The 135712-nt window shown below is 55.8% G+C and overlaps 8 protein-coding genes across 11 annotated transcripts in view; 6 read left to right on the top strand and 2 right to left on the bottom strand.

Moving 5' to 3' along the window:
* MLXIPL (MLX interacting protein like) overlaps positions 1–10356 on the top strand; it is an 18290-nt gene extending 7934 nt beyond the window's left edge. The window contains exons 6-17 of one of the 3 annotated variants that reach the window (XM_027734410.2): positions 137–335; positions 572–649; positions 4595–4767; positions 4846–5440; positions 6035–6108; positions 6516–6690; positions 7324–7436; positions 7563–7682; positions 7883–8010; positions 8341–8464; positions 9585–9714; positions 10129–10356. In XM_027734410.2, coding sequence (XP_027590211.1) covers positions 137–335; positions 572–649; positions 4595–4767; positions 4846–5440; positions 6035–6108; positions 6516–6690; positions 7324–7436; positions 7563–7682; positions 7883–8010; positions 8341–8464; positions 9585–9714; positions 10129–10256 — 2037 coding nt within the window. In that variant the 3' untranslated portion in view covers positions 10257–10356. Of the gene's footprint in view, positions 1–136; positions 336–571; positions 650–4594; positions 5441–6034; positions 6109–6512; positions 6691–7323; positions 7437–7562; positions 7683–7882; positions 8011–8340; positions 8465–9584; positions 9715–10128 lie in introns of all 3 variants that reach the window. The other 2 variants (XM_027734409.2, XM_027734408.2) reach the window with 2 other exon arrangements.
* Positions 10357–11437: 1081 nt separating this feature from the next.
* TBL2 (transducin beta like 2) lies at positions 11438–16564 on the top strand. The gene is made up of 7 exons (XM_027734442.2): positions 11438–11579; positions 11653–11774; positions 12197–12381; positions 12988–13139; positions 14166–14292; positions 14983–15135; positions 16054–16564. Exons 1-7 carry the CDS (start codon positions 11438–11440, stop codon positions 16508–16510), a joined length of 1338 nt encoding a protein of 445 aa, XP_027590243.1. The 3' UTR covers positions 16511–16564.
* Positions 16565–17176: 612 nt separating this feature from the next.
* Positions 17177–21280, top strand: BCL7B (BAF chromatin remodeling complex subunit BCL7B). Of its 2 annotated transcripts, none has more exons than XM_027734455.2 (6): positions 17177–17309; positions 17610–17685; positions 18394–18490; positions 19452–19637; positions 19847–19926; positions 20311–21280. In XM_027734455.2, the coding sequence occupies exons 1-6, from the start codon at positions 17218–17220 to the stop codon at positions 20401–20403; spliced, it is 624 nt and encodes a 207-aa protein (XP_027590256.1). In that variant the 5' UTR covers positions 17177–17217; the 3' UTR covers positions 20404–21280. The 2 variants fall into 2 exon arrangements, with proteins under 2 accessions (XP_027590256.1, XP_027590257.1); XM_027734456.2 differs by having other exon boundaries at positions 17183–17309; positions 19467–19637.
* Positions 21281–22126: 846 nt separating this feature from the next.
* LOC113994899 lies at positions 22127–35859 on the bottom strand. Its single transcript, XM_039389295.1, has 9 exons — positions 35828–35859; positions 33763–34886; positions 32809–32937; positions 31663–32410; positions 29905–30666; positions 26265–27433; positions 25295–25423; positions 24150–24897; positions 22127–23154 (listed from the first exon to the last, which is right to left on the bottom strand). The coding sequence occupies exons 2-9, from the start codon at positions 34877–34879 to the stop codon at positions 22365–22367; spliced, it is 5592 nt and encodes a 1863-aa protein (XP_039245229.1). The 5' UTR covers positions 34880–34886; positions 35828–35859; the 3' UTR covers positions 22127–22364.
* Positions 35860–38975: 3116 nt separating this feature from the next.
* MKS1 (MKS transition zone complex subunit 1) lies at positions 38976–51009 on the top strand. Its single transcript, XM_027734441.2, has 17 exons — positions 38976–39116; positions 39200–39416; positions 40209–40364; positions 40780–40877; positions 41074–41202; positions 41521–41625; positions 42380–42488; positions 43349–43405; positions 44063–44105; positions 44596–44658; positions 45834–45904; positions 46748–46811; positions 48281–48388; positions 48903–49036; positions 49714–49796; positions 49884–49981; positions 50441–51009. Exons 1-17 carry the CDS (start codon positions 38989–38991, stop codon positions 50545–50547), a joined length of 1770 nt encoding a protein of 589 aa, XP_027590242.1. The 5' UTR covers positions 38976–38988; the 3' UTR covers positions 50548–51009.
* Positions 51010–59825: 8816 nt separating this feature from the next.
* STX1A (syntaxin 1A) lies at positions 59826–126016 on the top strand. Its single transcript, XM_039389271.1, has 10 exons — positions 59826–59921; positions 73889–73966; positions 75113–75212; positions 108790–108864; positions 111214–111287; positions 113857–113965; positions 120108–120181; positions 120434–120571; positions 122096–122206; positions 122863–126016. Exons 1-10 carry the CDS (start codon positions 59892–59894, stop codon positions 122938–122940), a joined length of 867 nt encoding a protein of 288 aa, XP_039245205.1. The 5' UTR covers positions 59826–59891; the 3' UTR covers positions 122941–126016.
* Positions 126017–126301: 285 nt separating this feature from the next.
* Positions 126302–132169, bottom strand: BUD23 (BUD23 rRNA methyltransferase and ribosome maturation factor). The gene is made up of 12 exons (XM_027734451.2): positions 131797–132169; positions 131653–131690; positions 131298–131393; positions 131032–131114; positions 130841–130937; positions 129674–129770; positions 129342–129392; positions 128755–128840; positions 128499–128544; positions 127888–127946; positions 126815–126904; positions 126302–126691 (listed from the first exon to the last, which is right to left on the bottom strand). Exons 1-12 carry the CDS (start codon positions 131842–131844, stop codon positions 126637–126639), a joined length of 846 nt encoding a protein of 281 aa, XP_027590252.1. The 5' UTR covers positions 131845–132169; the 3' UTR covers positions 126302–126636.
* DNAJC30 (DnaJ heat shock protein family (Hsp40) member C30) lies at positions 131818–134513 on the top strand. Its single transcript, XM_027734454.2, has one exon. It carries the CDS (start codon positions 132116–132118, stop codon positions 132740–132742), a length of 627 nt encoding a protein of 208 aa, XP_027590255.1. The 5' UTR covers positions 131818–132115; the 3' UTR covers positions 132743–134513.
* The last annotated feature ends 1199 nt before the right edge of the window (positions 134514–135712 follow it).

Raw genomic sequence — 135712 nt, 5'->3', positions numbered from 1 at the left:
GAGTGCCAGATGTGAAGGTTTGGAGTCATAACACTGTGGGAAGCATGGGGGATGGCAGGGAGAGCAGCCACAGAGCCAGGCATGGACCCTCCCCATGAGAGGTGCCCACCTGGCTCCTTTGCTCCATGTCATGCAGGATGAGGGTGTCTGGAGGCCAACAGAGAAATGGTGCAATCAGCTCTTCTGCAACGTGGTGCCAATGCTGCTTGGGGATGAGGAAGAGGAGCCTGGGAGCAGGCAGCACTTTGACTTGGACACCTTCCTCTCAGACATATCTGACACGCTCTTCACCATGACACAGATGCCCAGCACTCACCAGGCACTCCCCGAGGACGGTAGGTGCCCCAGACCATGCTCCAGCAGGATGTGGAGGCGGAGCAGGGTGGTGGGATGGGATGGCCCTGGCTCTCCACAGGGTGGGCACCCACCTCCCTGCCCAGGGAAGGGTCCAGTGACACAGGGTGACTGGGGTGACACAGAGGGGTGGCAGGTAGTGGTGGGAGCAGCCCTGAAGGGTGGTCTTAGAGGTGCAGTGGCTGGGCCCTGATGTTCCAGCTCTGCCCTCTTCCAGCGTACATTGGGAATGCAGACATGATACAGCCGGATTTGGCACCCCTGCAGCCCAGCCTGGATGATATGGACATCTCAGGTAAGAGCCAGCCTGGATGTGGTACCACATCCCACACAGCCCTGCACCCCGTGGCAGCCCAAAATGGGGGGTCAGAGGGTTGGCCAGGCTACAGAGGGAGCTGCTGGGGCAGGCAGAAGCACCAGACACCCAGTGCCATGGGAAAAGCAGCATGGATGGACAGGGGCTGTAGGCAGGGGGTTGGTGTGCTTGCCTGCCCCAGCAGCTCCCTCTGTAGCCCGGCCAACAGAGCCACAGAAGGTTGGGAAAGTTCAGGCCAGGAGCTGTGGGAGGGGATTTCTATAAGCAGAGGATCTTTCCAGGCGTGCCAAAGCCCCTCATTTTGGCTGCAGACAGAGGAAGGACAATTGTCCCAAATTGGAAGAGGAAACCCCTGGAGGGCAGGTTCTGCATCCCCTCCTCACCTCACTGCCCAGCCAGCCCCAGGCTGAGCAGCCCAAGGGACCGGGACCCTGCACTGGTCTGTGCTACATCCCCTGGGGACAAGCCACTGTCCCTGCCAGGCTGCCCAGAGACAAACCTGGCACTGGTGTCCAGCTAGGGCAGGGGGATGACAAGGAGGAACACCAGGAAGGGGGCAGTAGCAGCCTCCCCCATGCTGCCATGCAGGCTCTGAGCTGTGAGTGTCCCTGTGTGCCATTGAATCAGCTGGGACACGTCCTGGTCCCAGCAGTGTCCCCATACGCCAGGGCAGGGCACCGCTGGGGACCAACTTTGCCCTCGAATGTGCTGGAGCTGGGCACACTGTGGGGGTTGGTGGCTGCAAGCCCTCCAGGTAGCTGGTGGCCTCGGGCAGCAGCAGCATCTCCAGACCCCCATGTGAGCCTGGAGCTCCATGGCCCGTCTCCACTTCCTTCGGCAGGAGGAAACAAGGGCACTTGCGCCATACGGCTGAGGGGTGATGCAAGACCAGATGCTGGCAGGGAGCAGGATGGGCACTCTGTGTGCCAGGGCAGGCAGTGGGATGCCCTGGGGATGGATGAGGTGGGAAGGCTCCTGCCAGCACCTCCTTGGCTCATTCCTTCCAGAGATCCCATCAGGGTGGACCACACTGGGAAGAGGGTCTGTCCCGTGGCTGACTCTTTGCCCCCTGTCCCCTGGTGCCCCACATGGACATTAGTCAGTGGACAGCTCCAACGGGGTCAAATTGACCCTTGACAAGTGTCCCTCCCCCCGAGAGGTCCTGCGTGGTGTCACAGCAGCAGCCCCAGCACCCCTCTGAGGGCCCAGCATGGCCTCATGCTCAAGCAGATGGCAGGAGCACAGCAGTGCTCAGCTGAACCAATATTTCAGCCAGGTTGGCTTTTTTCCTGGGAAAAGGCCTGCACTTTGCTCCAGGGTGCTGTCTGGGAATAGGGTTTTACTGCAAGCTATATAATACTGGAAGCTATATAATAGGGTTTTACTGCAAGCCACTAAATCACAGGGAAGCGTTCTTTCCAGTTCTGCCTGTGCCCAGCAGCTCAGAACAGGGACACTGCTGGGGCTGGGGAGGGTCCAAAAAGTCCTGCTGGGGTCAGGGACAGTGTCCCAGCTGTGGCTCCTGGACTGCTGGAGAGGGGCTGGTGTGCCCCAGGGCAGGGCAGCATTCCATGGGACTCTTGGAGACTCATGGGTGAGAGTTTTGTCCTAGATATGGGATATTTCCTGAGGTGCTTGGAGACGTGTGTGTGGGAGTTTTGTCCTAGACATGGGACATTTCCTGGGACACCGTGTGGGGCAGCTCCCTGGATGATGAGGGGTTGCAGCCAAGGGCCGTGTGTGTGCCATATCCCCCGCGGGGAAGTGGGGAGAGGAGACGGGGGTGAATGGTGGGTGCTGGGTGCCACCAACCCAATTATGTCCCAGAGGACACTTTTTCAGCAGGGCAGGCCATGGTTTTCTGTGAATCCCTCACGCAGAGCTGTGCGGGGTGGGCACCGCGGGGTCACAGGGCTGTCACCGTGTCGGGTGGCCCTGGCAGAGCTCAGCGCCTGCCAGTCAGAGCCTGCAAGCCAGCCCCCAAATGAGGAAGCATCTCGTGTCCGTGGCGGGTCCGGAGCGCGGTGCAGGGCGGATGGAGAAGTCCTGATGGCAGAGGCGAGGGAGCAGCCCAGCCCCGTCCCCCGCTGGCACCGCGCTCCAGGTAGGACCCACGCTGGGCATGGGGACACTGGGGGCTGGGCTGGCCGTCCCACGGGGTGGCATTGCCCCACTGCACCACAGGGCTCTCCCAGAGCCTGTGGCCAGTCCTGGAGGGTCCTTAGGTTGGGAAGGGGCTCTGCAGCCCCAATCCCAGCAGAGAGCAGCCCCAGGTTTGAGCAGGATGCCAAAGGCGTGGTGTGCTGACCACATGGGCTATTCTCCCTTGAGCAGCGCCGTGCCCTGGCCGTGCTGCACTACCTGGAGCGGGGCAGGGTGATGTGATGGTGCGGAGGAGCATGGGCAGGAGCTGTGGGGTGGGGAAGGGGCGGGAGAAAGGGAGGACAGGGCTCCCAAGGGCTGCCATCCCTGTAGCATGCAAGAAGCACAAGAGGCACAAATCTGCCAAGCTGGGCACCAGAAATGCCTATAAATACCCACAGAGCTTTGGTGCCAGTGGCAGAGGCAGCCCAGTGTGGGCACAGTGCAGGTGGAGGCAGCGTGGGGCTGGGCTGCATCCCAGGAAGGGTGAGACCCTGCCTGGCAGCATCACGGCACTCACTGAGTGCCAGTCCGTGGAGGGGCAGGGGTGGTCCTGCCATGCCCCCAGGGACTCACCACGGCCTTGGCAGAGGGAAGGGGAAGTCTGGGGGCTGTGTGGGGCAGCTCAGCAGCGGCTCTGCCCCATCTCACACCGCTGTTTCCCTCGGATGGCAGCACATGCCATGCTGGAATCATCACCATGCCCAGTCCCGTGGCATCCCACAGTGCTGGCACATTTGCTCCTCTGGTGTAGATTCAGCAGGGTCTCAGGCCTTTGTGGGTCCCAGTCAGGACACCCCGGGTGCTGGAGCCTGAACCACAGCCGGTGCCCTGGTCATGGTTGCACACACCAGGCAGGCAGAGCTGGCAGCAGGGCCTGGGGGTGGCACTGCCAGTGCCAGACAAGGGCTGGAGAGGACGGCTGGGTGCTCCCCGGAGGAGATGCAAGTGCCTGTCCCAGGGTAGATGCTCAAGCACAGAGCCTGTGCCAGGGGCTGGCAGGCAGGAAATCCAGCGAGTCCTCCTGCTCCCTCCTACAGGGAAGAATCCAGCAGCCCCATCCCAGCCCCACAGTCATCCTCTGCCCCCTCTCCTGGTGGTGATGCCAGAGCCAGCGCTGGCACAGGCACTGAGCCGAGGCGGGCGTGGGGCTGATGTGCCCGGGAAGGTGGCTGCCCAAAGTGTCGGGCCAGCCCTGCGTGCCACAGCGTCTGGGCCTGCGGAAGGAGCAGGGTTGTGGGAAGGAGACAGGAAGGGAGCAGGAGTCGCGGCAGGGTCACGCGGCTCGGCTTCGGGAAGGCCATGGGATGTGGTTACCCACAGGCTGCACGCACGGCAGTGCTGGGTGGGGAGGACAGCACTCACCACCACTCCAGGGGACCATCCACATTCCCCTGTGGCTTGGGAATGCTCATCCAGACCCCCCTGCTGTGCCCCCATCCCGGGTGTGGTGGTCCCTGCCCCAGCCCGGGACTGATACAGCCCCACACACCCCTGGAAGCAGCCGTGGGGCTGGAGCATGTGGAGCCCAACTGAGTACCAGGGATGGCACTTGGGTGGCACTTTGGGTGGGTTTTCCTGTTCCCATGCATATGGCAAGGCTGGCCCTGGGTGACAAATCTGCCAGAGCTGCCCTGGCCACACAAGGTGAAGGGGGGATTGGCAAGTCCCCAGCAGTGCCAGTAACAGGATACGGCTCCACCCTACGTGCCCCAGGGCTTGTCCCCCGTCTCTGGGCAGGTCCCCTCATGCCAGTCACCGTGTCTCCACTTGGCCCTGCAGATCTCTTCTTCAGCCACCGAACAGCCCCATCACAGACACAACTGGGCTACCAGGAGCCATCCTGCTTCTTGCCCATGGCCGAGCCCCTGTTTGATGCCGGGGAGTCCCTGATGGGTTCTAGGGGGCTGCCTGCAAGCCCTGAGGCCCCACTGTCACCCGGCACCCTCCTCCAGGTGAGCAGAATCCCAGCCCACAGCCGGTGGCTGCCGGTATCCCAGCCACCCTCCCTGATGCTCCGATGTCTCCCACAGCCCAGCAGCGCCTCCCAGCTCAGCCTGCACAGCGCCTTCCTGGGCCCCGAGCTGCCCCCGGCCCCCCTGCCCCCCGAGCCCCCCTCTGCAGTGCCCAGCAGCTTCAGCCCCCAGCTCCGACACAAGCTCCCGCTGCAGTACGACCTCCCCACCAAGTGCCTCAGCCTGGAGCCACCAGGACCCCACTACATCCCCCCCATCCTGTCCCCTGGGGCACCACTACCGAGCCCAGACTCCCCCTTCTCCCCCGCCTCGGCCCCCCGCTCCAAGTTCCCCTACGCCAGCTCCCCTGGCCCCTCTCTCCTCACCCACCCTGCCTCCCCCCTCTCAGCCCCCTGCTTCACCCCCCACACCCCGGGGCTGGGCTACCCCACAGGCATGGTGCCCCCAGGGTACCCCGGCCCTGCTGCCCCCCAGCTCCTGCCCCCTGCCCTGCTGGGCGACCCCAGGTTTGCCCCCCCCAAGGGGCTGCCCCAGGGTGGGGGGGGGCGGCCCAAGGCAAAGCCTGGTGGCACCAAGGCGAGGAGGCTGCCAGGACCCACCATGCCCCACCTGCCTGTGTCCAACCCCTGCCTGAGCCAGTTGCTGACCGCAGGTAAGGGGGACGGGGGGACTGTGGGGGGACAGAGGGGTGAGCCGGGGGGGATGGTATGGGAGGGATCAGAGAGGGGACCATGCTTTCTCCCTGGTGTTGGGGCTCTGGGGATGCTGGGCAGGGCACATGGCTGTCCCCATGGGGACAAGCACAGGGGTGAAGATCCTCCCAGCTCCAGGAGCCAGAGGGAGCTGAGGCCCAGGCAGCCCCAGGGCTTGGCCACGGGCACTGCTGGGAAATCCCTGTGTCCCCAGGCTGGTCTCCATGGACACAACAGATAACTGGGTGTCCTGCACAACCTGCTGCCTGTAGGTGTGATGGGACAGGTCCCTTCACGCTATGTCCCTGTCCCTGTACTTGGCTGGGGAGGGGCTGGGCCTCCCTGCTTGCACAAGGCTCCCAAGAACATCCCCACTGCCAAGAGAGTACTGGCACCTCTCTCCAGGGGTGCATCCCCCTTCTCAGGGCAGCCTGGCAGGGAAGGGGCTGCAGCAGTGCTGGTGTGGGGGGCTGGCTGTCCCCCGGGGGCGGGGAAGGTCACCCCAGCCCTGACAGCCCCACGCAGAAGAGCCCATCTGCTCCCTGCCCTGTCAGCCAAGCAGGACCCAGCCCTGGACGCCCCTCGCCCGATGGGTGCAGGACTCATGCCCATGGCCCCTGTCTCCCCGGTAAGCACTCACCTATCCCCCAGCTTGGGAATTTCCCCACACACACATTGGGAATTGCCCCCTCCAGGCTGGGAATTGCCCTCTCTTGGCTGCTGGGGCAGGGGGGGAGAAGGGGCAGGGGGGCAGATGGGCTCCGAGGGGGTCACACTTTGCTGTGGGCTGGACAGGCACGAGGGGGAAGGAGTGGACATGTGGCTGGAGGTGGCAGGATTCACCCAAGTGTCTTCGGTAAAAGAACCAGGGCAGAGGTGGGAGAGACACCTTTCCTGGGGCTCTGGGGCTGGGGCTGCCCCTGCAGATGGTTCAGTGGGGCTGCCCTTCCCTGTCCCTTGTGGGGGTTTGGCTTTCAGTGCCAATTGTGGGGTGCTGACTCCCCAACTCCCTTTCCCTCTGCCTTCTCCTAGCAGCAGAGCACTGTTCCCGAAGTCCCTGCCACCTTCCTCTCCAGAATGGCCCAGCTGAGCCCAGGACTGGCTCCTGGCTCCAGCCCTTCCCCAGTGGTGCCGGTGCCACTGGCAGGCATGCAACCGGGCTCCCTGAGAGTCCCCAAGGCAGAGCAGCTGTCTCCCACCTCAGCTTGTGGTAAGCCAGGGGCACCCCAAAGAGCTCCTGCAGAGAGCTTGGACCAAACATTGTGGGAATGTTTCATTTTGGCTTCAATCCCAGCTATTTCCATTCACCCAACCAAGCACAGAAGGTTCCTCCCCGCGTGGGAGGCGCAGCCCCTTCACCTGCCTCCTTCTACAGGGGCAAAAGCAGAAATAGGAAAAGACAAAAACAGCAAAATGTCTGACTGTGGTTTTGAAACCCCAGAGCTTGGTTTTGGAGCAGGAAGTGCCTGCTTTCACCCGCGGAAACCAGCACGGCTGCTGGAAACCAGGCTCTGGTGTCATTCCCAGTTCATTCTGGTGCTGCACACCACAACCTTGCTGCCCTCGGGACTCTTGCCGGATATTTCCACCCCAAGAAACACCGGGAATTTAAAATGTCACATCCTAGATGTTCCCATTTCTGAGCAGTTGTAAATGAGTGGGATTTGGGGTAATGTGTGGTTAGAGGCTGGAGTAGAGCATCCCAGTCAGAGGGGTGGGTGCCCCAGGGCAGGGGCAGTACTGTGGGTGCTCCTCCGTGCCTGTCCCAGTGTGTGACAGGTGTCACCCTGTCACAAGGGGTTGCTGTTGCCCTCTCCCCAAACCAGCATTTTCCTTTTTCCAGACAGCAACTGGCGCAAGCCCAGCCAGGCTTCTCCAGGACCCACTGCAGGGCTGGGCACTGGCACCTCTGTGCACCACCCCGTGTCCCGTCGGGGCAGGCCTGAGTCCAACAAGGTACTGCAGGAGCCCCAAAACTCCATCCACCCTCACTGCAAGCTTTGGGCCAGCCTGTCCCCGCTGGGGCTGGTGGCCCGTGGCTGTCCCCGCTGCCGGGAGGTGCCTGACGGCGCTGCCCCGCAGCTGGAGAGCCGCCGCATCACGCACATCTCCGCCGAGCAGAAGAGGCGCTTCAACATCAAGCTGGGCTTCACCACGCTGCACAGCCTGGTGAGCACGCTGAGCACCCAGCCCAGCATCAAGGTGAGCACCCAGGGCCATCCCTGGGCATGCAGGGACACCTGAGGGATGCTGCATCCCTGCTCTGCCCCAGAGCACGGAGCTTCTGCCCCTGTAGGCACATGGAGACCTGCACTGTGTGGCCGTGCCAGGGCGGTCTGGGCTCTGGAGACTGTGCCAGGGTGGTCTGGGCCCCATACCCCTCTCACCCCTTGGTTTCCCAGGTCAGCAAGGCCACCACCCTGCAGAAGACAGCTGAGTACATCTGCAAGCTGCAGCAGGAGCGGGCGGCTCTGCAGGATGAGGCACAGCGGCTGCGGGAGCAGATTGAGGAGCTCAACAGCTCCATCAAGTAAGGGGGGACATGGCTGGGGGGCACTGCCTGCTTCGGGGTGTCCAGGTAGGGCAAGTGGCAGTGCTGGAGTGGCAGCAAGACATGGTAGGTCTCCCTGGAGTGCCTGTCCCTCCTAAAACCCTGGCTGGGAGAGGGCTGATGCTCAAAGGCAGTTACTGCTTGGGACCAGACTGTGGGGCCAGGCCCCACAGCCACCCTGGCAGAGGGACACTGCCTGCCAACCCCTGCTGAGAGCTGAGGTCCTGCTGGAGCCTCTGAGCTCCTGCTGGGCCCCTGTGGCTCCCAGCCTCCCAAACACGGCCCCACGGCGCTGCTTGTGCCCCGCAGCCTGTGCCAGGAGCAGCTGCCGGCCACGGGGGTGCCCATCACGCGCCAGCGCTTCGACCACATGCGCGGCATGTTCGACGAGTACGTCCGCTCCTCCACACTGCAGAACTGGAAGTTCTGGATCGTATCCTTTGGGGCCAGCGCCTGCTGCTCCCTCTGACCCCTGCACCAAACACCAGGTGCTCTGGTTCACCCGCTGCTGCCGGGTCTGTGGGGTCCCTCCGGCTCTACAGGCCCTGTAGAGGGACCTGTAGGGAGGGACCCAGGGAGATGCTCCCCAGACGAGGGCGCATGGTGGGAACATGGCGAGGTGTTGTGGTTAGGAGGAATCTTCTGTTACAAGGGAGCAAAAATAGTAGGAATAAATGGTTGGTCTTCAGGGAAATGGAAAGTGGAACTGAGCTCATGCAGGCAATTGCTCCTGGTGAGATGGGAACTGGCTCTGAGAGGCAGCAGCCATCAGCTGCAGGGATTAGGAGAGGTCCAGACACAAAGCTGGGGACATGATGGCTTGGTCCTGGTGGTTGCATGGCACACTTTGGAAATCCAGGGATGGAGAGGACCAAGGGCAAGGAAACCTGTAGGCAGAGGGCTGGATCTGCTCCTCTGTGAGCAGGGATTAGACATACTGGGACCATTAAACCTGCAGAGACTGTGAGGTCTGTGAAATCCCAAGTGGCAGAAGGGTTGGGCAGGCACTGCTGCCCACGGTCCCACCCAGTGCGGGACATCTGGGCAAGGCAGAGGTGGCTGCTGACAGAGCTGGGGAGCTCCTTCCTCAGGACACTGAGTATCCTAAAGCCAACATGGGCTCCAGGACACGCTCGCGGCAAAGGTATCTGTGTGGATTACTGCATGCACAAAATCACCTGTCCCAGATTTTGGTCCCCAGATCAAAATCCCTGGTCCTTGCAGGCTGGGGGAGCACACTGGCCACACTGGTGTCCTGCCCTGCTCCTGGGCACTTTGCTAGCAGACATGGTGGGGGTTACACAGCTCTCCCACTGCCCCAGGTGACACTCAGGTCCTCATCACCCCAGCAGTTCAGGCTGGTGCCCAGTGCGGTGCTGAGCTGGGAAGGCACCCAGCAGGTCTGATCCATGGTCTGTCCTGCTGCTCCAGCAGTTCTGCTCCAGAGCTGGGCAAGATCTGTCCTGCTGCCGAGGGAGGGTGATGCCCACTCCTGACAGGTGGGAGACCATGGCTGTGGCAAGGCTGGTCCTTAACTCCTCTGCTCCCGCCAGTTCAGTATCATCATGCGGCCCCTCTTTGAGTCCTTCAATGGGATGGTGTCCACGGCAAGCATGGAGAGTCTCACCCAGACATCCCTGGCCTGGCTGGACCAGCACTGTTCCCTCCCAGCACTTCGGCCAAGTAGGTGGCCCTTTGCCCGGCTGTGGCACCCCGAGCGAGTTGGGTGGGCACAGACTAAGGGAAAGGCTGAGGGGAAAAAGACAGCGGTGTCCTGAGGGATGGAGAGGCTGATCCCTGGGATGTCCCGGGGCTTGTGCTCGATGCTTTCCTGTGCTCCTGTCACGCCCACCTCCCAGATGAGCTTTCTGTGCCCTAATCCGGTGTCCTGGCAGGGCAGATTCAGCCGTCCCCAGAGCCCCACAGGGTGGGTTTCCCTTCGCCCCATCTGCTGGGAGCTGTGGCAGGGAGTGGTCCCGCTGTTCCAGCAGCTGGAGCAGGGATGGGCAGCGCCGTCTCCCGCAGGGTGGGTCACCCCTCGCAGCCCCCGAGGGGCGTCGGGCAGTGACCTGTCCCACTTGTCCCTTGTCCCCGCAGCCGTCCTGAGCTCCCTGCGGCAGCTGAGCGTCTCCACTTCCATCCTCAGCGACCCTGCCCGTGTCCCCGAGCAGGCGGCGCGGGCGGTGGCGGCGCTGGGACGCGGCGCCTCCTCCTCCTCCTCCTGACTGCCCCAGGAGGGCGGCCCGGGGGCTCCGGGGGTCCCAGCCGGGGCTGCGAGGGGGCTGTCCCCATCTTCCCCCCCGATAAAGGACTCGCTGTGCCATGGACCCTGCCTGGTTCTTCAGCCCCGGGGCTGTTCTAGGGCACGGCTGGGAGGGGTGGGGTGGGACCGGGAATGGAGGGGGGTGAGACCGGGGTGGGGACAGTCGGGGCTGGGAGCGGGGACGGGGCTGGGGGGAGATGAGGGGAACCGAGGCAGAGGCGGGGAAGTGAGACGTGGGGTCAGATTAGGGGCGGGGGGTGGCGGGGCTGGGGGAGTGCCGGCAAGTGCTGGGGGGTGCAGGGGCTGTTGGGGGCAGGAGCTGGAGGAAGGAGGGGCTAGGGAGGGGGTGCGGGCAGGGCCTGGGGGGTTGATGGGGCTGGAGGAGGGAGTGTGCAGGCAGAGACTGGAGAAGTGGGGGGGCCGTTGTCGGGGGGCTGGGGTAGGGAATGGGGTGACAGCCGGGAGGTCTGGGGGTGGCCGGGGCTGGGTAGGGGGTGATAGCGCTGGGGCTGACAGCGTTGGGGGTGACAACGTCGGGGCCGGGGCAGGGTAGGGGGTGACAGCGTTGAGGGTGACAGCGCTAGGGTGACAGGGTTGGGGTGACAGCGCTAGGGTGACAGCGAGGAGGTGACAGCGTGGGGGCCGGGGCAGTGTAGGGGGTGACAGCATTGGGGTGACAGCGGGAGGGTGACATCGGGGGTTGACAGCCTGGGGTCACATCGCTGGGTGACACCGGGGGGTGACAGCCTGGGGTCACATTGTAGGGTCACATCGTTGGGTGACACGGGGGGGGTGACAGCCTGGGGTCACGTCGTAGGGTCACATCGTGGGGTGACACGGGGGGGGTGATAGCCTGGGGTCACATCGTTGGGTGACACCGGGGGGTGACAGCCTGGGGTCACATCGTGGGGTGACACCGGGGGGTGACAGCCTGGGGTCACATCGTGGGGTGACACCGGGGGGTGACACGGGGGGGTGACAGCCTGGGGTCACATCGTGGGGTCACATCGTGGGGTGACACCGGGGGGCCGGGGCTGCAGTACCGCCCCCGCCCGCCAGGGGCCGCCCCGCGGGGGCCGCGCATGCGCACGCGCGGGTCCTCCCCCTGGTGCCGGTGGCTGACGCGGCACCGGCGGCGGGAACATGGAGGGGGCGGCGGCGCCGGGCGGGCCGGGGCTGCCGGGCGCCCTCCTCATCCTCCTCCTCATCACCGTCCTCGTCCTGCTGCTGGCGGCCGCGCTGCGCCGCGCCGCCCCTCCGGCAGCCCCCGCCGCCCCGCCGGACGGTGAGTACCGGGGCGGACAGCGGGGCGCCGGGCGGCGCGGAGCGGAGCTGACCCGGCCCCTCCGCTCCCGCAGGGCCCAGGGCCAACGGGCACGCCAGGCCGGAGGAGCCGCGGAAGGCGAAGGCGAGGCCTCGCAGGGAGAAGCAGCAGCAGCAGCACAGCTTCACACACCGGCTGCTGGTCGCCACCCTCAAGGTACCGCGTGTCCCCGGGCCGCTGTCCCGCTGGTGTCCCCCCCGGTGCCGTGTGTGCCCGCCGGTGTCCCCTTGGTGTCCTGGCAGTGTCCCGCCGGTACTGTGTGTGCCCGGTTCCGCTGTCCCTCCCGGTGCCGGTGTCCCCCTGGTGCCAGTATCCCACTGGTGTCTCGCCAGTGCCCCGCCAGTACCGTGTCCGGGCAGTACTGTGTGTGCTCGGTGCGGGTGTCCCGCGGATGCAGTGCCCTGCCGGTACTACGTGTTCTTCCCGGTGCCAGTGTCCCCGTGGTGTCCTGCCAGTGTCCCACCAGTGCCGTGTGCCCGGTGCCGGTGTCCTTCCCCGTGCCGCTGCCCCGCCGGTGCCGGTATCCTGCTGGTGCCAGTGTCCCACCTCCTCCCGCCGTGACCGTGCTCTCTCCGCAGGGCCACAGCAGCCCGGTGACCTGCCTGGACTTCAGCAGCAACGGGAAGTACCTGGCGTCGTGCTCCGAGGACCGCACGGTGCGGCTGTGGAGCACCCGGGACCTGGCGGGGCGGGAGCACCGCTGCCTGCGCGCCAACGTGGGGCTGGACCACGCCGAGCTCGTCCGCCTCAGCCCCGACTCACGGTACGGACGGGCCTCGTGCTGGCACAGGGGTGTCCTGCGGAGGCACCGATCCCACAGCCAGGCCTCGCTGGCATCAGTGGTATGTGCCCTGGGATGCGTGGAGGCGGCGTCCATCACTGGGTCATCACTGTAACCACTGATCCGTGGCCTTTCCTGAAGGCAGCTGGCACGGAATCACAAAACCACAACAGTCAGGGTTGTGAGGGATCTCTGGAGATCATGCAGTACAACCCCTGATGGGTTAATGTGGTTGTTGGGGCAAATATCCCAGTGCCCTGCATGACCATGGAAATGCCATTGAGGTCTCTGCCAGCTGGGATGTGCTGCTGAGCCTCTCCAGTGAGCTCAGGAGCTCTTGCTGGGTGGGAAAGTTGGTGGGAAAGCATGTCTTGCCTCCTTGTGAAGTGGCTTCTTTTAGAAAGAGGAAAGCATCTCATTTCCAGGTGTAATAAATTCTGTTCTTTTCCATTCAGTGTTGCAGTGGGGCCAACACAGGGAGAGAACTTGGTGCCCTCATAAAGCTTTTTACCTGCCAGTGTATCCCTCTCCCCAGGTGGCCCTGAGTGACCTGGGCTGAGCTGGGGATCAGGACCTGTCCCTTCACAGGGCTTTCATTGTCTGGCTGGCAAATGCCGAGACTATTCGTGTCTACAAGATGACCAAGAAGGACGATGGGAGCTTCACCTTCACCGCAAGTTCTGGGGACTTCCCAAAGAAGCACAAAGCTCCCGTCATTAACATAGGGATTGCAGAGACAGGTATGGAAATGAGCTGCTCAGCTGTCCAGGTTGGCTTTGATTTCCTTGTGAAGCTGCTGGGTTCAAAGTGTTGGAGTTCTTGGCATTCTGAAGGCTGTGCTCAGCCCCAGTACTTAACTCTCTGTAGTCTCTTAGGGTTTTTTTTTATTTAATTTACTCCTGAGTGAACTAAAAGGTGTCATTTTCAGACCCATTCTGTCCCTGTAACCAGCTCCCCGATATGCACAGTCTCTTAATTTACATTTTCAGGGATGCTGTTGCAAAGAGGTCTGGTCTCAATATTGAGAGGATCGCTGTTCTCTGGCCCACCAGTCTCTCTTTAACCAGTCAGAAATCTCTCTAGTGAGTTCTTATGATCTGTCTTTAACTTCTGGGATCACCTAGAACAGAGGTGAGGGTGGGTGGGTGGGAATTCTGTGTTAGTGGTGAGGGCTTGATGGATTGATGCTTCAGGTACGTGACAGCAGATGAATGTGAATTCACCTCTGTAACAGGAGAGCAGGGAAAATGTTAACTGAGACCTTTGTTCAGCTGTGAAAGTGAAAACTTAAACCTGCAACAAGTAGCTGAAAGGTAAACAGGCAACTCCCTGCCTGGGCTGAGGTGGCACTGGGGAAGTGGGAACAAGCAGGAGTCCAACATGGACACAACCAGTAACCATGGGTGGTGCTGGTGTGACTGGTCAGCTGCCTGCCCACAATCCGTGGCTGATCCTCGAGCTGGTTTTAGGCATGCAGGGCAGATGGAATGTGCTGTGTTCCTGCTGTGGCACAGCCCGTGCTGAGCTCTGCAGGGGCTGAGGGTGCTGAGCGAGGGGCACGTGTGGGCCCAGTGCCCGCTGCCCACCCAAAAGCTAAAGGAGGACTAAGGCATAACCAGGAGCTGAGTCTTCTGATTGACTCTCCTTGGATTTTGGTGCTGCTTTTGGTTTTCTCCAGCTGCAGGGAGAGGTTGTGCTGGGGCTTCAATGAGTCTCTGGCCGTGTTAGGTCTGAGACCTCTCCTGATCTTTGCCTTTTTCCCCCAGGAAAGTTTATCATGACAGCTTCCAGTGACACCACCATCCTGATCTGGAGCCCGAAGGGAGAAGTCCTGTCCAGCATTAACACCAACCAGATGAACAATGCCTACGCCACGGTGTCACCCTGTGGGAGGTGAGGGACAGGAGGGATTCCGGGCTAATCCCGCTGCAGGAGCAGCTGGGAACCTCACTCCTTCCCACAGGACATCATCAGTTCAGACCATCAGCAGTTAGTTGTTATTGTAATGCAGTTTTCTGAGGGTTCCACAGTTTTAAAAAGGGATTTTGCCCTCTGGGATGTGGAGCTGATGTGGGCTCAGACAAGGTGTGTTACCGTTGTGCCTCAGCGCTGCTGTTCCGGTAACCTGAGAACAGCTTTGGCCTCAGGTAGCAGAGATGGGACAGAGCAAACAGCCTATGCAAAGCAAACAGCATTTTGAACTTGTTTGTAAGCTCTTAAAGGTTAATTATAAAGCTAAAGTCTTTATTTCTGGGAGATCTGTTTATCAGGAAAATCTTGTTCTCTGCTCTGTCTTTAACCTGTCGCTGCAGGATGATTTGCCTTGCTCCAGGCTCAGGGAGTTTGGGGATCATAAGCATTGAACTCTTTTGCTTTGGCCTGAGAATTTCTCATTCCTGAGTTGTTCTGGTGCCCCTCCTTAGCATTCCCTTTACCAGCAGGGTTTCAGAGACAAGTGAAAACTTTCCCAGCTGACCAAAGATTTGAGTGGAGGAGTCAGGACAGGTTTGGAGAGCACTGGCCCTGCCTTGCTCAGGTGCTCTGTAACAGGTACCCTGTGTCTCTGCTTGTTCCTTTACACAGGTTTGTGGCATCCTGTGGCTTTACCCCTGATGTGAAGGTGTGGGAGGTGTGTTTTGGCAAGAATGGAGAATTCCGAGAGGTGACCAGGGCTTTTGAGTTGAAGGGCCACACTGCTGGTGTACATTCCTTCTCCTTCTCCAACGACTCGAGGAGGTGAGTGTGTGTTATCCCACACAGCCCGCTCTGGATCACCCTCAGGACACAGGAGCTCACCCCTTCTAGGGTTCCCCAGCTGCACCCCTGAGCTGGGAGGGGTAAAACACTGCCCTGGGAGGCCAAAACTGGCTCGTGCCACCTGTATATTCCCTGCCATTGGGAATCCCATGTGATTTAACAAGACCAGGTGCTGGTGCTGCACCTGGGTCAGGATCAATCCAGGCTGGGGATAAGCAGATGGAGCAGCCTTGGGGAGAAGGACTTGGGGGAGAGGCTGGACATGACCCGACCCTGTGCCCTGGGCTGATCCCACAGAGTGGGCAGCAGGGGAGGGGAGAATTCTGCCCCTCTGCCCCCTCAAGTGAGACCCCCCCCATGCAGAGCTGCCTCCAGCCCTGGGGACCCAGCACAGGATGGACATGGACCTGTTGGAGCTAGTCCAGAGGATGCACCAAGATGATCAGAGGGATGGAGCACCTCTGCTGTGAGGAGAGGCTGAGGGAATTCGGGTTGTTCAGCCTGGAGAAGAGAAGGCTTTGGGGTGACCCGGTTGTGGCCTTCCAATACCTGAAGGGAGCTGAGAAGATGGAGAGAGACTGTTTACAAGGGCCTGGAGGGAGAGGACAAGGAGGAACAGCTTTATACTGACAGAGCAGGGTTAAATGGGATATTGGAGGGAAACCCTTTGCTATAGGGGTGGTGAGGCCCTGGCACAAGTTGCCCAGAGAAGCTGTGGCTGCCCCATCCCTGGAGGTGTCCAAGGCCAGGTTGGACAGGGCTTGGAGCAACCTGGGATAGTGGAAAGAAAGCACAGCCTGTACATGTGTACGGACTCACCCTTCCCAAAACACCTCCCTCCACAGAGGATTCCTGGTGCATTCCCTTGCACCAACCTGTCCTCTCTCGTGCCTCCAGGATGGCGACGGTGTCGAAGGATGGCACGTGGAAGTTCTGGGACACGGATGTGGAGTACAAGAAGCAGCAGGACCCGTACCTGCTGCTGACAGGGCAGTGCTCGGTGCCGGAGCCGCGGCTCATCACCCTGTCCCCCGACGGGCGCGCCGTGGCCGTGGCAGGTGGCACCGACATCGCCGTGTACAACACGCGCCGCGGCGAGGAGGAGGAGCGGCTCCAGGGCGTACACGGTCACGGCATCACCGACCTTGCCTTCGACACCACCGGCCGCTACCTCGTGTCCTGCGGGGACCGTGCCATCCGCGTCTTCCACAACACCACGGGGCACCGCGCCCTGGTGGAGGACATGGAGGCCATGCTCAAAAAAACTGGGAACAAGGCCACGCGGGAGCGGCTGGAGCAGCAGATCTGCAGTGCCCGCAAGGCGCTGGCCGCCATCTACGGCAGGAAGGTCTGAGCTGCCCCTGCTGCCCGTGGCCTTTCGGGGAGGGTTTTTTTTTTTTAATAACTCTGAACGGCTGGTAATAAAAGAGTGGCCCCCGGGTCCTTCCTTGCCTGCTCTGTGACCGCAGGGACGCCGCTGGGGACGGTGGGGGGCTCCCACTGGGAAAATGGTTTTTCCTTCTGCAGGCTTGGATCATCAATATCCCACGGGAGGGATGGCTTAGTCAGCGCCCGCGAGGTTTCCTGAGCTTAGAAATGGGATTTCTGTGGCTGTGGGGTAGCGTGGGTTTTTTTGGGGGGAGGGGGGGGGTGTTCAGGGGAGCTGCCCAAGCTCAATTTTTGATGCGGAATGGGGGGGGGGTGTGTGTGTCTGCTGCACGAGACCAGGTAGTGCTGTAACGGTGCTCCACGCTCAGGGTTTCCCCGTTCCCCGGGGGTCTCAGGGTCGTCCCGTTCCCGGGGCCGGGGTGTTCGGGGGAGCTGGGGACGGCACTTGCCCCAAGTAAAGATGGCGGCGGCAGGTCACGTGGTCTACGCATCTGCTACGTACCCGCAGCGGGGCGGGGCCACCCTGCGCAGGCGCAGCGGGCGGGGCGTGCCCCGGCGCGCTGACGCAGGACGCGCAGCGCGCGGGCGGGCCGCGCAGGGCGCGTGCGCGGGGCCGGGCGCGGCGGCGGCGGGTGCGGCGGGGGCCGGTGCTGCGGGGGCTGCGCGCGCGCCATGTCGGGGCGCTCGGTGCGGGCCGAGACCCGCAGCCGCGCCAAGGATGACATCAAGAAGGTGATGGCGGCCATCGAGCGCGTCCGCAGATGGTGAGGGGCGGGCCCGCGGGATGGGAGGGGCCCCCGCCGCTCCCGCGCGCAGCCAATCAGCGCGCCGCGGGGCGGGACGCGGGAGCGCGCGGCCAACTAGCGGGCGCGGGTCGCGGGGCCCGCGGCCAATGGGAGTGGGGAAGGGGGGCGGGAGCGCCCGTGACGGGCGGGCGGCGCGTCCAATCGCGGCGCGGCGGAGCGGTGGATTGATGCTCCGCTAGGCCAATCGGGGCGCACCGGGGGGGCGGGGCTTGTTGCCATGGCGCCCCAGGCCGCCCCTGGCAGCGCCGTGTCCCGCAGGGAGAAGAAGTGGGTGACGGTGGGAGACACGTCCCTGCGGATATTCAAGTGGGTGCCGGTGGCCGACAGCAAGGAGGTGGGTACCGCGCGTGGAGCCGAGCCGGGAGCAGCCGCCCCCAAGCCGGGACGAGCCTCCCTTAGCACCCCGCCCCGGGCCGAACACCGAGCCCTCCTGAGCATCCCCCGCAACGAGCCACTGCCGAGCCCACCGAGGCCCTCTGGCCGCTCCCCAGGCCCTGCAGAACTCTCCTGAATCCCCCCTAGCCCCTGCCAAGCCCCCCAGAGCCACCCAGTCGACCTCCGAGCCCCCTCGGCCCCACCGACCCCGGAGCCCACCTGTGCCCACCCCGAGTCCACCCCCGAGCCCCCCAAGCCAAACTGGGCCCCTGCCGCACCCCTCTGAACCCTCCTGAGCCCCCCAAGCCCCAAGGAGCCCCCTTGAGCTCCCCATGAGTCGACCTGAGTCCCCCCAGCCCTGCTGAGCCCCCTGAGCTCCCCCAAGCCCCTTCACATTCCCCCTTAGCCTCTCTGCCCAAACCACCCGAGGACTTGGTTATCTCAATGTCACTTCTAGACAGGCATCACCTCCTTTTCTCTCTCCCAATTCCTAGCTTTCCACAGCCAGAGTTTTGCCTCTCACTTAGTGAAGTGCCCCCAAAGGGAAGGGAAAAGGCCAGCTTGAGCACATCCCTCTGTGCTGCTGGAGACAGAGAGGGGAAGGGCTCCTCTGGAGCAGCCTGTGCTCCTCTGACCTCCTGTTTGTGCTTTCCTTTCTCTCCTCAAGAAAGAGAAATCCAAATCAAGCAGCAGCACTGCTCGAGAACCCAATGGCTTCCCAGCTGACACCTCTGCCAACTCCTCCCTCCTCCTGGAGTTCCAAGGTGCGTCTGGCTGAGCCCCCTCTGACCTGGGGAAAGACTCCAAGGCTGAACATTGCCAGTTCTGTATGTGCTGTCTGGATGGGGAAGAGCAGTGTCTTTCTCCAGTGTGGGGTTGTGCTGATCTACTTCTGGACTGTCCCTGCCCAAACTATTTGGGTTTCCTGTCAGAAGGAATCTTAATCAACTGTTTCTGGGATCTTCCTGTGGGAACCGTCACATGGAGCTGGAAGACTGGGGGTTCCTGTTCCCCCTTTCCACTCACTGCTGGGGAGAGGCATGCCTGCAGCCAAGCCCGCTGCTTCCAGCAGTGACTTCCCTGGACCTTGGGATGAAGGGACAGAGGATGTCCCTGGCCTGGTTCTTGGTCAAGGTGCTGTGGTGCAGCCAGACAAGGCTCTGGCAGTGCTAGGGTTGCTGCTGTCCTGTGCCCAGCCTCTTCTCTGGGCTCCTGGTGTGGCTAAGGAAAACCAGGGAATGTGCTGGCCTTTCCACGACATGCAGTGATGTTGTACTGCAGGTGTGCAGTTTGGGAAGGTGTGTGCCAGGCCTGCCTCCCCATTCGGAGGCAGGTGCTGAGCATTGCTGCTGGTTCTGCATCGCAAACAGAGAAGAAACAAAACCCTGGTAACACAAACAGGAAGTTCCTGCCCTCAGAGGCCTGGGGCCCTCAAGGGCTGCAGACATGAGATTTGGCAGTGCAGCCCCTTTGCCTCCTGCTTTTTTTGCACACCCTGGGGTCTGTCTGCTCAGACTTGTTCCCTCTCCCCTGGCCAGTTGTGTCTGTGATGCCCCTGGTGTCCTGGTGCACAGCCCTGTGCCCAGCAGCCCTCGTGCTGACAGGGCACAGTGAATCCCCCATTCCACTCCTCTGACAGTGCTCTGCCTTTCTCGGCGAGACCCCGGCTCACAGTGCCGCACTCGGCTGCCCATGCCCCCGGGTCAAGGTGCTCTCCTTCACCAGGTGCTGTTTCTGCAGATGAGAACAGCAACCAGAGCTCCCTGTCCGACGTGTACCAGCTCAAGGTGGACAGCAGCCCCAACTCCAGCCCCAGTCCCCAGCAGAGCGAGTCCATGAGTCCTGCCCACACGTCCGACTTCCGCACGGACGACTCGCAGCCCCCCACCCTGGGGCAGGAGACCCTGGAAGGTGGGTGCTGGGCTGGGAAGGGAGCAGGGGAATGGCAGGGCCCGGGGAAGGCCACACTGGAGCTGTTGGTGGTCCGGTGTGTGGCTGAGGCACTGCTGGAAGTGGACAGGGCAGTGGGGATTTGTGTCTTCTGCTGAAGGTCCTGTCCTGGCCCAGCACTGAGCTGGGTGCTGGGTCTGCATTGCTGTGAACCGTTCTGTTCTCCCCAGAGCCCTCCCTGCCTTCCTCAGAAGTGGCAGACGAGCCTCCCACTCTCACAAAGGAAGAGCCAGTCCCCCTTGAGACTCAGGTAAGAGAAGGGCATCGAAACCACCTCTAAATGTACATGGCCTCTTTCACCCTCGTTGCTGCTCCCTGCACCAGAAACATCTGGATGATGGACTTGCTCTGCAGTCCCGAAGTGCCCCCCAGGGACTCCCCAAATCTTCTGGCTTCCTGAGCTGTCCCCTGGTTCACATCAGGCTTTAAAGTGTGGATGGGAAGGATCACAGAAGGATGTTGGGGTTTGGGAAAACGACAATTGTGGCGGGCTCCAGGGCTGGAGTGGATTCCCATTGCTGGTGCCCTGGGGTTTGCATACAGGTGACAGCCTGGGGTGTCCCCAGGGTGTGACAGAGCCTTGTCTGGCTGTGCGTGGCTCAGTGTCACTGCCCATGACCTCTGACTCTTGCAGGTAACTGAAGAGGAGGAGGACTCCGGTGCGCCGCCTCTGAAGAGATTTTGTGCCGACCAGAACTCTGTGTGCCACACGGCCTCGGAGAGCTGAGCCTGCCCGGCCCGGCACCCTCGCCAGCCCCTCGCAGAGCTGCCTGGCCCCCGGCACCGGCGCTTCCCCCCAGCCTGCCCCTTCCCCAGCGTCGGGGCTCCCACCACTCGCATCCAGCCCGCCCTGCCCTGCCCTGCCCTGCCCGACGGATGGGGCCACCGCCAGTACCTGCGAAATCTGCCTCTATTTATTGGCTCCCTCTCTCCCTGCTCCGTGCCCTCGAGCTGCGGGGCTCCGCTGGGTGGGCTGCACGCGTGGGGGGGGGGGTTCTCCATGCTCTCCTGTGGTCCCCGGGGTCTGGCAGATGCTGTTTGCCTGCTCGTGGCTGCCCTGCCTGCCCTTCCCTGGGCGCTGGGAACGAGAGAGCCGCCTCCCGCCTGCTCCAGGTGATATTTCCACTCTGTGGTGGGTGCAGGCGGTGCTGGGGGTGGGGGGTGGCAGGGGGAGGCCGGCAGGGACCCGCTGGGACGCTGTGCAATAAGCTGCTGGTTTAAGCCATTGGTGTTGGGAGAGAGGGGAGTGCTTTCCCCTCCCGGAGGGCAGGTACTGGCCGGCCTCGGCTCTGCCCCCCGGGAGCCGGCAGAGCAGGGGGAGCCGCTGCCCTGTGCTGGGGGTCCCTGCCCCTCGTACCCGCCGCCCCCGGCACGGGGAAGGACGCGCGGCAGGTGCCGGAGCCCCCGGGAAGCGCTCCCGGCCCGGGGCTCTGCTCCCCCCAAACCCCGCTGCCCCCCAGCCCCGCTCTCCCCCCGCCGCCACTGCATGTCCCGCCGAGTCTGTGATCCAGCCTGGCGAAGCCGAAGGCGCGGCCGCGCGTGGAAGTGGAAAGTTATTTTAGCACTGAATAGAATATTTTTAAAATTAAACTATTTGAAATACAGCTGCAGAGTGCGCTGTGTGCGGGGCGGGGAGGGAAGAGCAGGGAAGTGGAAGTCGCCACTAGATGGGACTGTGCCCAGACTTACTTTGTCCCCAGGGCTTTCCATCCCCGAGCCCACGGAGCCGGCCCGGAGCCCGGGAAGGTCGGTCAGCACCCGCTCGGGGTCCCCCACCTTCCCTCCCCGCCCGCCTCCGAGGCCGGTGTCGGGGCAGGCCGAGCAGAGGAGCCCGGGGCGGCCCCTCCGAGCTATGCAGCGTCCCCGGCTGCTCCCTCACTGCTACTCCACTCCAGGAATGTTGTCCTTAAGACAAGTTTAAACACTGCAGGAGGGCACCTTTACCTGAGTGCGCCGAAGGGCTGCCGTGACACGTGTCACCTGAAACTGGCACCGACAGCCTCAGGTATAACACTTGGCAGGGTTTAGGTCTTCCTTCTCCTCAGACCTTTGGCTGCACTGGAAATTTCTTTCCAATTCCTTGGAAATTCCTATTAGTCCAGGAACACTGGCCCTTGCAAGGCCCTCCCATTTTCTGATCTGGAATGCTGGCCACATAAATATGAGAGATCTCAAAGTCAGAAAAAAACTTTTATTACAGAGAAGCAGAAAGCTGAAAATTGTACAAAAGCCTCCATCAAAAACCTTTTTTTTTTTTTTTTACCCTGGGCAAATATGACATTATCATGTCACTATTTATCCAGCTGTAAGAAATCTAATATCAGAGTAGGCAATTATAGACACCACGTTACTGACAGACATTGGCAAAGCTGCAGCAACAGTTGGAAACCGAGACAGGAAGAAAAGATGTAATTAGGTGGTAGGTTTTGACAATCAGAGTTTTAGGAGTCACACTGCTGATGTCACATTTCTCATGACAGTAAGAACTGGGCTGTCAACAACACACTCTGTTGCAGCAGCTGCTGGACTTGAACCTTTCAGGAGTCCTGTTAGAATGAGGAAATCTCGGTGACCCATTGCAGCTGCTGATTGTGATGCTGTGTTTCTGCCAGGCTGCTCTCTGATGTCACTGATATCACACTAAATGAGTGAAACTTTCCAGCGTCTAGAGCCATAGAAACTGTCCTCTTAAAAATATCTTTCCTTCCAATTAAACAAATGGACTTTGGTGTTGGCTCTGGACACTGCACAGAGCACGAGATTGTCAAATATCTGCCCTTGCACAGTGTAAGGGTCGATGACAAAGACAATCGTCCTTTCCAGGCCTGAGAAGCGTCGGATGCTGTCAACGACAATGACATTTTTTGAAACATCCTCTGCTAACCCCAAAGCCCCCCTCACCCTGCGCTTCCTTAGTTGTCTTGCTAGCTCACATGGCAGTTTCTCTCTGAACTGCTCGGCTGCAGGCTGTGTGCTGCACAGGATGGCCATATCTCCGAGGGAATAGCCTTGATCGAGGTAGCTCTTGCAGAGCTCGGCCACATGCTTTGCCAATTCATCTGGTCTTATATTGTGTTCTCTAAAGGAACCTGGCAAAGAATGGGCACATTCAGCCTGTTTCAACAACTCCTCCAGTACTTCATAGGGCATACCAATGTTACGTGTTCGGTGGATTTTCCTCATTAGATTTAACATGAAACAGCATATTTCCTTGGCATTCCGGACCATTTTGGTCAGCCATTCCTGAGGATCCATTTTTGAAAAGTCAAGACCACAGTCATATGGGTAAGTGGTCTGGAAGAAATCCAGAAAGACCCAGAAAATGCCACCACTTCTTTTGACTATTGACCGGGCGCGTTGGTACCAATCTCCTTCATCACGACGAAAATTCTGAGCTTCATCAACCACAATGTGTTTCACGTGTGGGAAGTTCTTTTTCAGGAAGGTAGCACGTGTCACAGCCTGGCAGTCATTATTTCTACAAAAAATGAAACAAACCCCAAAAAAGAATATGTTAAATAAACAGCAGATGTGACCAGCCCTTACTGACTGCCTCCATCTCTCTGGGGGTTCTTGCTTGGAGGGCTCATCCTGCTGGACAATGCCAAAGTGCCCGTCTCAGCTGCACCATGCTGTGTCATTTTCCCCATGGAAACATTGATTCCAAGGCATTGGCTGTGTGTAGGCATTGCTGAGCAGCCCCCACCACCTTTGGATGTACCCCAGGAGGAGGCTCAGGCCCACCTGCCCCCACGGCCCCCATGGGAAGGCTCCCGGGGTGTCCCTCTGCCCTGCTCTCCTGCGGTGCCCGGGCTCCTGCAGGAAGGACAGGTTCCCTTTTCTCCCGGGGTCAGCAGGGACTGGCAGCACTTCTGCTGCCTGCTGGGGCCAGGACCTGCTGCCGGGGCACTGAGCAGGGCTGCAGTCCCTGATGTCCTGGGCCTTGTCTGCCCTGGCGGCTGCTGAGCTCCCCGTGCTGGCACAGGAGGAAATGCAGCAAGAGCAGGGCTGGGGGACTGCTCTGCCTCAAATCCTCTCCAAGCAGGGTGTTAGTTTCTGTTCTCCTTGTTACAAGCTCCAAGGGCTCTTCCTGGCACAGCTGCACAAGAGCTCTGAGCAGGCCCAGCACAGACAGTGCTGAGGCAGCAGCAGAGAAAGGGACGGGGGCACTTTTGAGGTCGGCACCAGCTGTAACAGACCATTACACTGAGGGCACTGTCTTTGGAAGCTCTAACACAGTCCTGCTATCCCCAAACATGGAATGCTCACTGCAGTCACTGAGTGCTGGATCTGGGCCAGAGCTCAGCTCAATCCCACCTTCAGCATGAACTCCTTCCTGGAGATGAAGGTTGTGTCTTTGTGTCAGGTAAAGCTATAAATTTGTCAAAGAGAGGTAAATTCAGCAGGGCTTGTGCTGTAGGCACAGAAGATGGAATGAGATAATATAAAGAGGAAATACACATTACTACTGACCTCACAAAATCCCTCAAGAGTTGATTTTCACAAATATAAAGTATCTCGTCCGCACAACAGTGAAAAGTGTTTTTTATTTTCTCAATGATCTTCAAAGCCACGACTGTTTTTCCTGTCCCAGGAAGACCAAGGACAAACAGCTTCCTGACTTTGTGCAGGTTCTTGGAGAGCAGCTCATACTGTTTGAGAGTGAGAAGGCTGAAAATCTCACAGCCAAAATAGTCACTTAAGTAGGACTTAAAGCCCAGCACAACAATCACAAGTGCCCGCAGGAAGGCAGGGATGTCCCTGGAGGTGAGGATGTAACTCTTTGGGTAAGGGCTGGTGGAATCATGCAGGGTTTCTTGACAGGGAACGTCATTCTCTTTAACTGATGTCTGGTCCTCTGTGCCATTCAGCAGCAGGATCTGGGGAATCACACACACTCTTGGAGTATATCCCCCATCATTGACTAGTTTTTGCTTCAAGGCACGAGCAGTTTCTCTCCAGGTTCCAGATGTGACACACGAGGCGTCCCTGACCACAGTAAACAACACTGGATACTCTCTGTCAGCTACTAGGAGAGCATCACACACAACATCCTGGTTTTTCTGCAAGCCAATGTCAACAGCCCAACTCCTTGAAAATATCAGTACCCCCTGGGTAACTCCACGGAGTTGTTTTCTCATTAAATCCTCTAATCCAGGGTACTCTGAGAACAGGTCGGTGCAGATGGTTTCTGGCTTCCATTTGATTTCATTAGAACCCACTAGAAAAAAAAAGTAATCAAAATTAAAAAAGCAAAACACAGCAAATCATTTTCTCCAGACAGCAGTTACTAGGGGGAGATGTTACACCATGAGGTCATCAAAGTGAATCATTAACTAGATTTCAGTTATGCCCAAAATAAATTGTTCTGTCTCTCTTTTTCCTCCAAGAAGATTTTGAGTGTAACAGTGGTCAGACAGTGCACAAAGCCCTCAGAGTCCAGGTGTATTCTCCATAACTGTGTGCATTAGAGATTGTACTTAGTGGCAAAAAAAGGAGAAGACAGCAAAGCATCTGAAAAATCAAGGAAATCAATATTTGGAGCCGTTTCACCTTTTAAAATCACCCTGTCAAATAAAAGCTTAAATTAAAAAAAAAATCCAGAACAAATACCCTACCTGGGTAGAGATGTTCTTGGAGTTCAGCTGCACACTGCAGACCAGCTTTGGAATAAACTGGCTTGACCAGAGGAGGGCCGTTTGCCAAGCTGAGCTCTGTCTTAAATTCATCAGCCAAAGCTGACACAACTAGGGGGAAGAAATGTATGTTATATCCATCAGTATTCTTCCATGTGAACTTTTAAACAACTTGCATCTAAGAGTAACGAAAGGGGTAATTTAAATCTATCCTCCCTTTGCAATCCTACCCAAGAAAATGCTGCTGCCTACAAGTTAACAATGGACAGGAATCAGTGCGTTGCCCAGCAAAGGGTGGAGCCTGCCCCCACCCCTGGAATTGTCAACAAGGCTGGGTTGGCCCAGGCTTGGTGCAACCTGATCTAGGGGAAGTGTCCCTGCCCATGGCAGGGGATTGGTATGAGATGATCTTTCAGGCCCTTCCAACCCAACCCATTCCAGGATTCTGTGATCTGTATTTGCTGTAGAAGAGAGAGGGCTCTCTCTAAAAGGTGGCTTTATAGTTCAAAGACAAGATCTAGACCCTCCGTGGGATGAGTTGGAGACCCCAGCTTTCATGGGAAGACATTTCACAATGAAGTTGGGCAAAGTTCCTTAAAACAAGCAAAGCCTTGCAGCCCTGCTCCTTCAAAACAGCCCTTAACCACCACAAAAAGAGCTGCTTCTGGGTGATCTTGAATCTTCCCCCTTGGTTTAGGGGTGTGTGGGATCCCTAGGAAGGAAGGTTTATGCCAATTGGGAGGGCTTCAAGAAGTGCTGCTGAACCAGTTCAGAGAGTGGGGTGCAACTGCAGGACAGTGACCACACTGTCACCTCGGGGCCTGGGGCTGGGCCTTGGGCCAAAGGGCCTTTTCTGGGTTTGTGAGAACTCCCAGCAGAACAAACGTTCCTCCTGGACGTTTACAGCCCAAGGCAGAAATGAAGTTGGCTCTAACATAGGTGCAGATTTTACCTGGGTCTGAAGCTGTCATGAGCTCCATCCATTTCCCAGCTCTCAGTCTTTCAATCTTGCCACCCATCACCATCCAGGATTCGGGGTCACCATGGAACACAGGGCAGCAGGACTGTTCAACGTGCACAGCGCAGATGTAGCCCTGTGAACATCCTGCTTGGTCATAAACATCCAGGATGTGTGTCTGGAACTGCACTCCCAGAGCCTCAGAGCCACAGGAGTGATGGACAGACATCGAGCTGATGGTCTTGGCCACTGCTTGTTCTAAGGCTTCTTTCTCCACATTACTGTGGGTTCCGGTGACTTTACCATTGTCATCCACACCAAAAAATAAATATCCACCCTCAGTGTTTGCAAAGGCAGAGACATATTTAGGAAGGTTTTTGCTCATGTATTCCAAGACATTCTCTGTACTGTATTGCTTAAATTCAATATGAGTTGTCTCTGTGAAACCCAGGACCTCCCCAACCAGCACTTTGTCTCTCTTTAGAAACCTGGCTGCAGCATCTTGGAAGTCAGGCTCCTGGATGTTCAGAGAAGTCTCATTTGCTCCATCAAAAAAACTCAGCAGAGCTCTCTTGGCACTAAGCCCACCCACATTGTCGCACCTGGCAGAGCTTTTCTTCCCCCTCAGGAATTTAGGAGTGTCTCTTGACTTGACAGGGAAAACGGAAGTACTGGACCGATAAAACAAACCAGTGCTCAGGCTGCAGAGTCGTGGCTTGGTGGCTTCTGCACTTCCTTGTTCCAGGCCTCCACAGCTCCATGTTTTAACAAAAAGCAGCAAGTTATTCCCCTCCTGCATCCATGTGAAGTATTCGCCGATCTCCTTGCTGCCAATGCAATCCCGGAGGCTGTTCTCAATGTCCAGACCAATGCCATGCTCCTGGAAGCAGTAATTCCTGTCCTCACTCTCCATCCTCACTATTCCTCCTCCTGAATTCAGCAATGCACACACTGCTATGGAAAGGTCCCTTCTTTTCTTTTTCTGATTCTGATTCTGATTCTGATTCTCATTCTGATTCTGATTCTCATTCTCATTCTCATTCATCTTCTTTCTGTAACTCTCTCCAACAAGTATTTTCCCAATATCTACCACCACATTGGCATAGTTCGTGTTCGTGTTCAAGTTGATCAGCAGATGCTTGTCCTGGTTGGCCATCCTGATCCTGGAGGGATACGTTATCAAAAACACTTCATGATTATCACAGAGTCATTTGGGTTGGGAAAGCCCTCTGAGACCATGAACTGTTCCCCCAGCACTGCCAAGGCCACCACTAACCCATGTCCCCAAGTGCCACATCTACATGTTTGTTAAATCCCTCCAGGGATGGGGACTCCACCACTGCCCTGGGCAGCCTGGGCCAGGGCTGGATAATCCTTTCTCTCTAATATCCAACCAGAATCTTCCCTGGTGCAACTTGAGGCTGTTTCCTCTGGTTCTGTCCCTTGTTCTCTGGGAGAAGAGCTGGACCCCCACATTATTCCACTTCCCTGTCAGAGACTTTCAGGGAGCAAGCAAGTCCCCCTTGAGCCTCCTTTTCTCCAGTTGAGCCCCCCCACCTCCCTCAGCTGCTCCTCACCAGACTGGTGCTCCAGATGCTTCCCCAGCTTTGCTGCTCTTGTCTGCACACCCAAAGAAGTGCCAAAGAAGAGCAGACACACGGCAGCGGGACCAAGAAAACCCAGGAAAAAAGGAAACATTGGAAACAGTGGGAAATGAAAGTCACTGTTTGCAAGGCACAGGCAGGTGCGAGGGCGCTGGTGCAAAGGCAGCGGGAGCGGCAGGTTAAGGCAGGAGTTGCTGGGGCTCTCTGGTCGCCCGGGCTGCAGCCGCTGCTCTGAAGCCTCGCCCAAGGAAGGCGCATCCCCGCTCACCGCGCCCGATTCCTCCCGGTCCCCGTGAGTGGCGGAGGGGCCGCCCCGGGTCGGTCCCGCTACATACTTCTCAATAAAAAATCTATCTGTAGACATTCTTGGAGGCTTCACACAGAGCAGGTGAAGAAAAGGGGCTATGAAGATAAAAAAAAAAAAAAAAAAAAAAAGGGGGGGGGGGGGATCTACTGTGAGGAGTATGGAAATGGTGAGCGGGGGGGGTGCGCAGAGTAGATATCGTCAACGCACACACAACTCTGGGCTGCACAATAGGCTCTGCTTCCGATCGATGTATGATCTCGCACTTACGATCTGGTAGTGAAGTCAGTGAAGTCTCAGAGAACGTACCACTTCGCTGAGGGCTCGGGATTAGTCGATATGAAACGTCGCAGTCTCGGTTCTGAACTATCGTCACCAGAGCATATGCCACTCTCTCTCTGGACATGGCTCAATATCTGCGCTCGAGTGATGTGTGCTTCCCACAGACACGCTGCCACTGGGGGTCTCTGCGCTAATCGGACGGCACTGTCTCGACTTCCCGGGGGACGGGGGCTCTGGTCCGGCTCCGTGGGCGCGGGGGCGGTGAGTCCCGGCGCTTTCGGGGCTTCGCGGCGGCTTCGGACGAGGAATTCCCAACGCGGTCCCGCCTGACGCAACCTTACAGGAACGAACTTCCCACCTGTCCCCCTCCCGCCCCTTCGCTTCCCCGTTGACACTCCGCCTACAGCGTTCTCTGCAGCTGTATTTCAGATAGTATGATTTTAAAAATATTCTATTCAGTGCTAAAATAACTTTCCACTTCCACGCGCGGCCGCGCCTTCGGCTTCGCCAGGCTGGATCACAGACTCGGCGGGACATGCAGTGGCGGCGGGGGGAGAGCGGGGCTGGGGGGCAGCGGGGTTTGGGGGGAGCGGAGCCCCGGGCCGGGAGCGCTTCCCGGGGGCTCCCACCCTGGGCCAGCCGCCGGCCCGGCTTTGGGGTCATTCGGCACCGGCGGCTTCTGCATCTCAGACTCCCCAGACCTCCACCTGAGGGGGGTCCCCTATATTCCATCTCCCAGCCTCTGTGACAGAGGGGTCCCCCACATTTCCCCTGCACCTGAAACTCCTTTCCAATTAATTGGAAATGTCTATTAGTCCAGGAACACTGGCCCTTGCAAGGCCCTCCCATTTTCTCATGTGGAACACTACCCACCACAAATACAGGAGCTCTCAGGGTCAGAAAAAGCCTTTTATTACAGACAGGCTGAAAACCGAAAATTTTGTACAAATGTCTCAGTCAAATACCTTTTTTTTTTTCTTTTTTACCCTGGAGAAATATAACATTATCATGTTACTGTTTAACCAGCTTTATTTAATATCAAAGTAAGCAATTATAGACACCATGTTACAGACGGATATTGGCAAAGCTGTGGCAATGGTTGGCAGCTGAGACAGAAAGAAAAGACTTAGTTAAGTGGTAGATTCTCAACAAGGTTTTGACAATCAGAGTTTTAGGAGTCACACTGCTGATGTCACATTTCTCATGACAGTAAGAACTGGGCTGTCAACAACACACTCTTGCAGCAGCTGCTGGACTTGAACCCTTCAGGAGTCCTGTTAGAATGAGGAAATCTCGGTGACCCATTGCAGCTGCTGATTGTGATGCTGTGTTTCTGTCAGGCTGCTCTCTGATGTCACTGATATCACACTAAATGAGTGAAACTTTCCAGCGTCTAGAGCCATAGAAACTGTCCTCTTAAAAATATCTTTCCTTCCAATTAAACAAATGGACTTTGGTGTTGGCTCTGGACACTGCACAGAGCACAAGATTGTCAAATATGTGCTCTATTGGAGTGTAAGGGTCGATGACAAAGACAATCGTCCTTTCCAGGCCTGAGAAGCGTCGGATGCTGTCAAGGACAATGACGTCTTTGGAAACATCCTCTGCTAACCACAAGGTCCCCCTCACCCTGGACTTGCTTAGTTGTCTTTCTAGCTCAGGTTGCAGTTCTCGTCTGAACTGCTCGGCTGCAGGCTGTGTGCTGCACAGGATGGCCATATCTCCGAGGGAATAGCCTTGATCGAGGTAGCTCTTGCAGAGCTCGGCCACATGCTTTGCCAATTCATCTGGTCTTATATTTTGTTCTCTAAAGGAACCTGGCAAAGAATGGGCACATTCAGCCTGTTTCAACAACTCCTCCAGCACTTCATAGGGCATACCAATGTTACGTGTTCGGTGGATTTTCCTCATTAGATTTAACATGAAACAGCATATTTCCTTGGCATTCCGGACCATTTTGGTCAGCCATTCCTGAGGATCCATTTTTGAAAAGTCAAGACCACAGTCATATGGGTAAGTGGTCTGGAAGAAATCCAGAAAGACCCAGAAAATGCCACCACTTCTTTTGACTATTGACCGGGCGCGTTGGTACCAATCTCCTTCATCACGACGAAAATTCTGAGCTCCATCAACCACGATGTGTTTCACGTGTGGGAAGTCCTTTTCCAGGAAGGTAGCACGTGTCACAGCCTGGCAGTTCTTATTTCTTCGAAAAATGAAACAGAACCCCCAAAAAAGAATATGTTAAATAAACAGCAGATGTGACCAGCCCTTACTGACTGCCTCCATCTCTCTGGGGGTTCTTGCTTGGAGGGCTCATCCTGCTGGACAATGCCAAAGTGCCCGTCTCAGCTGCACCATGCTGTGTCATTTTCCCCATGGAAACATTGATTCCAAGGCATTGGCTGTGTGTAGGCATTGCTGAGCAGCCCCCACCACCTTTGGATGTACCCCAGGAGGAGGCTCAGGCCCACCTGCCCCCCGGCCCCCATGGGAAGGCTCCCGGGGTGTCCCTCTACCCTGCTCTCCTGCGGTGCCCGGGCTCCTGCAGGAAGGACAGGTTCCCTTTTCTCCCGGGGTCAGCAGGGACTGGCAGCACTTCTGCTGCCTGCTGGGGCCAGGACCTGCTGCCGGGGCACTGAGCAGGGCTGCAGTCCCTGATGTCCTGGGCCTTGTCTGCCCTGGCGGCTGCTGAGCTCCCCGTGCTGGCACAGGAGGAAATGCAGCAAGAGCAGGGCTGGGGGACTGCTCTGCCTCAAATCCTCTCCAAGCAGGGTGTTAGTTTCTGTTCTCCTTCTTACAAGCTCCAAGGGCTCTTCTTGGCACAGCTGCACAAGAACTCTGAGCAGGCCCAGCACAGACAGTGCTGAGGCAGCAGCAGAGAAAGGGACGGGGGCACTTTTGAGGTCGGCACCAGCTGTAACAGACCATTACACTGAGGGCACTGTCTTTGGAAGCTCTAACACAGTCCTGCTATCCCCAAACATGGAATGCTCACTGCAGTCACTGAGTGCTGGATCTGGGCCAGAGCTCAGCTCAATCCCACTTTCAGCATGAACTCCTTCCTGGAGATGAAGGTTGTGTCTTTGTGTCAGGCAAAGCTATAAATTTGTCAAAGAGAGTTAAATTCAGCAGGGCTTGTGCTGTAGGCACAGAAGATGGAATGAGATAATATAAAGAGGAAATACACATTACTACTTACCTCACAAAATCCCTCAAGGGTTGATTTTCACAAATATAAAGTATCTCGTCCGCACAACAGTGAAAAGTGTTTTTTATTTTCTCAATGATCTTCAAAGCCACGACTGTTTTTCCTGTCCCAGGAAGACCAAGGACAAACAGCTTCCTGACTTTGTGCAGGTTCTTGGAGAGCAGCTCATACTGTTTGAGAGTGAGAAGGCTGAAAATCTCACAGCCAAGATGGTCACATAAGTAGGACTTAAAGCCCAGCACAACAATCACAAGTGCCCGCAGGAAGGCAGGGATGTCCCTGGAGGTGAGGATGTAACTCTTTGGGTAAGGGCTGGTGGAATCATGCAGGGTTTCTTGACGGGGAACCTCATTCTCTTTAACTGCTGTCTGGTCCTCTGTGCCATTCAGCAGCAGGATCTGGGGAATCACACACACTCTTGGAGTATATCCCCCATCATTGACTAGCTTTTGCTTCAAGGCACGAGCAGTTTCTCTCCAGGTTCCAGATGTGACACACGAGGCGTCCCTGACCACAGTAAACAACACTGGATACTCACTGTCAGCTACTAAGAGAGCATCACACACAACATCCTGGTTTTTCTGCAAGCCAATGTCAACAGCCCAACTCCTTGAAAATATCAGTAACCCCTGGGTAATTCCACGGAGTTGTTTTCTCATTAAATCCTCTAATCCAGGGTACTCTGAGAACAGGTCGGTGCAGATGGTTTCTGGCTTCCATTTGATTTCATTAGAACCCACTAGAAAAAAAAAGTAATCAAAAATTAAAAAAGCAAAACACAGCAAATCATTTACTCCAGACAGCAGTTACTAGGGGGAGATGTTACACCATGAGGTCATCAAAGTGAATCATTAACTAGATTTCAGTTATGCCCAAAATAAATTGTTCTGTCTCTCTTTTTCCTCCAAGAAGATTTTGAGTGTAACAGTGGTCAGACAGTGCACAAAGCCCTCGGAGTCCAGGTGTATTCTCCATAACTGTGTGCATTAGAGATTGTACTTAGTGGCAAAAAAAGGAGAAGACAGCAAAGCATCTGAAAAATCAAGGAAATCAATATTTGGAGCCGCTGCACCTTTTAAAATCACCCTGTCAAATAAAAGCTTAAATTAAAAAAGAAATCCAGAACAAAAACCATACCTGGGTAGAGATGTTCTTGGAGTTCAGCTGCACACTGTAGACCAGCTTTGGAATAAACTGGCTTGACCAGAGGAGGGCCATTTGCCAAGCTGAGCTCTGTCTTAAATTCATCAGCCAAAGCTGACACAACTAGGGGGAAAAAATGTATGTTATATCCATCAGTATTCTTCCATGTGAACTTTTAAAACACTGCACTAAAGAGTAACTAAAAGGGTTAATTTAAATCCTCCCTTTGCAATCCTACCCAAGAAAATGCTGCCTACACAGTTAACAATGACAGGACTCCAGTGCTTGCCCAGCAAAGCTGTGGCTGCCCCACCCCTGGAATTGTTCAAGGCTGGGTTGGACCAGGCTTGGTGCAACCTGATCTAGGGGAAGTGTCCCTGCCCATGGCAGGGGATTGGTATGAGATGATCTTTCAGGCCCTTCCAACCCAACCCATTCCAGGATTCTGTGATCTGTATTTGCTGTAGAAGAGAGAGGGCTCTCTCTAAAAGGTGGCTTTATAGTTCAAAGACAAGATCTAGACCCTACGTGGGATGAGTTGGAGACCCCAGCTTTCATGGGAAGACATTTCACAATGAAGTTGGGCAAAGTTCCTTAAAACAAGCAAAGCCTTGCAGCCCTGCTCCTTCAAAACAGCCCTTAACCACCACAGAGCTGCTTCTGGGCGATCTTGAATCTTCCCACTTGGTTTAGGGGCATGTGGGATCCCTAGGAAGGAAGGTTTATGCCAATTGGGAGGGCTTCAAGAAGTGCTGCTGAACCAGTTCAGAGAGTGGGGTGCAACTGCAGGACAGTGACCACACTGTCACCTCGGGGCCTGGGGCTGGGCCTTGGGCCAAAGGGCCTTTTCTGAGTTTGTGAGAACTCCCAGCAGAACAAACGTTCCTCCTGGACGTTTACAGCCCAAGGCAGAAATGAAGTTGGCTCTAACATAGGTGCAGATTTTACCTGGGTCTGAAGCTGTCATGAGCTCCATCCATTTCCCAGCTCTGAGTCTTTCAATCTTGCCACCCATCACCATCCAGGATTCGGGGTCACCATGGAACACAGGGCAGCAGGACTGTTCAACGTGCACAGCACAGATGTAGCCCTGTGCACATCCTGCTTGGTCATAAACATCCAGGATGTGTGTCTGGAACTGCACTCCCAGAGCCTCAGAGCCACAGGAGTGATGGACAGACATCGAGCTGATGGTCTCGGCCACTGCTTGTTCTAAGGCTTCTTTCTCCACATTACTGTGGGTTCCGATGACTTTACCATTGTCATCCACACCAAAAAATAAATATCCACCCTCAGTGTTTGCAAAGGCAGAGACATATTTAGGAAGGTTTTTGCTCATGTATTCCAAGACATTCTCTGTACTGTATTGCTTAAATTCAATATGAGTTGTCTCTGTGAAACCCAGGACCTCCCCAACCAGCACTTTGTCTCTCTTTAGAAACCTGGCTGCAGCATCTTGGATGTCGTGCTCCTGAATGTTCAGAGAAGTCTCATTTGCTCCATCAAAAAAACTCAGCAGAGTTCTCTTGGCACTCTGCCCATTCACACTGTTGCCCTTGGCAGAGCTTTTCTTCCCCCTCAGGAATTCAGGGGCATCTCTTGAATTGACAGGGAAAACGGAAGTACCAGACCTACAAAACAAACCAGTGCTCAGGCTGCAGAGACGCGACTTGGTGGCTTCTGCACTTCCTTGTTCCAGGCCTCCACAGCTCCATGTTTTAACAAAGAGCAGCAAGTTATTCCCCTCCTGCATCCATGTGAAGTATTCGCCGATCTCCTTGCTGCCAATGCAATCCCGGAGGCTGTTCTCAATGTCCAGACCAATGCCATGCTCCTGGAAGCAGTAATTCCTGTCCTCACTCTCCATCCTCACTATTCCTCCTCCTGAATTCAGCAATGCACACACTGCTATGGAAAGGTCCCTTTTTTTCCTTTTCTGATTCAAAGAGGTCATCTTCTTTCTGTAACTCTCTCCAACAAGTATTTTCCCAATATCTACCACCACATCGGCATAGTTCGTGTTCCTGTTCAAGTTGATCAGCAGATGCTTGTCCTGGTTGGCCATCCTGATCCTGGAGGGATACGTTATCAAAAACACTTCATGATTATCACAGAGTCATTTGGGTTGGGAAAGCCCTCTGAGATCATGAACTGTTCCCCCAGCACTGCCAAGGCCACCACTAACCCATGTCCCCAAGTGCCACATCTACATGTTTGTTAAATCCCTCCAGGGATGGGGACTCCACCACTGCCCTGGGTAGCCTGGGCCAGGGCTGGATAATCCTTTCTCCCTAATATCCAGCCAGAATCTTCCCTGGTGCAACTTGAGGCTGTTTCCTCTGGTTCTGTCCCTTGTTCTCTGGGAGAAGAGCTGGACCCCCACATTGTTCCACTCCCCTGTCAGAGACTTTCAGGGAGCAAGCAAGTCCCCCTTGAGCCTCCTTTTCTCCAGTTGAGCCCCCCCACCTCCCTCAGCTGCTCCTCACCAGACTGGTGCTCCAGATGCTTCCCCAGCTTTGCTGCTCTTGTCTGCACACCCAAAGAAGTGCCAAAGAAGAGCAGACACACGGTAGTAGGACCAAGAAAACCCAGGAAAAAAGGAAACATTGGAAACAGTGGGAAATGAAAGTCACTGTTTGCAAGGCACAGGCAGGTGCGAGGGCGCTGGTGCAAAGGCAGCGGGAGCGGCAGGTTAGGGCAGGAGTTGCTGGGGCTCTCTGGTCGCCCGGGCTGCAGCCGCTGCTCTGAAGCCTCGCCCAAGGAAGGCGCATCCCCGCTCACCGCGCCCGATTCCTCCCGGCCCCCCGTGAGCGGCGGAGGGGCCGCCCCGGGTCGGTCCCGCTTCCGACACCGGCCCCGGAGGCGGCTCCGCCGGCTCGGCTCGGGCTCGGGGCTCTGAGCTCGGGGCTCTGAGTTCAGCTCCGACCGCTCCGGACAGCGCCGGGCACTGGCCGGGGGGTCACCGGGCGGGCGGGGAGGGGAGGCGGGGGGCCCGGAGCGGGCACTGACAGACCTTCCCGGGGGACGGGGGCTCTGGTCCGGCTCCGTGGGCGCGGGGGCGGTGAGTCCCGGCGCTATCGGGGCTCCGCGGCGGCTTCGGACGAGGAATTCCCAGCGCGGTCCCGCCTGACGCAACCTTACAGGAACGAACTTCCCGCCTGTCCCCCTCCCGCCCCTTCGCTTCCCGTTCACGCCCCGCTACAGCGTTCTCTGCATCTGTATTTCAGATAGTATGATTTTAAAAATATTCTATTCAGTGCTAAAATAACTTTCCACTTCCACGCGCGGCCGCGCCTTCGGCTTCGCCAGGCTGGATCACAGACTCGGCGGGACATGCAGTGGCGGCGGGGGGAGAGCGGGGCTGGGGGGCAGCGGGGTTTGGGGGGAGCAGAGCCCCGGGCCGGGAGCGCTTCCCGGGGGCTCCCACCCTGGGCCAGCCGCCGGCCCGGCTTTGGGGTCATTCGGCACCGGCGGCTTCTGCATCTCAGACTCCCCAGACCTCCACCTGAGGGGGGTCCCCTATATTCCATCTCCCAGCCTCTGTGACAGAGGGGTCCCCCACATTTCCCCTGCACCTGAAACTCCTTTCCAATTAATTGGAAATGTCTATTAGTCCAGGAACACTGGCCCTTGCAAGGCCCTCCCATTTTCTGATCTGGAACGCTGGCCACATAAATACGAGAGATCTCAGAGTCAGAAAAAGCCTTTTATTACAGACAGGCTGAAAACCGAGAATTTTGTACAAATGTCTCAGTCAAATACTTTTTTTTTTTTTCCCTGGAGAAATATAACATTATCATGTTACTGTTTATCCAGCTTTATCTAATATCAGAGTAAGCAATTATAGACACCATGTTACAGACAGATATTGGCAAAGCTGTGGCAACAGTTGGCAGCTGAGATAGAAAGAAAAGACTTAGTTAAGTGGTAGATTCTCAACAGGGTTTTGACAGAGTTTGAAGAGCCACACTACTGATGTCACATTTGACATGGCAGTAAGAATCAGGCTGTCAACAATACACTCTCCTGTAACTGCTGGTGGACTTGAACCCTTCAAGAGTCTTGTTAGAATGAGGAAATCTTGGGGATCCACTACAGTTTCTGATTGTGATATCATATTCCTTGCATAACAGCATTTGGTGTCTAGTGTTGGCTCTGGACACTGTGCAGAGCAGAAGATTGAGATCTGTCTGATCTTGTGAAATGTCAGCGTGGATGAGAAACAATCTTCCTCACCCAAATAAACGTGCATTAGGTAGGTGGAGCACATGTATTAGATAGGCAAGTTCATGTGAATTTTTCTATATAAAAGATATAACTTTTTACACCTTGGTGTGCTTGATTTGTGGAAACCTTGTGCTGGTTAAAAGGTAAACCGGCAGGGGAAATGAACCCAACTCAAAAGAGATTATAAGAATAACAATTTAATAAAAATAATACAATTATACAGATGAACAATTGGTTTTAGCCCACAAAACCCCAGATGTATAACCCGGCACCCTGGGGCATGGTGTTCGTTGGCTCCTGTGCTGAGCCCCACGTGGTCCCCTGAGTCCAAAAGTAAAAGTAGAGGAAAAAACCTATTGGTGGGAGTGATGGTCGAAGTCCTGTTGAGAGTAGTGGTCTCAGTCTGGTTGAGAGCGGTGGTCACAGTCCGGTTGAGGTTCTGGTCCTCCTCTGGAGGTCAAGTGGTACCAGAAGTCCCAAGACCCCAAGATTATATACCCTCAGGTTCAGGCAGGAATGCCCAGTACCTCCCCCACGCCAGGGAGTTCCCAATGGGCGATTGTGAGTCACAGGTGTGAGAACAGGGACATCCTCCTCTCACCGGCGTCTTAACACCCGGCTTATAGCCTGAGGGGTCGGGTGTGCTCTGGGCGGCTGCTGCAAATGGTCTATTGTTAACTGTTTCTGGGAAATGACGTGGAGGGTGTAGAATACACAGGTTGGGTTACACCCACCTAGTGATGAACTGGTCTAAGACAAACCTCCACCTTGCACCCTGCGCAGAATAAACGTTTCCTTTATAAGCAAGATTCTATGTCTGTGTTTAGAGAGCTCGTAAAATTGGCAACAGTGTGAGGGTGCTGGTGGTCTCCATGAAGATGCCCTTTCCCTGGCACTCATGGATGGATTAGGAAGGGGGTAGGGTTTAGGCAGCTCTTCACACACAGGTTTGGAACACAGGTCCATCTACAGAGTGGTGGGGGCCCTGCAGCACATCCCCTCACCAGTGCCGTGGGGCTGTCAGGATAGGGGACTTTGTCCTGGGGCCTATTGTGGGGAGATGTGGGGGATCCCTCACAGAGAGGCTGTGGGACCCTCATACGGAGGGATGTGGGAGACACCCCCCCGTGGAGGCCATGGGGACCCTACGGGGGCCATGGGGATCCTCACATGGAGGGATGTAGGGGACCCTCCATCACACGGTGGGATGTGGGGACTCCCCCAGGTGCCGTGGGGACCCTCACACGGAGGGATGTGGGGGATCCCCCCATCACACGGAGGGATGTGGGGACACCCCTCACACAGAAGGATGTGGGGGATCCCCCATCACATGGAGGGATGTGGGGACTCCCTCAGGTGCCATGGGGACCCTCACATGGAGGGATGTGTGGGATCCCCTCACACGGAGGGATGTGGGGACTCCTCTCACACAGAAGGATGTGGGGGATCCCCCATCACATGGAGGGATGTGGGGACTCCCTCAGGTGCCATGGGGACCCTCACATGGAGGGATGTGTGGGATCCCCTCACACGGAGGGATGTGGGGACTCCTCTCACACAGAAGGATGTGGGGGATCCACCCTCACACGGAGGGATGTGGGGACTCCCCCCATGACACGGAGGGATGTGGGGACACCCCTCACACAGAAGGATGTGGGGGATCCCCCCTCACACGGAGGAATGTGGGGACTCCTCTCACACAGAAGGATGTGTGGGATCCCCCCTCACACGGAGGGATGTAGGGATCCCCTCACACGGAGGGATGTAGGGATCCCCTCACACGGAGGGATGTGGAGACCCCCTCACACGGAGGGATGTGGGGGATCCCCCCTCACACAGAGGGATTTGCTGATCCCCCTCACGCAGAGCGGGCCCGGCTGTACGGGCGGCTCCGGCCGCGGGGGGGCGCTGCCCGCCCATGCCCGCCCGTCTCCGCAGAGCTCGGCCATGGCGGGCGCCGTGCGGGGCCCGGGCGGGGGAGGTTCCGTGTGCCGCTCCCGGGACCCCGCCGTGTGCCGCTCCCGGGACCCCGCCGTGTACCGCTCCCGGGACCCCGTCCGCAACCTGCGCCTGCGGTGAGCGCCCGTCTGCCCCCGGCCCCGGCCCGGCCCGGCCCCGGCGGCCCGCACAGCCCTGACGCTCCGCTCCCTCCCCGCAGGGTCCGCATCCAGCGGGTCGCGCCCGCCGGGCCCGTCCTGCCGCAGGCGCCGCCGCCGCTCACCGGCCCCGAGCGCCCGGGCCGGGCCGGCAGCGCCGCCGGGGAGGGAGCGGTGCCGCTGGCGGTGATCCGGGCCTCTGCCGCGGGCGCCCAGCGGGCCCCGGAGGACGAGGAGGAGGAGGCCGAGGTGGGGTGGCAGGAGAAGCTCTTCAGCCAGGTGGGTGCGCGGAGGGGGCGGGAGGGGCTTCACGGAATGGGTCAGGTGGGAGGGGATCACTGAGGTCATCCAGTCCGACCCCCCTGCACAGGCAGGGTCCCCTGAGCATGGTGCTCAGAAATGTGTGCAGTCGGCTTTGGAATATCCCCAGTGAGGAGACTCCACACCCTCCTGGGCAGCCTGTTCGGTGCTCGGTCACTGCGCAGGGAAGTTCTTCCTCATGTTCGGGTGAAACTTCCTGGGCATCAGTTTCTGCCCGTTGTTTCTTGTCCCGTTGCTGGGCATTCCCGAGCAGAGCCCGATCCAACCTCTGACACCTCCTTGCAGACACTGATAGACATTGATGAGGTCCCCTCTCAGCCATCTCTTCTCAAGGCTGAACAGCCCCAGCTCCCTCTGCCTTTCCTCATAAGGAAGATGTTCAGTCCCCTCATAGTCCTCACAGCCTCTGCTGGACCCCCTCCAGGAGCTCCATGTCTCTCCTGTAGCGAGGAGCCCAGAACTGAGCAGGCTGGGATGAATTTCCCGACACCCTTTCTGCACCTCCGTGTGGGGTCCCCTGTTTCAGGGTGAGCTGCTGTGCCTGAGCCCTTCCAGGCGGGCATTGGTGGGTGCTCTTGGCTGCCACGTGCCTGAGCAGTGTTGGAGCTGCTCCAGAGCTCGGGTTATTTGATGGGATTCCCAAGGAGTCTTGTCTCTCTGGTGGCTTTGGAAACCGCAGCTGAAAGGTGTTTGTGGCTCTGCCAATGCTGGTGAAAGGCGGCTGTTGTGCTTTACCTGTGGTGCTGTCAGTTTGAGGTGGATCTGTACCTGAATGAGTCAGCCTGCCAGACTCCCCTGGACCGGCAGTACCATGAGGAGATCCGGAAACTGGAGAAGGCTGGAGGTCGGAAGAACCATCGCATCTTCACCTACACCGACCATGACCGATTCACCAACCTAGAGGAGGTACCAGCTCCTAGTTACTCTGTGTCCGTCAAAACTTCCAGGCCTACTGCAGAGGGAACATTTGTTGGTTCTTGGCCCTGCAGAAGCCAGACAGATACCCTGAGTGCAGGAGAAAGCACTGCTGCAAAGCAGCTTCACCTGGTGCCCCAGACTTGGAGTGGGATGTCCCTGTTTCAGAGTGATGGTTGGGACAGCTCAGAGGGACTCAGCTTTGTAGCACTACTCTGTAGGTAGCTCGCAGGGTGGAGTGAGCTGTACTTTGCCACCAGAACAGTGAAGGAATTCTACAGTCATTTAGAAATTTGTGCTTGCCTGTGACCGTGTACATACCTGTTCTCTTCTCCAAGAGGAGAGGTGTGTTTGGGAAAGATGTCCCAGTACAATTAAGCTAGTTCCTGTCTGTTTTCTCTTGCAGCTCTGCCAGAAGGTAACCGACTCTGATCATGAGGTGCCCTCGTATCTGGCCGAGAGGATGGCCAATGTGAGGAGGAGAAGACAGGACCGTAGGCCAGTGTGAGAGCAAACTGGGGCTCGGAGCTTGCTCATGCAGGTTTCCTGGTGCTGGGACCCCAGCTGTGGATCAGCCTGGTCTGTGGGAGCGGGAGGCTTGAGCTGTGTCACACGTGGAATCCAGCAGTGGGACTCCTTGTCTTGTGGGGATTGATGCTGCTGAGCAGAGCCGTGACTGGTGCTGTTCTGTTGTTCACAGAGAAGCGAGTTCTCTGAAGTCGAAAATCGTCACCTGGGAACCCTCGGAAGAATTTATAAAGAACAATCATGTGATTAACACACCTGTCCAGACCATGTACATCATGGGGGACTTGGGACCTTATGGGAAGTAAGTAAAATCCTGAAGAGATCTAACTTTCCCAAAAGGAAACCCATCTTTGCTCCTTACTCAAATCTCCTGTTTCTTTCACTAGTTAAGGGGAGAAAATTCCAAGAGCTCAGTAACCCAGGCTGCAATTTCTTTCTGCCTCTTTCCTCACTCATTTGGGAGGTAGCTGAGTGTACCCCTCCAAAATGCTTCTAGGAAAGTATGTGTGTGTTTGTTCCCTTCTGTACTTCCATGTATCTTTACCAGCTCTGCTGTTCCAGGGCACAAGAGTGTCTGTGCTCTCTGTTTAGACTGTGTTTTCTTGATTTCTTCCTTTAGGCTTGGTCACAGAGAGTATGAACATGTTCTTTGCACAATCAAGGTGGATGGCAATGGGGTGATCACTGTGAAGCCTGATTTCACTGGCACAAAAGGACCCTACCGGTGAGTGGGACAGGGCTGGGACCTCTCCTGGGACTGGGACTGGGGGCTGAAATGTTTGTTTCCTGGTCACCCTTCAAGCACAGGGTCAGCACTTAAATTGAGAGATATTTTTTATATTTATTACAGAGATTTCTAAGAAAAGGTTATTGTCTCCTTGTGCCTGGGGCCACTACATGTCTGACTGTGGGGCTTTGGTGCCAGTCCCTAGGGATGCAGGTTATCATAGAATCATGGAATGGTTTGGGTTGGAAGGGACCTTGAAGATCATTTCATTCCACCCCCTGCCATGGGCAGGGACGCCTTCCACTAGACCAGGTTGTTCCAAACCTGGCTTTGGATGCTTCCAGGGATGGGACAGCCACAGCTTCTCTGGGCAACCTGTGCCAGGGCCTCACCACCCTCCCAGGGAACAATTTCTTCCAATATCTAACCCTTACCCTCAGTCAGTGTGAAGCTGTTCCCTCTCGTCCTATCACTACATCCCCTTGTAAAATTGTGTTATGCATATGCCAGACACAAATGTCTCCCTTTTTGAGGGAATGATGCTGGCAGGCACTTGGGAGGAAGGAAAGGGCTGTGAGTGCCCTTGGGAGCAAGGAGAGGGCTGTGAGTGCCTTTGTCTCACTGCAGAGGCCTGGTGGAGAGGACACTGCTGGGTCAGGGGACACTGCTGGGTCAGGAGAGCCCTGTCGATGCCTGTGCCTATTCCCTGCATAATGGAGGAGTTTTTCCCATGTGTTTTGGGGTGCTGCAGGATCGAGCTGGATGGAGAGAAGCGAGAGGTGTGGGAATACACCGTCGAGAATGCCTCTGCCCAGGTGCAGCCAGAGGAGGAGGAGCGTGAGCAGCGCATGTTCAGAGACGTAAGGACCGGCCACTGAGCGTGTTCACTGGTTCTGAGAGACAGGGGCAGATGTAACTGCTAGTGCTGTGCACACCTGAGGTGACAAAATGTCACTGGCAGGGAGCCTCATCATGCCCAGGAATTTTAGAACTCTGACAAATACTCCCTGACTGCTTCATACCTTACTCCTTATGGACACCTTGTATGTAGTTGTCCTGGCCCTGCCTGCAGTGATCTATGGAGTGAGAACTGATGCAAGAAAACACCCAAATTCATGCCTTCCTAATGTCACCTGCCAGTGTTTTTCTTTCCATTTTGAGCAATGGGCAGACTCTTCCCTTGATCTTTCTCTTGCTACCTGTATATTTATTGACTGATTTCTTGTTACCCATTATGTCCCAGGATATTGGGATATCATTTCATGCCTCGATCTTTCTGAGTTGCCTGTATGGCTGTGACAGTTTATAGAAGTACTTAATATTTTAGTTCTTCATTCCCTTATTATTTTTGTGTTCACCAAGGAAACTGTGATTTCCCTATGCTGATCTCTTTCTGTTGACTTCACTGGAATAGTTTGTGCCTGTGTTTTTAAAATGCCATTTAAGATCTGATTCTTCAGAGCTTCTTATCCCTTAAAATTGGCCTTTGAGAAGATCTTTTCTGAAGCTGAAGTTCTGTGCAGGGTTAGCAGTTATGCATCCTTGTTCTATTGGATCCTTACATTCTCTTTATGTGCTGTAACAATTAAACTCCACGTGTGCTAAGCCTGGCAGCAATTTAAGTTGAGTTTAAATGATACCCACTACAATTTTTGTGCTAAGTAGCAATCAGTATAATCCAAACCCACTTTTTTGTTGTTGGTGTTGTGTGTGTTTCCAGCTCTACGGTCGGCACAGGGATTATCTCAATGGGCTCGTGGGCTCAGAGTTTGAAATGGTGAGTTCCAGAGGCTGCTGGCAGGGACTGGAGCCTCTGCTGCCTCTGGGGACTGGTGACCTGGCTCACGTGGCTGCCTCTTGCACCACAGTCTCCAGAGACTGTTTCATTCTGGGGCAGTGATTGCTATTAACTTCTCAAGTGTCAAAAACTTTTATGTGCCACTTTATGCAAGTTAACAGCCCCTTTCACCCCCAGGCTCATTCATAGTTTCCCTTCTCAGTGAATTACCCAAACTGCAATCTTTTTTTTGTTCAAATTTTGTTTGCCAAAGTGTGAAAGTTGAACTTTCCAGAACTTTGATAGAGTGTCCCAGCTCGTCCTGTGCTTCCCCCTGCTCCCCCACCCTGGGTAAGTGCAGAAACATGACAGGAAAAACAGGACTATGATTTCTGCAAGTGACTTTTCACTACATGTTATATCCATCTTGAAGTCTGTAAGAAACTTATTTATGTAATAGTGAACTCCTGCAGTCTGGGATTTGGGGGATTTGATGTCTTTAGAGCCTTTCTCCAGAGGGACTCTTCACTCCCTGGCCATCATTCATGTCTGGATATCCATGAAATACCGGTGTGAGAGGCTGTTGGGAAGGGATTGTTGAGGTTCCACCAGTGGTCACTGAGCTCTTTTATCTTGTTTATCTGCTTGTTTTTTCAGCCTCTTCCTGGTACTCTGAGACTTTTTGTGAATGGAGAAATAGGTGAGTCCTTATTCTAAACAGTAATAGGGGCAAATATGGGTGTGCTGGGATGGCTGAGACTGTGAAGGGTCCAAGGATTCTTAGATCATAGGCTGGTCCAGAATAGGTGATTCTCTCCCTAGAATCCTTTACTTCCTTCTTCTCCTCCCTATTCCTGCAGACTAAGCCCTTGAGAGGCATTTACAGGATGCAGGTTACAAATGCTGCAGCTGTTCTAGGAAGACCTAGATCTCAAGAAGAGGAGAGCAGATTGCTATAATCTCTATTAACTTCCCAAAGAAACCAATTAAACATGGGACCTCCCTCATATGGTTAGTGATATGGAGACAGGGCTAGTCTGGAGGGGGAATCTTCTCTGAGGATCATCTGGCTTTTCCCAGCTTCCAGCAGTAACAGGTTATTGGTGCTTGCTCTCCCAAAAGTCTGCAGCGAGTGCTGAAGGAGTTTGTGTCAAAGCAAACAGCTGAAGTTCATTCTCTCTTCTTCTCAGTTTCAGCTCAAGGCTATGAGTATGACAACCTTTATGTGCATTTCTTCCTGGAGCTTCCTAACCGTAAGTATTCCCATTTCCAGCCACATCATAGCAGTTTGAGGAATAAAACAGGCTTTGGCTCCTCCATCAGACCATATCTGCTGGTAGTCAGCAAAAGGTGATGCTGGGGTTGGGATCTAGTCAGAGGTCTTCAGAGCTAAAATGGCAGAACTCAACTGTTTGAACTAAACTCAGGCCTGGGAGAAAGTGGCATCTTCCCTTCTCATCACTTCCAGCTCAGGCTGGGACACAGAGGTGGTAGTGGTCAGCAGTCTGTCCGAAGTTCATTCCTTGTCCTGCAGAGAACAGCCTTCCTGTCCTCTCCATCACAGCACTGACCTTGTCTGATTTCACTGCTCACCATCCTGTTTTGTGCTGACTCTGACATATTACATTTTGATGGATAAAATAAGGCTCCCAGCACTGACATGCATGTCCTGCTGCATGTTTAGTTCCCCTGGAGCTATGGCTATGGCTCCCCTCTCTGATTATACCTGGATGTTTATCCAAAGAGAGACTACTGCTGCTACTCAGTACATTTAGATGAGGTTCTGCTTTGCTCTTGAGATGAGTTGGTGCTTTTCATGGAGAGTTCAGGGTGTTCTGAGGAGCAGCCAGTGGCTGGAACAGGACAGGGTGGGACATACCAAGGGAAAAGTCGTATGAGGAGCGGCTGGGGGAGCTGGGGGGGCTCAGCCTGGAGAAAAGGAGGCTCAGGGGGGACCTTTTCACTCTCTGCAACTCCCTGACAGGAAGGGGGAGCCAGAGGGGTTGGGCTCTGCTCCCGGGGAACAAGGGACAGGACAAGAGGAAACGGCCTCATGTTGTGCCAGGGGAGGTTGAGGTTGGATATTAGAAAGAATTTCTTCATGGAAAAGGTGTTCAGGCACTGGAAGGGGCTGCCCAGGGAGGTGGTGGAGTCCCCATCCCTGGAGGTGTCCAAGGAATTACGGGATGTGGCACTCAGTGCTCTGAGCTGGGTGACAAGGTGGGGATGGGGCACAGGTTGGACTTGATGACCTGGGAGGTCTTTTCCAACCTCAGTGATTCTGGGATTCTGTGAAATTCCATGTGGGTGGTGTTACTTGTTTCCCCAGTCACTGGAGACTGACATTGTCCTTTGAGCTGCTCTGGTTTGTGAGTTTGGTCTCACCCCAAGCCTTCACCACTGTGTTCACCTTCTCCTCTCTCCCCAGAGTGGTCAAGCCCCCCGTTCCAGCAGCTCTCAGGAGTGACACAGACCTGCACCACCAAGAAAGTGGGCTGGGTAAGGACACTTTCAGATCTGCAGAGCAGTTGGAACAGGCAGCCTCTGGAGTGGAACATGTGTAACAAACTACAGCAAAGGACCAGCAAAGGTCCTGACTTGATAGCTCCTTTCAAGAGCAGAGCATGTTTGGGATTCTCCTCATTCTAATTACACTTGCCATTTTCCCAGGGGGCTACTGTCCGAGTAAAACTAAATCAGATAAAGCTACTCCAAAGAAGTTTCTGAAACCTCACTTTTTTCTTCCTTCTGGATGACTGGTTTCCTTTGGAGCTTTGATTTTTGTGTTCTCCAATGCTCTGAGTTAACAAATCATTGTTCTGGCTTGCCTGGGGCAGGAATGCACACAGTCTCTACACTGATTTCCCAAAATGAATTCTTCTTATCTAGGAAGTTGGTTCTGTTCTGTCTCCAGCTTCTCTCCTAGAAAATTTGAATTTTATCAGCTTTTTGATGTCTTTTATGTGATCTAGTTTGCATATTACAAAAACAATTATCATACAACATTTCAATAATACCATTGTTTGAGGTAGTCTGCTTGGCTCCTGTAGAGGTTGTGGCAGTTCAGTAGTTATGCAAGTGACTGAGCTGTCATTTGAGGTGTGTTACTCATTCCCCTTTTCCATTATTTTTAACAGTCTGTTCCATCCACATGGCACTAGGGAGTGTATCCAGGTCCATCCTGCAGCCAGGTGTCTGTTAGTGGGATGTGATTGATCATGTTTGGGCATCATTACCTGCTTTCCACCATTAGTTCCTTTCTCCCTGCTTTCTCTGCCCCCTGCAATGCTGTGATGAATTCTCTTGTCCAGGAATCTGATCTCTGTCCTGTTCCTTTTCCAGGATAAGGTGGCATACTTTTGCTACCCCTTCACTGTGGAGATGTTTTACACCCTAGAAGATGAAGGTGTGTTTCCTTGTTACTCTGAAATCCTTTGACTCCAGTGCACCCATCCTGCTGTCTGGCCTGTTGGGGACGAAGGAACAGAGGGAGATGTTTCTGGTTCAGCAAAGGTTCACCCTGTCACCACACAGCCCCTAGACACATCCTGTGTTTGCCCTGCCCAGGAATCCATTAGCATTTGTATGGATCCATTGACGTTGTCCTGCTGCAGGCAACTTTCTCCAGTTGCAAAACCACTCGGATCTTGGTTTATCTGTCCCAAAACCTGGCGTGCTGGGCTGTGTTGCTGTTCCTGGGATGCTGCAGCAGGAGAACCAGGCAGCTTTTTTGTACACAACTTAAACCCTGTGCTGAGTCTTATGTTTGTAGACAAGCTCAGTGACCTGTGTAATCCTTGTATAGTTCATGTCACTTTGAAACTTCAGCTCTGTTTTAAACTGGGCTTCTCTGCTGCCTGTTCCTGCTGCTCCCTCACCCATCCCATTGCTCTGTGGATGCAATTGCTAGGGACAGCTCTGTGGCATGCCTTGCCACTTGAATCCAATGTACAGTTTGGATTTGGGTATTCAACCAGCACTGATGAGTTTTCAACCTAGAAGAAACACAATGAGTTTGTTTCTTTGTGGAAAAAAAGAAATGCTTGGAGAGATGTAGGAGAATCCAGGTTAATAATCCCCCAGTAATGTTGGGAAAGGTCAGAGATAAACAGGTTCCCCTGGTTGGCATCAGATCATTCATGAAAGATTGTCTTGTCTGCTCAAATTATTGAGAACCCAGTTTGGACTTGCTGTTAAATTTTCTCCCTAATTTTTAACATCAATAATTCTGTTCTCATCCTCAAATCTGAGGGTTCAGCTTTTACAGGGAAAAATAACCATAAATCCTTGTAGAAGAAATACAAAAATGACTGTGGTAGAAGGGTGCTGGATTGTGTCCAGAGAAGGGAACAGGTCTGGTGAAGGGTCTGGAGCATAAGTCATGTGAGGAGCAGCTGAGGGAGCTGGGGGGGCTCAGCCTGGAGAAAAGGAGGCTCAGGAGGGACCTTTTCACTCTCTGCAACTCCCTGACAGGAGGGGGGAGCCGGGGGGGGGGTCGGGCTCTGCTCCCAGGGAACAAGGGACAGGACTAGAGGGAACAGCGTCAAGCTGTGCCAGGGGAGGTTGAGGTTGGATATTAGGAAGAATTTCTTCGAGGAAAGGGCTTGACAGCATTGGAAGGGGCTGCCCAGGGAGGTGGTGGAGTCCCCATCCCTGGAGGTGTCCAAGGAATGACTGGATATGGCACTCAGTGCTCTGGGCTGGGGAACAGGGTGGTGATGGGTCACAGGTTGGACTCGATGACCTGGGAGGTCTTTTCCAACCTAAATGATTCTCTGATTCTTTGACTTCCTACTAGTGGTGTTGGACATTTAGCATTTTTTATCTCAGTGATAATCTCCTTCACAAAGCTGTGACCTGCTCCCCTCCTTGCAGACAGTCTCCCTCAGTGGCCTGTTCTCTACTTCGAGGTCCTATCCCTGGATTTCTGGCAGAGGTATCGTGTGGAAGGATATGGGTCCTTGGTGCTGCCAGCATCTCCAGGTAAAAAACATCCTTGGGGCATTGTTTTAATTGTCTGGGAGAAGGAGTTGAGTGGTTCTTTTGGGAATGAATTCACCTGGTCCCAGGGATTCAGTGCACTGAAGGGGGTAATTAGGTGTCTGAGGGGCAGCAAAGAAGGATGTGATGTGTCCTGCACCATTCTGCCTTTGTTTTGAGGCACATCACGTGTTGCTGTCCTTGCTCCTTTGGTGGTTCCATCACAAAATGTGATGAAGCTTGGGGTGATACTGCACATTACTTTGTGTCCCACATGGGATCTGGGGGTGACCTGGGTGTTGTGAGGAGACGCTCCTGGTGGACAGGGCATACTTTCAGTGCTGGCTGTGTGATTGGAAGGGGTTGACTCATGGTGGAAAATGTTTGTAGAACATTTTTGATACTGTGCAGTGTTTCCATTTCCAACCAGCTGTGGTTTGGGTCAGCATGCTGCCCTCTGTGACTCTGAACAGATCACTGGTCACAGCAGCTAAGCTGTCCTCTTGTCCTGGCCCAGGTGTCCACGAGCTCACCATCCCTACCTGGCGCCCCGTGGAGCTGGGGACAGTGGCTGAGATGAGGAGGTTTTTCATTGGGGGATCTCCTGAGCTGGAGGACTTAACCTACGTCCGGGTACCATCGACCTTCAAGGTGGGCTCAGCTGCAGGGAGCACTTCCAAGGTGCTCTCTTGCTGGGAAACGGTACATTGTGGTCTCAGGTTCAGGGTCTGTAGGCAGCCTGGACCAGATTTGAACAAGGATGAGCTGGTGGTCCTGTCCCTCTCACTAAAGAAATGTCTCCTCTGTGAGACTTGTGGTTCTGAACAGAGGAATGGGCAAATGCTGAGGCAGAGCTGTGCCTTCTGAGGGGTGAGCAGCTTAGAGAAGTGGGGGAGCATGGGCCAAAGCTTTGACTTACCCCTGTCTGCAAAGTGTCAGATCAGCATTTAGTACCAGCTACAGACTCCTCCTGGATTTCTGTGAGGAATCTGGGCTGCACTGTGCCTGGAACGGCTTCCCCAAGTGAGAAGCCAATGGGTGTGAGGCAGGCAGAAACTTCATGATCTTAAGAAAACTGCAGAGGTACTTGGTGCTGTAATGAGCAAAGGTGATGTTTAGTGCCAGCTTTGTGTGAGAACAAGCCCTGATGCAGTTCTTGAAAACTTTCCCCAGCACTGCACTGTTGGCTTGCAAGTGGTCCTGCCCTCAGCACGGCCTGGAACTATCTGCCCTTCTTTCTGACCTCACAGGGAAGGGAGAGACTGCACACAGGAGTTTGTGCTCCTGTTTTCATTGTGGGGTTGCTCTAACCTGTGCCATCCCTGCAGGGAAAGCGCCTGAGCCGCTTTGGTTTCCGGACAGAGACCACGGGGAGCGTCACGTTCCGGCTGTACTGCCTGCAGCAGTCCAAGTAAGTGCAGCAAAGGGAGCTCCAGGAGCTCTATCTCCTGTGCTGGTGCTGGCAGCCCTGACCTCATCCTGCTGTGCTTCTGTGCAGAGCCTTTCTGGAGAGCAGTGCCCTGAGGCAGCGCATGCAGAGCGTACTGGACCGGCTGGGAGGCTTCAGCCAGCAGAGCTCTGTCTACAACGTTCTGGGTAGGGCCTTCAGTGTTGTTCTCACTTTGGCTCACTTGTGCTCCCTTTTTACAGAGTGGGCAGGATATTTCAGGAGAATCCATTGCTGTGGGGGTAATTCCCCTCCCCGTGAGCTCTCAGAGTGCATGGCAGAGGTTTAATATTCTGCTCTGAGCTGGAAACTTCAGGAGGCATCAGCTCTGAGCAGGCAGGAGGGATAACCACTGTGTGAGGGCACAGACTGGGCTGCCCAGTCTTGCCTGGCCCTGAGCACAGATGGCTGCACTGAGGCCCTGTCCCTGTCCCTAATTCCATTGTGCACAGAGCAAAGACAGTGCTGGAGAACAGGGAGCAGCACGGGCCAGGTGCTTTTACTTAGTCGTAGGAAGTGGGACTCCTGCACCAGGAGAGCTGACACATCCCTGCCTGTCCCTGAGGCTGTCTGATGCATTCTGTCCTGCTGTCACCTCTGTGTTGTAGAGGCCTTCCAGCGGGCGCGGCGCCGGATGCAGGAAGCACGGGAGAGCCTTCCTCAGGATCTCATCAGCCCTTCTGCCTCCTCCATGCCCCAGACACAGGACCTGTGAGCATCCTCTCTCCAACGCAAGCTCCCATCCCTCAGCAGCAGTCACAGTGCCTGGAAGCTTCAGAAGCCCTTTGTTGTTTTCCCTGGATGGGGGAAGGAGTCTGTAGCACCTCCAGACCCAGAATCTTTGCATTTCCTCAGGTACCTGTGGAAGGAGCACATTTCTTTCAAGGCCCTTTGTTATCAGGCTGTAACAATACAGCCAGCTGTTCACATTTCTGCTGAGCAGAGTGAAATACTGACATGGGACCTGTGAACCCTGTAACACCTTTTTCAGGGATTGAGTAGTGAATAATGAGAAAAATTGACATGACTTGGTAAATTTAGTTTTCTTCTTAAAGAAGAGGGTGGTGTTAAGGGATGCTGTTTGATACTAATGAAATGAGTAGATAACTTCTTGAGAAGTGCTGATAATTGTTAGCTATTGTGTATAGGGCAATCAATAGTAAAATGAATTCATCCACCTCTGCCTTAAGACTGATTCATTCCTAGAGAGAGAGCTCTATTCCATGTGGAATATGTGAAATGAAAGCAAAGGAAGGACATTTGATGGATGGGGAACTGGGCGAACGGGTTACATTTTGCATTTCCTTGTGTGTGCCCATAAGTTCTGGCTCTGCAGTGTTGAACAGGAGGATTCTTTGTTCAGGAATACAATAGAAAGCACACACGTTCCCCTTAGCTCATCACAGGGCATTGGCTGGGGCTGGAAGGTTTGCAGGCAGCGAGAGCAGGTGATAACATTTGCACAGCAGCTGAACTTTGAACTGCTCGAGCTGTTCATTTGAGCTCTGCTTCGTTGTTCCTTCTCTGATTGCAGAGCACTGTGGTGCTTCCTGGGGAAGCTTGTGTGTGTACCCACTTTCTTCTGTTCTTTTCTCATTTTTTCCCCCTGTTATTATTCCTCTCTCGAGTTCAGAGGAGTGAGGCTCCCTTCAGACTGACAGTGCTGTGTTGGTTTGTGCACCAGTCACATTTCCATGTGTTCTCATCTGTTCCAAGCATAAAGGATGGGAAGAAAAATCGCAGGCTGAGACTGTGCAGGTCCGAATGTGTCTGTGAATTTAGAATTCACAGGCATGATATGAAATAAGAATTGACCATCCTCCTCTTGCTCTGCTCGTTCCTCCTTCACAGGGAACATGAGACTTGTGGTTGCAGCCATGTGTGGTGTTGTTAGAACATCCCCCTCCTCCCCGGTGTTCTGTTGTCTTCCTCACTCCCTTCCTGCCATTTTGAGCTTGCCCCAGCCTTCACTGGGAAAACAAACTCCAAAAAGGAGTCAGAATTTGTTTCTTCTTGACCTTTGTCATAATTCCTCGATCTATCTGGCAGCTTGAACCTGGCAATTTCAATTCTAAGGGGATTTTTGCTCACTTTCCTTGCCTTCTGCGCCTCCTTTTGATGGAGAAGCTGCCAGGATATTTTGGAAGCGTGGCTTTTGTGGCAGAGCAGTGTCCTCAGCCTGGAGCTGAGGGATGTGCCTGGTGGCTGTGGAGGCATTGCCTGGAGCTGGAGCAGCAGAACTGAGCTCTGTGTGTGCTGTCATGGCCTGTAACGACTGACCCAGGATGAAAAGCATTCAGTGAGTATGTAACACTCCTTATCTATTTTAATCATCATTCATGTCATGACCTAGTGTGTTTATCACATGCAAAGCTTAATTTCCTTCTGGGTGTTTTTGTGGTGCTTATCACCAATAGCTGAACTTCATCTCTCTGAGACCCTTCTCAGGGTGGAGTTATGAGGTTAAGAGAAACTTTTTTTTTATCAATAAAGCAAAAAAACCACCTTTCTGATTGAGATGATGCCAATGGCAGATCCTGTTAGGTGGAAATTTTTGGTGAGATCAGGTTCTTGACTCATTGCCCAGCACAGTTATATGGCAGGATTTGGTGTATTGAGTGTTAGGGTTACAGAGAGATGCAGTAGGATTTACATAATGATATTATTTTGCTACTTAAAACTCTGAATAGTGTAAAATCTTGTAGAAACTCGAGAGAGGAAAATTTAGAAATTAAAAATTATTAGAACCAAGCAATCAATCCTTCCAAAGTAAGAGATTGTTTGCAGTTCTTCACCTTTGTGCTTGCAGCCTCCTTGGCTTGACAGAATAAAGTGGTGCTGGTAAAAGCTGGTTTGGAGAGAGAGCCTTCAGCAAATGTTCTTTGAATTTGCCCTTTTATAAATTAAACTAGCAAATTTCCATATACATGTACATGTATGGAAATGTCACTGATCTTTTAATCACAACTGGCATTTGTGCTCTGAGCCTGCCAAGGGAGCCAGGCTGGAGGGGAGGTCGTGCATCCACCAGGTGTGCACAGCTGAAACAGGAGATGGTCAGAGGGATGGGGCACCTCTGGCACGAGGAGAGGCTGAGAGAATTGGGATTGTTCAGCCTGGAGAAGGGAAGGCTTTGGGGTGACCCAACTGTGGCCTTCCAGTACCTGAAGGGAGACGACAAGAAAAATGGAGAGAGACTATTTACAAGGGCCTGGAATGACAGGACAAGAGGGAATGGCTTCACACTGACAGAGAGTAGGTTTAGATTGGATATTAGGAAGAAATTGTTCCCTGGGAGGGTGGTGAGGCCCTGGCACAGGTTGCCCAGAGAAACTGTGGATGTCCCATCCGTGGAAGTGTTCAAGGCCAGGTTGGATGGGGCTTGGAGCAAACTGGGATAGTGGAAGGTGTCCCTGGCCATGGCAGGAGGATTGGAATTCGATGGTCTTTAAGGTCCCTTCTAACCCAAACCATTCCATGATTCTACAATTCTGTGGCTGGAGTGGGGTCGTGCATCCACCAGGTGGGAACAGCTGGAACAGGAGATGGAATAGGAGATGGCTGTGGGGACAGGCAGGAGGGGAGCCCAGTGCCCTCCCTGGAGCCATGAGGAGCTTCCTTCCCAGAAATGTCCCTACAGTTTACACTGGAGGGGTGCCCATGCAAGGAAGCTTGGCAGGAGAAGGGAGAGGAAGGACCATTGTGGGTGCACAAGAGCTTGGGGTAGATGGGAACAAGTTAATGGGACAGGGGAGCCCAGAACTGAAGGTGGAGAGAGGCTGGAGGGCAGGAGGAGCCTTTGCAGCAGGCACAGGCCAGGCATTGCTGCAGACTCTTGGGGGGCCCAGAGTAGTGGGTCTGGCAGTGAGACCTGAGGGTCTCTGTCCCAGTGTGTGGCCAGCAGCCCCCCTGCTCTGGCTACACCAGCTCCAGCAGCGTAGCTGGTTTCTCTGGGGCTTTGTCTGCTTCTTACTTCGGGCACAGTGGAGCTGTGATGGGTTTTTGAGTGCCAGCTGAACTGCCAGCTGAATGGGCATCTCAGTCTGAGGCTGAATCCTGGGTGCACGGGGGCAGGAGCCCCTCGGGTCTTCTGGGGTCTCATTCAATGAGCTGTGCAAACAAAAGGGAATGGTAGGAATGGTGGGCAGAAAGGCTGTGGGCAGTTGTCAGAGCCTGCATGGTGCCAATCAGCATCCATTAGAAATTCCAGTGAAAATGTAACAGAAAAAGAAAACCTAGAGATGAGTCATTCGCGTGACAGGAACAGCTTCCCACCGAAGTCAGACCACAGGACTGGGATTGCTCTCCTTCGAGGAAGATTTGGGTTGTGATAACTCCAAACTAGGGACTTGCTAGGAAACCTCCTTGCTCCTTTGGCTTGGCCCCATCCCAGGGCTGGGGATGTGCGCTAGGAGATGCATCCTTCCTTTGGGAAGGATGCTGGGATGTTGGGACGTGCACCAGGAAGGGTGTTGGGGAAGGATCCTGGGGATATGCACCAGGAGGGGTGTTTGGGAAGGATCCTGGGGATATGCACCAGGAGGGGTGTTTGGGAAGGATCCTGGGGATATGCACCAGGAGGGGTGTTTGGGAAGGATGCTGGGATGTGCATCAGAAAGGGTGTTTGGGGAAGGATCCTGGGGATATGCACCAGGAGGGGTGTTTGGGAAGGATCCTGGGGATATGCACCAGGAGGGGTGTTTGGGAAGGATCCTGGGGATATGCACCAGGAGGGGTGTTTGGGAAGGATGCTGGGATGTGCATCAGAAAGGGTGTTTGGGGAAGGATCCTGGGGATATGCACAAGGAAAGGTGTTTGGAAAGAACGTGGGAATGTGCACTAGGAAGGGTATTTGGGAAGGATTCAGGGATGTGCACCAGGAGAGGTGTTGGGGAAGGATGCTGGGATGTGCATCGGGAGGGTTATGTGGGAAGGATTCTGGAGTGTGCATGGGGAGGGGTGTTTGGGAAGGACCCAGGGCTGTGTCCACAGTGGAGCTGCAGCCCCAGGCAGAAGATTTGTCCTTCCTCTGCCTGGTGTGTGGGGAGGGAGAGGAGTATTTTATGTGCACCACGGGCTTTAAGTGGTCGTTTTCAAACAACTACCAGAGGCTGATTGTTGGATCAATATATTTTAATTTTAGCCATGGGGTTGGAGTAGCAGAGGAAGGCTCCTGGCAGCAAAGGGAAGCTCTGGGTTGCTTTGCCTCTCACCCCCCTGCTGCCATTTTATTAATGCTCATTGTCCTCCCAAGGTGCAGCCCACGTTCTCTGCAGTTAATGTCAGTATTTCAATGCAAGGCAGAGTAGAACTGACCCGAGCAAAATCCCACTTCATTGGATCAGTCAAGAAATAAGTGTCCATGTGCCCTGTTCCTGCACTGGAATGATTGCTTTGGTTTGATTGAATTTCTCTCACTGCTTTGGTTCGAGCAGGTTTTTAAGTGCACCCAAGTGCCGTGTAGGCTGGAGGTTCTTCCCTTTCTCTCTCATCTGTCAAAATCGTTTTCTGGAGTAACACAAAAAATCAGAAAGGACTGACGGAATCAGACTTAGCTATAATTTATTCACAAGTTCTTGTACTTAAAAATAAAATCATCTGACTTTCACAACAGTTGGGAGGATTTCTACAATGTGTGAAAGTGAAACTTGTCTTGGAGGTGTGCGATTCCAGGTTGTTTCAAGCTTTCCAGACCTGAGAATGAGAGGATCATCCTTTGGGAAGGTGGGAAAGGTGGGTTTCCCGTGACTTAATGTGACCTTAGAAAGCCAGAAAGGTCGAGCTGGACATCAAGGTCTAGTCCCCAGCTTTCCTTCAAGCAGCATCACTGTGACTGTTTTTCAACCTGTTCCTTACATGAAGATAGAGACTACAGATCATCCCTGTCAGTTGTTTTATTTTCCTGTGCAGAGCACTGGCAGTGGCAGCTTGTGCCTGTTGTCAGGCTGCTGCTGGAGGCGTGAGGAGAAGGAGGGAGCCCCTGATTCCTGCCAGGTGGTTATTGTTTCTCCGAGGGGTTCCCGTCCAACACTGCCACTGCCTGGGAGATCTTGTTCCCTCTGCTCATGTACTTGTGAGCACCATGATGCTCTTACAGCTCTGGACATGTCATTGGGAATGAGAGACCAGATGGAGGCCACAGTTTCCTGCTGCTGCTGGAAACACTGAGCACTTGCAATGTCCAACTTTTTCCGCCGTAGATGTGCTCTCCCTCTTCCCCTTGGTCACCTCTCCTTCTCCTTCCTTTCCCTTCTCCTGTCCTGTTTTGACTTTTTCAGTCAGTCCAGGCCGACAGGGCACAGATCTTCTATAATTTCTACCCCAGCCCAATGCCTTTCTGGGTGTCCTGCCTCAAAATCTGCAGGTTGTGGCATGACTCTCCTTCCTCCCAGTCCCCGTTCCCTGATGTGAATTGGCCCCAGGAGTCCCGTCCTCAGAAAAGGCATGGCACAGTATCCTCCTGTCCTTGGGCACAAGGGATTACAGCCCATGTTAGCTGTCCAAAAGTGACTTTTTAATGGCTGTTGGCATGGAGACAAGCATTTGGAGCAATGGCCACTGGCAATCGCCCTGCTCCCCTCGTGCAGGGAGAGGCAACTTCCAGCTGGATCCACTTCTGACTATGGTCGTAGGGGCCTTTCCCTGCGCTGCTCCTGCCCTCCCTGGCACATCCCTGTGGGCACGGGCAGTGGGGTGCTGGGGTGAGCCTCATCCCTGCCTTGCCTCTGAGATCCTGCCTCTCCCTTGCCACAGGACTTGGCCTGTGTTCTTGGCAGCGAGAACTCCTCCCTGGCTTCCCCAGCACTGCTGTGCTCAGTGGCTCCGGTCTGTCCCTCCCTGAACAGCTTTCCAGTCTATTCCTCGACAAATTACTTCTAGCAGCTGCTCCAAGATCTCTGTCCTCTGCCTCTAAAGGCAATAGTGTCCCTGAAGTGACAGCAGTGGCTGCAAAATGAATGAATGAGCAGCTTCAGGTGGTTTCTGAGCTGCAGCAAAGCTGCAGGTCTTGCAGCCCCCACTCGAGGCTGAGCTCTGGATTTCCATTGTGTTCACACTGTCAGCCTCACTCCGAGCCAAGCCCTTGCTTTTCTCTGTGTTTCTGGTGAGGATTAATTCTGCACCCTGTTGTGCGTGCCTGAGCTCTTTCTTCCATCAACAGTCGTGGTCCTGTCTCTTTGATGGAAGTCCTTAGGAACGGCAGGATCGATCTTGGATCCACCGCAGCTGCACCAGCCATCCTCCTGCAGCCTCTGCTCAAAACACCTCTGTAATTCCTCATGTGTCCTCGGGTTTCTCTGCTGCATTTTGGGCTGCCTGACTCACCTGAAAGCCCATTAATACGCTGAGTGCTGCAGGCACTGTTCCAGGGAGCTGTGCCTCTGGCTCCCTGGCTTTGCAGCCCCTGTTGCTCACGGCACGGGTGAGGAGCTGTCTGACCCCCTCCGTGAGCCCACGTGAACCCAGGGCTCTTGGGGGGGGCACACCCCCAGCCGTGTCACAGTTCTTGGTGTCAGAAGCTGCTGTGTCCCTTGTCCCAGCCTCTGCCACACAGCAGAGCTCCCTGAGGTGGGTGGTGGCACCCAGCACGGAGGGGACCTGCATCCTCCCTGGAGGTGGGAAGCTGTTGGGACTGGAAGTAGGGAAGGGTGTTGTGTAGCAGGCAGGAAGCTTGCAAAGTGGGAATGCTGCCTTTCATGGTACTCCATGAAGCTTAGGAGAGGAGGAAAAGGTTTAATTGGGAGCCTCTTGATGGGATTTGGCTAAAAAGGTCCTTCAGGTGGGGGTGGGGTGGTCCTGCTCGAGGTCCTGTATGGAAGAAGGTGCTGACCTGTCCTGCTGGAAGGTCCCTGCTCTGGCAGCCCCGTGTTAGTACTGGAGATCCACCCAGCGTGTTGAGCTGTGGAAGCGTTGAGGGAGCTGAGTGTGGGGCCACAGGCAAGATGAGCTGTTTGCTCTATCAGGGGAAGGTGCTCCAGTGTGGTGATGGAAAAAAGCATAGTCAGACCCATCCCCAGTCTCATCTGGGACAGCCAGAGTGTGGTGTCCTGGCTCTGGGGAGAGGTGAGGACAGAGAGCTGGGTCTGGAAGGCTTCATCCTTCTCACCTGCCTTGGGGAAGGGTGAGTGTGGAGGGACTCGAGGAAGTGACACCCTGTCCGGGCAGAGGCTCAGCCCAGGGTCTTGCTGTGAGGGCACCTGTTGGAGAAAGAGGGGCAATGGCTGTCTGGGAGCCGGGAACACGTTTGGGATGCGGAGGACTGCACAGAGTTTATTATGGGATGTTTTAGAGAGGAAGAAAAAGTGGGAAAGGGATGGAGCCTAGTAAGTCGGGGAAAAAACAAGCGTAGGACAGCATGGGAACGCTGGGGCGGCTCCGGCGGACCCCGGCGGGGCTGTCCCGGCGGTCTGAGCTCTCCCGGAGCAGCGGGAAGGGGGCCCGGGGGTACCGGGGTCCGACCCCGCACGTCCCCGCTGAGGCCGCGAGGGGGCGCCACGTCCCAGAGAGGGACCCGCACCCGCGGAGGGGTCACAGTGCGGGACAGTGCGGGGGGTGCGGGACAGTGCGGGGGGTGCGGGACAGTGTGGGACGGTGCGGGGGGTGCGGGACAGTGAGGGGGGTGCGGGACAGTGAGGGGGGTGCGGGGTGTGTGGGACACTGCGGGGTGTGCGGGACAGTGCGGGGTGAGAGGGGGATGCGGGACAGTGTGGAGTGTGCGGGACAATGCGGGACAGTGTGGGGTGAGAGGGGGGTGCGGGACAGCGCGAGGTATGCGGGACAGTGAGGAGTGTGCGGAGCTGTGTGTGGGGTGAGGGGGCCATACGGGGCAGTGCGAGGTGTGCGGGACAGTGCGGGGCTAGGGGGATTGCGGGACAGCGCAGGGTGCGCGGGACTTTGCAGGGTGAACAGGGCTGTGTGCAGGGTGAGCAGAGCCCTGAGGGACTGTGCGGGGTGATCAGGGCTGTGTGCGGGGCTGGGAGGGGTGAGCTGCATCGGGTTTGGCCGCAACACCCGAGGGGGAGACCCCAGCCTCTGCACCGGGGGTACCCAAGCACTGGGCACCCCAGGGATGCTGGACACGTGCCGGGCTGCCAGAGCTGCGACCGGTGGCCCTGCGGCTGGATCCGCTGGCTACAGGACCTGCAGGAACCTGCGGGCCCCGGCTGTGTGAGATCCCGCTCCTCTCTGTCCCGGGGAAAGAGGGGGCACAGGGGTGTCTCCCAACGCTGCCATTTTCCCCAAAAGCAGCAAACTGGCAGCGTTTGTTTGAGCCCTGCTGGCACCTGCTCCCTGCAAACCTGGGTTTGGGGTCCCCAGGGTAGTCCCCCCAACATCCCCTGCCTGACCCCAGGCTGGGGGTCAGGGCCAGCCCCTCCTGCTGGTGCCCCCAAACCGTAGTGTCTGTTGGACCCCCAGCCCCGGTGCTGCCACTGCCGCAGTGACACCCAGGGGTGACCCTGCCCTTGGGGCTGCCCTGCTGTGCGCCCCCCCTACATCCTGAGAGCACCCTGATGTGACGTCCCACAGGTGTGGCCTCCCCAGGTGCCATATCCCCCGACGTTATTTCCAGATGTGACTTCTTCCTGTGGGCTCCTCAGGTGTGACACTCCCCCCCCCCAGACGTGACTCCCCCAAGTGTCAGGTCCCCTGGGTGCGACCCGCAGCTGCGACCTCCGCGCGCGGACCCCTCCCAGTGCGACCCCCGAGATGTGACGCCCGCAGGTGTGAGTTCCCCTGGCTGTGACCCGCAAGAGGGACACATCACGTGCTCCTCGGTGTGCCGTCCCCCCCCGGTCCCCCGGTGACACCCGCCCGCAGCTGTGCCCCCCCGGTCGCCTCCCCGCGATGTGAGACCCCACGCGCCTCCTCCCCGCAGTGTGACCGCGCGGTGTGACCCCAAGGTGTGTGTGACCCCAAGGTGTGTGTCCCCCCCGCCCGTCCCCCCCACCCCGTCGGTGTCCCCCCGGTGTCCCCCCCGCCCCGCCCGCCCCGCTCCGCGCATGCTCGGCGCGCGCCCCTCCCCGCTCCGGCCGTTCCCAGCGGCGGCGGCGGCGGGGCAGGATGAAGGACCGGACCGGGGAGCTGCGCGCTGTGAGTGGGGGGCGCAGCCGGGAGGGGCGCGGGGGATGCGGGCAGCGCTCTGCCGCCATCGGGGACCGCCCGCCGCCGCCCCGGCCCCCCCTCCGCGGGCCGTGCCCCGAGCGGCGGCGAGCGGGGCTGGGCGGGGGCTGGGGGGCCGGGGCTGAGCCCCCCCCCGGCCATCGCCGGGGTGTCGCGGCGGGAGCGGGGTCTCTTCTACCATCGCGGGCCGCTCCGGTTCCCCCTGGCGTTGCCCCGGTGGGGGACCCGATCTGCGCGGTGCCGGGGGCCGCGGCGGCTGAGCGGCATCGCTCCGGGCAGACCGGATACAGACGCGTGTTGGGGCCGGTGCGGGGCCGGGCGGGGGCTGCCGGCGGGGCCGTGCCGCGCTCCCCCCGGGGCCGTGCCGCGCTCCCCCCGGGGCCGTGCCGCGCCCGCCGCGCTCCGCTCCCGTTTTGCGTGTTCATCCTCCGTCGCGGCCGTTGCGGCGGGGCCGGGGAGCGCCCCGGGGCGCTGCCCCGCGCTGGACCGGCCGTTGCCCCCCCCGTGCCGTGACCGGGGGTGTCCGCGGGGCGTCGGTGCGGCCGCAGCCGGTGCCGGGTCCCGCGGAGCCCCCGAGCCCCCCGCGGTCCCGGGGCGCGGGCGGTGGGAGGAGGCGGCGGCTGCGCGTGGAGCATCCCTGGAGGAGCCCCCCGGTGCCCCCCGTGTCCGTGACCCGGACCCCTCCTCGTTCCCCACGGGGCCGTGGGGGTGCTGCCGCCCACGCGTGGGAGCAGTGGGGGTGGCCGGGGGCGCAGAACCCTAAATCCCGGGGCGCCACCCCGTGTCACCCCCCGGCCCTCGCTCTGCTGCTTTTTCTTGGTGTTTTTTTAATTACTTCACCATCGGGGCTGCCTGGGAGCGAGGAGGGATCTGTCCCTGGCGGGGGGGACCATGCCGTGCAGCGGGGGGCAGTGGGGACGGCTGTGGGTGGCCAAGCTGGCTGTCCCGCAGGGATCCCACCGGCATCGCTCGGACGGGAGTTTGGCTCGGTCTGGAAAACAACAGGAGGATGGAGCTGGGGTGACGCCAGCAAGGGACCGAGGGGGTGGCTGTTGGGGATAATGGGGTGACTGCCGGGGTGATTGGGCGGCTGTGGATGGCGAGGGGTGACTGTGGATGCCCAGGGGTGGCTGTGGATGCCGGAGGAGGAAGGGGCTATATGAAGGGGCTATATAAAGAACAGCTGCCCCCCCGCTCCCCCCCGCTCTGCCTGGAAAGCACCCAAACATGGGGCTCTGTCTCCACCACCAGCGCAGGCTGTGAAATGGGATTGGAAAATAGGCTTTTTAATAATAATAGTAAAAACCAGCCTCGTGAATGTCCTCTTGGCAGCCGGTGCTGGCTGAGAAGTGATGCCATGGAGTATTTTAAAATCTCTCCGTTCCTTTAAATACGCCTTAAGAAAAATAAAACGTGTTTTCGCCTCACTCCCGCTGCTGCTCCTTATTCATCAACCTCATGCTGAGGGTGCAGCATCCTTCCCGGGGGGCTCCTGGGGATGGAGGTCTGCTTTCCAGCATCCGGATGCCCCGGATCTGAGTGGGTGCTCCTCTGGCAGAGCTGCAGGGAGCGGGGCAGCGTGTGGGCAGCGTGGATTTGCAGTGTGGATTTACAGCCCCTGTGGTGGCGGGCACCAGGGAGGAGCGAGATGCTGCAGTGGACAGAGAGTCAGGAGCGTTTGGGCTTGTTTTCTCTGTGCTGCCTCATTAATAGCCTGGTCCGCTTCTTTCTGTATTAATGCAGTGTCTAAATTCTGCCAGGGATGATAAAAAAGAAGGATTAATATAAAAAGAGTTGGCATTGTTGGAGCAGAGGAGGGGATGCAGGGCGGTCACTGCTGTGCAGAACAAGAGCTCCATGTCTTAATGGGATTTTTAAAATGGTACTTGAAATTCAAAATGCTAATCCCAGCTCTTTTCTGAACCTTCGGGCTCCGGTTGGGATCAGACTCACTGGAGCTTATCCAGTGCCCTTGGTGGGGGTCGTGTCCCCAGGCCTGCTCTGAACCAGGGACAGGAAATTTACCTTATGGCCGAAACATGTCCTCTTGTGGAGGAGAGCAGCTGAGGATGGGCCATGCAGGATGCCTGGGATGAGGCCGAGCAGAGCTTTGCTCACAGCTGCCCCTGTGTAGATGCCACAGCTGTGGCCAGGGGTGGTCTTTCCTACCTATCTGGAGCGGGGCTGGAGCTGGTCCCCTTTCCCAACACCCCCAAAAGCAACCCCGATGACATGGTGTGTGTGTGTGCAGGACTCTGAGGGTCCCACACTGCTCCGTCCTGCCAGGGACGTCCTGGCAGCTGTTTGGATGAGACATTGGGATTTCCAGGGTGTGACACAGGTCCAAATGGTAAAATAATTATGAACGATGTTTTGAGAGCGGGGGGAAGTGAGGGAAATGTGCCAGTGTCATAGGATGACGGAGTGGTTTGGGTTAGAAGGAACCATACAATTCGAACTACCCAGCTGTGGGTAGGGACACCTTTTTCTGGGGTCCTTTCCTCCTGAGCCCATCACTCCCCTCCAGCAGCTGTTTTTGGGTGCCTTTCTCCAGTGACGCCCGTGTGTTTGTGCCATGACACTGCCCTCCCCAGCTCCTGCCAGCCACGTCCCTGCTCTGAGCTCCTGCCTGTGGGAGTTGTGGGAGGTGGGTGTTAAAAATAAAAACAGAGAGGAAGCGAGGTGGGCTCCAGGTCCAGCTCCGTGGATCCGCCCTGTCCCCTCCTGCGGCAGTGAGATCTTCAGCGCTGCCCCAGGACCCACAGCCAGACCCCACTCCATCCCTTCCCATTAATGCTGTGCTGCTCCCACTGAGGCTTTCTCTCCCGGGGACACAAATGTGAAGTCAACCACAGTTGCTGTTTGCAGAAGTCGGGTCTTGTCTGTCTCCATCTCTTCCAGACCCCCCCCCCTCCCCCCCCATTCCCGCAGCAGAAAACCCTCCAGACCTTAGAGACACAGAGATATATTTCCTTGTTTAAATGCCGTCTTCCTCCCCTTTCTTAACCCTCTCGGTTGCCCTACGTGCTTCCGAGCTCTCCTGTTCAGCCACAAGGGTCACGTAAATAATTCAGCTGCTGTCGGTGCCTCCCGGCCGGGAGTGGGGCTGTCACGTGGCGGGTGACAGCCGGTGGCTCGGTGTGGCGTGTCCGCAGCCCGCTCCGCCTGGGCTCGCCTGATGCTCAAACGCTCAGTTTTTGGGGCCGGGAGGAGCAGAGCTGCCCTGGCAGGTCGTGCACTGTGGCTGCCCCTGGAGCATGGCCCATTCCACAGGCTCCAGGGCAGGGAAGCTGCTTTGTCTGCTTCCGCGGGGCCGTGGGGTGGGATGGGGTGAGACACCGGTGAGTCCTCGCTCCTGGGGGTGTCAGCCAGGCACGGAGGAAGGTGACAGGAGGGGTGTAGATGAGCCCTGCACGCTCTCGTGTGAGATGCTCCTGTGCTCCCCAGCGTCTGTGGGGTCCTGAGTGTCCCTGTGCCGTAGGGACATGGTTTGCAGCAGCAGGCACACATGGTGTTAGGGCAAGGCAAAAATTGAGAAAACCCTTTGATGTGCATTAAACATGGCAGCAGGCAAAGCCCAGCCTCTGGATTAGCTCTGGGTGGTGTGTCATGTCCCCAGCCCAGGACGGGACTGGCAGGGTGATGGATGGGGGTTTGGGGGACAGACAGACCTCAGAGGGGACGCTGAGCCCCAAGGTCCCTTGGTGTGTGCTGGGAAATGTCAGGTCTGGTGCGTGGGGATTTGGTGATCCCACTGAAGTCAACGTGAACGCAGGAATACTCTTGGTCTCCTGAGGCCTGGTGCCAATCTGTGGGCGCTGAAGACTGATAAGAGGGATAAGTGCATCCTGATATGTTGTCTGCACGCTGGATGTCTGAGAGGGCTGGAGCCAAAGGGCTTCAGTCTCGTTGTTTTAATTGCAGTGTCTTTGTGTGTGAGCTGCTCGGAAGCTGTACAAATGTTTGTTTTGCCATGTATCTCCCCGTTAACAAGATTTCTCAGGAAATATGCAAAATTATCACTACAGGCAGAACATGTACAGTAAGGCTCATTAAGCTAAGTACTGTGATAAATTGCTACTTCCAGAAAATTACGTGTATTAGCAAAAAGGAGGTGAGTGAGCCCGAGTGGAAGACCCAGGAAGACAGAGTGTGCAGTGTTGTCCTGGCTCTGGGTGACCTGAGCACACCTGCGTCAGGGGACTGCTGAGTGTCCTTGGACCGTGGAGTCTGCAGGATGATCCTACAGGAGAAGTGTGGGGAGGGGAAGGCGAGCGGAGGATGGCACGGGAAACAGAGACGGAGCGATGCTGTGTCAGGACCAGACCAGGCACAAAGCCAGCGGGGCTGTCTCTGCTTAGAAGAAATATGAAATGAGGCAAGTCTGGAAGCAGGAGGAGTAGAAAGTTCTGCTGAGCTGGAAGAAGGGGAGAGGGCAGGGGCGACGTGCCACAGGCTGCCTGAGCCTCTGTCTGCAGTGGCCCGGGACAGGGCAGGTGTTGGAAATGCTGCCTTGCCCCCCAAACCAGGGAGCAGAATTTTGTCTGTGAGCAGGGGACAGGCTGTGGTGTGTCGTGGGTTCACAGAGTGGTTTGGGTTGGAAAGACCATTCAAAGATCATCTTGTTCCAATGCCCTGCCATGGGCAGGGACACCTTCCAGTAGACCAGATTGCTCTGTGTCCCATCCAGCCTGGCCTTGAACACTTCCAGGGATGGGGCAGCCATAGCAGACAGACCTCTGAGTGCTCAGGTCCCACATAAGAGATATTCTGAAGCAACTTTCAGCCTTCTTCAGTGATGCTCTGAGTATTTCCCGTGGCGATGCAGCCACTGTCCCCAGGCAGGAGAGTCTCTTCCTCCGTCACCTTTTGCAGGAGCGCTGGAAGTAGTGAGTGGAGCCCAAGACATCTGATGGCCAAAAAGTGTCCTTGGAGGCATCCAGAGGAGAATGGGAAGTCCTTCTGCTGCAGCAGCTGGGGAGAGCTCAGGATAAGGAAAAGCTTCCCCTCAGTTGCCAAGGGACCTTCAAAGACCGTGTCATCCAACCCCATTGCCATGGGCTGGGACATCTTCCACTAGACCGGATCCTGACTGGGTTGTAAAATTCCAAATCTCCTGCACAAATTGTGTTCCTTTGCTCTTAGGCCAGCATTCTCCTTCTACTGGAGAAGGTTCCTCCTCCCTGCTGCTGGCACCTGGGTGTCCACCCCAGGAGCAGGGGACAGACCTGGCCACGCAGTGATGAAATCTGCAGGATGAGGCTGAGCTTTCTGTTAACAGTGCAGTGTTTGAGATTCTAGTGGATACTTACAGACTCAGCTTTCTTTTCATGGGAACTAACTAAAAAATAAAGTCTTCTGCTCACATTGTCCTGTGAGTTTTCAGGAGCTCGCTGCTGCTGTGGCCGTTTCCATCCTGCAGCGCTCCTGCTGTGCTCTGTGCTGCTGGTTTGTTAATATGAACTCTGTCTTTATCTGCCGTTGCTGGTCTTCCTTCTAGTCCTGTCAGACTTCGGGTTTGTGTATGAAACAACTGTTAGTTTTGGTTTTCCAGAGGATGTTTGCCTTCTGGAGTATCAGTGTCCCACCTGGATGGTGCTGGGGTTCTTTTACGGGGTCTAGGCAAGAGCACCAAAGAAGTGTCATTCCCATCTTTGAGCGTTCATGACCGTGTGAGCAACTTGGCCTGGTGGAAGATGTCCCTGCCCGTGGTGGGGGATTGGACTGGAGGATCCTTGAAGGTCCCTTCCAAACCAACACATTCCATGAGTGCCTTTTTGTAGGTGGTGCAGTGGCGTTTGAAGGATTGCCATTTTATAGACTCCCTTGATTTTCATGTGTTGATCCTGGTGACACAGCTGTGGGAGCTGTCCATGGTGCTGTCCACATTCCAGAACTACAGGAGGAGGTCAGTGAGTTCAGCTCCTTGCCCTCTCCAGGATCGGTGGCACCTCTGTCACCTCTGTCACTTGTTCTTCAGAGTTTAATGGAATTTTACCTACTTGCTTCTAAAACTGAGTTTAAGAGTGACCAGGGCTCTGATTAAAAGGTTGGGCTTTGTGCCAAAGCCTGTGAATGTGATTCTGCAGCAGTGAAAGCCAACACCTAAGGACAAAACTCTTGGAAATCATGTTCTCCCTTGCGCTGCTAGCGTTGGAAATTTGAAACACCTCCTGACTCATGCAGATGTTGCTGAATGCTGAAGTCATTTGTGCTTTGGACTTTTATTCATAAAAAAGTTGTCAGTGGGAAGTACGGGCTGGTTTTGGTGAATATAAGAGTTATAGAGAGTTTTAGTTTGGAAAAGCCCTCTAAGATCCAACTGTTACCCCAGTGGTGCCAAGGCCACCACTAACCCATGTCCCAAGTCCCTACATGTCTGTTAAATCCCTGCAGGGATGGGGACTTCACCGCTACCCTGGGCAACCTGACTGCCCTTTCAGTGTAGAAATTTTCCCAATATCCAACCTAAACCTCCCTTGGAGTAACTTAAGGCTTATGTTCAGCCACTGTCAGCCAGCACCCTCAGGTCTTTTCCCAGCTTCCCAGCCCCTCTGCCCCCAGCCTGGAGCATTTATGGGGTTGTTGTGACTCAAGTGCAGGACCTGGCACTTGCCCTTGCCTTTGTTGAACCTTATGCAGTGGCCTTGGCCCATCGAGCCAGCCCGTTCAGATCCCTCTGTAGAGCCTTCCTGCCCTCCAGTAGCTCGACATCCCACCCAACTCAGTGTGAGGGTGCCCTTGATCCCCTCATCCACTTCATTGATAAAGACATTAAACAGGACTGGCTCCAACATTGATCCCTGGGGAACACCACTGGTGACAGGCTGCCAGCTAGATTTAATATTGGAATTGGACATAGCTGAGTTGGGGCCTGTGTGCCATGGAATGGCCAGTTTATCACGGTGCACAGCTGTACTATATAGTCTGCAGAAAGGGCTGAGGCTGGAGGTAGTTTAAATTGTGCTGTCAAGTCGTTCAGCTCTCTAGGGCTCTCTCTCAGGAGCAGACCCTCTGTCAGTCCTCACCCTCAGCCCTGACACCACCTCCCTGAAAACCCTCTGGAGCAGGACCTCAGCCCTGGAGGTCCTGGGGGAGGGCCTGTTTTGGCTGCTGCAGACCCCTCAAGCAAACCCTGAGGTGTGGGGGGTCAGGGCAGCCCCAGGGTGAGGGGCTGGGAGGCGCTGGGGCTCGTTCAGGCGAGGCTGTGCTGAGCTGCCCTGGTGCTGCCGAGCATCGCAGAGCCGGGCTGGGATGTTTCCGGGGATCTGGGCATCCATACGCTCTCCTACGTGTCCTGTAGGCTCTGCGAGATGGCTGAGAAGAGATGCCTGTGCCGCTGAGTTATTCTGACCTCGTCCTTCCCTGCGCAGCCGCACGTTGGAACGAGCTGCCGTGGGAGCTCCCGCTGCCGGCAGCGATGCCTTGGGCTGGGGGGGCTTGGACACGGGAAACGAGGCAACTGGTGTTGGGGGTGGGACCCCCGTGTGCTGCTCTGTGCGGGGACACGACCCACGGCTGCTCGGAGGCAGCTCCCGGGAGCATCCTGTGCCGCGCGTCCCGCGGCGCTCCGGCTTCGGCACGGGAAGGGCGGCATTTTGCACAGCGAGTCAAGCCCAGATGGCTGGAATCTCTCCGGCTGGGCAGAGCCGCGCGGAGGTGTCCGTAAATAAAAACAAACAGATGCAGCCTGGGAGCGGAGCCGGCGAGCAGCATCCTGCAGCGTGGGGATGAGGCCTTTCTGTGCTTCACTGAACGGTCCCTAAAAAGGGGGTGGCAGCTGGTGTGGCTTTTTCCTTCCATTGTGCTTTTGTGAGGCTTGCCGTGTCTCTGGTGGGGATGGCAGGTGGCGTGGTGGGAGCCCCCAGCCCTGTGGGGTGCTAAAGGTGGATGAGGGCTCACTGCCTGTTTGGGCACAGATGTTTCCTAGGAAAGGGTGCAGGCAGGGCTTGGCAGAGGGATATGCCAGGGGTCAGCACGATCCCCTGGGTGCAGATATGCCTGGCAGTAACCAAGCCCGTTGCTCCTCTGCCCTGGCTCTGCTGCCTTCTCCCTCTCTGTGGATGCATTTGGACACGGTGAAATTCATCTGCAGCGCTGACAGGAGAGGACAGGAGCTCAAAGGCTGCGTGTGGCCACTGCTGAAATGACAGAGACCCTGCACAGCTTGTCCTGCCACCTTTGCTGCTCGGAGGAGAGCAGACATGAAGTTTTTTCAGGTGGTCTGTGCTGCTTTGCCTTTCCAGAAAGTGCCTGCGGAGGGAACAGGGCGGGTTGGAACCACAGGGATGTGATCTGCCCGGTTATACATTTATTAGCAGTGTGCTGGTTGCAAAACCCACAGAGCTGGGATGCTCCAGGGCTCTGGACGTCTTCCCACACGCTGCTCCGCTTTGTCAGGGAGGGTATCACAGCTCTGCTCTGCCTCCTCTTGGGATTTCAGCTCCTGTGGAGGGCACCTTGAACTCTGTGAGGCCCTGAAAGCTGCCGGAGGAGCTCTGCCTGACCTGCCCTCCTCATCTTGCTCCTGGTGCCAGTAGTGCCAGGGAGGCAGCAAATCCCTGAGCTGTCCCTGCTGCTGGCATGGTGCCCACTGCTTGGCCTCCAGTGGGCTGGAGGAATAAAAACCTTATAAAAAAAGGGTCATCCTCACCTACCCTGTGTAGGAGCAAAGCCTGGAGCCCCAGGATCCTGGTGCTGCCTGACAGTGCCTGAGGCAGGAGTGGAGGGGCACTGTGCCCAGTGTTAGGAGTGATGCTCCTCACCTGTCGCTGGTGAGCAAGCCCAGGCTTGGGAATTGTTTGCTGCTTATGCTGAGCATCATCCATGGATAGTTTTGACTGAGACAGGAGCTTTCCATGTGGCTTTAGAAACCTGGGATGCTCACAGCTGGGGTGCATGAGGCCAAAACGCTGTCGGCTGTGTGGATGCTTGTGGTTTCCTTTGTAACGTTTTAGTCTCGTTCCTACCTTGGCAGCAGTGCATGGGGGGACACTTAAAGATTGGGGTGAGAGTTGTGAGGGCTGGCAGCGTGCCTGGAGTGAACCCTGGTGTGGAGGGAGATGCTGGGAGCAGCTGATCCTTCAGTGCCCTGCATCCCATGAACTCTCCCAGTGGCATCTCCTCCTCCTCCTCCAGTCCTGGTCACTCCTCAGCTGCTGCCTCCCTGGCTTGGGGGATCGAGGCAGTGGGGCCTGGTGATGTGCCTGACAGCAGGGGGTCTGAGGCAGTGTGGCACCGAGGGTGTTTCCAGTGACGTGGGTTGGACAGATGGTGCCCTTCTCCAGCCCGAAATGACAAGTGACACGTGCCCTCCTGACCAGCAGGCTCCATCCGTGTAATTTCCTCTTCACGGGGCTCCCGGCTGGGCTTTGTGCCGCTCCCCCTGTCCAGTGCCTACCCTAAATAACATCTCCCTGCCCTAAATAACATCTCCCTGCCTGTCAGTCAGCCCCTGTGTGCCCGGGGGTGAGCTGCCTTCAACCACGAGTGCCTCCGACCAGGCTGTGCCTGGCTTTGGCAGAAACCCCTTCCCTGGGAGGTGGATTCCCTTCCTTTCGGATTTCTGAGTCTGGCAGGGTGCTGTGGGCAGCAGGGATGGGACCAGGCAGGGATGTGGCACCCTTCAAGCAATGAGCCAGGACTGTTTTGGTTGTGGAAGGGACAGGCAAGAGATGACAAGGAGAGGAGCATCTTGGTGGGCAGTGTGGGGTCCTGCTACCCTTCCTCTGCTGCCCATCTCTGGCCTGTGTGGTCACAGTACAGGCCTGTGTTTAAAGTTAATGGTGGGATTACTTTCCGCACAGGCTTCAGAAATGGGCTCAGAATTCTGGCAAATTAAGATCTTGCCAGAATGATGGCAAGGAAAACTGGATAGGCTTGGGGGAAGTTGTGTTGGAGGTGCCTTTTCCTGTACAGGGCTGCAGAGGCTCCTTGATGCGTCCCACCCTGCTTGCCCTAGGAGGGGGCTTTTATGGGATCACAGAGAGGTTTGGTAGGCAGGGACCTTCAAAAATCATCCAATCCCACCACCCCTGCCATGGGCAGGGACACCTTCCACTGTCCCAGGTTGCTCCAAGCCCCATCCAACCTGGCCTTGGACACTTGCAGGGATGGGGCAGCCACAGCTTCTCTGGGCAACCTGTGCCAGGGCCTCACCAGCCCTGGTCGTGGTCCGACCTGACTGTACCCTCAGTTTAACACCAGTCTTTTGCTGGGCCACCAGAGCTGGAGGCAGCTCAGGGGTTCTCAGGAGAGCCGAGCAGAGCGGGAGCATCCTCTCCCTCACCTGCTGCCCACACAGCTGGGATGAGCCCAGGACACACTTGGCTTTCTGGGCTGCCAGTGCCCATGGCTGGGTCATGTCCCATTTGTCATCCACCAGTATCCCCTATCCATCTCCACAGGGTGCTCCCAGCCATCTTTCCTTTGACTCCTTCCTGTAGACGACCATCCTGTTGGGCACATGATGAGGTGGCAGAGGCTGCTGCCAGGACGTGTGTCCCCCCATCTGTGGGTGCTGGTGGGGATGTCCTTGTCCCTGACGTGGAGAGGCTGAGCAGGATGGGGGGGAAGAAAGATCCTCTGACCTGAGGGCAGGTGTGTCCAGGGCGGTGTTTGTGTTGGCAGCTGCATCTTCCATAACTCACAACGTGTGTCCTGAGCATCTGTTGGCAATGTCTGAGGTCCTTGCAGGGGTGTAGCTGGCGGTGTGTGTTGTAACTGCCCATCCGGGGGGCCCTGGGCACCACCCACCTTCATCAAAGGCAGTCCATGCTTAAAATCAAGCACAGCACAAACCACGTGGGGTTCCAAGTGATGTGTAAACTGGAATGTGAACATGGATGGTGGTTATATCCCCGTAGCAAGAATCCATCCATGCAGACATCCTTCCTAGCTTTAGGAGATGATGCTCTGTGACCTCCTCGATGGTGAGCCCTGCTGCCCACGTGCTGTGGGTGCTGGGGGAATGCTTGGGATGCTCCAGGAGCAATGGAGTGTGTGTAGGCATTGCTCTGGGACCAGTTTTTGACCCCAGGTGGACCTGATCTTACATCCTGGCTCACTGCTGGCTGAAGGAATGGCACAGCCAGCAGCAGGGCTGGAATGGGGGCTGACAACTGTCACTGGGTTCAGATGGGTTTGAGAGGCTGCAGCAGCACTGACATGGGACAGGAGGAGGGACAGGGCTGTTTGGTGACACCAGGGTGCAGGAGGGGTGTAAGAGAGCCCACAGCCAGATCCTGCCCCTGGCCCTGGGGAGGTGTGGGAGCTGTTGGATGTGGCTGTGCATCCAGCTCTGCCCAGAGCCGAGCTGTGCTCGTGTTGTGACAGCTGGAGGTGGGAGAGATGGTGTGGACTTGGTGTGAGAGCAAACTGCTGCTGAATTTTGAATGCAAAAAGCTTCAGGGAAGGAGCTGGGTTCTGCCTGATGCAAAGGGCAGTGTCTGCTGCAGGGCCTGTATGGCCCCAGCTTGAACCAGCACTGATGTGGCCAGTGGGACCAGGGCAGGGACTGTCCCCCTGTGCTGGGCACTGCTGGGGCACCTCAAATCCTGGGGTCCATTTTGGGCCCCTCACTCCCAAGAAAAACATTGAGGGGCTGGAGCGTGTCCCGAGAAGGGCAATGGAGCTGGATCAGGGTCTGGAGCACAAGTCTGAGGAGGAGCTGAGGGAGCTGGGGGGTGGTTCTCAGCCTGGAGAAAAGGAGGCTCAGGGGGAACCTTGTCTTCTCTCCAACTCCCTGACAGGAGGGTGGAGCCAGGGGGGGATTGGGCTCTCCTCCCATAGAACAAGGGACAGGACGAAAGGAAATAACTTCAAGTTGCTCCAGAGGAGGTTTAGGTTGGATATTGGGAAAATTTCTTTACTGAAAGGGTTGTCCAGCCCTGGCACAGCTGCCCAGGGCAGTGGTGGAGTCCCCATCACTGAAGGGATTTAACAGATGTGTAGATGTGACACCTGGGGACATGAGTTAGTGGTGGCCATCAAACTCTTAAGTGTGCCAACCTGTTCCCAGGCTGGTGGCCTTGGCCATGCCCCAGCCCCACTGGGGTACTGTACCCGAAATGGGCAAATTCTAAATTCTGGGCTTTAGGGAACAGTCTTCTGTGCCCACAGAGTGGTGGATAAGGGCAGCAACGTGCCTGCTTTCCCTTGTCAGGGTGAGATTTTCACTGGAATAGTGGCAACTCTGATCATGTGGGCTCTGGGTAAGCATGAATGGGAGAAGCATGAATGGGTTATCCAGGCAAAGGGTGCCACGAGCAGTGGCAAGGCTGAGAGCTGAGGTCTCCTCTGGGTGAGCCCAAATCAGTCACCGTAGGGTGAAAAGGCAGTTTTAGGAGGAAGGATAGATATTTCATCTGCCCTATTTCAAAGTAAGAGCCATCTCTCTGCAGACCGTAGTGGCTGCCTCTCTGCAAAGTGTGGAGGGGCCACAGGGTGACGTGTAACTGTCTGCAAAAGTGGGACCATTATGAGATGGGCAGAGACAGTCCTGTCTTAAATCTCCATTCCACTGCCTACGTCTCTCTTGTGAGGATGGAGGAAGAAGGAACTTTTCCAGCCTGTTAATTTTCCATTTCCCTCCATCACGTAGCTGCTTTGGATAATAATCTTTTAAATGTCTCCTTATGCAGAGGACTGTAATTTTTCCTTCCCCTGTGAGCTGGCGTCCCCCGCCTCGCTGGGACAGGAGGTATTTTCAGCTCTGGTGACAGTGACACACATGCTTCTGCAGACAAGGACAACCCCTCATTTGCCTGCTGGGGCTTTACTAGTTCTGTTGTATTATCTGTTCGCTCCCACCTTTCTTGCACTCTGCAGCACTCCTTTTATTTTCCCACGACAGGATCCCTCGTGTTTCCCACTGCAGCATCTCCCATGCTTCCCCGTGGCAGCATCCTTTGTGTTTCCTGTGGCAGTATCCCTTGTGTTTCCCATCACAGCATTCCTCTTGTTTTCCCATGGCAGCATTCCTCGTGTTTTGCCGTGGCAGCATCCCTCGTTTTTCCCATCATGGCATCCCTCATATTTTCCCATCTCAGCATCTCTCATCTCCCATTGTGGCTTCCCTTATGTTTCCCATTGCAGCTGCCCTTGTGCTTTCCCATGGCAGAATCCCTCGTGTTTTCCCATGGTAGCATCCCTTGTGTTTTCCAGTGACAGCATCCCTCATGTTTCCCATCACAGCATCCCTCATATTTTCCCATTGTGGCATCCCTCGTGTTTTCCATGGCAGAATCCCTTGTGTTTTCCCATCACAGCATCCCTCATGTTTTTCCCATTGTGGCATCCCTCATGGTTTTCCTATTGCAGCATCCCTCATGCTTTCCCATGGCAGCATCCCCCGTTTCCCATGGCAGCTTCCCTCGTGCTTTCCCGTGGCAGCATTCCTTGTGTTTCCTATGGCAACATCCCTTGTGTTTTCCCATCACAGCATCCCTCATGTTTTCCCAGTCGCAGCATCCCTCGTGTTTCCCATCATGACATCCCTCGTGCTTTCCCACTGCAGCATCCCTGGTGTTTCCCATGGTGGCATTCCTCGTGTTCCCCATCCCTGCTCTTTGCAGAGCCCTTGTGCTCACACATGGCCAAGGGAGCCCATGAAGCTCCTGCTCCAGCTCCCTGTGGATGCAGTGGTGTCCTTATCCCTGTCCCATGCTCGCTGTGGGGGCTGTGCCATGGGGCACTGGCTGCTGGGATTTTGGCTCTCCCTCACTTCTGGATTTGTTCATTCTGTGCTCTCTCAGTGTCCCTGGTGCTTGGTGTGGCAGTACTCAGGGTGTCCCACACTCTGGCTGGTGTTTGTCCCAGCCCCTGAGAGTAAGTGAGCAAAGGAGAAGGGGAAGATGCCCCTGAGGAGCTCCTGAAATGGAGCTGTGAACTCTGCAGGAAGCACCTGTTGATGCCTCTCTCTCTCCGTGTCGCTGCAGGCGAAGGACAGTGATGATGATGATGAAGTCACCGTCAGCGTGGACCGGGATCGCTTCATGGACGAGTTCTTTGAGCAGGTGAGACGTTTGTTCCTCCACTGCAGCTCTGAAGCTGGTTCAGACCTTTCTGCTGGTGTCAGAGTGGGTTGTGGGGCCATGGTCCAGGCTCCCACCACTGTCACGGAGCAGCACTTGGGATAGGGATGAGAGCCCTGCCCTGGCTGGTGCTGCTCAGCTGATGCTCAAGGTCCTTGGGGGTTATACTCTGAGTGCTGAACATCAGGAACCAGGCTTCCCTGCAGACCTCAGGCTGTGGTGGGCTCACCTGACCCTATGGATGCTTTCCTGCTTCTCCAGAACTCACCAGGGCAGCATGCCCAGGTGATGGGGGCAGGAGAGCCTCACACCCAGCTCTTGGACCTCTCCCCAGAGCACCTCTGTGGAGCAGCAGTCTCTGCATGGGACTGATTTAATTTTGTGCCTCCCATTCCCAAACAAGAGGTTGTGTTCTGGCATGTGGGTGGCTGTAAGATCTGCATGCAGATTTTTAGCACACCCTTAGCTTGGCATGTGTGTGGGGGGTGTTAAAGTGGATCCATGCAGGCAATGGAGTGGGGACTGGGAGAAATCTGATGTGCAGGTGGAGGAAGATGAGCAAAGGGGTGGTGTGAGCCAAAGGAGAAGACAGAGCTGGAGGGTGGGTAGCCTGGCAGGCAGAGAGCACAGGAGAGGTTTCCCCTCTTGGCGATGCCGGTGTCTCCCTGTAGTACAGAAGTGCAGGGAAGATGCCAGCATGGATTTGCTGGGAAACATTTCTTCCCTGGGCTGGGGAGTGAGGAACAAACTGGGCTTCTCAGCCCCTGGAGAGAAGAACAATGAGGGACTGAGCCAGCCTCACCTTGTGCAGCCTCAGCAGCATTCTGGCAGAGAGGCAGAGTCTGGGAGTCAGATCTGATGCTGATTTATATCAATGCCCAAAGTTTCTCAGTGCATCACAAAGGATACAGGACATACAGTCTGTATCACACCACTGTGACTGCAGAGCTGGCTGCTGGGATGGCCTCACTGGTCCTATAGTTTCCAGCTGGAAAATATTCATCCAGGAGGACGTTTGCTGTGGTTCAGACATATCACGGTTGCTTTGGGATAGGGTTCAATAATCCCTCTACTTTCCAAAAGTCCAGGTCTGTCACAGACCACCTGTCTTGTTGCCTGCCTCCACAGGTGGAAGAAATTCGAGGGTTCATCGACAAAATTTCGGAGAACGTGGAGGAGGTGAAGAGGAAGCACAGCGCCATCCTCGCCTCGCCCAACCCCGACGAGAGTGAGTGACCTCCGTGTGTCCCACGGGCTGGGCACTGAGGGGTGGCTGGAGCCAGGCAGAATTCCTTGTGTCTGCAGGTGGCCAGGACTGGATGGTCAAGGAGAGCCGGGACCTGCCTGGGGAGAAGGTGGAGGGGTGATTGGCAGCTTTGAGACCTTGTGAGATGGTGAGGGCCCAGCGAGGCTGCCAGAGGGGGATTTCTGAAGGAATGGGGCAGTGTGGAGGCTGGAAAGAGCAAGTGGCTGTTTTTGTGCTGGTTGGCTGTTGTCTTGCCACGGGCAGCCTGGGAGGGTCCATGGATGGACCAGAACCTGCTTGGCCCAGAAATGGTGCAGCCCATGGTGGGCACTTGGAACTTTGTTTCTGTGTCCTGAGGATGATTTGTTGCTGGCTGGCCAAAGAGTCTGTCTCCTCCAGACCTGTTTCTTCCCCAGTCTTGTGTTCCTGAGAAGAGGTTTGTTGCCAGGAACCAGAGTTAGGGATCACAGTGCCCGAGAGGTGGCAACACTTGAGAGTCTGGGGGATCTGGCAGAGTTAGAGCTGTGGGTGCTGAGGTCCCCTGTCCCCAGGTGGGACCAGTGCTCTCCCAGGGAAGCCAGAGGAGCTGGCCCTGGGGGTGGTGGGGTCAGCAGAGACTTTCCAGCTTCGTTGTCTACAATGCCTGGCTGGGGAGCGGGTGGGACCAAGGGGATGAGTTGTGCAGGGAGAGCAGGGCTGGGCACTGCGGAGCAGGGCTGGACTCTGACTGGGCTCACCCGCTGAGGGACAGCACTGGGACAGCTGTGCTGTCACAGGGGTGGTGGGTGCTGCAGGGCTGACCATGCAGGATGGCCCTAAGCTGCTGGAAGCCCTTGTCCTTGGCAGAGGTGTTGCTTTTGTGGTCTGAGTGCTGCTCGTGCTCCCAGGCTGGCACAGGGGGGTGCTTGGGGGCTGGAAAGCTGAGACCAGGTCTCTCTCTTGCCCTTCTCCCATCAACTTCTCCTCGTTTGCTCAGTGCAATTCCATGTCTGCAGGTGGAATTGTTCCTAGAGGCCCCAGGAGAGCGTCTGCACACACATTGCCTTGCATCCAGCCCATGTCAAATCAGTAGATATTGTAATTATTTGGAAGAACTGGCCCTTCCTAAGTTGTCTCAGGCTTCCCTCTCCTGGCAGCTGCTCCTCAGCTAAAATTTCCTTAGCCAAGCCTGGAAGCGAGGGATTTTCTCGAGGGAATTCACGTGTCCCAGACTGTTGCTCAATCATCCTCCAGGCTCTTGTGCTTGCACTGTAAGATGTTGCAGTGTTCCTGTTTGGGGGTTTTCAGGGAAGAGCTGTCACTGCTCCTGGCTGCTGCAGTGGCACAGGGTCTGCTCGGGGCTGCAAAGGGCACTCGTGGCCTAAAAGCATAATAATCTATTTAAAAATCTGAGATCTGCAGTGAACAGGATGCAGTGATGTTGCTGTGGCTTCCAGAAGCTTCCACGACATTGGGAGTGCTTCTGGTTTTGTTTTACAGTGTTACCTTGCCTTGGTATTGTAGAGAATTCAGTTTGTCATGCTGAGAACTGTTTGGGCAGCAAAGGAAGAGTCCACACATTCAGAAATCAGTGTTCTGTAGTATTGTGGTGCAGCAGGACTGATCAGTGGTGGATAGACTTAGAATCACAGAGTGGTTTGATTTGGAAGGGACCTTCAAAGCTCATCCAATTCAACCCCCTGCCATGGGCAGGGACACCTTCCACTGTCCCAGGTTGCTCCAAGCCCCGTCCAACCTGGCCTTGGACACTTCCAGGGATGGGGCAGCCACAGCTTCTCTGGGCAACCTGTGCCAGGGCCTCCCCACCCTCACAGGGAAGAATTTCTTCCCAATATCCCCTCTAACCCTGCCCTCTATCAGCGTGAAGCTGTTCCCCCTTGTCCTGTCTCTCCATCCCTTGTCCAAAGTCCCTGTCCAGCTCTCTTGGAGCCCTTTTAGACACTGGAAGGGGCTCTAAGGTCTCCCCAGTAGACTGCACAACCCCAACTCTCCCACCCCCTCTCCATGGCAGAGCTGTCCCAGGCCTTGGACAATTTTGGTGGCCTCCTCTGAACCTGCTGTGCCAGGTCCATGTCTGTCTGTGCTGGCAGCCTCACCCCCACCCTCCTGTGCTCCTCCTGAGCATGCAGAGAACCTGCTCATTAATGCAGAAGCTTGTTGTAACCCAGGGCAGTGAATTTATTGAGATTAATCTGGAAATCCAGAAGCAAGGTTCCCATGAGGCATGGGAGGGGGAGGGAGCCAAAGAGCACTAAAGTGTAGGTGGTGAGAGGCTGATTTTGGGGTGGACTCACTGATGTTTGCTGTTTACAATAGCAAGGAAGGATGTCTGGGATGGCCATCAGGGCAAGACATTGCTCTCTGCAGGGATTTGGAATGCTGCTTGTGCCCTCTTAAGTTATTTCTTAGTGATCTCTAAGCACTTTAGCATCATGTGGAACCTTCACTGCAAGATGATGGGAAGTGTTCCTCCAGGGAATCAGAAGGAAGTCAGACTTCTCATTCTTGTCTGGAGGCACATGTGCTGTGCAGCTTGGTTTGGTGTGGGTGTAGCTTCTCTGTCAGAGATACAAACTCCTTAAACACCACCAGCAAGTCCTTCCTGGAGCTGGAAAACCTTTGAGTGGGGCTTTAGAAGATTGGGACAGAGCTGGGCTGGTAATTTGGGAAATGGATGGGCAGTGTTTGGAGTTGCTGTTGGAGCACTGAGTGAAGGGATGGATGGAGGGATGTGTAGTGGCTGCTGGGTGAATTGCTGCTGTTTCAGGATCACTGGTAGAGGAGAGGGACTCCACAGGTGCAATCCCACTGGAATCTACTTCTTAAATGTCTGTGCTTAGGCAGCTGCAAGCCCTTGGTGCTCTGCTGTTGCAGGAGAAGTTGAGGTCCATGTGTCTGTGTGAGACCTGGATTTACCCACCTGCCTGGCGTGCGGCGGAGGCGCAGGGCTGGATCCGTATCTCACAGAAAGGCTCATCCCTCCCCTCCCCGCTGATCCCTCTTCTGGCTGCACAGACTGTTCTTGGATCTGCCTTGCCACTGCTGCTTGGGCTTATTTTGGAGCCCAGTGGGTGGGCAGCTGGCTGGCTTTGCCACCGAGCCGGTGAGGTGACAGCCCCTGCCTGGGCTCTGACAGACTCGCATCCGGCTGCGGGGGCACAGGGAGGGTCTCCCCGCTGAGCTGGGCAGTGTCACGGTGGGGCTGGGGAAGCTGAGGGGCTGTGTTTCTCCTTGAGTTGGGACCATTGCTGCTGCTACTCCAGATTTGAGTCACAGCTCCTGGTAAATCCGTTCCTAAAATCCTTCCCGTTGGGCTGAGGCGCTTGTTTTTGCTCCTGGTGCTGGAAGCAGACTGGTCCTCCTCGGTCCAGTCACATCCCAGAGGAGGTGGCTTTGGGTGGCGTTCCAATCAGCGAGGAGTGGAATAATGTTTAGTTTTTTTCCTGGAGTGGCCGGGAAGGATTCCTTTGCCATTCCTCCTCTCCGAGCATCACATCCCGCCCAGTGGCCGCCCTCCTTCGCTCCCGGTGCTGCGTTATGTAAGGGATGCTGTTTGCTCCATGAATCGCCTCTGGGAGCGGAAATCTTCAAATCCCAAGCCGTGTCCGTCAGCCTGTCAGCTCAGCCCATCTCCGCAGGCTTTGGGAGACCCAGTAAATATTTCAGGCCTGGAAGTAGGTCCATTACAGCTACACCAGGACGAAAGGGGAGGTTCAGTTCCGTGAAACTTGACCTCCAGCTTCATAATTTTAGCTGTGCAGGCTCGAGGTGGTGGTGTTGGACACCAGGGTGCAGGGCCGGGGTGACTTTGTTGGCTCTCTGGCTGCTGGAGGAGATTTGAGTTCTTTGGAGAGTGGCCTCTCTTATTCCTAGCAGACCATTTCTTGGCAGAGAGGTGTGCCAGGTGGGCAAGGAGACAAACTGTAGCTGCTCACCTCTGTCTGATGTGTTGAGGCAGCACTGGCTGGTGCCAAAAAGGCAATTTGGAGCTGTCTGGGTGCAGAGGGACTGGCTGGACCCCTCTGAGACATCTCTATGTTCTCCTGTAAGCACAACCTCACGTCTCAGCATTCCTTTTGGTGTGTCCCAGTGGGAAGCCCACTGTGCCCCGAGGAGCTGCTGCTCAGGTGCTGCTGGAGCTGCTTTCTGGTGGAGCTGCTCTCCTTGGACACGGCTTTTTTTGCCCTTTCAGCTCCACTTCCCACCATGCAGTGGTTTTTCTGGGGGTACTTTCCCCCTGGTGCCTGGTCCCTGGTCCCACCAGGGCAGGGCGGAGGTTTCCTTGAAGACCAGTCGTAGTGTGTTGGAGGCTGCAGGCTCAGGACTGATTGATGCTCCTCTGGGAGGAGCAGTGGAGAGGACAGACAAGGGTTTCAGCCTGACTTTGTTTTCCTGCCTTCTCTTTGCTCTTCCACCCTCTCTGCTGTCTGTCCCAGCTTCCCTGGGATGGGAAATCAGAGCTAGCCCAGACTTCAGCAGACCTTGAAGAAGGAGGCAAGGGGAGCTGGAGCTGTGGTGAAGCAAATGAGCCCTAGCAAAGCAAGGAACCTGACAAAAGGTGTCTGGGCATGTCCTGGACGCAGAAAGCAAAGCAACATGTCCTCCCATTCACCTTGCTGCTCTCACCTCTTGTCTGCAGCCTTATTGGAGCTGTCCCTGCCCCAGTCACATCCAGCTCAGGTCTGGCCTGAAGCAGGGACAGATTCACAAAGTGGTGAATAGAATGGTTTGGGTTGGAAGGGACCTTCAAAGATCATCTTGTTCCAGTCCCCCTGCCATGGACAGGGACACTCTCCTCTACACCAGGTTGCTCCAAGCCCCGTCCAGTCTAGCCTTGAACACTTCCAGGGATGGGGCAGCCTCAGCTTCTCTGGGCAACCTGTGCCAGCCCCTCCTGGTCTGACATTTCTTCCCTGTGTCCAACCTGATCCCAACCTCATTCAGTTTAACACTGTTGTCCTGTGCTGGGGACCCCAGAACTGAAGGCAACTCTAAGGGGGTTTCAGGAGACTGAAGCAGAGGGGGAGCATCCCTTCCCTCACTTGCCTCCCACATTGCTGGGGCTGCAGCCCAGGAGACACTTGGCTTTCTTTTTTCTTTTCCATCCATCCATCCATCCATCCCTCCATCCATTCCCCAGTCTGTGCTGGCACAGGGGATTGCCCCAACCCAGTGCAGGACCTTACCCTTGGCCTGGTTGGATGGCAAGGTGTGAAGCGGCTTTGATGGACAAACTCATGAGTGGCACAGGGAGGCTGGATGGTTCTGGTTGCTTCCTGCAGCTCCTGGGGTGGGACTGGGGCTGGGAGACACACCAGTGCAGCTGGTGGATGTCATGGTCCCCACCAGCAGCCTCGATGGGGTGGGAAGGGCACGGTGTGGCAGCAGAGCCACAGCAGAGCAGGTGCTCATGGGGACAGTGGGAGCAGGTGCCATCTGCCCCCGTGGCTCTCAGCATCCTGCCTCCCTGCATCCTGCTTCTCCCTCCTCCAGGCAGGTCCCTAAGGGAAAGTGTTCTCAGCCTGTCTTTGCACTTGTGCTCAGTGCAGCTCTGGCTGCACTTGTACCAGACCTGGTGTGTGATGTGGAGACTGGAGGAATGTTTGGTGCAGGGACTGGGTTCCTCTGCCTACCAGGGGATCCAGGAGCTCCCACAGAGTGTCTCCAACACCTCACTTGGCCCGGACATCCTGAGCAATGCAGTGCTAACAGTGCCCATGGCCACCGTGGCAGTGCCACGCTGTCCTCAGGCTGCCTCGGGTGGCTGCATCCTGTCCCCATGTCACACAGATGCTTTTTGTCACCCTTGCGTGCACTGCTCCAGCTCCATCTTGGATGAGTTTTGTTTCTCCTGCCAGTAATCCTTGTTGAAGGGCTGCTCTAGGATGGTGGTCAGGACCCATCTTCTTATTTACAGCCTGAGTCTGTTTACGATCGATTTTCGTACCAACGTCATCCCAAGAACAAATATATTTAGCTTAAATAGCTGTTTGCCCTTCTGGCTTCATCCTGGTGGGTCCCTGCAGAAGCTCAGGTGTTTTGCACAGGCTTTGCACAATCCCAGCCTTCCCAGTCCCCAGCACCTGCCCCAGCTCTGGTTTTGAAGGGCTGGGGTACCCCAGGGCATAAGGTCTTCAAGATTTCTGGGGGGCCCTGGCTGCTGGTCAGCATTTCTGGAGCTTTTCAGACTTCCCCTGGAAGTTGGAATCTGCCTGTGTGGGATGGGATGGGATGGGGATTTCCTGTGTTCAGGTAGTGGGTGCTGGACTCAGGCACCCACAGGCGATGGGTGTTGGACAGAATGAGGGCTGGTGGGTCAGGGTGGCCCCTCTGTGTGTGTGTAAGGGGCTCAGCTGTATTTGGGTTGTGGACACAGCTGTCCAGGGGGTGGACAGTCCAGCCCTCCCCAGGGTCTTTGGGAACAAGCTGACAAAATGCTGCCCTTCAGCTCTAAACCAGCCCTCCCAGCACCGATCCTGTGGGTGACATGGGGTGCAGGCAGAGCAGGGGCAAGTGTGGCTTCAGGGGTGCTCAGGCTGTGAGTGTGGGGATGCTCAGGCTGTGGTTGCTCATGCTGTGGATGCAGGGATGCTCTCACAGTGGATGCTCACAGTGTGGGTGTAGGGATGCTCACACTGTGGATGCCAGGGTTGCTCATGCCATGGATGCAGGGATGCTCGTGCTGGTCCTCAGTTTCTCTGGCCACTGCCACCACTCAGCACAGACCTGAGTGAAGCTCCCACAGCCCTGTCATGCCCAGCACGGTGACACCCATTGCCAGCCCTCTGGTGCTGCCTGCAGGAATAGGATGCATGGACTTGCTCTTCATCATCCCAGTGCTGCAGTGAGGGTGCCTGGGACATCTCTGTCCTCTCTTCCTGTTCCTCCATGGCTTTTTCTTTTGTATTTCCTTGAACATACCATGTGTTATCCCAGGTGAGATTCCTTTTTCCTGTGCAGGCCCTCCCCACACCCCTCCCCACACCCCACACTCCAGCTTCGTGATCACCAGCACCCATTGTCTGCTCCATCACCCTGAGCAGCGCTGGGGGATCCACCACATGGAGTGCAGAGTAAATATCAATTAACTGGAGTCTGAATCATGGCAACATGAAAAAAAAGAATCCAAATCAGCTGCTCTGTAATTATTTTGGGCTTAATTTAGACCAAGTGGTTAGTGATACTCCTGAAGATGTGTTATCACTGCTGCTGGAAAACTTTATCTCCTTTGGGCTGCTGCACCCCAGAGCCTGGTGTGTGATGGGCAGCAAAGAGGTGACTGTGGAGCAGGAGCTCATCCTTGCTGCCAGAGGTGCTGCTGCTCCTGTTGTAGTGCAAGAGGGATCTGTAGCTCCTTGGCTTTGTGCCTTTTGCTGCCTTTGGCAGCAGCATTACCCAGGCTGGTACCACAGCCCCTGTCCTTGCTGTGTCCTGGGTGGTTTGGGGCAGAGCAGGAGGTGAGGAACTCTGGGGGTGAGGGGACATGGGACCATCACTGCCTGGTGCCCGTGGCACCCTCCCGTCTCTCTTTGCTTTCTCCTCTTGTCTGCATGTGAATTTGGCCCTGCTTCCCTTGTGCTTTCCAGCCTTGACTGGTCCTTGGTGTCCAGGCAGGTGGGTGAGCTGAGCCAAGCCGAGCTGTGCCGTGCTGGTGGTCCCAGCTGCACAGCAAGGCTGCTGGCCCTCTCCTGCAGCCTGAGTTTTTTGGCCCAGGGAGAGAGGAAGAAAGGGAGGAAGAAGGTAAAGGAGCCAAAACGTGAGAGGATACGGCAGCTGTGCCCCTCAGCACGGGCTGGCAGAGCTCAGCCCCAGTCCAGGGCACCCCCAGCCAGCAGTGGGCACAGTGGGCTGGGGGGGCCTCCTGTGGCACATGGTGGCCTTGGGATCTCCTTGCCTCTCCCTGCTGGATTCAGAGCAGTTGGTGCCAGCTGGGCCCTGTGTGCCAAGGGGAGAAGAGGAGCCAGAGGCCCCTCTGCATCAGCCAGGAGCTCTGCTCTGGTGCTGGCCCCTGCAGGGTGGGATGCTGGGTGGCACAGGGACACCACTCCTGGGTGTCACTTGCTTTTGACTCTGCCCCGTGTTTGAATTTCTCTCATCTTCCAGCAGCCGGGATCCCTCCCTATCCTTTCCCCATCTCTTCTGTCCTCCTCGTGGCCAGAAAATGACTGGGATTCCTAAAGCTTTTGGCTCTCAGGCTTGGTGTTGACAGGGTGGTGGGAGAGTGGGACATGGAGACTGGAGGGTGAAGGAGCAGAGGTGTGGTGCTGCTCTGGGAAGGGCTGGGAGAAGGAAACAGCGGGATCAGGGGTGGCAGCCTGGCGTCTGCGTGGCGAGGAGGCCAACCCTGCCCTGCCCACCTGTGTCACCGTGGCTGTCACTGCACTGACACCCCTCGGAGCCGTGTCCCCCTGGATGGACCGTGCCACCCAGCACTGTGGCTTCCCAGGGTGCTGCCTGTGCAGGCAGAGAGGGGCAGAGACCCCGGGGGGAGGAGGATGCTGTTCAGCAGACCCCATCCAGACTGTTCCCTTTGCAGGTGGAGCTCAGCCTTCTCCTGCTGAATCTCCATTGTCTCGGTGCTGACACTGGGGATAATCCCTTATCTGCAGAAATGGGTTTAGGAGGGCTGAGATGAACAAGCCCTAAATCCTGTTACTGTTTCCTGGGATTACTCTGATGCAGGGAAGGCTCTGGTGCTTTCTAGGCATGCTGAGTGCAGGAGCAGCAGGATCTGGCCAGCAGAGCTGGGCAGGGACAGGAGGAAGGTGGGCAGAAGTCCTGGGATCTCCTGGGTCCCCAGCATTGCCCATGGGGATCCCACTGTGGGCACGCCAGGGGCTCCTGCTGTGGGGGTGTTCCAAGAACTGACTCTACAAAGCTACAACTAAATTACTGAGAGTTGAAAAAGTCAGGGATGGTGAGTGGGAAACTGCTGAGAACAGCTTGAGGAGGAATTACTGGTGAAAACCCATCAAGTTTCAGGTAGCTGGGAAGGCAGTGGCTGTAGAGAGAGTGACTTCACTCTCTCTAGTTAGACAGTACTGGATCTTGACAGAAGTGCTTCCTCTTACCTGTTGGATAATGCTGTGTCTGGCCTTCATCAGTCAGAAACGGGGAGTCCCTGGATCTTGTGGAGTGAAAGCTGCACATGCTGTGGTCGGCTTGGCTGCCCATGGTTTGCCTACATCAACTGATAAGACATTGAGGAGAAACTGGAAGAGGGACTAAGGGCCTAACAGCCAGGATACCCAGTGGGAAACTGGGTGGCCTGCTGGAAGAGCAGGTTGGACAGTGATGGGATCAGCTCCAAGATACTCCTACAGGGAGTGAAGCCCTTACAGCCCTGGGGAGCACCAGCCAGGGGAGCCCAGCTGGGTAGTGGGTTTGACATCAGGATGGGAAGGGGTGCCTGTCCCATCCCTGACCAGTTAGTGCAGAGTAGAACTCCTCAGAAAACCAGGTCAGGGAACCAGTGTCTGAGCAGGTCAGGCTGGGAATTGGCAGGAACTGGTGAAATGAGCTGTTCTGCCTCAACCTCAGGCAAACCTGGCACTGGGCACATCTGCCTGGCAGGGGAATGCCCTGCCCACTGCCCTCAAATCCTGGGTTCAGTTTTGGGCCCCTCATGACAAGAAAGACATTGAGGTTCTGGAGCATGTCCAGAGATGGAAATGGAGCTGGGGAAGGGTCTGGAGCACAAGTCTGACAAAAGAGCTGGGGGGACTCAGCCTGGAGAAAAGGAGGCTCAGGGGGGACCTTCTCTCTCTCCACAACTCCCTGATAGGAGGTTGGAGCAAGGTGGGGGAAAGTTTCTTCATGGAAAAGGTTGTAGGTATAGAAACAGGCTGCCCAGGGTGGTGAAGTCCTCATCCCTGGAGGTATTTAACAGATGTGTAGAAGTGGCACTTGGAGACATGGTGACCTTGGCAGCACTGGGTTAACAGTTGGACTTGATGCTCTGGGAGGGCTTTTCCAACCTAAATGATTCCATGATTCTATGATAACCCTGTTCCTTTTTAAAGGCAGTTCACACAGTGCTGCTGTAGGTTTGGTGGAATCACTGCAGTAATCAAGTGTTTGACTGTCATTCCAAATCATTTCAGTGCTTGTTTTAGAAGAAAACATCCACACAGCAAATACCTCCCATTTCCCCTTGAACTCTCCCCAAAATCCCTGCGTTTTATATCCCTGCCACTCCTCCCGCCTTGCACATGAGGCTCCTGCCTGCTCTCCCCTCAGGCCGTGCCAGCCCCCACCCTCCAGCCCCCTCTCTCCGGGGTCTCTGCCCGCTGCCCTCCTCCTGCACCCGCGGTGGGTCCGGGGGTGCCGCCGGCTGCGCGTGGGTGCGGCAGCAGCTGCACGGGGGGTGGGAAACAACGATTCCCTGCATCCCAGGAAGATGAGTAATCACCGCGGGGGCACTGCTGCCCATTTGTTGTTACTGGGAGTCCTGCAGAGAGCTGGGTGGAAGGGCTCTGCCTCCTGGAAATGCCTGGCAGGGCTCTGCCTCCTGGAAGTGCTTGGGAGCTGCCGATTCGGAGCAGTGGCTGCTCTGGCAGCTGCCAGCCCCAACCTGTGCAGGCAGAGCCCTGCTGCCTGCCCAGAGCTGCCTGCCTGCCATCCAAGGGCTTGGAATCCCACTGGCAGAGCTGGCACACCGGTATTGACCATCCAGGCCACCCACACACAGGCACACAGCCAGGTGTCTGTGGGACATTACTGGGTACCACTGGGACCTCCCATTTCCTGAGCTGGGCAGTGTTTGGGGCCGGGAGCTGTCCAAAAGCTCAGTCAGGACTTGGAGTTTATTTTTATTTCCCCTTGTCAGGCTCCTTTGCCATATCCAAGGTTGTTCCCTTTCCTTCTGCCCAGCTTGAGCTGTTGGCACAGGGGATTTGGGAGTGGGAGGAAGACTTACAGGCCTGGCGTGGAGGGGTTGGCTTCATGCATGTTCCACTGCCTAGACTAGTGTGTGTCCTGCCTTCTTCCCTACCATGGAGGTGGACTCTCTCACCCTCATGGTCCAACATTTCTTCCCCAAGTCCAACCTGACTCCACAGTTTAACCCCACTGCCCTGTGCGTGGACCCCAGAGCTGGAGGCAGCTCCGGGGGGGTCACAGGAGAGCAGAGCAGAAGGGGAGCATCCCCTCTCTTGCCTGCTGCCCACACTGTTAGAGATGAGCCCAGGACACACTTGACCTTCTGGGCTGCCAGTTCCCATGGCTGAGTCATGTCCTATTTTGTCACAGTCCTTCTCCACAGGGTGCTCTCCATCCCTCCATCCATCCCTCTATCCCTTCATCCATCCCTCCCTCCCTCCCTCCTGTGTCCTGCCCTGTCTTGTCACACCTGCTGCAAATGGTTTTATTGGTCAGAGTTGAAAAAATTCTAGAAAATCAAGAAAGAGTTGAGTCAGCGTCTGAGGTTTTTCTTCTTGTTTTCTGTAGCTTGAATAAATAAGTTTCAATGTCAGGCTCTGAGCTCTGTTTCCAAGAAAAAACATCAGCCTTTGGGAACTGAAGGACTACACAGGGGTCACTGATGTCCCGAATGTCTTTTGGCAAATGGAACTTCAGCTGGAAAGTCCTTCTCCACAGGGCTGCTTTCCATCCATCCCTCCATCCCTTTCCATCCATCTCCCCAGTCTTTGCTGGTACTGGGGATTATCCTGACCCAGGTCCATGACCTTGCCTGGGGTCTGGTTGACCCTCATGAGGTTCCCATAGACCCACTGCTCCAGCCTGTCCCTCTGGATGCCCTCCCTTCCTTCCAGCCCATTGATGGCACCACTCAGCTGGGTGCCATCCACATACTTGCTGGAGGTTCACTCAATCCACTGCTTGTGTCCTGATGAAGGTATGAAATAGTTCTAGTCCCAGCACGGACCCTTGAGAGACATCACTTGTTACTGGTTTCCTCTTGCAATGCAATGATTTGCACATGGCCATCCAGCCAATTCCCTATCCATCCATCCATTCATCAACCCCCTCTCTTTGCAATTCCAGTTTCCCCAAGTCCCCCCAGCTTTCCCTCTGGCCACGAGCTCCTCTTCAGTGCCAGCTCACTGCAGCTGTGATTCAGCAGCCGTGCTGGAAGCTGTCTTGCCTCTGCCAGTGTCTGTCTCGTCTCTGTACTAGTTTGAACCTCCAAGGTCATGGCCAAGCTTCCAGCAGGCAGAGAGGGGCACAGGAGAGGAGCCATTCCCACCGGGAGCAGGGTGCCTCCCAGTTGTCCATATGAAGATTTAACCTCTCAGATACAGCCCTAGCACAAACTCTCTGACTGCATGGCTGGGCTGTGGGTCCTGCATCCCTGTGCCCTCTGGGCTCTGCAGGGGCTGTGCACGTGTCAGGGCTGCTGCACTGCTCCCCCTTAATCCCAAATCCTTCCTGAACACCCCAGCCCCAGCAGTGTCTCTGACCCAGCTGTACAGGGACCCCCCTCTCTGGGTACTGGCCAGAGGGAAGGGACCCACCACTGTCATTGGGCAGCCCCTCCACCTCAGGTGACGATTCTGTGAGTGCCAGCCCTGGGTTTTGTTCCTCCAACTAGAGCAGAGCTGGGGAAGGGGCCCTGAGCAATTTCCAGATGAATTCAGCAGGCAGGTACAAATCACAAATATGGGGAGCAAAACATCATGAAAAGGTTCTGCTGTTTCCAGCTGCTTATGAGCTGGAGATCATTCCGAAGGAGCAAAAACTCCCCTTGACCTGTCGCTTGGCTCCTGCCCCTGCAATGTGCTGTTAAATTATCAGGGCTGGGACCCCCTGCCCGTCACCCGTGGATGCTCACCGGGTGCGTGTTCCAGATGCTCTGCAGCTCCGTGTGCTCAGGGTGGGATGGAGCCCTGAGCCCACACCCCAGGGGTGCCCACACCCCAGACACCCCCTCGCTCAGCTGGGGCACCCAGCCCACAGGGGCTGCCCTGACAGGGGTGTCCTGGTCTGGGGATGGGGATGGTTCATGTGATGTGACACTGCTGGATGATTTTTCTCACACCTGAGACCTTCTGCCTAACGTGGCTGGCTCGTGGATGCGATTCCTGCATCGGTGGAGTGCTGGGCTCTCCTTGCAGGGACTTGTCGTGTCGTTAGCACGCTCCAGTTCCTCTACAGTTGATGATGGTGTGCTGTGTTTGGACCAGTCTCCTCTGGAGACGGTGACATGAGGACACGTGGGCTGAGGAGGTGTTACCATAAAATCCTGGCTTGTGACTGAGGGATGAGAGATGGGTTTTGGGTGGATGTTCCAGACTCGGCAGCCTGAATATGGAATGTTTGCAGATGTTGGCTGATAGGGATGGGGAAATTAATCTGTCAGCCCAGTAGCAATACTTGCACTATGTCAGTGACAGTGATGAGCTGTGGCTCAGGAGGGACCTTCTTGTTCTCTACAACTCCCTGACAGGAAGCTGGAACCAGGGCAGGGTCAGGCTCTGCTCCCAGGGAACAAGGGACAGGACAAGAGGAAACGGCCTCAAGTAGCACCAGGGGAGGTTTAGAATATCGGGGAAAATTTTGTCGTGGAAAAGGGTGGTCAAGGATGGTCAAACCCAAGCCTGCCCAGGGCAGTGGTAGAGTCCCCATCCCTGAAGAGGTTTAACAGACATGTGGATGTGGCACCTGGGGACATGAGTTAGTGGTGGCCTTGGCAGTGCTGGGGAAGATTGGACTCAGTGGTCTCAGAGGGCTTTTCCAATCTACATGATTCTGTGATTCTGTGGTTGGAGAAATGGGATGAATTATTGCTGTTTCAGGCAGGATTCTTGTGGAGGCTCCAGCCGGGCAGCACTAGGTCCAAAGGCTCTTGGAGAAGAACACAGCTTGTTCATGGCCCTGTCACTTCCCTCATGGTGCCATGTCTCCTCCTGTGTCCCTGGACCCCTGCCTGCCAATCCTGCCTTGATTGCTGGTGTCCGCTGGAGAGAGATGTTTTTTTGAGGGCAGGCAACATAAATCTTGAGCTTGTTTTTAATGCCAGCAGAGCCTGCTTAATAGGTTTAAGCATCTTATCTCTCAGTACTGTTAATGAGTTTCCAGGCCCCACAGAGGTGGAGCAGAACTGTATTTTCCTAATCAAGTTATCAGTTTATTAGCAAAAATGCAAATAAAAGAGTTGCTTTGGATGCAAGTAAAAAAAAAAAGTGCTGTCTGGAGAAGCACTGAACGTCACGGGACGGATAACAGAGGATCAGGCAAGGCCAGAGAATTGTCAGGGAAAGAAGATAAAATGCAGCTGGGATGTGGCCTCTGATGTCTGCCCTGGGGCTCTCCCATGGAAAATTTTTCTTCTTAATCACATGAAGCTGTAGATGTTGGAAGCATTTATTGAGTCACTTCATGAATGTGCCCTGCTGGTAGAAGAGCTCACGAAGAGTTAATGGATGATTAATTAGGTTTGAGGTAAATAATTAATCAAGTGGTGTAGAATCCAACAGGTCAGGACTTGGCTTCTGATCTGTAAATACTGATGTGTGTACAGCTGAAGACCATCTTGTGCAGATATTCTTTATTACCAGCCTCCAGCGAACCACTTCCCTGCACACTTTTAATAAGAAGGGTGATCCATCATCGTTCTGATAACTGGCTGGTGTGGTCAGGGCTCGAAGTGGTGCTGAGGTAGTAGCACTTCAGAAATTGGGAAGAAATTCTTCCCTGTGAGGGTGGTGAGGCCCTGGCACAGCTTGCTGAGAGAAGCTGTGGCTGCTCCGTCCCTGGGAGTGTCCAAGCCCAGGTTGGACAGGGCTTGGAGCAACCTGGGCTAGTGGAAGGTGTCCCTGCCCATGGTAGGGGATGGGATTAGATGGTCTCTAAGGTCCCTTCCAACCCAAACCACTCTGTGAGTCCATGATTCTATTTATCTGTGAAATGCCCTTGATGTTGTTTTAGTCTTTTTTGATGGAAATAATCTCCAAAGCAGATGTTGAGTGTGTGTGCATGTGTGCCATTTCCTACAACCCAGAGGCTTTTTTGTTGGTGTTCCCATAGCTGTGACCTCCATGGCCCCAGTCTGAGCCTGCTGGAAGCTTCTCCCTCCCAAGTCTGATCAAAAGTGGAAGGTTTCATAGAATCACAGGATGGTTTAGGTTGGAAGGGACCCTAAAGCTCATGGGATACCTGCCACTAGACCATGATGATCCAAACCCCATCTAACCTGGTACAAGTGTTGAAACTTCTTCATCTGTCCCTCAAACCACAACCATGAAGGGAAGGGCTTCTGGGGAAAGTTTTGGTGGAAAATAATCAAATCCTGACATGCCCACATGCAGACAGAGCCTTCTTCTAGTGCCAGGATGTGAAACCATCCCTCATTCCATGCCTGTGGTCCATGCTTTGAATACTGCTTAGCTTTTTACTGCATTAATATTTCAATACCTGCAAAAACAGTTGGGCTTTTACAACCGGACGGGTTGTGCCGAAGGGTTTCAAGTTCACTGAATTTCCAGTGCAGACAATTATTGGTCTTTAATATCTTAAATTAAGTGCTGCCTTAAAAGGTGTAATCATACAAAGGCTCAGGGGAAAGAAGACCTCAGCCTCAGGTTAAGAGCCACTGGGTTCAAGAAGGAGCTGACCCTGAGGAGTCTCTGGAGCCCTGAGAGCAGTTGGGGCAGCTCAGGGTGCATTAGCATTTATCAAGAGCAAAGAAGCAGAGATGGGAAGACAGTGCAGTTTGTTTCTGTCATTACTGCAATTAATCAATGAACAGAAAAACACAAGCTTCTCCTAAAAAGTTTCTGGGTCAAAAGCAGATCAGGAGTAGACTGGCTGGAAGGGTTTTTCTATACTCCCTTTGCCTTCGGCTTGTTGGAACGAGCTGTGATGCTGCCTGCTCTTCCCAACTGCAGGGAGCTGCTCTTCCCAGACTGCCAGGACTTCTCTTTGAAGTTTTTCATTGAAGAAACAAGGCTGAAGTTCTGAAGTTCTCTCAGTCAGCCAAGGCCACCGGTGAGAAACCGTGGCTGGTGTGACCTCCGCCAGCCCTTTCCTTTCTTGTCCTTTTTAGTATAGTGAGAAGGTTTTGAGGAGAGGTGGCAATGTCGACTTGAAAGGCTCCTCTTTCTGTGGGAGGAACAGTGGAGCCAGTCATGTGCTAAATCTGCTCTCTGAAGGCAGCAAAGCCCCGTCCTTGTGTGGTGGGGAACGTCCTCCCCGTTGTACCTCCGCTTGGAGGGAGCACCAAGTCTCTCCATTGCTTCTTGTCACCCCACCTACTGTTTTTTTTATGAAAAGCAATTGAAACCTCGTGCTGACACCTTGTTTTTTGGGGCAAAGTCGCTCCTGAACACTAGCTCACCTGTAAAAGCCTCTGCCTGTGCTGACTGCAGAAGGTGACTCTGCGGAGCGTTGGGCAGTGATGTGGAGTAACATTTTTTTCTGTTGAGGGCTTAAAGGTTTTGGACCACGATGATAAAACATGTCCATGCCTTTGCCACCCTCCCCTTCCTGAGCAGGTTGGGTGTGTGAGAGAGGAGGTGGGATTTTTCTGTACAGGTGTGGGATTTTAGGAGGATGCAGCTGAGTGACTCATGTGTGTTCAACCCAAGTCGGAAAGTAGGACACGTTTATGCAAGGCATGTTAAACGTCTCTTAAAAATGCCTCAGCTATAAGAAGTGCCTTATTCTTGGCATCCATCTGGGTTCTTGCAGAGACGGTGGGTAACGGCACCATGTGTGGATTATATATCTCACCATGACCAAAGGGAATCTGGAGCTCCCAATCTGGAAGATAATTCTGTGCCTTGAGAGTACTGCGAGGGCTTTTAATAGCTACTGGTGCTACAGGAAAGCAGCCTGGTGGGAAAGCGAGTTGGAGAATGTAAGCAGAACATCACCCACCTTATTTTCCTCTGATTTTATGAAGATCCTGCTTAGCAGTTCCACTTCTGCAGTGGTGGAGCCACGTCAAATGGAGCTGCTCTCAAGATTTAGCTCAGGAAGGATGCGTAATTTTTGCTCTTAATTGGAAAGATAATGAAGTGACATCTGAACCCTCAATCTTGTTCTTTTTTTGTTTGTCCTGTTGTTCGGTTTTACGTGAAACAAGGCTGATAAAAGGAGTTGTCAGTGTTTGCCATCATAGCTCCATTTCCAGGGTGGACCCATGGCTGTGCCAACCCTGAGCAGGGTCCTGCTCACAGCACCTGGACGCTGGGGAGCTCCTGCTCTCACTAGAGAAGCTCTGAGCTGCTTTTTCCAGCAGCCTGAAGTGAGGAAACCAGTCATTAAACTTTGCTGGTGAAGGGCTTCCTGTTGGGACTCACCTCTGAACCCACCACTGGTGGGAAGGTGGTGACTGAAATGAATGGAGCAGCAGGGAATGACTTCCCATCAGCTCACTGGCTTTGAGCAGCAGGAGGAATGGGAAAAAAAAATTCATATTTTTATGATTGAAGTAATTTGTTATGTGAAAAATCCAAATTCTTGGGATGGAAACAGGGTTTTATGAGCCTGTGGTGGGGTTTTCTTGCAGACAGCTGCTCCAGTGCCTCAGCTGTGGGGAATGCTGCTGCTGCCTTGCTCCATCTCTAGCAGGAGGACCATAATCCCATGATCCTGGGGTTGGTATTCCTATTTCCAACTTAGAGACCAATTTGAGTTACCTAGAGGCATCAAGTTCTGAACTGTCCAATTTGATCTAAAACATGACCTGAAGTTTTAAGCAGCAATTCTGGCTTGATGGGACCTGGGGCACAGAACATTCTCCTTCCTTATGTGTGCTTGGAGTTCCTAATTAACAGAGCCCCTCAGCTCTGGAGACAGGCTGAGAGAGCTGGGGTTCTTTAGCCTGGGGAAGCAAAGGCTCCAGGGAGACCTTAGAGCCCCTTCCAGTGCCTAAAGGGGGCTAATAAAATAGAGGAGTATGATTTTTTACATGCAGATAGTGATAGGACAAGGGGGAACAATTTTAATCTAAAAGAGGAGAGATTTAGATTAGATACTAGAAAGAAGTTCCTCCATGTGAGAGTGGTGAGGCCCTGGCACAGGTTGCCCAGAGAAGCTGTGGCTGCCCCATCCCTGGAAGTGTTCCAGGCCAGGTTGGACAGGGCTTGGATCAATCTGGGATAGTGGAAGGTGTCCCTGCCCATGACAGGGGGTTTGGAACGAGATGAGCTTTAAAGTCCCTTCCCACCCAAATCATTCCACGATCCTATGATTCTCTGACATGCTGTGCAGGCTCCTGGTGCTCTGCTGAGCTGCTCCTGCTCTGGCATGGACTCACCCTGTGCCCGTCCACACTGGGATGTGCAGGTGCTGCTGCTGCTGGGGACAGCTTGGCAGGGCTGGTTTCCCTGTGTGGAGTGGTTCCGTGTCCTCCTCCAGGACAGCCCTGTGGAGTTTCCCAAACCCCCAGCCTGGGGCAGGCTGGAAGTGAATCTGCCCTCCCCTCGAGCAGCCCCTGTGGCCAGGCACGGGGCAGGTGGGCCCCAGGACACAGCAGTGATGCTCATCTGTGCCCCCATGAGCATCCTCCGGGGGCTTCTCCTCCTGCATCCCTCTCGCCTCCCCCTTCCTCTGCTGCCTGTGTCGGAGCTCTGCCCTCGGCAGAGACCAAAATAGCTCCCGCAGAGCTATTGAAATGTCAGGAGGGAGTGGGCAGAGCCGGGCCACGGTGTTGACAAAACGCTGCTCTGTGCACGGTCGGGGCCAATGCCCTGTGTTGTCGTGGCCTCTCGTTAAGTGTCATCAGAGCAAGCCCCGGGGAAGTGCTGGATAAAAACTGCTGCAGAGCTGTCCCCCCTTGCTGGCAGAGGCACTGCCAGCTGTGTCCTCCCCTCTCGCTTGGTTCTGTCTGTGGAAAGCACTGGTGGTGGGGCAGGGTCCTGACCTCCATCTCTCTGTGCTGTCAGGATGCCTGGGGGCTTCATCTGCCACACTTCATCTTCAGTGTGAGGGCAGAAGTTCCCACCTTGCCTTGGCAGGAGGGAGATGCTGAAACAACTAGGAAGAGCTTTGGAATGAGCTATTAAATCCTTGCAGGTTCCTAATGTGTAACAATTAGTGGTAAGAGAAAATCCCGATGGGATGCTGGGTGTGCCAGAGGGAAACAGCTCCGTTGCCAGTGTGTGCATGTGGAATCATGCTGAAAGGTAATGCCAACCTGAACTGTTACTGCTTCGGTGTGAAAGGCTGGGATATTTTCTCAAAAACATTACAGAGATTCACCCCTTATTCCTGGTTATTCCTTATTCCTGTGGCGTGCAGGTTGTCTGGGGAAGGATGTGAAGAGCATCATGTGTTGCAGGACATGGACAGAAGGGACATGCAGAGAGAGAAAAGTCAGCTGGTTTCAATAACCACAGACTGCAAGAAGCCAGCAAGCCAAGTATTAGTGATCACCAACTTCCTGAAAATTGGATTAACAAGATCTTCTGCTGAGATTAGGTGGTGTTCAGGCTGCTGTGTGTGTGGGCAGCTCTCCCATGGGCCAGCACTCGGGTGCAGTGATCAGGCAGCATCTCTAGACCTCTCTTGGGTGAAATCCTGCTTTCCAGCCTCTGTTGCACTTGATTTTCTCCCGGTACCTCCTGGTCTGGGTGATGTGGAAGCGCTGTGGGGACTCGGGCTCAGTGTTGTGCTCAGAGGTGGGATCACAGCCCCTGTCTCTCTACACTGCCCATCCTCACCACAGAGCTGTGCTGAGCTCAGGGAGACTCAGTCTGCCTGACTCCTGCTCAGATTTGCTCTTTCCCAAGAAAAAAATGCCTTTCATCCCCACACGTACCATCCTGCCATCGGCTGCAGCCTTCCTTGGAACCTCCTCCCAGCATACGAGCAGATATGAGGTCCTGGAGTTGTATTTGACTGTTAGATTATTGTTCTCCTTGGGAGCCAGCTGCGATTTGTCCTTTTCCAGTATGTCTGCAATTGATTTTAGCCTGGATTTATCATTAATCAAGTGTGCCTTTCGCTCAGATAGGTGAAGGCAGCACAGCTCTCCCGAGCCGGTGGGTGGGTTTTCCTCCAGTCTGCAAGCTCTTAATGAAAACACTGAATGGAACTCACCCCGGGATTGACCCCTACATGGGACTCATCCATCATTTTCCCCCTATCCCAAACCATGTCTTTAATCATCTGGTCCCTGTGTCCAGCCTGGTGGTGTGGGTGTGACATACCCATAGATCCCTGGCTGCTGCATCCTGCTGGAAAACAAGACACACTCTCCTTTCCTCTTTTCCTTCCTTGCACATCGTGCTTTGATTAAACCTATCAAATTCGATTTCACCTATTGATTTCACCTGTTTGATTTCACCTCTCCTGGGCCTGATCTTGCTCTGAGCTGTGTTGGATCCACCCTACTGGTGTGGGCTCAGGCAGCAGTGCCTTTTTCACATCTGCAACAGCTGGAGGGTGCTGCTGTCTTCCCTGAGCATCACCTGGGTGTGTTAGAGCTGAGCCCCACATGGGTTTGTTAAAGCTGAGCATCATCTGGGTGTGTTTAAGCTGAGCATCACCTGATTGTTTTAGAGCTGTCTTGTCACTGAGAGTTAGAGTTGGGCTCTGCAGTGTTGGAGAAGAACGTTGCTGGCCCTGCAAGACTGTCTGCACCTCCTGGTGGGAGTGTGGGCATTGGCTGTGTGTTCTGTGTGTGGAGCAGCCCCATGGCTGCATGGGAGTGCTTTGGACATGGATTGAGGGATTGCAAATATGGGGAAGGATAACTTGGAAAAAGGCAATTGATGGGGAGAAGTCTCTTAGGGGTTGGTGAGGAGGGCCAGGATGCACCATGACTGTGATGTACAGAATGCTCTGGGCATGGCCACAGGTGGTTAGGAGATACCCGAATGCAAGATTTCCCCAAGGATTCCCCCCAGAGAAACCTGCTCTTTAAGAGGTAAAAATAGCACCCTGCAGAGTGAGGGAAATCCCTTCTGGGCAAGCAGGGGAGGAGGAGGAGGGGCTGCTGTGTCTGTGTTGGGGTTGCTGAAGTCCTGGGGATAGAATAATGGAATCATTAGGGTTGGAAAAGACCTCCAAGATCACTGAGTCAAACTGTCACCCCAGCACTGCCAAGGCCACCACTAACCCATGTCCCCAGGTGCCACATCTACCCATCTTTTAAATCTCTGCAGGGATGGGGACTCCACCACTGCCCTGGACAGCTCGTTCCAATGCCTGATCACCCTTTCCATAAAGAAATTTTCCTCAATATCCAATCTAAACCTCCCCTGGCACAATCATGAGGCTGTTTCCTTTTGTCCTGTCCCTTGTTCCCTGGGAGCAGAGCCCAAACCCCCCCCGGCTCCCCCCTCCTGTCAGGGGGTTGGAGAGAGCGAGAAGGTCCCCCCTGAGCCTCCTTTTCTTCAGGCTGAGCCCCCCCAGCTCCCTCAGCTGCTTGTCATCAGACTTGTGCTCCAGACCCTTCCCCAGCTCCGTTCCCTTCCCTGGACACGCTCCAGCCCCTCAATGTCTTTCTTGTCACGAGGGGCCTAAAACTGCCCCCAAGACTGGAGGGAATGGGGAAGGCAAATCCTGGCAAAGGAAGGAATCTGGAGAGTAAAGTGGCAGGGGAGGGTGAATTGGTCAAAGGTTGGACTCGATGATCTTGGAGGTCTTTTCCAACCTAAATGATTCTGTGATTCTGTGAATTCCAGTGTGCAGAGAGGGAGCAGGCTGGGGAAGCTGTAATTAAGGGAGACAGACAGCAAGGGGACTCCAACATAGTGGGGGGAGGAGGGCTTGGGAGGAGCCTGCAGGACTGGGGGGCCAGGAAGGAGTGGGAAGAATCTGCAGGGATGAGGGGCAGGAGGGAGTGGGAAGAAGCTACAGGGGTAGGTGGCCAGGAGCAGGGGAGTTGGTGCTGAGGGGGAGGTGTGGGGGACAACAGGACACAAGAATATTTCCTCTGCAACAGCTGAGGAGGGCAAGTCAGTTCTTAGCAGTTGGTCTGTGCAATGCCAAACCTGCATCCATCCTGTTTTCCACCTCTCCCTGTACAGCCTGAGCGTATCCTTACATCGTTTTGCAGGACTTTCCAGTGTCTCTGTTATTTTCCGTTCATTTCAGCAGTGTGGTTCTATCTTTCTTGTTAAAGACACATTGGTTTTCCTCCGTCTGTCCCTCCCACCATTCCCACTTTGTCCGTTTTGGGTTTTTTTTGGAGCAGTCAGAGGTCACCTGCCCTGCTCCGAGGGCACGGAGCAAGGACAATGCGGGAAGGCTGGGGCGGTGAAGTGGAAAGAAAGGGAGGCTCGGCAGTCCCCTTGCTTTTTGGGATTCCCTGTTCCCTCCTCCATTGGAGAGGAGATTTCCCCTCCGATGGATTCCTGAGCGCAGTGGGAAGGTGGTGACACGGCAGTGACGCCGGCGGCTGACGCTGTGCCGGGGAGGAGTGGGAGGCTGGAGCGAGCGTGCCGGGGAGCACGTCGGCACTGCCATGGCCATGGCTCCTGATGCTCATGGCTCCCATGGCACTGCCTGCCACGGCACATGGCTCCTACAGCTCCCACAGCTCCCACAGCTCCCATGGCACTGCCTGCCACAGCACACGGCTCCCACAGCTCCCACAGCTCCCACAGCTCCCATGGCACTGCCTGCCACGGCACATGGCTCCCACAGCTCCTACAGCTCTCACAGCACACGGCTCCCACAGCTCCCATGGCACTGCCTGCCATGACACACGGCTCCTACAGCTCCCACAGCTCCCACAGCTCCCACAGCTCCCACACAGCTCCCACACAGCTCCCATGGCACATGGCTCCCACAGCTCCCACGGCACTGCCTGCCACAGCACACAGCTCCCACAGCTCCCACGACACACAGCTCCCACAGCTCCCACAGCTCCCATGACACATGAGTCCCACAGCTCCCACGGCACTGTCTGCCACAGCACACAGCTCCCACAGCACACAGTCCTCATGGCACACAGTTCCCAAGCTCCCACACGGTTCCCGTGGTACACAGCTTCCATGGCACACGGCTCCCAGACAGCTCCCACATCACACAGCTCCCACGACACTGCCTGCCACAGCACACGGCTTGCACAGCACACGGCTCCTATGCCACACAGCTCCCACAGCTCCCACAGCTCCCACACCTCCCATGGCACGCAGCTCCCACACAGCTCCCACAACATGCAGCTCCCACGGTGGACTGCACCACACAGCTCCCAGAGCTCCCACGGCACACGGCTCCCATGGCACACAGCTCCCACAACATGCAGCTCCCACGGTGGACTGCACCACACAGCTCCCAGAGCTCCCATGGCACACGGCTCCCATGGCACACGGCTCCCACGGCACACAGCTCCCAGAACTCCCACACAACACGGCTCCCACGGCACACGGCTCCCATGGCACACAGCTCCCACGGCACACAGCTCCCACGGCACACAGCTCCCACAACATGCAGATCCCAAGGCACGCAGCTGCTACGCCACACAGCTTCCAGAGCACGTGGCTCCTACGCAGCTCCCATGTCACACGGCTCCCACAGCACATGGCTCCTACGGCACACAGCTCCCATGGCACACAGCTCCCACACAGCTCCCACATCACACAGCTCCCACGACGCTGCCTGCCACAGCACATGGCTCCTACACCACACAGCTCCCACAGCTCCCACACCTCCCATGGCACACAGCTCCCACACAGCTCCCACAGCTCCTACAGCACACAGCTCCCCCAGCACCAACTCCCACAGCACACAGCTCCCACAGCTCCCACACAGCTCCCACGGCACACAGCTCCCATGGCTTTCATATGTCTCCCACAGCACATGGCTCCTACAGCACACAGCTCCCACAACTCCCACAGCACACAGCCCTCGTGGCACACAATTCCCACAGCACACAGCTCCCACACAGCTCCCATGGCTTTCATATGTCTCCCACAGCACACAGCTCCCATGGCACACAGCTCCCATGGCACACAGCTCCCATGGTGCACAGGTCCCATACAGCTCCCACACAGCTCCCATGGCACATGGGTCCCACACAGCTCCCACACAGCTCCCATGGCACACGGGTCCCACACAGCTCCCACACAGCTCCCATGGCACACGGGTCCCAAGCAGCAGCACCTGGAGAGCACAGCGTGGGTGGATGGGGAGGTGCTGGGCAGAGCTGGGCTGTGGTGGCAGGGGAATGGGTCAGAGGTGGCTGATTGCTCACCCTGCATGGGGATAGGGGTGCCCAGACAGCAGCAGGTATGTTCCCCTGATCCAGAGCTGGATCGGGGACGACTTGTTTCTGATTTCTGTAATTCAACAAACAAAAGAGCGAGGCAGCGGGGCAGCCTTGGGACAGGGATCGCGGAAGAGGGCCCAGCCCAGCACATGTATCTCACATGAAGGCACAGAGCTGGCTCCCTCCTGTGTTTGGAGACATGTGCAGGTGGGGATGGAGAGACCAAACCCTGCCTTTGCTGCTATGGTCACCTGCAAACAGTTTTGGGCTGGACATAAGGAAGAAGTGTTGTACCATTTGGGTGGTGAGGCCCTGGCACAGGGCGCCCAGAGAAGCTGTGGCTGCCCCATCCCTGGAAGTGTCCAAGGCCAGGTTGGACAAGGCTTGGAGCAACCTGGGCTAGTGGAAGGTGTCCCTGCCCATGGTAGGGGGTGGAACGAGAGGAAGGTCTCTTCCAACCCAAACCACCCTTTGAGACCATGACTCTATGGAAGAGTCCTTGAGCAAGTGCCCAGCACTGTGAGGTGGATTTTTTTTCCCTTTTTGACCTTTCCCTGGGAATGGACCATTTGGATCTCTCCAATTTACACGGCAACGTGATACCTTCCAGCTTGGAAGTTGGGGCAGTCCCATTTCCATGAGTTAATAGAGTCTGGAGAAGCTGTCAGACAACCAGTGTGCAGGGGTGATGGCTGCAGGTGACAGTGGCTGCAGGATGACCTATAAACCCCACTGTGACCTGCCTGTGTGTTGTCCTTGCTGGGACCAGACGAGTTGAGTGAAGTCACGCAGTTCCCTGTGCTTCAATCAATGTTTAAAAATATAAATCACGGATCTTTTCTCAAGAAAAAAAAGCTGGATTTGGCAGGTTCAGGTGTGTGAACTCTTCGTGCTGCTTTGGGTACCAACAGCAGCATCTCGAGTGTGCTCTCAGCTGAAGCTCTGGGGGGTAGATCTGCTTCAGGTCATTTTTTTCCACCAGTGCTAGAAAAAGTTTTCTTTTCAACCAGAGGTAATACTTGCTCTTTATCATGGAAATGTGCAACTCTAAAAATAACCTTTCCACAATTCCCTGGCTGTCTGCCTTTCCACACAAAGCCCGGTGTCTCTTTGTCCAAATGAGCTCACTGTGGGTGATCTGCATCACCTTGCGCAGAGGTGAAGGACTTCCCTCCCTCCTGTGCTGGACCCCATCCCCACATCAGGCCCTGCTTCTCACAGACTGGGCACAGACTTGCTCTCTCATCCTGAACAATTTAAATACAGCATTTGCAGTATGTCTGTTCTTGGGAAGAGCCAGGTCCTGGGTCCTGGGAAGGATGGGTAAAGTGCCTTAGGATACTGGAGTGGCAGCAGTAAAGTTGCCAAAGCGTGGGAACCTCATGGAGTTCAACCAGGCCAAGGGCAAGGTCCTGCACCTGGGTTGAGGCAATCCCTAGTGCCAGCACAGACTGAGGAATGGATGGATGGATGGATGGATGGATGGATGGATGGATGGATGGATGGATGGATGGAGGACATCCTGTGGAGGACTGGGGGATTCTGGTGGGTGAGAAATGGGACATGACCCATCCACAGGCACTGGCAGCCCAGAAAGCCAAGTGTCTCCTGGGCTCATCCCCAGCAGTGTGGGCAGCAGGAGAGGGAGGGGATGCTCCCCTGAGACCCCCTGGAGCTGCCTCCAGCTCTGAGGTCCCAGCACAAGATAATGGTGTTAAATTGAGGGTGTAGTCAGGTTAGACATGGGGAAGAAATGTTGGACCAGAGGGTGGGAAGGCCCTGGCACAGGTTGGGCAGAGAAGCTGTGGCTGCCCCATCCCTGGAAGTGTCCAAGGTCAGGTTGGATGGGGCTTGGAGCAACCTGGGCTATTGGAAGGTGTCCCTGACCATGGTAAGGGCTTGGACTGTATGATCTTTAAACATCCCTTCCAACCCAAACCACACTGTGAGTTCATGATCCTCTGTTTAAAGCACGGGATAGAAAGGAATTATTTAATTACACCAAATATCTCTGCTGCAAGAACAATTAAAACTCCAGAAAATTCCAATTGCTCGTTTGTGATCCCAAATTCAGCCTAGTTTGTGTTCCTGAATCCTGAAAGAAATATTTATATGGCTGGAGTGTGAAACCCCCTTGGGCAGGACCCCTGTGCAGCCCCACTGCTCATATGCAGGTGTCAGCACAAGGGATTCCTGGTGATCTGGATGATCCCAACTTGCTCCTTGATATCAAGTGCTCATGGAATAAATTGAAAGCACTTTATCCTCCCTGCATTCTTCAGTGTTTCTTACCACTTCTCTGTACCTCCTATTCCTGGAGCTTTACTTGCCACAGATTTATATTCATCTCCATTTTCCCATACATGGTGAGGAGAAGGAGGAGAATATTTTCCCACCCTCTCCCAGTGGCACAGAAACTGGAGCTGGAGAACCCACCCAGCAGCCTGAAGGACAGGCTGAAGTTTTTGTGAGGTACTTAAAGAAGAGCAGAAACCTCTCAGCCATTTTGGTGCATTAATAAAGGAAAATGGGAGAATAATGCAGAAAGGACACAAACATGCGGGAAGTGCTTTTTTTTTTGGGGAAAACACGTGGTGTATATTATGCTGATTAAATTCCAACATTCCAATAGTAAATCAGGTTGTTGCTAAACAGTCAATACCAAAAATAGACTCTGCTGGATCCAGGCTACCTGAAGGTATTGATTGGGAAGTTTTCCAGGAGCTGAGTAAGGTGGTGCCTTTGCCGTTTGTGTTGATTTCCAATAATTCCTGGCATACCTGGCAGGCACAAGGAGCTTTTTTAAAGAGAGAGGGAATGAGCTGAGTAATTATTGACTGATTAACCCGACCTTGCTTCTGGGAAAAATAAATGGAGTATTAGAAGTGGAATTTGATCAGGAGAATTAAAGGAGGCTAAGACAGTTAGTGCCGTCTGTGTTGTAAAAATAGAGCTGAGGAGCTTTAGTTGGTACCTGTGCCCTCAGTGCCCGTGGGAGGCCTGGGGTGGCTTTGCTGTGAACCCCAGCACTGCATCCCAAGTGTCCTCTGTCCATCCTGCAGCCGATGGGGGTTTGTGTGTGGCTCCAGGTGGGATGGGAGCGGGTGGTAGAGGGACTTGTGTGCTTGTGGTGGTGTTCAGTGCCAACCTGGAGCTAACGGGGTGGATGGAAGGGCTTGGAGGAGAGCATGGCAAGGGAAGGAGCGTTTGGTCATCAGTCAGCTGATTTCTCCCAGAGAGTTGAACATCCCCAAACCCTGGGGACGATGCTGCAGGGCTCTGTCAGATGGGCACATTTGCAGCAGGTGGGAGCAGCATCCGCAGCCATTCGCTCACATAAATTTTGCTGCCTTAATTGGGTGCCCCTCGTGGAGCTGGGATGAGTCCCCGGGGGTGCAGCCGCCTGCAGCGCCCACCAGATCCTGTGCTTCCATCAGAGCTTCCATCAGGTCCGCTGCCTGCTTTTAATTAAAAGATCTCCTAAACTCCCCCTGCTTTGAGCTGTTGATCCTTGCTGCTTCCTGCCAGCTCAGCGACCTCCCGCTTTCCCAACAGCTGCTCCGGTGGAGCTGTAAGCTGGAATACAGGCGTGGGATGTGTTGGGCTGAGGATGCTGGAGATGAGCTGTGGGTCCGGGTTTGCTGCTGAGTGTGTTGGCAGGAAGCTCCCCGAGCCCGCTGCAGGCAGGATGGGCAGCAGATTTTGGGAGCTGTGGGTTCAAGCTCACACCAGTGTCCAGGCATGAGGTCATTTACATGACCCTCCTTCATCCCTCACTGTCTGCAAACTGATGTTTTAGTGTTAATTGGGGAAAAAATGAAATCCAACTTTCTCTGAAAACGGAGAAACTGGAGCAAGGCACTACACTGCACCAGCTCTGCTCCTTGCACAGGGTTATCACCAAACCACAGTCATTTGGTGGGAGCACTGTGATCCCCTCATTTGTGCTGCTGGATCATAAACAGCCAGCAAGTGGCTGCAGGAGAAGCTGTTGTTGTCAGCAAGTGTGGCCAGTGGGACCAGGGCAGGGACCATCCCCCTGTGCTGGGCACTGCTGGGGCACCTCAAGTCCTGGGATCAATTTTGTCTTCCTCACAACAAGGAAGACACTGAGGGGCTGGAGCGTGTCCAGGGAAAGGAACAGAGCTGGGGAAGGGGCTGGAGCACCAGAAGGAGCTGAAGGAGCTGGAGGTGCTCAGCCTGGAGAAAAGGAGGCTCAGGAGGGACCTCACTCTCTTCAACTCCTTGACAGGAGGGGGTGCCAGGGGAAGGGTCGGGCTCTGTTCCCAGGAAACAAGGGACAGGACAAAAGGAAATAACTTCAAGTTGCTCCAGGGGAGGTTTAGGTTTGATATTAGGGAAAATGTGTTCACTGAAAGGGTGGTTAAGCTCTGGCACAGGCTGTGCAGGGCAGTGGTGGATGTCAAAAGTCAAAAACTACAATTTAATCTGTTGTGGGTCACCACAAAACACAGGTGGACAGACGAGGCGTTTCAGGGAACACTTTTCCTCCCAGGGGATCCCTAAAGCTTTTCAGTCCCTTCTGTGCATCATCTCTGTTCTCTTCCTGTATAAAAGCCCAGTGACATTTTGCACTGACCTTGAACCCTGGCAGTGTCTCTCCTTGCTGCACCTCAAGCAAGATTTGTCCCTCCTGGCATGCAGGAAGTTAAAAATCCCAGGGCTGCTGGTCCTTCCTGATGGCACTGGATGTCTCCCGTGCCCTCGCTCCTGGCGAAGGCAGATGGACGACCTCGCCGTGTCCTGTTTCTGCAGCTCAGCAGGCAGCTGGAGCTCCTTGTGTCGCTTCTTTGTGGAAGGGACAGCCCCAGCTCTGCTTGGAGCAGCTCTCTCCTGTCCCCCCTCTGCCTGCTCCCCATTCTGTCACACCTGCTGCAGATGGTTGTGTTGAGCAGAGCTGAAAAAACAAGAAAATTCGGGAAGGGTTGAGTCAGTGTCTGATGATTTTCTTCTTGTTTTCCGTAGCTTGAATAAATAAGTTTCAATGTCAGGCTCTGAGCTCTGTTTCCAAGAATAAACGTCAGCCTTTGGGAACTGAAGGACTACACAGAGGTCACTGATGTCCCAAATGTCTTTTGGCAAATGGAACTTCAGCTGGAACGTCCTTCTCCACAGGGTGCTCTCCATCCATCCCTCTATCCCTCCATCCATCCATCCCCCAGGCTGTGCTGGTACGGGGGATTGCCCTGACCCAGGTACAGGACCTTTCTAGCCAATCTCCTCCCTGGTGGCTTTTACAACAGGTTTCATTTGTACTGCTTTAAGGCCATGAAACACTGTGGAAAATGTTTCAGCCAACTCTGTAGATCCCTAGAAAGGATTCCTTATGGTTTGCTTCCAGACACCAGATCATTGTGGGGCTTCCAGGTCTGTGCTTCCTCTTTGCATTCACCTTTAAAAAATACTCAACATTCAGTAAGTGGAAGTGCCAAGATAAACAAGAAAGGTTTATTTATTTTTTTTTCATTTCCTTCAAGGAACTGTGCTCAGGATATTCTTTCATTTTTTTTATTGAAAGAACTAAGTCTTTGCCAAAAAGATTGTTCTTCCCAGCTTTGCCAGGTAACTCAACTGGAAATTAGTTTGGAATTGTGCCTTTCTCGATGACGTTGGTTGGTTGCTGTCAGTAAAGACTTGCAGGTTGCAAAGGTAAAGATTTCTTAGTCCCAAAAAGGAGTGAGGCAGCTCGAGGCTGAGCACCCTGTGAGCAGAGTCACGTCACTGTGACACCCAGGGGAGCTGCAGCGGGGGGGGACAGCACCTGCCCTTCACTGTGAGGGGTGGAGGACTGTGCCTACCTGCTCCTGCCTGCTCTCCTGCCTGCTCCTGCCCATTTCTGCTTGCTCCTGCCTACCTGCCTGCTGCACCTGCCTGCTCCTGATGGAGCTTGCCTGCATGCCTGTTCCTGCTTGCTGCTCCTGCCTGCTCCTACCTGCTCCTGCCTGCTGCTCCTGCTGCTCCTGCCTGTTCCTGCCTGTTCCTGCCTGCTGCTCCTGCTGCTCCTGCCTGTTCCTGCCTGCTGCTCCTGCCTGCTCCTGCCTGTTCCTGCCTGCTGCTCCTGCCTGCTCCTGCCTGTCTGCTGCTCCTACCTGCTCCTACCTGCTCCTGCTTGCCTGCTTCTCCTGCCTGGCTGTTCCTACCTGCCTGTTCCTGCCTGCCTGCCTGCTACTCCTGCCTACCCGCTCCTGTGTGCTTGCCTGCAGTGTTACCAGCCTGGGCTGGGTGTTTGCTGTCTGCCAGACAGGTGCCCCATTTGCTGCTGGCAGAGGAAGGAGAAAGAGCTCCCACCTCTGCCCGCACCCCTGCCTGCACCCCTGCCTCCCCTGCACTGCCTGGGTTGCCTCCTGGACAAGGTCACAGCAGGCCCTGGGGCTTCTCGGGGACACAAGACTTGACCTTGGACCAAAGCCTCCTCCTCCCTCCCAGCGGGGACCAGGGACGTGGCCCCACGTGCTGGTGGCCATGGGGACATCCCTGCTCCCGCTGCAGCAGAGCAGACATTCCAGGTGGGCTGTGGGATGTGGGGAGCCTGACCCATCCCCTGAAACATCCCCTCTCCCCCCTCAGTGCCGCTCTGGCGTGGGGTGACACCGACCGTAGCGTGACAGTGTTGTGGTACTTGAGCTTCCCGTGGCTGGATGTCACTCTCTGGGAATGGTTAAATAGATCTGAGTGAGTCACTTAAACAGACGCCGTGGATGTGAAAATAATTGTCTGGGCAGCCTGTGCCTGCCAGGCCGCCAAGTAATCCTCACACGGCCTGTGACTCAAAGCCAGCCAGAAGGAGAGTTCTCTCTGCTGCTCAGTTGGAAATATTTTGAGGAAGGCACCCAGCTCCCGTTCCCTGTCCCCTGCATCCCTCTGTGTGGTCCTGTCCCCATCCTGAGTGGCCACCACAGGACTGTGCTCACTACCTACCCTGTGCATCCTCAGTGGCAACATCATGGCAGCGTATCATGGGATCATAAGGATCCTTAAAGATCATCTCATCCCACCCCCTGCCATGGGCAGGGACACTTTCCACTAGTCCAGGTTGCTCCAAGCCCTGTCCTGCCTGGCTTTGAACACTATCAGGGATGGGGCAGCCACAGCTCCTCTGGACAACCTCTGCCAGGGCCTCCCCATCCACACAAGGAAGAATTTCCTCCTAATGTCTAATTAAAACCTGCCCTCTGACGGTGAGAAGCCACTCCCCCTTGTCCTGTCCCTCCATCCCTTGTCCCCAGTCCCTCTCCTGCTCTCCTGGAGCCCCTTTAGACCCTGCAAGGGGCTCTCAGGTCTCCCTGGAACCTTCTCTTCTCCAGGCTGAACCCCCCCAGCTCTCCCAGCCTGGCTTCAGAGCAGAGGGGCTCAAGTCCTCAGAATATCTCTGTGGCCTCCTCTGAACATCTCTGTGGCCTCCTCTGAACTCTATCCAGCAGCTCCATGTCCTTCCTATGTTGGAGGCCCCCATTCTGGAGGCAACACTGAAGGGCAGTGTAGAGTCTCACAAGGGCAGAGTAGAGAGGGAGAATCCCTCAGCCCAGTTTAACAGGGAGAAGGGAAAGTACAAGGCAGTGAGTTATGTGAAATTGTTTAATAGGATCGAGGGTGGATATGGGTGGGAAGGGGATATGGATGAGAAGGGGCCTTGGAGGTCCCTGGCCCCTCCAGCAAGTCCACTGGATCTGGTTGCTCAGCCACATACTGAATATCCTTAAGGAAGGATGTCCCGCAGCCTCTCTGGGTCCAGTATTTGACTGCCTTCATGACCGTTGTTTTTTCCAATATCTAATTTGCATTTTGCTGTCCCAGCTTGGTCCAGCACTGGTTGTCCTGTCCCTGTGCACCCTGGAACTTCAGCAGGAAGCTGAAGGTCACTTCCAAGGACCAGCAGGATGCCTGGCCCCAGCTTCTCACCACCCTCCTGCAGGGCAGTCGCAGGCAGCAGTAGGAACTCCCTTGGCTTTCCAGGTGGACAGTCCCAACTCCCTTTTGTTCATGGCAGTCCTGGGTCCTTGTCTGCTTCCCCAGCCTGGATGGTTTCAGGGAGTTACTCAGCCCAGGCTGGTTCATTGCTTTATTAAGAAACAATCATTAATTCCTTATTATTACAATTATTAATTTCTTATTATTATAATTTCTTCTTATTTATTTACTTCTTATTTTTACAAGTTCTTTCAAGAATGGGAAAAAAATAGATAATTAGTCACTTAAATGAGAACTCAAACTGAAAATATCCTCTTCCTGTCCCTGCATTTGTGCTCATTCTCTAGCAAATATTGGGGGGTGAAGGAATTCACAGATGTGTCCCTTTTCTCCTTTTCCCAATAGTGCTGAAGTTCATAGCTCTGGGTCAGGAATGTGTACAGCCTCTGGTACGATGGGACCTTCCCCCAGCACATTGCCATCATCAGGATTTTCTAATTATGCCTGTGACTGGCAGCTGGCATTGGAGCCATTGACGTGACTCAGTCAGTGTGCCTCATCTATATTAAACAATGTTTTATTTAATTAAGTCTTGATCTCATCAAAATCAAGAGGGAGCGTTGGGGTGGCAGCAGGGAGGGCAGGGCACAGATGAGTACTGGAATGCTGGGCACAGGGATGTGCCCCTGCTCCAGCCCTGCTGTGTCTGGGGGTCCAGCAGTTTCTGGAGCACAGGACGCTGTGGGGCACAGCTGCACGTCCTGGCTCCATCAAGGACATGCTGGTTTCTGGGAGAGGAACTTGGATGAGATCAGACTCACAGGATGGTTTGGGTTAGAAGGGACCTTAAAGACCATTGAATTCCAATCCTCCCGCCATGGGCAGGGACACCTTCCACTGTCCCAGGTTGCTCCGAGTCCTGTCCAACCTGACCTTGGACACTTCCAGGGATGGGGCAGCCACAGCTTCTCTGGGCAACCTGTGCCAGGGCCCACCACCCTCGTGGTCCAACATTTCTTCCCCATGTCCAACCTGACCCTACCCTTGTTCAGTTTAACCCTGTTGTCCTGAGTTGGGACCCCAGAGCTGGAGGTAGCTCCAGGGGGGTCTCAGGACTGTGAGGAGAGTCCAGCGTGGAGTGAGAGGTGGAAATGCTCTCAGTCTATGGGTGGGAGTTCTCCCAGTCTAGGTGGGGGGAGTGCTCCCACTTTGGAGGTGGAAGTGCTCCCAGTCTGGAGGCAGGAGTGCTCCCAGTCCAGGGGGTGGGAGTGCTCCCAGTCTGGGGGTGGAAATGCTCCCAGTCCAGGGGGTGGGAGTGCTCCCAGTCTGGGGGTGGAAGTGCTCCCAGGCAGGGGGTGGGAGTGCTCCCAGTCTGGGGGTGGAAGTGCTCCCAGGCAGGGGGTGGGAGTGCTCCCAGCTCTGATCTCCACACACTGCAGGGCCAGGCAGCAGATTTTTGCAGTGTCTCCAACATATCCATGTTGCTCTTTCCTCTCTCCCCAGAAACGAAGGAGGAGCTGGAAGAGCTGATGTCTGACATAAAGAAGACGGCGAACAAAGTGCGCTCCAAGCTAAAGAGTGAGTGTTGGCTCGTGATGGAGCTGTGGAGCTCTGCCCAGAGCACTCCTATCCTGGGGGTGCACCCAGGGATGGGCATCACCTTCCCTCCCCCTGCACCCTCCAGCTGCTTTTATTTGCCCTTTGTGAATTTGCCCCCTTGTGCCCTGTTCCCAGGATGGAGATGAGGGAATGGGGCCACGAGCACCTGGTGGCGTCCAAGCCAGTCCTGTGCCACCACCACTGGCAGGTGTTGGGCTCTGGGCAAACCCCTGGCACAGCCAAAGGGGGGGCTCCAGGGCTGGGTGGGTGAAGATGTGCTGCTGTGGGACGTGCTGCAGGACATGACCTTCAGTTTCCACCACTGGAACAGTCAGTCAGTCTGTCTGACAATGAGTGAGAACAACGTGAGTGTTAGCCTGCTGATGGACAGGGTTGTGCTGGAGCACTCAGATGAGCCCAGAATTCCATGACTGGACTCCAGGGATTCGGGGGGTCAGTGAGGACACTCTGGTGCAGCTTGGATTTGTCTCTGGTAGTCTTGGACACCAGGGTGGGATTTGGTTGAGATTGGTGCAGGAGACCTGGCTGTCTGAAGGGTGGGAGAGGAGCTGGTGCTTGTCCCATGGCAAAACAAAAATCCTTTTCCATTAGTGTTTTGTTTGGTGTTTTTTAAGAGGCTTTGAGAGCCTGAAGGATTGCAGGACAGGCTTCAACTCCTGTTTTCTGCTTCCAGAAAAGACTCCCTGGTACCATGTTTACCTGGAGCAGAGGATGATTAGTCCTTGTGCTTTGTCCCAAATCGCCTCGTGGCCAGCATGATCAATGACAGAAAACAGTCAGGACTGATCCAAAACAACATCTGCTGACAACAAACTGACTTCTTCAGGCCAGATATTGCTCATGCAGGGGCTAATTCTAATTACCAGCTTCTTGGGAAAATGTGATTTTATTAATTATCATAAATGCCCAGTGTTTGCCAATACTGTTCCTTGGGAATGGGTTTGTGACGAGGGTGAAGGAAGCCCAGTTGCTGATGGAATACACTGAGCTGTGCTGGAGGTTGAGGGGGCAGTTCCAGGGAATGGGGAGCCTCTGCTGCAGGAGGAACCTGCCCCATGCTGGGCTCGAGGGACCTGCTCCAGTGGGGAAGGTGCTGGGAACAGCCGGGCTCAGAGAGCTGTGGGACGTCAGCATTGGGAATGGGGTCTTCAGCCACACTGAGGGGATGCCACCAGCTCACACCTGGTGGTTTACATGGAGATGTGTGTACCTGCAGGCTGGCCAGCCTCCTGATGGGAGCTTCCTTCTAGGCTTTATAAGTCCCTGAAATTAAGTCTTTGAATTAGCAGGTCCTGAGCTGGCCTTGAGGAGAAGGTTTCATAGAATCCTAAAGGATGCAATGGTTCAGGTTGGAAGAGACCTTAAAGACCATCTTGTTCCACCCCACTGCCATGGGCAGGGACACCTTCCACTAGACCAGGCTGCTCCAAGCCCTGTCCAACCTGGCCTTGGATAGTTCCAGGGATGGGGCAAGATTGCACTGCCCTCATCTGTGCCAACCCTCCTGCCCTGCAGTCCTGTGCCCTCTCCCTGCCCAAACCATGGTGGGACATGGGGCACTGCTCCTCCCTGACATGATTCATGGGCTTTGGGCAGTGAGGGCTTCATCTCAATTAGCTGCATAATTAAAGGGGCAGATCCCTGCCCTGCTGCAGGGCTGCTCAGCATGGTGAAGTGCATTTTTGCCAGCCTGGTGAGTCCTCCCTGTACCAGGCTGGGCAGCTGGAGGAGCTGCTATTTTTAGGGTCCCTGGAGAAGTCTTGAGGTTTGGTACTTTGCAGAGACATTTTAGCTCTGGGTTTCCTCCTCCTGAGTCGCTGGGCAGAACAGCTCTCCATTTGGTTTGAGTACTGACCTGGGCATCGTATCAGTTTTGTATGGAAATCCTGGCTCACCTGCCTGGGAATGACAGTGCTGCCCTTGACAGCCCCAAATCTCAGCCAGTGGCCAGGCACCAGGTGTTTTGCAGTCATGAAATGGGGCTTTGCTGCCAGCCCAGGCTGAATGTCAGGCCGGAGTCAGGAGTTGGGAACTCCTCGATCCAAAGGCTTCAGTCTTTCACAGTCCCTTTGCCAAACAATCCCTTTCCTTTGGTCAGGCATTGGAACAGGCTCTCCAGGGAAGTGGTGGAGTCACCATTCTTGGAAGTGTTCAGAAGTTAGTAGATGTGCCATTTGGTGCTGTGCTTTCGCGGGCATGAGGTCGAAGTTTGGATTTGATGATCATGGAGGTCTTTTCCAACCTTCTTGATTCTGTGATTCTTCTCCAAACAGCACAAAATAATCTGTGTCCTTCTACCCCTACCAGGTATTGAGCAGAGTATTGAACAAGAGGAAGGACTGAACAGGTCATCGGCTGACCTGCGGATAAGGAAAACTCAGGTGAGTCTCTGCCCTCTGGCACCAGGAGGACAGGAATTGGCAGCTGAGGGATTCCAGGAGGTGCTGGGAGAGGTGGGCTGTGCTTGGCTATAGAACAGCCTTCTCTAAGTGAAGCTCTGTCTCCTGCCCCACCGTGCAAGGTTGCTTTGTAGTTTTTTTTACCTTCTGGTGATGCTTTGGTGAGAGAGCACCCCGGGGGGATGCAGCCATTGCTCCAGCCTGGAATCTGCCCCTGTGTCACTGCAGTGCCTGGTCTGGGGGATGTGGATGAAGACAAAACATCTCAGAGCCTTGCTCTGCAGCCAGGAGTGAGGTTTAGCAAATTATTAAAGGGATAAAGGCAACAGGAGCTGCCACTGTTGCTCTTCATCACCTGGGGTGGGATCCAGATGTGGATCTGCGGCTCTCACGGGGGTCCTGCACACACACAGCTCAGTAAAAGTCCTGCTTTCTCCACACTCTGCAGTGGTGCTGAAAGAGTTCTGGTGTTTATAGTTTGTTTATCTCCCTCTCAGTCTGAGAAGCCACTCGCAGAGCCTGCTCTCCCATCCGCAGTCGGTGCTGGATCGATATGGCAGTGATGATAACAGATCACCTCTGCAGAGGCAGCTCCCAGCTGGAACCCCAGCACCCCCCAGCTCCACACTCTGCAAAGCTGGGGCAAGGGAAAGGCCCACCTGTCTCTAGGGCAGGTGGGACAGGGAATTGCTGGGGCACAGCAGAACCAAAGGATGGTGCAGTAGCAGGAGAGCAGCGAGTCCCCTGCAGGCAGCTCTGCTGTCCTTCCTGGAGGGACCCAGCATGGGCAGAGCTCTGCTGTGGTTGGAAAGGACCTTCAAAGATGATTCAGTCCAACCCCCTGCCATGGGCAGGGACACCTTCCACTAGCCCAGGTTGCTCCAAACCCTGTCCAACCTGGCCTTGAACACTTTAAGTGATGGGACAACCACAGCTTCTCTGGCTTGGGCTACCTTCCCCACATTTGAGGAGTGAAGAGTTGCTGGCCCTGGGTGAAACAACCCCATTTCCTAACTGAAGTTAGTATTTTCTGTTTAATGAGTTTCTTTCAAACACAAGGTACATTTTGGTATGCATTTGATTTGCTGTGAATATTCAGGTAGCTTTATTTAATAACTGAAAGCCATCTCAAGTGCTTTTTTTCCAGCCCATTTTGCATGAAACTCTGTGTTCCTTCAAAAATCAAATGCGTTTTGTAGACATGTGGGATGCCCGTGGGAACATAAAATAGCAATCTGAGAAAATAAACACTGAGTTAAATAACTTCTGAAGCAAAAGAGGTGTGGCGTGGTGTGCTGGCGAGCAGGAAGGGTGTCACTCAGCACCCAGGCTATATTTGACTGCAGATCAGCATAGGTTGGTAGTTTTCAGCTGAATGAGAATGAAGTGGATTTTAGGAAAAACAGTTTTGGAAAGGCAGTCGCTTGGATGGCATGTCATGGCATTGCTGGATTTTGGGCTGAGATGCTCAGGAGCTGTTCTGACCTTGCTCTGGGCCAGCACTTCTGGAGCAGAGGCTGGAGCTGTCGGGTGCGTTCGTGTGAGGTTTGAGGTGGAGGAGGGAGAAGATGAGCTGAGGCTGAGGCTGTGCCATAAATACTGTGCTGCTGCTGGCTCAGAGTAGCTGCAGAGCAAATCCAAGTGTATCCTCGAGATGTCTCCAGTGCTGTCTCCTGGAAGGAGGGCTGTGCTGGCTGGGGCTGCTCCAGGTGTGACAAGACCTGCACCAACACGGCTGGGTGCTGGTGCAACCAGGCACATCTGGCAGTCACCGTTCTCATGATGGGCAAAGACTGTCCAGAGAGAGGCAACAGAGCTGGAAAAGGGTCTAGAGAGTCATATGAGGAGTGGCTGAAGGAGCTGGGGGGGCTCAGCCTGAAGAAAAGGAGGCTCAGGGGGGACCTTCTCACTCTCTACAACTCCTTGACGGGAGGTTGGAGCCAGGTGGGGGTCAGGCTCTGCTCCCAGGGAACAAGGGACAGGACAAGAGGAAACGGCCTCAAGTTGCTCCAGGGGAGGTTCAGGCTGGATATCAGATAGAATTTCTCCATGGAAAGGATGATCAGGCATTGGAAGGGGCTGCCCAGGGAGTTGGTGGAGTCCCCATCCCTGGAGGTGTCCAAGGAATGATTGGAGGTGGCACTCAGTGCTCTGGGCTGGGGGACAGGGTGGGGATCAGGGCACAGGTTGGACTTGATGATCTCAGAGGCCTTTTCCAGCCAAAATGATTCTGTGATTCTGTAACTTTGAGCAGCCTTGGCCTCAGCTCCAGTTTGCTTGGGCACAAGTGGTGTGAGGGGGGTGCTGCCAACCACCCCAGGGTGTCCTCTGGGGGCTGGAGGCTGTGCTCAGGCTGAGGGGTGTCACCTGCTGCCACCTCCCCCTTAGTGCTCTGTCACACTCTCCAGAGCAGCGTTTGGGCTGGAAATGCCTTTGGGGTGGCTGGAGGTGCAGGGGGTGCTCAGGACTGAGCCTTCCCTGGCATGGGGATGGCAGGGCTCCCCCTCCTGCAGGACCCTCACCCCCCTCTCTCCTCCTCTCCCCTCCACAGCACTCCACACTGTCCCGCAAGTTCGTGGAGGTGATGTCCGAGTACAACGCCACGCAGACCGACTACCGGGAGCGCTGCAAGGGCAGGATCCAGAGGCAGCTGGAGATCAGTGAGTAAACCTGGAGCGGGAACACAGCTGGGCTGTGTGTGCCATGAGTCCACATCCTACACTGGCTCCTGATGGATCAGAACTGCTCCTGCAACTGGGTAGAGCTTCCCTGGAAAACGCAGGGGGGCAGAGGGGCCCATGGGTGTGACTGGGACACGGCTCCTGTGGGAGATGGGCAGGGGGTGATACCTTGAGTTTCAGTGGCAAAGCACATCCAGCAAAGCACATCCCGAAATGCTGCGGAGAGAGCGCCGGGAGCACAGGGAGAGGAATATCTTCCTTGTTTGCAGCTCGGTTTTAATTCGAAGGAGCTCATGGGAATTCCTGCCTCCCATGTGTGCTTTGCCCTTCCTCGGGGTGCTCTTCATCGTGGCTGAAGTGGGCTAAACGTGAAAGCAGAGAAGGGAGCTCTTGAGATGGGAGCACTCCCTGCTCCCAGCGGTTTGCCTTGCCCAGGAGGAGCAGGAGCCTCAGTGCCTGCCCCAGGCACCTCCCAGAACCCAGGACCTGATGGCTCTTAGCAGCAGTAATGTTGTTTTCTGTCCAAGGGAGGGGCCCTGGTGACACTTCTGAGGCTGGTGACACCTCACCCAGGTGACACCACCGTGGCACTATGATCTCTCTGAGTCATCCAGAGCCCATCGTCCAGGATAAGTCTGGTCCTGCCTGTCCACAAAACACTCTCCTGATGGTTCTGCTGGGCAGTCAGTGATACCTGGATAGTTTTAGAGCAATGGGATCATCTCCCAGCAAGGAAGAACCATGTCACCACCGTAATTAGGAGAATAAGCAAGGGGAAAGTCAGGGCATGCAGAGATTTAAAGAGATTTTTGTAAATAATCTCATTGTCAGAGGCGTCGTGGGGTTTGTGCTCGGAATGGAAGGATCTGAATCCTAGTCCTTTTTTTTAATCTCACAACCAAATGGATGTTTTTCTTCCTTTCAACAACTCAGTGTGAATGATGACAGGAGGTCTGTGAGTCAGAGTGGTGTCCTTGGTGGTCTCCTGTGGGAATGTCTTTCATGGGCTGGGATGCCTGGAAATCTGGGTGCTGTGGGGTTTCTGTGGAGGGCTCGAGGGAGACTCAGCTGTGCAAGCCTCTGTTAAAATTAGTCTTTCTGATGTATAATAGTAACAGGGCTGTCCCAGGGTGGCTGGATGAGAAGGCTGACTGACACGAGGCTCAACAAGAGCTTGCTAGTTTGCTGTAAAGCAGGATGATGTGTCACTGCTCCAGCTGCCTGACTCATTCATCAGCCAACGTCATCCTGCAGGTGACAGCTGAGGGGTGGCTTGTCATGTGAACAGGAATTTAAGGTATCCCTGTGCCTTCCTCTGAGAGAGGAGATTTGGGAGGACTCACCCGTATCCCTGATTGGTTGCAGACCTGAAGGAAACCTTCTCCTTGTTCTCCTACTGGATTTTGGAAGGACTTTGCTGCTCTACTTAAATTCTGGAGATACATCAAGTTATACTTGTGTTTGCTCTGTCTGTCCTGCCGGGCTGCTGGTGCCTGACAGAGCCTGATGGCTGCAGGAAAAGGGCTGCTCAGGATTCCCTGTGGAGCAGTGAAGGATGCAGGGGAGGTGTCCCAGTTCCTGACAGTGAGGGACCTGCATTCCCTTTGGGATGGAGGTGTGGAGCAGGTGCAGAGGCAGGGTGGGGTTGTGCTGGGGAGCGACACAGTCCTCTACACAGTCCAGGTGGGATTCCCACATCCGGACAGCGGGAAATCTCTCCTGGCAGAAAGGCTCATCAAAAGGAACAGCTTATGGAGGTTTTACTGCCTGGCCTGGGGCTCTGCTTGGCCTGGGGTGTCCCAGGCAATGCCTTCGGCTCCGGCTGCTCCGGGGGCTCCTGTGCAGGCTCTGTGGAGCAGAGCTCAGCTGGGATGTGGCGACTGCACTAAAGCTCCACGAAATCCTCAGCTCTCACTTTTAGCTGAGAGATCCAAAGATAGAAAGTGCTGGGAGCTCTGACAGCAAAGCCAGTAAATCACTCGGGTTTTGGAAGTGTGAGAGCAGGGAGTTTTCAGCAGCTCCAGGGGGGCTCCCCAGCGCCCAGCAAGCTCCTCCATCCTCACCACATCTGCTCCTGGCTCTGCAATAGGACAGCTGCAGAGCTGGTGATGTGAAATCACTGCCCCGGGCCATAGCCACCCCCTGGGGCTCCCCACAGCCCTCTCAGGATCTGTCCCTTCTCCTTGTGTAAGCGCTGCTATGTCTGTGTGTGTGCCAGAGGTTGTGCCTCAGTGACCATCACCATCACCCTGCCCAACCAGAAGCATGTCTGATGGGATGAAGTGGATCTCTCCTCTCCTTCTCCATCCCCCTTTCCTTCTGCATCTCCCTTTCCATCTTCTTCCCCTCCCTTCCCATCCCCTCCCCTTCCCATCCCCTCCCCTCCCCTCCCCTCTCCCACTGCTTCTACTTCAACCTTAATCGTTGGCCTCGCCCCTTCCTTACTTACTTTGCTCTGTTCCCAAGCACTCCAACATCACAGGTGCCATGGAGGAATCACAGGATGACTGTGGAGGGATGGCAGGATGCTCCATGTCCTGGGGCTGGTGACAGCAGGACAGATGTGCAGTGGTTGGACCGTGCCCCCTGTCTGCTGCCAGGAGCTGTGTCCCCCCCTGCACTGCCTGTGGTGGGAGTTGTCACTCCTTCATTTCTTTCCTCTCCATTTTGTCCATTAGGAGAAATTATATCTTAAATCTAATTAGTTTTTGCTCCCGGAGAAATTGGATTTGGAGCTTGGAGGAGCTCTCTGTGGTGGGTGTGCAGCTGAAGCTGTGGAGGTGCTGTGCAGACACTGCTTGTTTTTGGAACAGTTTTGTTATGTGTAAGACTGAGGAGCCAAAAATAAAGCATCTGCTGCCTCCGAGGGCACTGCGAGAATTCGTCGGTGCCCACCCTGCTGTGCCAGGCCAGCTGAACTGGTGTGCAGAACAACGAGCTGTGGGTGCATCCCACTCTGAGCCAAGAGGATTCAGGGCCCTGGCAGCTCATCTGGGCTGCCCCAGGTGATTCCAGAGCTGATTTAGGGTTCCTGTGGCACTTTCATCTCAGGAATGACCACAGGATTTATCTTGAGTGCAGATGCTGGCACAGTGCTGGCCACTGGCCCTGCCACCCCTCCCCAGGATGAGCAGAAGGGCCCTGAGGGCCAGGGAGGTTGTTGGCACTTTGTGACATGCTGGGCAGGTTTTTGTAGCAGAAACCTTCTCATCCTGACCCCAGCTTGGGCAGTGCCAGACCTGTCTGAGCTGAGGGATGGCCAAGTGGATCAGTGACTCTCACATGTGGGCAGACAGGACAGCACTATCAATCTCTCCATGAGTTGTAGGGATTTGAGTCTGATGAGAGCTTAAAAACCAGCTCCAGACAGAGGATCCCAGCCTTGGGAAGGTGCCTTGGCCTCGGTGTGTCCAGCCCGAGCCCCAGCTGTGGCTCTGTGGTTGGTTGTGCAGCCCTGCTGCTGGAAGGAGGGATATTGCCACTGGAAGGAGGGATATTGCCACTGGAAGGAGGGATATTACCAGCCCGAGGAGCCCAGCTGAGCCCTTTTAATTCAGCCACGGTGTGTTGGACTCCTGCAGCCCCGAGGTGCCTCAAGTCTTCCCTATTTATAGGCCATCTGTGTGCAGAATTGGGCAAACTGGCATCAGCTGGGTGGTGGGGGAGAGCTGTGCCACTGGAGGCTTCCCTGGGAGCTTCCCTCACACCCTGCTGGGGCCACTCTGCCCCATCCCCTGGGAGCTGGTCCATGGGGACGGTCACTCCATCCAGGTGGGCATTCCCACCAAAGGCTGTGCCTTGAGGTGGGAATTCTCCTCAGTGGCTTCATGTCCACCTGTCCCAGAGCTTCCAATGGCCCTGGGCACTCTCTCTTTCCATTCTCTCCCTGCCAGCTCAGAGCTGAGGTTGCTTCTCCCCATGTGCTGCAGCTCCCACCAAGCTCTGGGCTGCTTGTCTTGTTGGCAGAGCTGCTTCTCCCCAGGAAACTTTAATTTCTAGAGTTGCCAAGTAAGAAGCAAATGTACCTTGGAGCTCTCTGGGGAGGCACAGGTCCAATTCTCAGGATTTTCCAGTGTTTTGCCAAGTTTCTGGGCAGTAGAGTTCCCCCAGGCTGCTCTCCCTTTGCAGTGACTCCGTCCTTTCACTCCAGTTCGTGGCTGTGCTGTGGCTCTGTGGTGATGTGGGCAGCAGATCAGGCAGGTACCCAGCACTCTTTGAGCTGATTTCATTGCTGTGGAAGAGCTAATGACAGCTTTTCCAAACCAGGAAACCTGGCCAGGAGGCAGCAGCCTCCATGGGAAACCCTCTGGGGTCCTGCAGGTTGGTGATGTGGTTCTATGGCAGGTGCTGTGCTGGACAGTGTGGGTGATGTGCAGCCTCTGGGCCCTGTGCTTTGGCTGAGCATTAAAGCAAGTTCTTCCTGACCAGCCATGGCCCTTGGCCAGGCTGGCACTGCCTGGCTGGGTGTTAATCCATGTGATGTCTTTGCTCTCGTCCTTCACCTCGACGCAGCTGTTACCAGCCTTGTGCTCTGCATTAGGGGAATGAGGCAGTGAGGAGGTGGTGAAAGACAGGAAGGGAACATGTATCCTGCATCCTGTCCCACCTCTGCCCATGAGAGACGTGGCATCCCCTGGAGCTGAGCCCACCACTTTCCCTCAGGGCTGTCTCCAGGGCCTGCACTGGGCAGAGCGAGTAGCCCACCTGGCTCCTTGTCTCGGGCAGTGACTGCTCAGAGCTGGGCACATCAACAGGAGGGTTTGTAAATTTGTGCTACTTGAGCCCTTGTTCTCCCTTCCTGAAAGCAAGGCAGTGTCAGCCCAGAGTGAGGAGCCAACAGGTAGGAAGGGCTGGCAAGGAGGTGTCGTGGGTCACCCTTGGTGGTAGTGATGCTCTGTCACCCCAAAACGTGTAATGGTGGCTGGAAACTGGCTGTGGATCCTTCCCGGAGCTGGGGAAGGTGGGGAGGGTGACTGATCCTGAGATTCTGAGATCCTGAGAGCCCTGAGCATACAATGGCAGAGCTCAGCCCTCATGTGCAGCTCTGAGCTCCCACGGGGCACAGACGGGGCTCAGGTTGTTCTTGTGACACAAAACAGCGGCTTCTCAGGGGTTTGGGGGCATGAACAGGTCGTAACTGTCAAGACCAGCCTCACACAGGAGGCTCCCTGTGCCTGTGGATCTGTGCCATTCCTCCACCCTGAGGTGCCCTGGACTCATCTTGGAGGATGCTGTTGTCCCTTTCAGCATGACTGGCTGCAGGCAGCGTGGTGCAGGGGAGCACTGCACCAGACCCCAGCCCTGCCCTGCTGGTTTTGGGTTCATTGGGCTTGGTGAAGTCACTTCATGAGCTCCTCCTGCCCAACTGCCCCATTTGCTCCTCATCGCACTGGTGAGGGGTCACCTGCCCTCTCTGCAGGTGACCTGCTCACCTGCCCATCCCACTGGGCAGTCCCAGTGCCTTGCCCAGCATCTCCATCTGTTCAGGTGTAATTCCACATGTCCCATGTGGCTGTTAGCCTGAGGAACACACCGCAGTTGATGTGGGGATCAGTGCCATCCATGGAGTGATCAGCATCTCTGCGCTGTAGCAGTGTGGATGGAGCATGTCTGTGGGGATGAATTGCTCCTGTAGGAGCCATGGAGGTCCCATCCCAGGGACACAAAGGGCTGTGCCACAGGGGGAAGGACAGCAGCAGGGCCAAAACTTGGGCAGCCCAGCTGAGCCTGTTGTCCTCGTGGCCTCGAACTGGCCTAGGATGGGGTTTGCCAAGAGCATCCCTGCTTGTGGCTTGCTGCTCTCCATCCTTCCTCCTTCACAGCCACCAGCTGGATGCTGCTGGCTGCCCAGCAGGAATGAGCAGCATGACCAGAACGAACAGATGGGCTTTCCTGGGTGAGCTGAGCCAAGCTGGCAGCTCAGTCCCCTTAAAAAGAGGGGTGTCAAAGCTGAGCAGTGAGAGGGCAGCCCCTTGATCTGCCCGGTGCGCTCTTAGGGCTGGAAGCTTTGCTCCATTGCACTCATGGGAGATGCCATGGGACCAGCAGAGCCCTGTGGTGGGACTATGGGACTCCTGCTGGGGACAGAAGACTCCCCCTGACCCATGTTGTGTCATTGCAGCTGGCAGGACCACCACCAGCGAGGAGCTGGAGGACATGCTGGAGAGCGGCAACCCGGCCATCTTCTCCTCCGGGGTAAGCATGGGCTGCAGCTGAGCCAGCCCCATTATCCCAGGGGATGGGCTGGTGGATGTGCTACCACAGTGGCTACAGTACTGGAGGGGGCCCTAGGGGCTCGGGTGTGGCCTGAGGATGCTGTTGGAGCAGAGCCTGCATCCTGGCTTTCTGCTGCAGACTACCTGGCTGGAGTTGTTGGAAGGGCTCTGGAGCTCCTTCTCGTCCCTCTGGGACTCGACACGGTGCTCAACGGCCTTGTCTCCTTTGCAGATCATCATGGATTCAAACATCACCAAGCAGGCACTGAATGAGATCGAGACACGGCACAGCGAGATCATCAAACTGGAGAACAGCATCCGAGAGCTGCACGACATGTTCATGGACATGGCCATGCTGGTGGAGAGCCAGGTACGGAGGTGCTGCGGCCCAGGGGCCGCTCACCTGGGGGAGCTGGAGGGTGATGGGGGTCCCTGTGGTGGGTGGGGAGGTTGGGGGACAGTGGTCCCTTTCCTGGGTGGGTGCTGAAAGGAAAAACCACATCTAGGACCAACATGGCTCCCAGTGGGGCTGAGCTGGGCTCCCCAGGGCTGGAGCCACCCGCCCTGCACCCCACAGCTGGGGGTGCTGCGTGCCTGGGGTGGGGGGTTTGGTGATGGGCTCTGGAGGAGGGCAGTGGGTGGCTGCCACGCAGGGGGAGATTTCTCCATCTCCCCTGAGCATCGGGCCCAGATGGGTGAGCTCGAGGTGCTGCCAGCCCACGGCACATGGCCCTTCAGCCGGGCACGTGCTCCGGTGTCTGTGCTCACCCCCCTTCTTGCCCACCATGCTGCCACGGCCTGAGGAGACGTCAGTGGCAGGTAAAGGCCCACTGGCTGAGCCCCGTGGTGCTGCATGCTCTGCTCTGCATGGCTGCTCCTGCATGACAGATGTGTGGGGTTTGTGGTTCCTTGCCCTGCTCTAAGGGCTGGTCAGTGCCAGCACCCTGCCTTGCCCTGTGGGGTGAGAGGCTCCGAGCTGCCAGCACTGGGAGCAGAGGGATGCCAGGCTGGCAGCAGGGCTGGCAGCTGTCCTCTGCCCCAGGAATAGCACAGGTGGAAAGGAAAGCAGCACCTTTAGGCAAGGCAAGGAACAGCTGGTGGAATCAGTGCTTGGGGGGTAACAGCACAGCAACCCTGGGCTTCAAAAGGCTTGTCCTCCCCATGCTGTCCAGCATTAGGTTGAGAAACGGGCATTGCAGACCTGCTGGCCATGAGCCCCCAGCTCTGCGGCTCCAGTTACCTCCATGCCATGCAGGAGGGCACTGGGCTTTGAGCCACTGGCCCCTGCCAGCCCTGTCCAACTGCTGCAGGACTTGGCTGCTTCCCTGCACAGTCAGGATGGGGTCAAAGGAGGTGGACAGGCTGGGGGAGCTCACCCCAGCCCATGTCCCCGCGTCCGCAGGAGCCCACACCTCCAGCCCGTCCCTGCAGTAGGGAGCACAGCAGCGCTTGTGTGGATTGGAGTGGTGGTCCCTGCATGCACGTGGTTTCGTGAGCATCCCGTGTGGCACTGCTGGGGATGTCCTTGCTCTCTGCCGAGCCTCTGGTTTCTGCAGCATGCGGCGCGGTGTCCATGTAGACCCTGTTGTGGCTTTGGTGTCACCTGAGATATTGGACAGGGTGGCCACCAGGCCAGGACCGGGCTGGGAACCGCCTCGGCCCTCTCCCTTGCTTGTGTCCCTGCTGGGATGTGCACAGAGGTCCTCTGGGACAGGGCACGCCGTCCAGAGCTCCCACCCCAGAGCACCCAGAGCCTGCAGGCAGCTGACAGTCGCTCTCTCCACGCAGGGCTGCCGGGCAGGGCAGTGCCCACCCGGTGCCGGGGAGCAGCGGAGCAGGAAGGAGCTCACGCCGGCACACGCGCGGGCGCGTGGGCTGTGTCCTCGCTCTGCAGGGAGAGATGATTGACCGCATCGAGTACAACGTGGAGCACTCGGTGGACTACGTGGAGAGGGCTGTGTCTGACACCAAAAAAGCGGTGAAGTACCAGAGCAAAGCCAGACGGGTGAGTCACGGCTCTGTCTGGGGCCCGTCCGCCCCTGCCTGCACTGTTGACACCTCTGTCCCGGGGGCAGGGCTCTGCTGGCAGCCTGCCTGCCCCTCTGCCTGCCCCGGGCAGGGTGGCACAGCCTCGCAAGTGCCTGGGCACTGCGTTACCCCACACCACTGTCTGCAGCCCATGGCCTGCGGGTGGCACGGCTGAGGCAGAGCTCCCAGGACAGGCTGCATGAAAGATGACAATGAGCCATGGGGCAGACCTGCTGCCTGGGGAGAGGAAAAGGGACAGGGTGGATCCCCTGGGCCAGGCCTCCTGTGAGAGCCATACCCCTTGCCAAAAAAAAATAGATAAAAGGCGTGGTCCAGCTCAGACACAGCACAGTGCCAGCTGCCTGTCCCGCTCCCAACACGGTCCTGTATCAGCACAGGAACCCAGGGGCCACCAGCTCAGTTTGGCCAGCCCAGGGCTGAAGCAGGAGTTGGGGTGCTCATGCCTACCCAGGGCAGCCAGGACCCCTCTGGCTCCCAAGATGCTTCTCAGAGCCCACCAGGGGCAAAGCAGAACAAGGGCAGACTGCAACCTCAGCTCTTGGGTGCATCCTGCCCCAACACTCACCATCCCCTCTCCCCTCTCTCCCTGCTGCCACTGGGACACCTGAGCAGAAGAAGATCATGATCATAATCTGCTGCGTGATCCTGGGCATCGTCATCGCCTCCACCTTCGGCGGCATTTTCGGCTAAACTCACCCCACGGGACTGTTTGTGTGCGATGGACGGAGCCGCGCGTGCCATGGGGCTGCAGCCACACGGAGCGACCCACGCAGCCCCGGAGCCTCCCAGCAGCATTTCAGTTTCTAATGCATGGTTGTTTGTGACGCTGTGTGTGCGGTGCGGTGCGTCTGTGTGGAGGGAGCGCCGGCCCCGGGGCGCAGGCGGGGGGCGGGGGACGGTGATGGGCACGAGGGGGACCCTGGAGTGGGGAACCCGAGCTCTCATCACTGCTCCACCCCGGGGGCTGGCTGGGACCAGGTGGGGACAGAGGCGCCCTTGGGACGCTGCTGCTCCTCCTGTGCTGGGCAGTCTGTGTTAGAGACAGCTGAGGATGAGGAGGGACAGGAGGCAGGTGTTAAGGGGTCTTCGGGAGTGCAGTGCCCAGTCAACCTCCCCAGCTTCCTCATCACCTCTAGCCAGAGCTCTCATGTCTGTCAGCCGCGTCTGTGCTTGCAAACACCTTCCCTTGGGCTGCTTCTCTCCGGGGTCCTTCCCCAGGGGTGTGCTCTGCCTGGCCCTACCTGTCCTGTGGCTGTGCCTGGCTCTGGGGCTCCGTCCCTGTCACTCCACCAGTGGCAGGGCTGTCCCCTCCCCAGGAGAGCCCTCGCTCTGGTGCAGGTGCCAGGGGCTGGATGTGCTGCTGTGGGCGGTGGGTGCCTGATGGAGCAGTGTGGGATAAGCAGCTGCTGCTTGGGGCCATCACAGTTGCCTGGGGACAGGGACAGGCCATGTAGGGACCTGTGCTGCACCTGGTTGCTGGCCTGGCAGGGCAGGATGGCACAGGTAGTTTATGGCCAAGTGAGTTTTACTGTCCGCTCGCCGTGCACCGGCGCCTCATCGTTCTGCTCTCAGCCCTGGCACACAGTGGTCCTGGTTCCTGCTGCCCCAAGGCCTGGGCTTTGTTGCTGGGATATGGGGCTGGCACTGATGCCCACAGCCCCTGGCAGCATCTGCCTGCTCCATTCTGGCTTCTCCACAGAGGCCAGGGGTTGGAGGCAGTTGGGCTCTCTCCTGTTGTGGTCCCAGGAGAAGCCCTTGCTGCATCCACCCTCCCCTGCAAGCGAGGGGTAGCAGCCTTCCTCCTCCTATCCAACCAGCTCCTGAGCAGGCCAGTGCCTGACTGCCTCTTTGCCACCTCCTGGCACCCCCCTGCCCCTGGCACAGTGCCCTTCTGCTCAGCCATCCCATGAGGCACCTGCCCTCACCGGGGTGCTGTGGGAGCACCTCTGCCATGCCCAGGAGATGGATGCAGCTGCTGTGGGGTCCTGCTGGCAGCTCAGAGGGGTCCTGTGCTGCCACTGCCCATTTCCCTGGGGCCAGGGACAGGGCTCTGCCCTCACCTTCCTCCGGAGAGCCCAGGGCTCCAGCTGGCCCGTGCACATGCCAAAGCACCCCAGAGGAGCCCCGAGCAGGGGAGGCACTTGGGGCCAGGCTCACTGCCATGCACTGGGACAGGGCTGAGCCCAGGTGCTGGTAGCAGAAAAGGGGCACTTGACGGCAGCCAATATTCCAACCACAGGCAGTGTCACCTCCCTGCTCCCACCAGGGTCAGGGCAGGGCTGCTCCAGCAGCTGGCGGGGTGCTGCGGCTCAGGCACTGGTTGTGTGGTGCCCATGGGTGCGGGGGGAAGGCAGTGGCTGTAACCACACAGCACTGCATCCCCCAGGGCCAGCCCTGCCCAGCAGCAGCCCTGACATGGCTCCTTCCCTGCCACTGTCACCCGAGGTCCCACTGTACAGCCCCCGGTTGCATCCAGCCGCCCTTGGGAAGCGAGTCCAGCCTGGTTCCCCACACTGCACAGCCCAAGCCCCTTGGGGTGCGGCCACGGGAACATCCAAGGCCAGAGCCCCCTTTCACGGTCCTGCACCAATGGATGTGAGCTCCAGCACTGCAGCCTGCGTGGGCCGAAGGGCTTGGGGCACCGGGGCCGCGCAGGCAGGGGCAGGAGGGAGGCACGGGCAAGGTCCCTGCTCTGGGGGGACGTGTCTGGCTGCAGGCAAGGGACCTGGAGGCGATGCCGAGTGCCCGTGCTCCTGCCCCCGTGCAGCTCCCTGCCACAGCTGCCTGTGCTCGCTCTGCCGGGCCAGCGAGAGCCTCAGGCCCCTCCTCCGGGAAGCAATAACACTGGGCAGGCAGGAAAATCCTCCTCGCAGGCTCCCGCCGTGCAGCTATGCCCACTGCTAGCACAAGGTGACTTTTTTTTTTCTTCCAAGCAGCGGCTTTTGTGGCACATGCTCACCTGACATCAGGGCTGTGGCACCCCCGTCAAGGCACAAGAGGAATTCTGGTCCTTGCTCCTTCCTTGTTGGCACCACCACTGCCAGCAGCCCCTCAGCAGCAGGAGCCGGGCGGGGGCAGTCTGGGCCGCTGGCACTTTGCTGGGATCCTGCAGGCCGTGGCACAGCCAGGCTCCGAGGCGAGGGAGGCGAGGAGCAGGCTGCCACTGCTGCCCCACAGGCAGGCTCACACTGTCCTCGCTGTGAGGGGAGGGTGTTTTGGTGCAATAATTACCCCTGCACTACGGGAAGCCCCGTCCAGTTCCTTTTTACCTACCTGTTGTTGCATGTACAGACCAAATCACCAAGTGTGGTTGTGCTTTGGGAAGACATTTCACTTTTTTCTTTCCAACCTCCCAACCTCCGCCCGCTTGTCCTTTGGGTTCCACCACCTCTGTTCCAAGTGCCACCTGCCCTCCCCGCGCCGGGAGCGTGTCGATGCAGTATTCCACGAGCAGTGTGGGGCACGCACAGCTTGCACTCGAACTGGGGATTGGTTTTTTTTGTAATTAATGTACTTGAAGGCTTTCCGAGCCCCCCGTGGAGTTGTACTGTTGCTGTACTGTGAGCTAAGTGTCCTTGTTTTCTATGTGGATCTTGACCCTGGCTTGCTCTGTCTCACTGGGCTGGATGACACTGTATGTTGCCTCTTTTCTCCTTCCCCCTTTTCCCTCCCTGCTAGCCTCCCTTTCTTCTCCCAGAGCTTTGGGTGCAAAACAGCTTCCCATTTTGTGGAATTTTTATGTAGAATAAACATTTGTAACTGTAAAGCTCTGGCTGGCACCTCTCTGTTTCAGGGGAAGGGAAGAGGTGACGGGGTACAGCCAGCCCCAGTACTCTGGGAGCATTAAAGCAAACAGGATGCCAAGCACCCTCGGGAGCAATGCCCCCAGGAATAACACTTCTGCCAGGAGGAAGCTTTGCCCTCATGGGATCCACAGCTTTACAGTACCTGACTCCCTACCTGCAGACAGAGAGGAAGCTGGCAGGGAACTAGGTGCCATATTCCCACCTCAGTACTCCCCAGCACGGAAGCAGGACACAGGAGACCAGCAAACACCTCCAACTCGTTGACTCTTTAGTGAGGAGGCTGGATATCATGTCCTGGCTGACCTGGAGCTCAGCTGGCTTGCTGCACTCAGGAAGGTGACAGCATTGCAGACACCAAGTGGCCAGAGCACCGTCTGCCACTCCCACCTTCAGCAGGCAAGAAGGGCTGGAAGCTTTGCAGTTGGCTGTTGGGCAGCACCTGAGCCAGTTTACACCATCAAGAGCCACAATGACCTGTCCCAGCAAGTCCCAGGCATGGGGTGCCCACCTGTGCCATCCACAGGAGGCTCGCTGGAGGCACCCACATGTCACCTTCCACAGCAGCGGCGTCCAGAGCAATTCAGAAGCGAGGGCGGCGCTTCCGACCCGTGTATTTCGTGTCTGCTCGCACCTCCCTGTGGGGAAAAGCAGGGAGCAGCTCAGCACCACCCACAGGTCACCTGGGGGGGAAGGGAGAGGGGTTGGGGCAGGAGTTTGGACAGGTGACAGCAGGCCAGACCAGCCTCGGCTGAACTCACTTGCCCTGCCGTCGTCTACGCTCCTTCTTCTCCAGGATCCAGTCCCGGCTTTTCTTCACAGACTTGCCCTTGATGTTTTTGAACCGTGTCCTACGGAGAAAGCAGACAGCAGCTGGAGAGGAACTGAGCTGTGGGGGCACAGTTCTCTGCCCCAGAGGATTGTCACCCAGAACTGGGTCACAAAAGCAACGAGTTCCCCTCCCACCAGCCTTGGATGAGAAGCTCAGACAGCTCTGGGGCAGATGCCAAATGGTCCAGCTCCAGAAAGCTGGGGAAGAAGGTTGCTTCCAGCCCAGGCTCTGAGCTGAGGGACATTGACCCTTTACAGACTGCAGCAGGCCCCCTGTGCCATACCTGACACACCAGCAGCACACTGGGCTCCGGGATCTTGGGGGATTACGGACTCAAGCACAACCACCTTCCCCTTGCCTGCCCTACTCCAAACAAGAAGGGAAAGTCTCTGGCTTCCCAAAAATTTCCCAGTTCTGCTACTGCCCTCCAAGACGAGGTACCCCTCAGACTAAGTGAGCAGAGAACAGCAGTGTAAGAGGTAGGAAAACATGGCAGCCACAAGCTCCTGGCAACCACGACGACTTTCCTCTGGTTTTTATTCTCTGTCTCTCCCACTGGCTGCAAGAGGGGCTCCTCCCTGCACCACTGCCATGGGAGGAGACCTGGACAGCAGGAGAAACCCCTCAGGCCACAGCTAAGCAGAGCCAAGCAAAGAACTGGACAGCAGGAAAAAGGGAACACCAGGATTCAGGCAAGGCAGCCTGCCTCCATGCTTGGCATCACCATCCCTGTAAATATTCCCACTTCCACACCACTGGTCCCAGCTGGAGAGCCCAGTGCTGGACAGAAAGCACCGACAGCCCCATGGCAGAGCCCTCCAAACTAACCAGTTCTGTTCCCTGTGTCTGGGCCCTTGGGGAAGATAAAGCAGTGCCCACCTGGGCTGCCAAAGGTTCTCCCAGTCCCTCCCCTCCCACACGGCAGCACTGTGGTCCCCAGTAAAACCCAGCTTTTCCCACTCCTTGCTGAGGAAAACCTGCAGCTTCACCCCCACACAATACCTCTCATTGGTGAACTTTGCCTGCTGCAGCTCTTCATCAGCACACTCTGTACCAAGGCCCTGGAAAGCAAAACTAGGAAGTTGTGCTCTCCTCTGGAGCAGACACAGCTGACAGCCATACCATGGGAATTAAGGGGAACACAGGGATTTGCAAGGGGAGGGAGTGGAGCAGGAACAAACTGGTCTTCCAGAAATTGTACCAAAGAAAGCACAAGTCAGGGGAATAGTTTTAAGCTGAAAGAGGGCAGGGCTAGATTGGATACTGGGAAGAAATTCTTCCCTGTGAGGGTGGGGAGGCCCTGGCACAGGTTGCCCAGAGCTGTGGCTGCCCCATCCCTGGGAGTGTCCAAGGCCAGGTTGGATGGGGCTTGGAGCAACCTGGGATAGTGGAAGGTGTCCCTGTCCATGGCAGAGGGGTGGAACGAGCTGAAGTCCCTCCCAAGCCAAACCATTCCATGATTCTGTGAGAGAAGGACTTGGTGACTGGCAGCAAATGTATACATGAAGTCACATCTGCCCACACAGAGCTACCTGGCTCCCACTCTGCCCACAGCTCTTCCACATCACCCAGCAGCCAGGACAGCAGCTCTGCTGCCTCCTGGAGCTCCTCACCTTTGGTAACGTGCCAGATGCACCCACAAAGAGACAAAGGAAGAACCTGAAAGAACAAGAATAAAGAGCATGAAGGTGGGATTCAGCATGTGGGTCTCAGTCCCAAGCAAGACTGGGACGGTTTGTAAGAGAATCAGATTTAAGCTGTAACCTCTGTCTAGGACTCTATCATAAAAGAACAGCTTGAGGAAAAAAGAAAAATCACTGCTAAACCCAAGCCTCAGCCCAACCACACCCACAGAGACCCAGGACTCACTTCTTGGCTTTGGCACTGTTGGGGTAATCGACCACCATTCCCCCAGTAAATCCAGCTCTCATGGCTTGGGCTGTGATGAGCTCCAGCTAGAAAGAGAAGCACATGCAAAAATTAATTAGCAGTGATCCCCCAGGAATGCCCAGGATACCTCTGGGAGGACCACAGCTGACTGTGCATCCCCAAGATGCATCCAGACACCAGTTCCCTGCCTTTGTTTGGTTCTCCCTGCTCCTCAGTCTACCCTGGGTTAACTCTCTTGGAAAGGGATACTGGGCTGGATTTTCCAGCCCTGGGGAGTTACAGTGCAGTGCTGGTGACTATAGCCCAGACACACAGAAGAAAATCCAGGACAGCAGATTCAGATGGTGTTCCACCACTTTCTTTGATTTTAAGGCTCAGCCAAAGAAAATCTACCAAGCAACAGAAATTGCACAGGGTATTCTCCTTACAGGTTATTTCTTTGAGCTCTCGAGGAGCCTTCCAGCTGGCAGGAAGGACAGAGACACAGAGCTGATGTGGAGGAACATGATGCACTCAGAGCCCCAAACAGCACCCACACCCCTTCCCTGCTGACTGATGGCCTGTACCTGCTCTGAGTTCTCGGGGTACAGCTGCAGCACAGCTCGGGATCCTCGGGCCTACAGGAAATAAAGCTGGTCACAAACCTGTGTCAGTGCAGACAACCCCTCTGGTTACCCCATCTCTGCCCCAGACACGAGCTCCCACCTCCCCAAAACCTCCGTGGCAAGGCTCCCAGAGCCAGTGAGCCATGAGGGATCACAAAAGGCAGTGGGTGCTCCTGCCAGTCCTGCCTCAGAGCAGCATTTACTTAAAACACCTGACTTAAAATATCTTGCTAAAAGGCATGAGCAAGGAGGCAAGAGCAGGAGAGGCCTGGCAGGGAGAGTGTGGCACTTACCAGGGCAGTGTAAAGAGTGGAGAAGAATCTGTAGAGGCGTTTGGGGGGGCTGTGTGATTTCTTGTCAGCGTTACAGAGCCACTGCACTGCGGAAATACTGAGGAGCAAAACAAGACCCCCCCCAGGACACTGAGTCATCAGTTCCTTCCCAGAGCCTGTCACCTCCCTTTGAGCTGAATTCCAGCATCAAGCATGTGCTGGGCCTCAGGGAAATTATTTTATTTCCTTCATGTAGCTTTGCCTTCTGTTTTGCAGTTACACAAACCCCTCTGGAGACTCACTACGCCAAATCCCAAAAAGGTGCAGTAGTTATTCAAGGCCAAAAGCATCCCAAAGCATCCCCTTTAAGCCAGGTGCTCAAATCTTAGGATCATGGAATGGTTTGGGTTGGTTGAGAGTAAGAGGTCATTCCAGACCCTGTCATGGGCAGGGACACCTTCCACCAGATCAGGTTGCTCCAAGCCCCGTCCAACCTGGCCTTGGACACTTCCAGGGATGGGGCAGCCACAGCTTCTCTGGGTAACCTGTGCCAGGGCCTCCCCACCCTCACAGGGAAGAATTCCTGCTGCATATGTCACCTCCATTTCCTCTCCTTCAGTTTGGACCCATCACTCCTTATCCTATCACTACAAACTCCTGATGATAAGTCAAGAGCTCAGCTGTGACCCTTGCCTGGCCAAGCAGGTTTTCCCAATGAGCAATCCCAACCAGAGCTTTTGGATCAGCAATGGACAGTCCCTGCTCCTTCCCAGCACCTTCCTGAGCTATTCTCTAAGCAGAAAAGTGCTTCTGTCCCCTCCATCCCAAAACCAACCATCAAACCCTTGATCCAGGGACTGACCTTGCTGAGCAATGCTACAGATACACTTTGTTCTCCTCCTTGGTGCAGGCCTCAGCCCTCCTGACAATATCCCCAATTTTATTTCCTTCAACAAAATTCCAAGCTCACCAGCACAAAAGGTGCTTGAGAAACAGCTGCCAGGAGCTGCTGCTTCTACCTCCAAAACCTTGGAGGTTTGCCCCCGAGTGATGGAGCCAAGTAGCACAGGGAGCAAAGAGCAGCTGACAAGGGCAGTGCTGCCCACCTGTGATGCACCAGACATGCACCACGTGTGCTGTGCAGTTCTGTGGAGCACCAGGAGAGATCAGTTATGGGCACAGACTCACCTGATACAGCCATCAAACATGCCAGGCCTGAAGGGAATGCCATGACCCACATCTGCCAGGAGCAGGTCTCCTTCCACCTCCCTCTCCACAGCCACATCTGCAGAGAACAGAGCACGGCTCAGGCAACCAGCTCCTGCCTTTGGGGACCTCTGAGGCGAGGTGGGTGTGCCAGGGGAGGAGGGTCTGCTCACCCAGCATGGCAGGGCTGATGTCCATGCCAATCCAGTAGTGCCCCTCCTCAGAGATGTAATCCCCGCTCAGCCCTGACCCGCAGCTGGAGGGAGGAGCAGGGAAAGCGCAGAGTTCACCGGGCTGGTCTGAGGGTGCTGCTGCCCAGACACAACGCTGCAGCAGCCTGTCCCTCTTCTTCAGCTCACAAGAGACACCCACCGCAACACACCCCTCCCACCCTCCCCCGGCCCCAGGCACTCGGTGTGTGCCACTGCACCGGGCTCACCCCACGTCCAGCAGGAGGCACGGCCGGTCCTCGGGCAGCCCCAGCAGCTCCACGGCGCGCTCCGACATCTGCGACTGGATCTCCACCACCCGAGAGCTGCGAGACAGGGAGAGAGCACGGGCGACAGGCGACGCCTCCTCGCACCCTCTCATGGTGCCCTCTCTCTCCCGTGCCCTCCCCTCCCACCCCGCCGATGCCTCACGGCAGGGCCGGGCCCCCCCCCGACCCCAGCAGGATCCAGGCCCGATTCTCCCCAGCCACGGTGCCCGCCCCATGACGAGACCCACATGACGAGACCCCCCTGCCCTGACCACCACGGGTCCCTGCCGGCACCGCAGACCCGGTCCCGCCGTACTTCTGCGTGTACTTGCGCGCCTCGGCCTCGTCGTAGAACTGCAACGAGAGAGCGGCGGGGGCGGTGAGGCCCAGAACCCCGGGAGGGACCCCGGAGGGAGCCCCGGAAGGGGTCCGGTTCCCTCCCTCCAGTCCCGCCGCTCACCAGCTCGGGCGGCCCGCGGTGCTCGGGCCGGCGCCCGCTGCCCGCCATGCTGCCGCCTCCGCGTGACGTCACTGCCGCGCGCCGCGACGCCGCCTGACGTCACCGCATCGTTGATCACTCCTCCGCGTGACGTCACCGCCTAGCTGGTCATGCATCTCCGTGACGTCATTGTATCGCTGCTCATCCCGCGTGACGTCACCGTCCCCGCCGGGCACGCCTCCGAGTGACATCACCGCCCCTGGCCGTGCCCCCCGTGACGTCAGTGCCGCGCGCCGCGGCGGGCACGATGGCGGCGGAGGGCGGGCGCTGAGAGGCCCCGATGGAGCCGGCGGCGCTCGGGCGGCTGCGGCGGCTCCTCCTCTCCGCGGCTCTGCCGCCGCCGCCGCCCTCCCGCTCCGCGCACACGGGCGGCTCCGGGGCCCCGCGGCCGCGCCGCGACCTCTACGAGGTGCTGGGCGTGCCGCGCACGGCCACGGCGGCGCAGATCAAGACGGCGTACTACGAGCAGTCGTTCCGCTACCACCCCGACCGCAACGCCGGCAGCGCGGCCGCCGCCGCGCGCTTCGCCGCCGTCAGCGAGGCCTACCGGGTGCTGGGCAGCGCCGCGCTCCGCCGCAAGTACGACCGCGGGCTGCTCAGCGCCGAGGAGCTGCGCGATGCCCCCCGGCCCGCGGGCCGCCCGCCCGACGCCAGCGCCGCCCCGCCGCCGCCCCGCGCCCCCGCCGCCCGCCCCGGGCCCGTCCCAACGCCCTTCAACTTCGACGCCTTCTACCGAGCGCACTACGGGGAGCAGCTGGAGCGGGAGCAGCTGCTGCGGGCGCGGCGGGAGCAGCTGCGGCTCCGCCGGGAGGAGGCCGCGGAGCAGGGGCGCGTCAGGGCTCTCTCCAACCTGTCGCTGGGGCTCATCTTTTTCATGGGCATTGCCATCATCTACGGCCTCAAGTGACGGCGGGGCGCCCCAGCTCCCCGGTCTCACCAGGGGGCTTGGCAGAGGGCTGGGGGTGCCCCCTGCACCTACAGTTGGCAAACACCGTGTGTCTGCTGTCGGGCCGTGACATTTCACTCTGCCGGTGTGACCTCTAGGGACGGTACATGACCAGTAGACTCCGTGGGCTGTGACCTGGCTCCTCTGCCACTGTGACCTTCAGACACAGAGTGCCCCTGGCCGGCACAGGATGTGGGATTGGTGTGACCTCTGGATACCCTCTGTGGGCTCTGCTCCACAGCCTGTGCTGTGCCACCAGCGTGACCTTGCAGAGGTGGTACGAGAGCCCCACGGGCTCTGATGTGCCCCCTCAGCCGATACCACCTGCAGACACAGGGCCTGCCAGGTAAACATGGCTCCTGGACGTTGGACCGGGCCGTGTCCCCTCTTTTGGCACAGCTGTGTGACCTTGGTGTGCCCCAGGTGCCTGTTGTGAGCTGCAGCAGAGATTAAAGGCTGTCAGAGGTGGTGTGTGCTGTGTGTGTTCAGGGCTGCGCTCACCCGTGCTCACGTGTGGCTCTGTGGTTTCTGCTAATCCCAGACCTGCCACCTCTGTGCTGTCACACCTGCTGGTACTACATCTCTGTGGGATTTTAGGAACGTTGATGTCCAAACTGCATCACTGCCCTTGTCTGACCCTGCTCAGGGTGGTGAGTACAGAAGTGTTGGCTTCAGACTTGGCCTGGAAGGATGAAACCTGGGTCTGTGGTGGCTCACGTCCTGGTCAGCATGTGACATTGTCTGGAAGTGCTCCCCAAAACACTTCCGTGTCTGAAGTTCTCTGTCCTGTCTAGGGCCTGCCAGGAACTTTGCACAAGCCCCTCCCTCCGAGGCCTTTGGGAGGGGTGCAGCTGGGAGCACCAAGTGCCATTAGCTGTGTTTTACACATATCTGAGCATCATTTGCACATGAGAGTACTTGCCTATTTAAATATTGAAGTGTTTTAAGAACTGAAGATCTCTCAGAAGCTTCTCTCTCTCCTTGTTGTGACGGTTTCACCTGTGCTGTGCTGCTGCTGCCTGGAGGGAGAGAAGCTTCACAGCAGTGACCTGAGTGTGCCAAAGACTTTGTGTGGGGTGTGCAGGAGCCCAGCCCTTGTTATCTTATAACCCAGAGCCTGGGTCACGTTTTGTCCCAGCACAAGAATGTTAAAAGCAAATTCCCTGTGTTTTCCACTGCGGGAGTTTGGAGTTCTGTGATCCTGATCAGAGCCTGAGGCAGTGTCACAGCAGGAAGCACCACGTCCTGCTGTCTAGGATTGCTCTCTGCCTGTTCTGGAGAGCCTTGTGCCACTTCCAGCCCGTGCTTGGAGTAAATTTAGCCCAGGGGCAGAGAGAGCTTTCTAGGGTCCTCTCGTGTTTGTCAGTCCATCCCTCTGTGTGGCATTACAGTGCTGAAGCATCAGTGTGGGAAAAGCAGGAGCCCAACGTTCACAAGTTACAGAGGGAAAGTCTCCAGAGTTGTGGCTCTGGCACATGCTGATGTGTTTTCATGCTCGTTGTCATGCTGTAAACCAAATCACTGGAAAGATCAGAGGTGGCTCTTCTGACAAAGTTTGTCAGAAAACATTCTTTTCCAGGCTGGAAAAGCTAGAGGTGTCCATGGGAAGCAGTGGGCACTAGGGAGCACCTCTCTAGCTCCTACCCAAACAGGTGGTTTGAGCAGTTCCTACTACTGGTTCTTCCTCAGGTCACCGTGATGTATCTTGAACATTAAAGGCATCCAGCCATAATTCTTTTGGTGGTTCTGGGTGGTAAATATTCCTTGCACTTGCTGGAAAACAGGGGTGGGGACAGGTGGATGTTTCACATCCTGACTGCAGCTGGTGAAGAAGAGGATGGGGAGCTGGTTCCTGTGCTGGGAAGGGTGGGCAGCCTGCAGTGAGTGGGGCAGGGTGACCTCCCTGGGGAAGCATGGCATGCAGGGTGCCCTAAAACTTCTCCCCAGTGTCACCTTTGCCCTGGTCAGGCCTGACTGCTCCTCTGCTCCAGGAAGGATTTCAGGAGCTTGGGCACAAAGTGGCTGGAGCTGGTCCAACCACACAGACACACACACACGGTTCTGCCCCTTCCTCTCCTTGTGTCAACACTCTCATTGCATTATTGTCGTTCCCCAGTTGTTTCCTTGGTGGAGAGGTGCAAGGAGCAACTGGATTTGATGGTGCTTCCCTTTAGCCAGGAGAGCACAGCCAGGGGTTCCAGGGAAATGCAGCAGGGCTGATGGTGACAGCAGTGTGTGGTGGCAGGGGCTGGGTGAGCTGCACAGGGTCAGAAGGTCAGCAGAGGGTGAAGCTCTGTAACTGCCTGTGGCCTTGGCTGTTGTCACACCTCAGGAACCAGGATGGATCCTTAAGGGTACTGAACCACGGAGGGTTGTTTCTGTGAGAGGCTGATTTCCTGCAGCTAGAGGCAAGGCAGCCATGGGTCACAGCAGGAAACAGCTTCCACTCCCAAGTCTGCTGAGGGCTTTGCCTCTTTTTGAGGGTGTATCCAGTCCCTACAACACAGATCTCAGTATCAGACTGCAGTGGCAGCTGTCCACAGCCCCTCCTGGCCTGTGCCCTCCAGGGGAGGTCAGGGAGCATCCTGAGGACTCTGCTGGGAGAAGTGTGATGTTCACTGAGGGGACTTCTTCCTCCTCACTCTCAAGCCCACTAGGGCCATTTTTACACGTTTTCTAGCACATCTTACCCCTCACTTCATCACTCTGTAGCTCCACATTTCGTCTGCCTTCATGGTAAGTGAAGTATTGTATCCCTGCTGGATGCTGGTCCTTTGCTCCTCTTGCCCCTGACACCATGTTTTGCCAGCTCTGTGTCACCAAAAGGAACTGCCTGGGGGTGAGTTGCTGGTAGGGCCACAGCTGTTACCCCATGCCAGGCCTGGACTTTACCCAGCTCTTTCACCTGAGGTTCCTTCGTGTTGCTCATTC

The sequence above is a fragment of the Pipra filicauda genome, unplaced genomic scaffold (assembly GCF_003945595.2).
Source record: "Pipra filicauda isolate LSUMZ 115617 unplaced genomic scaffold, ASM394559v2 scaffold71_size5581439_pilon, whole genome shotgun sequence".
Lineage (NCBI taxonomy): Eukaryota > Metazoa > Chordata > Aves > Passeriformes > Pipridae > Pipra > Pipra filicauda.
The sequence above is the reverse complement of the archived record's forward strand: the minus strand, read 5'-3'. Positions and strand labels throughout refer to the sequence as shown.

Excerpts from the sequence above, each read along its gene's own strand:
- TBL2 (XM_027734442.2), top strand. The coding sequence starts at position 11,438 with ATGGAGGGGGCGGCGGCGCCGGGCGGGCCGGGGCTGCCGGGCGCCCTC. Across the intron at positions 11,580-11,652 it reads CCCCGCCGCCCCGCCGGACG|GGCCCAGGGCCAACGGGCAC; the intron begins GTGAGTACCGGG and ends CCGCTCCCGCAG. Across the intron at positions 11,775-12,196 it reads TGCTGGTCGCCACCCTCAAG|GGCCACAGCAGCCCGGTGAC; the intron begins GTACCGCGTGTC and ends CTCTCTCCGCAG.
- BCL7B (XM_027734455.2), top strand. The coding sequence starts at position 17,218 with ATGTCGGGGCGCTCGGTGCGGGCCGAGACCCGCAGCCGCGCCAAGGAT. Across the intron at positions 17,310-17,609 it reads ATCGAGCGCGTCCGCAGATG|GGAGAAGAAGTGGGTGACGG; the intron begins GTGAGGGGCGGG and ends CGTGTCCCGCAG. Across the intron at positions 19,638-19,846 it reads GGGGCAGGAGACCCTGGAAG|AGCCCTCCCTGCCTTCCTCA; the intron begins GTGGGTGCTGGG and ends TGTTCTCCCCAG.
- LOC113994899 (XM_039389295.1), bottom strand. The coding sequence starts at position 34,879 with ATGGCCAACCAGGACAAGCATCTGCTGATCAACTTGAACAGGAACACG. Across the intron at positions 30,667-31,662 it reads CCCTTGAGGGATTTTGTGAG|AAATAAGAACTGCCAGGCTG; the intron begins GTAAGTAGTAAT and ends CATTTTTCGAAG. Across the intron at positions 24,898-25,294 it reads CCAAGAACATCTCTACCCAG|TGGGTTCTAATGAAATCAAA; the intron begins GTAGGGTATTTG and ends TTTTTTTTCTAG.
- MKS1 (XM_027734441.2), top strand. The coding sequence starts at position 38,989 with ATGGCGGGCGCCGTGCGGGGCCCGGGCGGGGGAGGTTCCGTGTGCCGC. Across the intron at positions 39,117-39,199 it reads GTCCGCAACCTGCGCCTGCG|GGTCCGCATCCAGCGGGTCG; the intron begins GTGAGCGCCCGT and ends CCCTCCCCGCAG. Across the intron at positions 46,812-48,280 it reads TTACACCCTAGAAGATGAAG|ACAGTCTCCCTCAGTGGCCT; the intron begins GTGTGTTTCCTT and ends CCCTCCTTGCAG.
- STX1A (XM_039389271.1), top strand. The coding sequence starts at position 59,892 with ATGAAGGACCGGACCGGGGAGCTGCGCGCT. Across the intron at positions 73,967-75,112 it reads TGGACGAGTTCTTTGAGCAG|GTGGAAGAAATTCGAGGGTT; the intron begins GTGAGACGTTTG and ends CTGCCTCCACAG. Across the intron at positions 120,182-120,433 it reads CGGCCATCTTCTCCTCCGGG|ATCATCATGGATTCAAACAT; the intron begins GTAAGCATGGGC and ends TCTCCTTTGCAG.
- BUD23 (XM_027734451.2), bottom strand. The coding sequence starts at position 131,844 with ATGGCGGGCAGCGGGCGCCGGCCCGAGCACCGCGGGCCGCCCGAGCTG. Across the intron at positions 131,691-131,796 it reads ACCGCGGGCCGCCCGAGCTG|TTCTACGACGAGGCCGAGGC; the intron begins GTGAGCGGCGGG and ends CTCTCGTTGCAG. Across the intron at positions 131,394-131,652 it reads GCGCGCAAGTACACGCAGAA|CTCTCGGGTGGTGGAGATCC; the intron begins GTACGGCGGGAC and ends CCTGTCTCGCAG.
- DNAJC30 (XM_027734454.2), top strand. The coding sequence starts at position 132,116 with ATGGAGCCGGCGGCGCTCGGGCGGCTGCGGCGGCTCCTCCTCTCCGCG.